This window comes from Phalacrocorax carbo, chromosome 2 (assembly GCF_963921805.1).
Source record: "Phalacrocorax carbo chromosome 2, bPhaCar2.1, whole genome shotgun sequence".
Lineage (NCBI taxonomy): Eukaryota > Metazoa > Chordata > Aves > Suliformes > Phalacrocoracidae > Phalacrocorax > Phalacrocorax carbo.
The window spans coordinates 59,959,944-60,104,122 of record NC_087514.1 but is presented as its reverse complement, the minus strand read 5'-3'; the positions used below and the strand labels follow the sequence as shown (position 1 = coordinate 60,104,122).

The window sequence follows — 144,179 nt, the reverse complement described above, 5'->3', positions numbered from 1 at the left end:
AAATAAATGACTTGTTGGAATCCTGTTGTGCCTCAGAAAGAAGTAAAGGCAAATCAGTAAAAAGGACAACTACTTAATTTCCTTTATTTTGTGCAGCTTTTTCTCAGTAAGGTCAAAATTAAATACATATTGTGATACAGTAAGAAGTCATATTTGACCACAACTAAATTGTGTTTCAATAGATTTCTGTAGCTCCAGCTGAGAGTTTGTACATGTATGGAAGGGCTGGGTTTTTTATTCTAGCATCTCTTCAAAGTTACAGCTGAGGTTTTCTGTCACAAGTCTCCTTGCAGGGAATCCAAGCTCTTACTTTTTTGTTTCCAACTGTTTATTCATGCTTCCTGCACAGCTCAGAGGTCAATAGGTGGGGACACAATAGTTAACGAGACAAGAAAGAACTGTTAGGACTTGTTGGAGGTGGGCACCTGAAGAAAGTTCTGACACTGAATTAACCAGACACTCAATACCAAAACGTCTTTTTTTTTTTCCTATTGTACACTTGTTGATTGTATAAGTTAATGTTTTTCATTCTGTTTCCAAATTAAAGCTTGTTTGAAGTATCAATATATTAGGAATAATATTCCTCACTTTTAAGGCTTAAAAATTCTTTCAGTGTTCTGCTTGTCTCCTTTGCTTATATAAAAGAGGGATTTTGCACTTTCAGTATCTTTATGCTTTCCTGAAAATAGACATTTTGGAGTTGCCCTCTTAAGAAAAATCTAAAACCAATGCATAATAATTTTTTAATTATTTTCTAGCTTCAACCATAATTAGCAAGTAATCTGCATGAACACGTAATTCCTTTGCTCTAAAGTTCATTAATAATGCAGTCACATTCTGCAAGGTTATACATAGGACTAGCAAAATATGTATTCATGGGTTTTATTTAACAAATGAAAACAGAGCAAGGTCAGAGATCAAATAAAGGTAGACAAATATTAATATGACCGGCATTTGTTTCAATGTACTCTTCAAGGAAGGGAGAAACAGAAAGGACAATGTAAAAAGGAGCAGAATAAAGTTGAAGAACGGCAAATAGGCAGATTTTTTTAAACAAAGGTACAGGTTTCGAGAGCAAAGGGAAGTGGAAAAACTTAGGTGGAAGAACATGATATCAGAGAATGAGGAAGAGTTATGCAACGTATGGGAAAAATATGGGAGAAGGTGCAAAGGAAATAGGAAAGGCAAAAAGAAAAAAGAAGGGAAATTATTTAAAGTAGGACTAGAATAGTAGAATGGTAGAATGGTACATACCAAGGAACATTGGTATGTAAAAGGACTATCAAAAATATCAAGAAAAAGAGATCCTTTATTTATAAAATTTACACTATATAAAATATTTTTTTTTCAGTCAAAATTCCCTATAATTAAAAAAAAAAAATAATCCTGTGGGGTTTTTTTTTCCCAACTGACTTTATTTCTCCGTTTCCCAAGAGGCATTTATGAGTACTGCCATGGTTGGTCTAATTAAGCATGTTAGTCACTGAGTATAGTTAGAAGGTGTCATAATATTCCTTTTCCCTTACTAAGAGGCAAAAAGAAAATAATCTATCCTGTATTACAGGCAACAAAATAGGAGTTATAAATCCATATTGTTCCACACAGGAGTCATTCAAGATATAAAATTCAAATTTGTAAGTCCACATCCCAGGGTTGATCTGTGACAGGGTTTCCATTTCTACTAGGGAATAGAAATGAGTACTATTTGAAACTCAGCATCCCAGGTCATTTAGGAGAGATGGATTTGTTTGAATTATTTTCTACTCTAAGCCAACTCTCTCTTTGGAGAGATAGAATTTGTTCAAATTTCAAAAATCTAAAAAAAAATCAAATATAGTATTTGAATACAAGGGGGAAATATGAGATGTAAAGCATAGAGCATTACCAGTACTATTATATCATCACTAAGTAGTCTGTGGTTAGACATCTCATTTTTTAAGGGTTGCAAACCTTTGTTTAGAACAATAGTGGACAATGTTCTTTAATTACATAAATGCCTGTTTATATTTGAGTACCTTCTATCAAGTCTTGTCACCAATGCAAGAATTTTGGTTGTTTCTTTTCCTGTGCTTCTGTAGGATGAATGATAATTTACACATATTGGTGAAGGTAAAAGGAATAAAATAGCTAGGAAAAACATTGAGACTATGAATCACACATATCAACAAAAGAATTGATTAACCTAGTCAAGACTTCTCTGTAGACATCTTTTCTTTCACCAGGTGCAATATACTGTTTGAACAACTGGTGAACACTGACAGCTCTATACAGAGTAACCAGGGCACAGCCTGCATAATGTATTGAATTCCTTCAAAGATTGGCAGAGAATTATTTGAAGAAAGTTCATCAGAATGCTTTTCATGCATTCCAGACAGCATAAGGCATCATATTGATATGTGATTTGTCCTTAACGTGTTCCTTCTTAACAAAAGAATCTCCAGAAAAGGACATTGTTTGGCACCACAAAATTTCCCCAGTGAGTAAAGATCTATGGATTGTCCTCATGAACTAACTGAAGATGCTTAATGAATGAATGAATGAATGAATGAATGAATTAATTAATTAATTAATTAATTAATTAATGTGAAAGTAGGTACCACTACCACTACAAAAGGATTCAAGCAATTTTTGGAGTCAATGGGATAAATATTTGTTAACCACTTAAAGCCTTGCAATGTGTTTACTGGAGTTACTATTGACAGATTTAGTTATGATCACCAGCTAAGCATGTATAATGAGTAGTTTTGGAATTCCTTTTTGGGTACATATCATCCTAAGAAGTAATTGTTGACCAAAGTGAAACCAAGTTTATTATTTCCAAATATATAACTTTGTAGTTTACAGTATCTTTTTATGTCTGTAAATAAATAAATAAAATAAACTACACTGTCTAGGATTTTGTAAATACAATTGAATTAATCACCAATTAAATATAGGATATATTGTGTTGCTCTTACACTGAAGAGTGAAATCCTCTTTGTATAGTGGTTTACTAGCAGGCAGCCTCAACTAAAACACTAAAACTGAGAAACGAAGTAGTTTGATAAAGACTCTTACACTCTTCATGTCTGCTTTTAGCACATAACACAAGAATACCTTTCTGTGATGAAAGTGTTTTAGCAAACTTGTTCCTGAGCTGAAACATTATTAAATATGTGTAAAAATGACTCCCAGGTTTCCAGTAAAATAAAATACTAATGAATTCTGGTTTAGCTGCCTTTTAATAAATAAATATTTTTTTTCCACTGGATAAAGAACAGTGCAGCATAGACTAGAGATCACATGTCTATATGACTATACAAATAATGTAGATGGACAAATGACCAATCAAATGCATAACAGATTTTTTTAAAAAAAAAAAAGCTTGCTTAACAGTCAGTCATAATATTTAATAACAAGACTCTGTTGCATTTAGTTAAGGAAGTAAGTGTGATCTCTAAGAAGCAACCAAAATGCATTTAACAGCTTGGTAAAGAAATAGAGGTTCTTTTAAACTATGTGTGCAGGAAATGAAATTTGGAGATTAAAGTAAGGACTTCACTGACTTGAAAGTGTGTTTTTTCAGGAGGTGAAGAAATAGGAGTGAAGTTGGCACAGCATTTTGAAGACTAAGTGAGAAGTAAAAATTTTACTGTCTCAAGAACTTAGTGAAATACTACTAGATCATGAAGGATTCAATTATAGAGGAGACTGAGAAATGCTGTGACTCAAAGTTTTATATATCACTACTCAAAACAAGATAAAAACATTACATGAAGAGACTCTGAATTGCTACAGAAAAGAGTGATTCAATCATTGTTGCAGAAAAAAAATTAAAAATATGGAAACAACATAAAAATAAATTATTAGCAAAGAAGGCATGTTCAGAAGCCTCCTTTGCCAAGAAAAGAACAAATGTAAGACTGAGTGAACAAAAGCTACAAAAGCAAGTAAAAAAACATTTGAGACATAAATAAAAAAATGAGAAACAAATAGGACTACAACAAAAATAGAGTCAAACAGAGGATTGAAAATGCTTACATTAGAGCTAATCCGGATATAATTCAAAGAATCAGAAACAAAAAAAATAATTTGTATTTAGGATTCAGAAAGAAACACATAAAAATGTAAAACTCGTTATAAGCATTTTACACAAATCCTTCCAATGGAGGCTGGGGCGGGGGGCAGGTGGTGGTTGTACTAAGTTTATAAAGTGAGAAAAGTAATCCATGGAACCAAAGGCACGTTACTTTAACATTAATCATATGTAAAGCTTTAGAAAGAGTTTCAACGAATAGAGCGATCAAAAGCACAGGTGTAAATGTAGAGTAGAATAAAATGCAATACGGGATTTTCAGAGATACTACTAGATTAATTTAACAAGTTTTCTGTGATAAGACAATTATATTTGAAGCTAAGAGCTCCAACAGTACTCATTTACCTGGTCTTAAAGATCCTGCCATATTGGCACAGAACATGTATCAGATCGTGAGAATTCAAAAAATTCATAAGGTCAGGAGGTAACATTAAGAAGGAAAGTTACAGGTTGGTATAAAATCCTTGAGAATCTTGCTTGCTTAATATATTTTATTAATAACTATGATGCAAATAAGTAGAATGTTCAGGAAACAAGCACAGGAGTTGTTTTATTTTTCAATAGAGAAGCAGCTTGGGAAAAGCAATGCAAGAAAAAAATCTTGAAATGTAATAGAATCAAGATTAATTTCAACAGTACAAAACATTCCTGTGGAAAACCACAAATTTTAGCTATAAACTAGGAACTAGTCATCTGGAAAGGACCAGAGAAGAAAAAGGTAGAGGCTTGCCAGCTTAATATAACTTGTCTATAAAACATTAATGTGATGCATGCAAGGATATTCAAATATGTTTGTATGTTACTGAATTAATTTTCATAGGGATTGAAAGTAGTTTAGTGTCATTGTGCTTTAATGTTTTAGGAGGCTTCATCTGGACTATTGTGTATAGTACTTATTATCGAAGGCAGATGTTTGAGAAAGTTGATTTTACAGAACTTTTCAGAAAAGGGCCGTATTGTCATGAAAGCAAAGAACCTGTACACCCATAAAAAGGCCTTGAATAAAATTGGACTGGGAATTAGGTTTACGGCTCATTGAATACTGAGACCATGGAAAAAAGTCTTGTATTTTCAATAGGGTTGGTAAAACTCTAGTACTTAAAGATCAATCTACAAAAGATTATGAAAACCAAACATATATGACATGATACTTGATCTAGAGAAAAAACGAAACTGACAAATCAGAAGGTCCCCTCTAGTCCTATTCTCTTGTTTTCTCAGCAGTTTCATATCAGGCTATGTCATACACAGTTCCCAGATGTCCCTGATGTGATACCAGCCGGTTAACATATACCACAATTTATTAAGTTTTCCAGTATCCTTAAGCAAGTCATTTTAACCCACAGAGTAACTTCAATACATAATAGGACAAAAATTGGTAGAGCAAGATACATGAGATCAGGGGAAGGGGGCTACAACCTGTTTGATGGTCCAGTAGTCTGCAGCAAGGTCAAAGGTGGTGAGGGTCTCAGGCCAACTGAGAGGGAGCTCCACTGAGTTGCTCCCATTCTCAGATCTTATAGCTGGTATGAAGCCCATAGTCCCTACATATCTTGTACCCAGAGTCTTAGTCACCACAGCACGCCCTGCTATGACTTTTGGAGCTGAACAGGGGCAATTTGGGTAGATAAATGAGGGGAAAGACAAAGGAAAGCCTCATGGTTCAGAGAAAATGTTCACGCTTCTATAATTTCAAAGAGCAACACAACTAAACCCTCACCCACAAGTTGTGCTTGTGATTAGTGTTTAGCTGTGAGTGGTGACAGCTTCTTGATTTGGTTTAAATACTTCCATCAGCGTGTTTTGTTAGAAACTGTCTAGGCTCTTGACATAAGTTTAGGCCTACTTTTCTGTCAGCTGATAAGCAGTGTAGGGAGCGGCAGAGGCATGTTAGCGGAGTCTGAACTGTTGGGGCTGTGGGACTAAGCATGGGGTGATTACCAAGTCTTCACCTAGTTCCGCCCCTCACCTCAGCCCCATGGTGGCATTCTCCTCTTCAGCAGACCTTTGATGTTAGTCAGGTCCCAGGGTCAGGACCCCACAAGCTCCCCTCCAGTCTTTTGTATTACTAAGAAAACTTTTACTGTCACTAACTCTGAAACATCAACTTGTTCCTATATTGTATCTATTTTATGAACAAAGCTAGTGTGTTTTTAAGAGTATATCCCTGCACCACAGTTCTATCTGTTTTCTAAGGTGTATTCTAAATTAAAGTTCCCTTTCTTTAAACACCGTGTCATTGAATTTGAACCTTCTCTATTAATTCTATCTTTCAATTTCTGTTACACATCATTCTCCTTTTACAAAGAGGTTCAGGCTTCCCAAGAGTATGGTAAATATGAATAATTTTCCATGTTAAAACCAATGTAATTTCAACTAACTGAATTTTCTGTCTTACCTTTCATGATGTTGGAGTATATTTCAAATCTCACTAAGGAAATCAGCATTTATCTAGTTCATGACACCTTTAAATTATAATTGTTCTTCATGCTAATTCATTTTCTGAAAACCTTGCTATGTTTATACACTCTTAAATGTCATGATGAAAATATTATCATCAGAGGCATTTTTATTCATTATTTCATGTAAGCATCCACATGGGGATTATTGAATGCAGAGAAAAACATCCATTTGTGTCTATTCAAAGAGCTAGCAATGTGTCCAAAATGAATAAAAGAACTCCAATATTACAGTCTCAACCTGAGTAGATTATACTTACCTGATGAAATATTCAGAAATTTTACGCTTCAAATTGTATTTAACATTTCAAACTAAATACAGTGCTTAAAAGATTTTGAAGTGATAATTTCTGAATACAAGTTAAGTGTCATTCCTCACCAGTGCCACTTTAAAATAGGAGTCCACTAAATATTGCCTGTTCTCAATCAAAAGTCAATTTTTTTCTATTTTTACTTACTAATTCCTGATCCATGCCTGTGTTTCCACGATTCTGTTTACATGAAATGTCTCTTATCTAATAAATTAATATTAGTTATACAAAATTACTTAAATGTACTTGAACACAGTGATATTGGTCTGATAACCTTCACTTACCAACCATCTAAGATGGTTTTTTTTCCCATGTCACAGCAGAGCAGTCTGTTAAGAAGATAAATTTATTTGTCTTTCAGGAGTTGCAGCTCTCAGCCATTGTCTCCTCCAAAACAAATCTCATAGGGACTGAATGAATATACATAGTTAACAAGTCATGTTACAGAAATCACTGATTCAAACCTTCTTTTGCATTGGTACAATGCATCACGAAGTCACATTTGTGCAGGTAGCTAAAGCAGACTTACTGGACAGAAAGCACGAAGGAGAAAACAAAGAAATCAAAGAAACAAACTGCCTTACTAAAGGCATAAACTCGCTGAGGAAAGAAGAGAGATGCTCAAGGAGGGGAAGTCCTGGTAGAATTCCAGGCTCACAACCCACAACACTGATTAAGTTAATGTTATTAACAATACCTGAATGCCAAATCAGATGCCAAGCAGACAGAAAGCATTTTCCAGATTTAAGAACCAAAAACTTTAATGAATGATTAATTTGTAGTTCTCATCTACAGGGGTGAAAATCATATTATTTCAATGTGTTTCATTGTTGATCGTTCATGAGACAGCTTATATAGCTGTCTTGGTGTTGGCTGGGATAGAGTTATTTTTCTTCACTGTAGCTGGTACAGTGCTGTGTTTTGGATTTTGTATGAGAATAATGTTGATAACACACCAATGTTTTAGTTGTTGCTGGGTAGTGCTTGTACTAGTCAAGGACTTTTCCAGCTTCCCATGCTCTGCCAGGTGCACAAGAAGCCGAGGAGGCACAGCCAAGAGAGCTGATCCAAACGGACCAGACCAAAGGGATATTCAATACCATATGACGTCATGCTCAGTATATAAACTGGGGCGAGTTGGCTGGGGAGCAGAGTTCACTGCACAGGGACAGTCTGCGCATCAGCTGGTGGGTGATGAGCAATTTCATCAACTGTTTTTCCTGGGTGTTCGCTGTCTCTCCGTGTGCCTGCCCCACACACTGTTTTTCTTTTCAGTACAATATTATTAATAATAATTATAATATTTCAATTATTAAACTGTTGTTATCTTAACCCACGGGTTTTCTTACACTTGCTCTTCAGATTGTCTCCCCCATCCCACTGGGGCAGAGGTGCTTGGTTGCTGACTGGGGTTAAACCACCACAGTGGCTTTACTGCTATGTTTTCATAGACCTGACTGCCTTTAGGTTTGTGCCAGACAACAGTCTCATAGAAAACTGTTACACTATCCTAATGGCTATAATTGACTCCTAGCATATTTAAGTTAGAAGGAGAGCTTTTGTGACTTCTCATTAACTACAACTAATTTAAAATATTTAAAAAAAATGAAGGCCTATGCTAGTTTTATAATGAAACTAGAAATCTGTTTCTTATTATGAGTTGGGGGTCCTCGATCTGGAAGATCTTATATTCTCTTGGAGAGGATAAAACAAGCCAGTTGCATTAAGAAAGGAATATTTCTCTTCCATGCTCAATCAACTTTGATTAAGCATCAGCAAAAAATAGAATTGTTCATCATACAATGAATATTTGATAGGCAGTTCTACTTTTACTGAGCCCTAAGTGGAAATGAACTAGTGAGGAAGAAAATTATCAGATTTTACATATCTAAATTATATCATCAAAGTGCCCCTTTCTGCACAACCCATTTGATTCTATGTTTGAAAAAAACAAAAAAAGTAATGAACTTGAGTACTGTCTAAAATGTGTGAACATTATGGAAAAATCTTAAGTTTATATCCAAAATTTCACAGTCGTTTGCCTCTTTCTTTCCAAAACAACCACATTGTCATTGGCAACTTTTTTTTAAATAGACCAAAATTAATAATAAAACTTATTTCCTATGAAAATGCTTCCATATTACTGTCTAATGCTGTGTTAGGATTTGAGCAAACCAATATACATCCTATTGCAGCAGACAAACAGGAACGTTTTATTTTGTTTATTCATATTACTTGGTCCCTCTCAGAGCCTTAAACCACTTTATATTTTTCAAAGAATTAAAACTCCAGCTTTGTTAGCATAGGTTTTTTTTACTTTTTTTCTATATTAAAATGCTTTTACATAATGATGGACAGATATAATAAGAATCTTTATATTAACAAGCAGGAATAAAACACATGACAGCATCACACGAAAACAACTGAATTATCATCCAGAAATATAGAAAACCTGATGTGTTCTTTAATTACAATAAGGGTATTTTTTTCCAACTTCCTTTCACATAAAGTCAAAAAGAATAAATATTTATAGTGTATAGTGCAACCAAGTGAAATAATACTATGTATAGATTTTTATTAGGAAAAGGATTATCAATATTGCCTCCCCAGTATACAATTTTATTTTAAAAATAAACTCAAATATTTGTCCTTTCTATCTTGAGCTAAATTGTATTTTCCAGTATAAATATTACCAGTATGAAAATCATATCCAGTGTGACTCAGAATCATATTAATCATGTTTCTGCTCTGTTTTTAATAGATGATGGGGTGAAAACCTAAATAAAGTCTGAGAATTTAGTTCATTCTTCTTTCAATATGTAGAAGATATTCAGGGATACAATTTTATTCTTAAGAGGAGACTTGTCTGCATATACCAAATGTTATGAGGTAAGAATGATTTCCCTGATATAACTAAATAATTCTAAAAATAGATGTGTGAATGAATCTCTGCATCATGCAAGAGAAGGTAAAAGACCATGAAGAGATCATTACAACATCAACAGCAACACTTGGGGACTTAACATAGTCTAGCTACCACAAATGATGGCTCAAGTTAATATTACATTCCAGGTGGAGATTACCTCTGCTTAGCTGAGGTGGGGTAATTAAAAATGTTAATTTTTATTAATGAATAAGGCCTACTTGACAGTGTTTTCAAATATATTTTGTATCTTAAAATTGCTAACACAATTGAAGACTATTTGAGAATTTTAATTAATATTTGTTCTACTGTCAACAATTAATCCCATATTGGCTTATGTAAAAACACTTTTACATTGCAGTAGAATAGAAATATATATACTACCAGTTACAGGGTTCATCACAAAAATTAAAATGGAGGAGGTAATAGACTCCACCTTAAAACTTCCTTAAACTTTTCTAAAATATTGCCAAAAATATGTTTAATATTTTGTGGAACATTTTTTTCTTAAATCCAATTGACTAAAAATAAAAATAATGGAACAGGTCAAAACTTTTCAGACTTATTATTTTTCCACTGAAATGAATCATGTTGTCAAACCTATATTTTCCATTAAAAATTTGTTTTAATATTACTGTATGTTTATAATTTTAAAAAATAATATTTAGTTGAAAAATTCATTTTTTATTTCAAACATTCAGTTTCAAAGCCTGTTGTAAATAAACTACTGCATTAATGCAAATTGGAATGTAATAAAAGTAATTTCAACAATGTTGAAATTACCAAAATATTTTTTAAAATAGAATTATTGAATCTGAATTTGAATTATCTATATATGAATTATTTTGTATTATGGACTCACACAGCAATTAAAAATAATAATCAAAACTACAAACAAATTGAAGGGGTAGGAAAAAGAACCTTTCAAGAGCAGCTGCATACATTCTGACCAACTTGCTATGGTATTCAAATTTTTCCTGTACTTTCTTTCGTAAAACAATGGACACATTTGAACATATTTTTGCCAGCTATCAACATATTTTTTCATGGGACATAAAAGCTAGAAGTGAGAGAGTGTCCAACCCAAACATAATAATAAACATCTCTATAGCATTCACTAATCTACATTGCTCTATAAGAAACAGTACAGTCCGTCTCACATCACAAGCCACACATTATTTTCACATTTTGCCGATTACTCAAATGCCTTAACATAAGAGACAGAACCCAAAAAAACCAAATATATCATGCTATAGAAAGAGTAAAATATGTCAGGAATACATTAAAGCCACCTTTTCAGTTTTGGTTTTTTGTTGTTTGGGTGTTGGGGTTTTTTTGAGATACTACTCAGAATTATTTCAGTTCTTTTAGGAAGAAATGAACAATACAGATGGAGGAGAAAACTTCCAACAGTGCTTATTTTTTCCATCTGGGAAAAATTCTTACTGATCCCAAACCAAGTTTTCTTCTGGCCAAGCAAACAAAATGCAGAAATGAAAGGCCCCAAAGATTTTTAATGTAATATAACTTGGATCCCAGGTGTCCCACTTTAGGTATGAAGCAGCTATCATGATTCAGGGTAAATGAAAACAAGAAGTAGAAAAAAAGAATAGTGTTGAGGGAGAGAAACTCCTAAATGTTGTCTTAAATGCAAACAGTTGAAGCCCTGAAGCACTCTAAAGAAATTCCATGCATACATAACTGTTTTCCTGTTCTGTAACTCTAAAAATTTATTAATTTTTAAACTGTGGTATGCAGTTTGCAATTTTCCCCTTTGAAGAACAAGTTTAATATTCCTCCTTGATGGTGTTTTAACATTGCTTAAATAGAAAATCACTTGTATAAAAACCATTCTTTGTTATTTCTTATAGGAAACGAGTGCTGGTTGTCTTGTAATATGTATCTCAGGTGTTGAAAGCCATGGATGTACAGTTGGTAGCATGCAGGTAACATGTTTAATGTAATTAAATATATAAAAATGTAATGGCTTCATACCGACTAGCTTCAAGTTTCATGACTGGAGATCGCTTCATTACTTACGAAGGCCATGAGCATTAAATATCACTTGGAGCCAGAAATTTGTTTAAACATTTTAATATGTTTTTCAACACTGAGGATTTTAATGATAACTTTTTGTGTGTGTGTGTGTCTGCTGTCATTTAGAAGACATTCGAGAGGTTGGTGTGTCTGGGTAGAATTATTAAATTGGAGTAGGATGGAAAAGACTTTCTGTAATGCAGATTTAGCCTGTCATGGGAAGTAATGTCACAGCCCACTCTCCCTTACAGAATAATGCTCTGTGCACACATACCTAAAGTATCGTGTCATTTTGACTGGTATTACTGCAATTTTGAAATGCAGTTCTATGGCACATGGACATCTCTGTCAATGCAGGGAAGCAGGACATCAGTGCATACAGACTCATAGCAGAATAACAAAAGTGAAGATCAATGCCATTAATAAAACTGAGATGTTATTTTGATTTTAAAATATTTAGTTTAACTTAGTCTACCTTGACTTCACACAGGTTTAAAAAATTTCACTTTTACTTCCTATTTAATAATGTAACTTACAAAATGTAATTATTGTTTTTCTTCAGTATCCCACTTTAGGAGACCCTTGTAGCAATCAGTCAATTTACACAACCATCTGTTTTGATTTTGGAAACCCATTACAGGAGACATTCCTTCTTTATATTTTCTTATCTTTCATATTTCTTCATGCATAGCACATTCACACTGTGCATTGAAAGATAATAGGTAAACTGTAATTATATTTCAGAATTTAATTTTTGGCAACATATGTTTCTTAGAGCTACATTTTCTCATGCTGTTAAATATATCTGGATAAAATCTCTGGAAAACACTTATGAACAAAGCTGATTAAGAACTTAATTTTCCAAACGTTGGAATTAGAAGTAAAACTGAAAGCTGGTAGATGGTACGTTTCTTTTTATAGCATTCCTAAGTACAAAACAAGCATGTCACATGTAGCTGCTGTCATAATCTTGCCATATCTCTGAGCAGGATGTACTGTAAACAGCAAACATAACAAGCAGATATTAGAAACAGTATCTGCATTTTATTGAAGGATAAGAAGACAGTCTGTTGCAGGGCTACATAACTGGTATTTTTCATGGCTATTACATTAAAAATAACTAATGTGGTCACTAGAAAAAAAGATTAGGATCAGCTACTAAATTTTATCCCATTTATTCAGGCTAGTAATCAATTGTTATAACTATGGTAATTGCCTGGCATATGTTAGCAAATGTTGACTTTATTAATAGTAACTATTAAAAAAATGAAGCCAAACAAAATCCTTATCCTGTACTGTCCTTCACTTTGTGTGATAATGTTATCAGAACACAGAGCATAAAGCAAATGTAAAATGCTGCTCAAACAGAATGTTAGTGTTTTATGTTCACCTTTCAATTATTTGCCATAGTGCAACACAAATGTCACAGGATAAAACATAAAGATGAACAAAAACCAAACAAGCAGATTCTACTTGTCTATAAACTCACTGTGACCAACCCTTCCAATCCGTAAGAACTACATGCTAAAACCTTCCATCTACCAAAAGCTGCAGCACCTTAAAAGAGGGGAGGTTTAGAAGTATCTGGGAAATGAATGACACCTCTTTCTGTTCTCCTGCACCATTGAGAAGGAGCCTGGGTTGGGCATACAGCTGGAACCTAAATGACCCCAGCAATATAAGTTTCAGCAGCTCTTGTTAGCTGGCTTCAGCCCATAACTGAGGATTTGAATTGCCCACCTCACTGCTTTTCATCCATACATTATTGCAGAAGCACAGGCTGGTGATATCATTCCTTCCTCATTTTTCACAATCTTTGCTACCCAGGAATTGACACAAAGTTACTCTCATGAAGCTGTAGATTTCATTTCTTTTTTCTCTCTGTGCCACTAATTCAAGTAATTGTTGATGTTGCACTCTACTTATTCCCCTGGAAGTTACATGCACAAAGCCAAATGAAAAAAAAAATAAAAATCTTCTGATCCCTTACTGTTGCGCACAGTTAGTTAATTCAAACAGGGAGCACAGTCAACAATCGCCAGTACAGTATGAAACATAGTATTATAAATTGTTACAATTATTACAAATGTTAGGTGTCTGAGAATGAGAAATATATGCAGTAGAAACATAGAACAATTCAGGTCTGAAGGGACCTCCAGAAGTCATCTACTCTGATCCTCTGCTTAAAGCAAGTCTAATCAAACCAGGTTGCTCACACTTGCTTCCAGCTAAGTCCTGAACACCCCCAAGGTTGGAGACACAACAACCCCTCCAGGCCCCTGTCGTAGTATTTGACCATCCTCAAGGTAAAATTCTGTCATTCTGTGATTCTGTGATAAACAAGCAAATGAACAAACGAATTAAAAAAAAAAATATTATTCTTAATACCTTATTAGAATTTCCCATGTTTCAGTTTGTGTCCATTGCCTTTTGTCCTATTGCTTTGCACTTTGAGAAGAGTCTGCTCTGACCCTGTTTGTGCCCGCGGCTGAAGTAGCTGCTGTCAGTAATAAGGACTCCCCAAAGCTATCTCCTGGCTTAACAGGCGCCTCTCTCCCTCAGCCTTTCATTGTATGCCATGTGCTCCAGCTCCCTGACCAACTTGGTGGCCCTCCACTGTGCTCATTCCAGTACGTCAGTGTCTTTCTTCTGGCAGGCAGTCCAAAACTGGAGAGACTTTTCCAGCAAACATTCCCAAATGAAATATTATGTGCATTTAACTAATTTAACAGTTTAAATTCATGGAACTAAAAATAATCTTGAAATGCCTTCAGTTTGGATTTGAAAAGTGTAATGTTTCCAGCATTGTAGATGTCAAAGCAATTTCACTGGCTGATTCAGCTTCGGTTTTGGCGTAGTTGGCAGACTGGCAACTTGAGCACTTAGAACTCAACCAGAATATGAAGAAAGAACAGCTTTTTAAGCAAAGAGAGATCAAGGGCGAACAAGGTCTGGTGAGGCAAGAAACATTTTAAAATTGATACTGAACCTGCATGGATAACAACAGAGTAAGCTGAAAAATCTAGAAAATGTGCTGAGTTATCTCAATGTTACTATTTAGGTAGGTGGAAGAAAATTTCTCCTTATTGCCACGAGAAGACCAATAGGAAAGTTATAACTGAAGATGGTACTGATTTAATAAAATTATGTGTTTGGTTTAGATACATGAAAAAAATATATAGAACTACTTACATGGCTAAATGTAATGGCCACCAAAACGATCAGAGGGCTGGAACACCTCTTCTATGAAGAAAGGCTGAAAGAGTTGGGGTTGTTCAGTCAGGAAAAGAGAGGGCTCTGGGGAGACCTTACTGCAACCTTTCAGTATATAAAGGGGGCTTTATAAGAATGATAGAGAAAGACTTTTTAGCAGGGCTTCTAGTGACAGGACAAGGGGCAGTGCTTTTTAAAAAAGGGGGTAAATTTAGATTTGACATAAGGAAGAAATTTTTACAGTAAGGTTGATGAGATCCTGGAACAGGCTTCCCAGAGAAGTTGTGAATCCCCATCCCTGAAAATGTTCAAGGCCAGGGCTTTGAGCAACCTAGTCTGGTGGAAGGTGTCCCTGCCCATGGCAGGGGGATTGGAACCAGCTGGTCTTTAAGGTCCCTTCCAACCCAAACCATTCTGTGATTCTATGAAATATTAGTATGATTGTGATCCATCGAAGTAATTTAAGACATGACAGACATAGCAGGAAACAAACTAGATAAATATAGCAACTAGTGCTAAAACTTTATCATACATTACTGTTCATTATCATCCAAACATCAGGGTTTCTCAGTTCTTTGTCCTTGTCATCAGCAGGTTCCTAATCCTGGGTACAGTTAATTCATCACTAATTAAAAACACTTTGATATAAGTGCCAACATGAGTGGAATAATTTATTTTCTTTCAGTGTTGTTTTTAATTTAGCTAATCCATCTAACATTACTGGACATATAAAAGACAGCAGGATAATAATGGTTTTATTATATATTGAAAAAGCTGAGTAAATCAGCATTTTTTTTCTGGACAGCAATGAAAGCCTGGATCACCCAGTCAAACCAGAGCAGCTAAAGGCAGCAGACAGATAACAAAAAAATGGGAGACTTATAACAAGGCCCCTGGGACGCCTCTGTACGTTGGACATAGCACAGAAAGGCAAAAATACAAACTGTCAGTATATGCCAAGATTTAAATCATTCTGAATCACTGCCTGAGAAAAATCACCTCCACTGACAACCTCTAGAATTGGTCCAGGAATCTTCCTGTTGAATAGCTAGAAAAGATGGGAATTGAAAATATGTATTGCTTTACTGAAGACTGCATTAGGTAATTTCAGTTCTTTCAAACAATTATTTTATTCAGCAGGATTGCCCAGAAATAAGGTAGTATATACAAGATGGATGATTAAAACACATTGAAGTCCAAAGAAAATCAGGAAAGTAAAATAAAGTGCAGCTTCAAAAGTCATACTGAATTAAAAAAATTAACAACATGTTTGCATTCATTCTGTAATATTTTTAGTGTGAAATATCTTAACTAAACATTTTGTTACATATCAAACATGTCAAAGAAATTGTATGTTAAAATAGAAATAATTTGACTGAGCATATTTTTTCATACATTTTTCTTTTCCTTTCAAATATAAGAAAAGTGACAGTTAAACAAGTTAGATACTTTTGAACTGTGGGAGCAACAGGAAGAATAAACTGTGTATATTAAACAAAGGGTAACATGATATTTTAGTCTTTGTAAAGAATAGGTCTGTGGAGATGGAGATTATGGGAGGTATTGGACTCCAGATGCCATTGGTTTTGGAATGCCATACTAACTGAAATTGTTCAGTAAAAAGAGGAGAATTTAGAAAGAGACATAGCAAAAATTAATTCTATCCACAAAAAGAATACCACAAAAATTCCCCAAATTCTGTTGTGCATCTACCGATGTACAGAGGTAGCGACCCTTTGAGAAGAAAGACTTTGCACTTTCTCTGTTGCTGACTGTATTCTATATCCAGGGTAAAATGATGAATATTTCTTAGAATTAAAATAATGTTCTTGATGGTACCCAGAAAAATCAAATTCAGGAGAGCAGGTGAAACTGTATGGTTTGTCTCTCTTGGTCTTAAATTCTGAAGCTAGAACTGTGGTTAACAGGCAGGTAGCTCCAGACAGTTTTGCTTTGTTCAGTGATTACAAAGTGGTTAAAAAAAAAGGAAAATTACCCATAAAGGAAGGCTCTGCAGAAAAAAAAAAATCTGTGAAAACATAAAAAGGTTCTGCCTGACTCATAAAGGTCATTTAGATTCAAGTGCTTTAAATAAATGGATTAGCATAAATGGATTAGTTAGCCACGTTTGGCATACTGCTTTGAAGATATATAGGCATCATACTTGTTCCTAAATGGCCTGCATAAGTCATGCAGAAAATGTTTTTCTCTGGGTCAGTTAACTAATGAGATGTGATTCCATTCTTGGGTACCAAATAATTTTGACTTAGCTGTTATGTGAATTGTGTGTCCATATGTGCATAAGTGCATATCTGTATGTGATGTTTATATAATTATATAAATATCATTATTAATTTATTCTTAACATCTTTAGTTATTGTTAGCTTGGTCTGCTAATGCTTTCTAACGTAACACTGCATAAATATATAAATTAATAAACACATCTTTAGTAATTGTAAGATTCATTTTTATGATGCTTTCAATTAGCATGAATCAACCGGTTAGTTGGAAATGTCCAACTCCTTGCACATAGAGGAATCATTTTATATTAGTCAAAGATAATGTAATAATGTAATAAAAAAGGATGAGACACTTCAAGAAAATTATAGATAGGCCCAGAGAATTAATTTCTGAGTACCTCTGTCTTCTGCAGAAAAGGAGCAGAGTTCCTAAGTTACTAAGACTGAGACCAAAGGAGGAGTATTTACTACCTCATGTCTTGTGATTTCCAGTTGGTAAGCATTCCAAAACTAAATTCAATCCTTAATTTTCTTAGATGATGTTCTCACAAATTTTTTTCAGCTTATTTGATCCTTCCCTAGAGCAAAGCTTTCCAATAGCAAGAATATATTTAGTAGACAATTTTGAAGCAATGCGCTCTCTGTGTAAACAATTTTCATTTCATGTTTTGTATGCCATTGACTTTGACCTTGTAACTAGTCATAATAAATACTGCGGTCCTTTTTGACTGCATCATATTTCAGGACATAGCCTCTGAGAGCATCTCTCAGAAGCACATTACCAGTGCATTACATGACACACTCCTATGCCTCTATTAGCCATGACAGCGAATGGAGTGAAATCGGACCCTGGAGAATAGTTAAACCATCGTCTTATGCCAAGACAAGCCAGAGAGATTGTCCTAGTGAGCTGACACCTTGCATGTCCACAGGGCTTCAGGGCTCCTAATGAAGGAACAAGGCATCTAGGAGACAATAATGTGACACAGTGCAAGAATTCAAATGCTGATACATCAGTGACAATGGTTTGCAGGTTTACAAGTTATACCTTCATTCTGGTGCCTGAATTGAATCCACTCCTGCATAATACCCCTGTAGGATTTTTTTTAATCATATATTATTAGTGCGCCTCATTCTGATGATATGTTACAGCGATAAATCACTGGTGTGCTGCTGCTCTGATGAGCTGTTTCTTCAGCACACTGTTGAATCTGTCATGCAAACAATGTATTAATAAGGCATACCGATGGTGGGTTCTGAAAAGATCGCACTGCCCAGAAAACAAAGGGTTTAGGAATGTATTCAGTATGATTGCAAGATAAAAAGTCAGTCAGCATCCAGCATGGTAGGATCTCATTTCCCAGCTACACTACATAATCTTATTTTTCCAAACTATTTCTGGCATTATGCTTTTGCAAGTCTGATTTGCAGGAAAGAGGCAGGGGAAAACACTTTTGAAAAGTAATATTTCAGTTGAGATAAGACAACCAGTATAAAACAGTTGCTTGCTTTTTATCAAGCAAGAGGTTTTCGCTTCACTGTACAAAGAACAGGGTAGAATACAAAGTGCACAGACATTAATTTAGTTCTATGATGCAGCTAAATGAAAGAGTAGAAAGCTTCTTTGTTAGAGTTTTACATACATGTTTAACTTTGTCCATGACTAATAATCACAAGACCAAATCTGTTACTGTGACCTTAAAATTACATCCATGATATAAGTAATACCACAAGAATTCCTATTAAAAATTATTACATCTCCACCCAGTCCTTTATTTTAATCTAAATGGAATAGAGGAAAATTTGTAACTAAAAGTAAAATAAATATGTAATCTTTGTAAGCACTTTTCTAAGTATTAAATTATGACGACAGATTGAAGACCATAGAATTTTCCCATTTTTTAACTTTCACTTGAGAAAAATAAATCTTTGAATATCAGAAACCTTTGAATTCTAAATATTTTGGAATACTTTCCACCCGACCATAATAGTAGAATCATACTTCTATAGCAGTAAAACCTAGTTTAAAGAAAGCATAAATATTTTTTTAAAATTCATGAAACTTCAATTAAATTTGCATAATTTTTATCTGATTTGGGAAAGCACTACATAGAAATTTTAAGTAACCAAATTTCGTGTGGAAGAATATTTGAGTAGCCTTTAGATTTTGCAATTCACAGAGTTTTCTAGCAGATAATGAAAAAAATGTTAACTTACATTGGACACAAATCTGGCATTTTGCCAGAAAAGTACTGAGTATTATATTGGTGTATTATATTATGTGTTAGAACCACTTATTTTGGATCACACGATACAAGATCTGAAAAATTGTAATAAGAATTGTTCATACCATAATTATATAGCTAATGGTGCCAGAATGGTGCTATATATCATGACTGACACAGCTTCCCAGACAGCTCCGGTGGGACCATGCTGCCACCCACGTGTCAGGCCGCAGGGTGTGCCCTGCTCCTGTGCCAGTACCTGATGGCTCCCACACCTGTGGGAGCTGTGCCCAGGAACTCCTCTGCTTAGTGACAGAGCTCCAGGAGGAGGTCAGAAGGTTGAGGAGTATCAGGGAATGAGAGAGAGTGTGTACTGGAACCGCACCCTGCTGTCCCAGCGACAGGCCTGTCAGGCAGGCAGGACGCATGACACCGAGGATTCCCTATCCTCTCTCTGCCTGGCTGAACACAGTGGCTCAAGGGGTTGGGGGCAATGGCGACAGGTTCCTGCCTGGCACAGCAGGCGCGTCTCCTCTGTGACTGCTCCACCTTCACAGGTGCCCCTCCATAACAGGTGTGAGGCTCTGCAAGTGGAACCGAACAATGATGAGGACAATGGTTCTTCTGGCTTGGAGGTTCATCTACCCATCTAGGTAAGAGGACCCACTTCTTCAGGAAGTCTGCTGCCTCCCTGGGGCCTGGGTTATAGATGTGAAGAGAAAGCTTCCTACCCTGGTACGGCTCTCAGATTATTATCCAGTAGTGATATTTCAGGCAGGCAGCAATGAAGTTGCAACAAGAAGTCCGAGGGCAATCAAGAGAGGCTTCAGGGCCTTGGGACGACTGGTCAAGGGATAAGGAGCACAAGTAGCGTTCTCCTCTATCCTTCCGTCTGCAACGAACAATGAGGGAGGAAGCAGGAACAGCCAGTAGATCAATACCTGGCCCTAAGCGTGGGGTCACTGGCAGAATTTGGCTGGTTTTGATCATGGGAAGTAAAAAGAGATTTAGGAAAGGGTAGGTAGCCTTTCACCACCAAAAGTATTTCACATAATCATGGAGGTATTAAATGCTTCTCCTGCTTTCCTATTCACTCCTGAAGGCATTATGAGTAACTGTTAAGATTTTTCAGAAGCTTTGCACTAGAGAAGAAACACACTGTCCAGGGGAGAAAAATGAAAATAGTTGTCAATAATATTTTAAGAAGTAATTAAAATATTTGGAACAGATCACACCAGTACATACAAAAATCAGAGCCAGAAACGCAAAATCAGAAACCTGAATTCCTTTTCTTATTATATTCCAAAATTTGGGGAGAAAAATACCTATTTTCGAAAAGTCACTTTCAAAAATACTTCTAAAAAGGACATTGGAAACTAATGTTTGAAAAAAAAAGTTTAATTTAAAAAATGTTGGCACAAAATTCTTTATGTAGCTAAATCTCTGAGACTTTTTTTTTCCCATTGATGCATCAGGAGACACAGGTTGGCTGCCCAGTATTCTCTAGCAAGGGGCTTAGAAATGAAGTGTCTCTAGGTTTTAAGCCACCCCGCTGCAGAGTCAGAAACCTAAATTCTGAAAGCCTCACTGCAAGCTAGTATCCAACAGGATCACAGGGATCCAGCTGTGTTACAAGTGCCCTACCTTTATACAGCTTAGGCACCAGGGCTGTTTTCCTGTAACTGACAATGAAAGCCACAGCTGCCCAAACCAAAGGCATTGCTGAAGGGACAGATTAACAGGAACTGGTGGATGTTACTGAAGCCTGTTTGCAACTAATTAAAAATGCCAACAAATCAGGCCAACCTGTAGAAACTTTCGTTTATGATTACCTTGTATTTTCTAGTAGAAAATTAGTAATTTGAAAAATTACAGTGTTACTCATACTTTGCCATTGATTTTACCTGTAAGATTCATGTTCTATCATACAGTATAAGGTATTTGGGGGAGGGGGAAGAGATAGAAAATATCATCTAAAAGGTTTTGTGCAGAGAATCATAAGCAAGCGTAGATTGAACATGAAGGTCCTGTACAAAACTCCCAGAAAATAGTGACAGGATAGTTCCCATCTTCTCTTTGCAAACACAGGGCAACACAGATAGAAGACGTCATCTCTTCTTTATAAGTACTAGTACAGTACCAGTTAATATCACACAGAATGGAACAGTTTGCTCCTCATGTTACCGAGAAATTTCGCAAGTGTCTGTTCAAACACACTGACTATAATGCATTTCCTATATACTTAGGAAAGATGCAATAATCTTTAAGAAACTGCACCTCTGAGGTTCCTTATTTGAAGGACCTGACCTACTTATCCTTTCCTGCAGAGCCACCCTATGTGTACTGCATATTTAAGAGTTTCTCAGAAGGTAACATGCCATTTGATAGATGTTAAAATATATACAGCAGATTATGTACTTTCAGAAGCAGTGGAACCTGATGTCCATATGAGAGGAATAATGGCAACTGGCTTACATAAAAGATGCAAACAGTGTGGGCACAAGCTGAAAGCCGAATTAAAAGAAAACATGTGGTTTTCAACAGGTGTGTTGAAGGAACCTTTGTGTGCAGATTGGCTAGTCTTTTATATTAGGCTTAAGTGGCTGCCGTACAATATTCACTCTCAGCAGATATTTGTCAATGATAACATAGGGAACAGATTTTTAAATAGGCATCTCTTTTAACATAGGTGAGACCAAAATATATCCAATAGGAGGAACGTTTTTTCTTTGAGGAGGAAGCAAACAGACTTTCTTTGTCTGATATTGTTTTGCTGAAATTTCTTACATAACCTTAAATTTTCCTAAGTTTTGATGAACTTAATAGCTCCAATACTGAAGAAAGTTCTTGGAATGTCAATTAGTGAGAAAAATCTCCAGAAAGCCAATCCTTGGTCCAGCAGACTAACTCAGGTACTTGGAAATATTTTTCTTTACCTGAGATTTTCCAAAAGTGGAAAATTTGTTTTATTATATTTATGAAGCTAAGCAATACTATACAAATATTCACTATGATACTACTTTCTTAAGAAATCCTCTATTATTTTTTCATATTCTGCAAACAGCAAAAAAAAAAATGTAGAATACTGTTTCTTTGTAATTGACAAAGCAGAGTAAAGCCAGATATTTCTTAAGAGCAACAATAAATGTTAAAATGGTGAAGAACAATATGAATCAGCCTCTAATGAGCAAGATTCATATTTGTTGAATAGAGCTACTTACAGCATTAAATGAAATTAATCCTTTTTATATGTTTAAAGATATGGCTTATGCATTCATAAGAATATTTTAGATATTGCTTAAATATTAAGTGATTTCCATTATGAGTGCATAAAGGAAGAGGAAAGGTTGCTGGAATTTGCTAATTCTATGGCAGCCAATTTCAGTTTCTCTGTTTATTAAAATGTTTTTATTTATCTTTTGAAAAACACTTTTCACAGCTAAAATACGAGAGTCATGGATTGTACCTCTGCAGAGATGTAATGTATAAATGCATTTTATAAATGTAAAGGAATAAATAGAATTTATTATAAAGTTTTATTCCTCTTTCCTATATAATTGTTCTTTTCCTAATTTGAGCCTAATACCAGAATCAGAAGATGAAGATTCACACACAATCTCTCTCGCTCTCCCCCCGTTCTGTCTCTGTCCCCTTCCCACTCCCCACTCTATTTATCATAATTTGAATGACAATGTTTGGCAATATAATGCTAACTAGTAGGCAGCAAGCCACTATGAGACAACTCCATTATATGATCTGTTGTTCACATTTTATAGCTAAACTTCATATGAATATTCCCTGCAGTACAAACATATGATTCTATTTAGCATACAATAATACATTAATTATTAAAAAAGAAAAAGAAATCCTCTTTAGCCTGCTGCTATCCCTCAGTGGAAAATACATTTCTTTTGATTGATCGTTACTGTAAGGCTTCAGATTTCATTCTCTCTGCCTGTACTGATCTCCCTCCTTTTATATTCAGGTGAAGTTAAAATTATTAGCATGACACTGACAAAGATGCTGACATGAGGTGTTTGAAACAAAAGTTTTTTAATTATTAACGAAACTACAAGGACAGAATCAGATGATTCAATGGAACTTGGGATCTTAAAAAGACCAGTAATGGATACTAAATTTTAATGAAGTTCCAAAGTAACACTGAAATGCATCATTTCATTTGCCGTTAACCTTTTTGGTATGCTGCTCTTTGGACTTTAACTTCTTTAACAAAGGTGACTCTTGATGAGAAGGACAGGTGACTGTTCCATTTAAGTGAACATGCTTAACTAGAACATGGCAGGGGAGTTAAAATCAATGGGGGTTAAATATGAAGATATATAGCAGAATTAGGGGATACCACCAAAGACAGAAAGGGGAAAGAGGAGTTGTGCAGAAATATAACACTGGCTTTCCTGGAAAAAAAAATCACTCTGAAACAGAACAAATGTAGCTTGAGAGATAATAAAAAGGTCTAAATGTCTTCTCTGAGTAGATGCTGAGAAGACTCAGTTGTTAAATCTCTTCATCTACAAATACACCTAGCACTCATAAGGAAGAGACAACACACTCTAATATCACTTGAAGGCTTAAGACTGGATGTTAATCTCATGCTGTGTTGCAGGATCTGGGCTCTGACTTCAAATTCTCGCCCTTCTGTGTATCTTTAATCAATCAATTAGAACTTGTATGTTCAGAGATGGCCACATACCTAGTAAACAACAAAAATAAAAGGTGGTTATAATATTGGTGGAATGCTCTTCTACCAAATGAATCCAACTTGGTTCAAGTTTTTAAAGCAAAACTGTAGGGATTTTTATGGGAGTTTATAAGTGAAATTACAAAGGTTATTTCAGCAATTGGCATAAAAATGAAGAGTCCTTACTGCCTGAGGTTTTTCTGAACAAAAAACACCTAAGGTTTCAACTGCTCCCAAAGATCAGTTTCATGGTCCTCTGATTTCTGCTGAGAACTTTGTTGACCCTGTCAGTAGGGGAACTTTTGGGGATGATACTTTTTGTTATAGAAAAGGCATGAAAAACTGAAAACAGACTAGTAAGAAAAGTCTTACCTGAGACTAACCTCTATTTTTTAAAAATTGATCATTACAGGATAGTTGCTACTGTTACTTCAAACTGTAGGCATATATACATAGCTGCAATCAGCAGCCCCAGAGACAACTTATTTTCTCTTCTTAATCAAGGGCTTCAAAAACTACCCTGTTGTCATGTTGGGTTACCTCCAGTCCTTCACAGATCAACATTCTGTATTCATTCAATTTATATTTGGGTCACCAGCTCCCAAACCATTTTACCTGAGGTCTTTGGGGAAAACTTCTAATGCTTACACCATTTAATTCCCTCTAACAAGTGCTGACAAATGTTGTCAGCATTCCTTCTTTATTGTCCATTTTTCTTGGTTCCTTTGTGTATATTCCTTTTTTTCCCTTTGTTCTATTTTTTTACAAAATACTTTAACGATACAGAAGAAAATTATATTGGAAAACTCTCTCACTAAATGTTAAGGAATTATGTTCCATTTTTATTTACTCTATTTCATTCAATAATTCCAGGTTTTCTGCCTTTGGAGAATCATAGACTCTTGACCTATACTGTTTATACACTTGATGTGTTTGAAAAACCTAGTTATTCAAAAGGGAATTTTCTACAGCAGATGTGATTAAGAAGAATCTCAGGTTTTGCATGGATATAATTTGTTACTTAACATGAATGAGCAGAAATAAGAATAACTAGGAAGAGAGCCTCTGCTGGAGCTGTGTGTGGTGATTGAAAGACAAATGACTGTGAGATGCATTTGGAAGCAGAAAGGAGTTGTAAGAGAACAACCCTACATGGAAAGGGTAGGTATTGTCTATGTTAAATTAGAGTTAATCTAGACTCTTTTTCTAGCAAGCATTGTTTATGTAGCATTTGATGTTTTAATATTTAACCTAAGCTTAAAGACATGATATCTCAGCCATCAGCATCGTCCATTTAATCAAGGACAAATGTTCCTTTTAGAAGAAACTAAAGGAGAGTTTGTGAGAGAAAATAACCTTGAGTTGTTCTTAGGTGACATGTGACCATATATGGATAAAAAGGGTTAGGGTACTTCGTCTGTAAAGACCACCAAAGACCACTAAGGCCCCCAAAGAAAGGAAGACATGAGCAGAAGGATCTGAAGCAGAGGCAAGAGGAATCACTTAATGCCATTATGCAACCAATGTAGATTAGAATAAATATGTATTAGATTGGGAGAATATGTATGAATTTATTGTATAAATATAATGAAGGAGCTGGCTTTGGTGTGCTTGATTTGTGGAAAACCACCGAGCACCCAGGCTTGCTCAATGCTGAAATAAATTAGCAATGTCTCTCCCGAGTGTGTGATTAGTGACTCACTGCACACTGGGTGACAAATCTGCTTTTCAGACAACAGAATGATCAAAGTGTCTATTTCCTAAGGTGTCCTCTTCTCTGTGATTCCTTTTTTAATAGTTATAGATCCCATTGTGCACCTGGAGATGAGAAGTTGCCTGATTTGTATTAGTGTATATATGGTTTAGTTTAAAATGTCCATATAACGTCAATTAAATATTTAACAATGAAAGATTTTTTTAAAGTTTTTTTATCTTCCTAGGAACACTGAATCAGAGAACTTAAAATTTCTGACCAGAATCCAGTGTAAGTGATACAGGAGGGGAATATGCTAAATGAGGAGGGGTTATGAGTCCAGAGGTCGAACAGAGGAGGGATTCAACCACAAATATGGATTTGTCTTGGCTTATAATTATTAACCACTCTGTTCAAAATATCTCTTGAAAGTTATTTTGAAAAATTAATCTGTACAGTTGCTAAGTAGGGGAGATTTGATAGAAAATCTGTAAAATTCTCTGCTCCAAACCTACCATTGTTAATACTTACTGTAGGTGTTTTTAATCAATAGGCACTTACATAAATATCCCTTGCTGGAATTTACTACAGCACCCAGACACAGGAAATTTTATTACTGTGTTAAAAGCTGATGCTGCCTAATAATAACATTTATCTACCTGACATCACTTTTACAGGACATCAATACTTAACTATTTGCATAGAGTTCCTTTTAATGCATAGTCATATGTGCCTTATCCAGAGACCCTTCAATTCTGGTTCAGTGACTATGAGCATGAGAACTGCAAGGTGCTGTTAAGGAAATATGTAGCATTCACAGCTTCTACACCTTTGGACTGGAACTGTTTTGTAAGATTAGAAATCTAAGCAAATAAGACACTCTCTAAAACATGTTTATAGTCAAATACAAGCAGCTTTATTTCATAAAAAATTTAATGCCTTGTAGACATATCAGATGAATAGTGATTTTCTAATGCTGCTAACAGGAGGTCAGAAGTAACAGTACATAAGTTAGGATTATACCTGTAAAAACTCCAAGAGGTGGTACTCTTTCTGCCTTCCACATGTAGATACTGCATCTTACAGCTGGAAGGCAAAAATTATTTAAAAATACATCTTGTTACACTTATATGCAACTTTCTTACACTATCACTTTTTTATTGCATGTACCTAGAACAAACAACAACCTTATTCAAAATATTTGCTGCTTTTTTTTTTTTTTTTTTTTTTGGCACCTAGAAATTGTTGTTGCCAACACAACTATTGCACATGTACTTGCAGGAGATGGTTACTTGTTAAAAGGATGGACATCTGCAAAACTGATGAAGGAATAAGACCGTGCACAAATAAGAGGATTTGCAGTCTTGGGCTCCTGCCTGTATTTACTGTCCCAAACAAGCAGCCTGCCTTTCCAAATCTTTGTATCCCAATGATTTTACTGGGAAATGGAAGATACCTGATCTTGATATTCACTGAAGATTAACATTCATCCTATACCTTTTACCGAAAACTAAACATAACACTGATTTCTATTAATTCTATATTCAATGAAGTTTTCTTCATACCCAGATCATCTGTGAGAACCTCTTCAATATTTATGTCTAACAAAGGAAATGTCTTTTTTTCCTTATATATCTTTACAAGTGCAATGAAAATTTCAATAGTTATATGTTTTGTGTGATAGGATATGAAAACATACAAAATGAGGTTACTTAATATTCTTGTTTTGGGAAATAAATTAGTGAGCTCTTTATGGCTTTATTTCCTCCTAACCTAGTTCTGCAGCATATTTGCTCCATTTTTCAAAAGGTTTAGGTAGTCACACTAAACTGTGATTTATAGGTGTGTCCCAAGAGGAGGTGTCAGTAATGTTCTTTCAGTATCTCTAGGGCTTTTAAAGGCTTATATATTCAAGGAAAACTTGATTGCTTGGCAAAGATAGTGTTAAAAAGGAGCTGAAAAACTCACAGAAACATAAAAATGAAGTGATTAAAGGGGAAATCTGGTGCAAAAAATACCTGCTTCATTGCCTTCTGAGTTATAGTATCTTCAAAAGTATGAAGCTTCTATGTCTGCCATGGAGAGAAAATCAATAGATTGTTAAGAAAATTGCTGGGATGTCAGTTAGTTTCCCAAAAGATAATTCTTTATGAAAGATTTTGTGAACGACAGCTGCTCTTTTCACCAGTAACTGATGAAATGGAAGTGACTACTCACAGAACAGTAATGGAGGTATTAAGGTCAAAGGAAGAAATATGGCAAAATGTATAAGTAATATAATTACGGAAAAACAGAAGAAGAAAAAAGTGGTAAATACACTAATTATTACTGTCTCAACTCTATCTATTCTTCAGTTACTTTTTAAGGAAAAGAAAACAATGTATCAGATGAAATACCAGATATAAAAAGCAGTACGATTTCAGTGAGTAATTTAAAACTTGAGGTAAAAATAAATTAAATATAGCAATGGTCACAGGGGTTTTAGAGTGAGTATTAAATTCACTATTCAACAGAGGCCTGTCCTCATCAAATTCATTATAATCCATAGAAGCATAGATAAGTTTAGTTTGAAAGGAAATTCTGAAGCTCACCTAGCCCAATCTTTTGCTGAAAGAAATTTAACCCTTCTGCAGGGTTAAATTCAAACTGAGATCAAGTTGCTCAGAATCTTGTCCAGCTGAGTTCTGAAAAACTATCAATGATAGCAATAATGATAGCAGACAAATTAGGAAATTCCAAAACTATAAACATGAATTTCAACAGCTTGAGCTAAAAAGCCAATCTTTTAGCAAGTGTTATATACTTATATACAGTCTTACTTTTTGTGAATTAAGGAAGGCTGGGTGCTTAGCCCACATTCAGCAGTCTGCTATACTTGTAATTCATCTTTAAAAGGGATTAGGTTAGCTCCAGCCTGCACTGTGTAATAAAAAGTCTTGCGCCGTACAACTAGGTTCTTGTAATGCTGAGAGTTATGCTGACAAGGGCAACTTTAAATGTGTCTGTACCTGACACTATATACAAAAGAAATAGAAGCCCAGAAGCATAGCACCTGATGGAAGGAAATGCTTTTATTCAGAATGAAATTTGGGGAATAAATTGAAGGAATCAAAGGACAAGAGAAAGTAGTTTACATTTTAAAAGTGAGGGAGACCTGATGAGAGAGCAAGTATCCAGTAGAGAAATTTCATTGCTCAGATATCTCAAAAAGCGTGACATAGAGGATAAGCTATTCATAGCATCATAGAATCATAGAATGTCCTGAGTTGGAAGGGACCCACAAGGATCATCGAGTCCAACTCCTGTCCCTGCATAGGACAACCCCAAAATTCACACCATGTCTTTGAGTGTGTTGTCCAAAGGCTCCCTGAATATTGTCAGGCTTGGTGCTATGACTGCCTCCCTGGGGAGTCTGTTCCAGTGCTTCACTGCCCTCTGGGTGAAGAACTTTTTCCTAATATCCAACTCAAACTTCCCCTGTAACACCTTCCTGCCATTCACTCAGGTCCTATCATGGTCACCAGAGAGAACAGATCAGCACCTGCCCCTCCTCCTCCCCTTGTGAGGAAGCTGTAGACCATGATGAGGTCTCCCCTCAGTCTCCTCTTCCCCAGGCTGAATAAACCACATGACTTCAGCTGCTCCTTATACAGCTCCCCCTCTAAACCCTTCACCAACTTCATGGCCCTTCTCTGGACACTCTCTAGTACCTTTATATCTTTAATATACTGTGATGCCCAAAACTGCACACAGTACTTGAGGTGAGGCCGCACCAGTGCAGAGTACAGCTGGAAAATCACCTCCCTTGACCAGCTAGCAACGCAGGGCTTGATGCACCCCAGGACATGGTTGGCCCTCTTGGTGCCAAGGCACGCTTTTGGCTCATGTTCAACTTGCCATCGACCAGAACCCCCAGATCCCTCTCTGGAGAGCTGCCCTCCAGCCTCTCATTCCTGAGTCCATATGTACATCTAGGGCTGCCATACCCCAGGTGCAAAATCCGGCACTTGCCCTTGTTAAACTTCATATGGTTGGTGATTGCCCAGCCCCCTAATTTGTCTAGATCGCTCTGCAGGGCCTCTCTGCCCTCAAGAGTGTCAACAGCTCCTCCCAATTCTGTGTTGTCAGCAAACTTAATTAGTATTGCCCATTGGAGAGGGACCTGGGGGTGTTGGTCGACAGCCGGCTGAATATGAGCCAGCAGTGTGCCCAGGTGGCCAAGAAGGTCAACAGCATCCTGGTTTGTATCAGGAATAGTGTGGCCAGCAGGATTAGGGAAGTGATCGTGCCCCTGTACGTGGCACTGGTGAGACCACACCTTGAATATCGTATTCAGTTTTGGGCCCCTCACTACAGGAAGGACATTGAGTTGCTGGAGCATGTCCAAAGAAAGACAACAAAGCTGGTGAAGAGTCTGGAGAGCAGGTCTTACGAGGAGAGGTTGAGGGAACGGGGGTTGTTTAACCTAAAGAAGAGGAGGCTGAGGGGAGACCTTATCATACTCTACAATTACTTGTAAGGAAGTTGTAGTGAGATGGGTGTTAGGCTCTTCTCCCAAGCTGCTAGTGAAAGAATGAGAGGAAATGGCTTCAAGCTGTGTCAGGGGAGGTTTAGAATGGATATTAAGAAAAATTTGTTTACTGAAAGAGTGGTCAGGAATTGGAACAGGCTGCCCAGAGAGGTAGTGGAGTCACCATCCCTGGAGGTAATAAAAGACATGTAGACGTGTCACTTCAGGGCATGGTTTAGGAGACATGGTATCATGTTGATGGTTGGACTTGATGATCCTAGGTGTCTTTTCAACCTTAATGATTCTATGATTCTGTGATTCTATTCCTTCCAGTCCTGCATCCCAGTCATTTATGGAGAGATTAAAGAGTACTGGCCCCAGGATGGATCCCTGCTGATCAGGGCCACCAGCCTGATGTAACCCTATTTATTATAACCTGTTGAGCTGAATCCACCAGCCAATTGCTCACCCACTGCACTATGTGTTTATCCAGCTCTATGCTGGACATTTTGTCCTGGAGGATACTGTGAGAGACAGTATCAAAAGCTTTACTGAAATCCAAAAAGATTACATTGACTGGCTTCCCTTGGTCAACTAGGTGGGTGACCTTATCATAGAAAGAAATTAGGTTGGTTAAGCAGGACTTTCCCCTTGTGAACCCTTGCTGGCTGGGACCAATGACTGCATTGTATTTCAGGTGTTTTTCAATAACTCCCAGAATAATTTTCTCCATAATTTTGCCAGGCACAGAAGTGAGACTGACAGGCCTATAGTTACCCGGGTCATCCCCATTACCCTTTCTGAAGATTGGGACAACATTTTCCAGCTTCCAGTCAACTGGGACCTCTCTAGATTCCCAAGAGCATTGAAAAAATCACTGAGAGAGGCCTTGCTATAAGATCAGCCAGATTTTTAAGTACCCTTGGATGAATCCCATCAAGTCCAACTCACTTAAAGGGATCTCCCTGGAGCAGCAAGTCCTGCACAAGTTCAGGGTTAATCGGGAGTTTATCATTCCCACAGTCATGGTTCTCTAGCCCAGGGCTCTGGGGGTTCCAGACCCATTGTTGGTGTTGAAGACTGAGGCAAAGAATGCATTAAACAAATCTGCTTTGCCTATGTCCCTGTTTGTGAGGTGACTGTGCTCATCAAGCAATGGGCCAGTGTTATTTTTGGCCTGTCTTTTCCAATTAACATATTTAGAAAAGCCCTTCTTATTGTCCCTCAAAGTACTGGCCAGCTTCAACTCTAATTGAGCTTTGGCTGCATAAATTTCCTCCCTGCAGTGGCAAACAGCATCTCTGTAGTCCTCTCATGTCACCTGACCTTGCTTCCACTGGCCATACTTTCTTTTTCTTGCCTTATTTCTAGAAGATGATCTCTGCTGGCCAAACTGTCCTTCTGCCTCACCTACTTGACTTCCTACATTTTGGAATTGCTTGCTCCTGTGCTCTTAGGAGGTGGTATTTAAAAAGGGACCAGCACTGATGGACCCAGGCACATTTGAAAGCTTTTCCCCAGGGGACCTTACTAAGTAGTTCCCTGAGCAACCTGAGTTATGTTCTTCTTATATCCAGAGTTGAGGTCTTGATGGTAGCTTTCCACCTCTCACCATAGATTTTAAACTTTACTGCTTCACGGTTGCTGTGGCCAAGGCAGCCACCAATCGCCACTTCACCCATGAGACCCTCTATGTTAATAAGCAACAAATTGAGGAAGGCACCTTTCCTGGTCAGTTCCCTTAGTGCCTGTACCAAGAAGTTATCATCTAGGTGATATAGGAATCTTCTGGACCTGTTTGTACCAGCTGTGTGGTATTCCCAGTTGATATCTGGAAAGTTGAAGTCCCCCCTAAGGACAGGGGCAGATGACTTAGAAGCATCCCTTAGTTCCTTAAAGGATAACTCATCAATGTCATCCTCCTGGCTGGGTGGTCTATAGTAGACTCCTACAACAACATCCGCTTTATTTGTCTGTCCCTTCATCCTTACCCAGAGCTCTCAGCTGTGACACTGGCAACTGTGAGCTCTGTGCATTCCAGCTCCTCCAGTACATGCAATACCAACCCCACACCCCAACCTTGCCTGCCCTGCCTACCCCCCTGAAGAGCCTGTAAGCATCCACCATGGCGTGCGGTCACAGGACTCATCCCACCAGGTTTCACTTATGCCAGTGATGTCATGTCTCTGGGTCTTGGACAAGGCTTCTAGCTTTTCTCACTTGCTCCTCATGCTGTACACATTTGTACACAATGAACACTTCAGCTGTGGTTCATTGTGCCAATGGCAACATGGAGCAATCTGAAGAATCTCACTAGCATGCAGCTTCTCGAACTCTGGCATGTCATCCTGTTGCTAGTCACTGACTAGCTTGGTACCACCCCTTTCCCCCTTCCAACCTAGTTTAAAGCTCTGTCAATTAACCCTGCTGGCTACTGAGCAAAAAACATTCTCCCTTTCTGAGAATGGTGCATCCTATCAGATGTCAGTAGACCTGGTGATGAATAGACCACCCCATGATCAAAAACCCCAAAGTTCTGCCGATGACACCAGCCTCAGAGCCACATGTCCATCAGCCTCATCTGCCTGTTCCATTCAATATTCTTCCCTGCTACTGAAAGGATCAAAGAAGATACAACCTGAGCACCTGATCCTTCAACCAACCACCCAAAGTATCTGAAATTCCTTTTGATTGCCTTTGGATTTCTCTTGCTACCTCTTCTCTGCTGACATGAAGAACCAATAGTGGGTAACAGACTGAGGACCTTACCAGACTAGGGAGTTTTCTAGAGACATCTCTTACCCTGGTACCAGAGAGGCAGCAGAATTCCCTGGGGGGGTTGGGTCCAGTCAGCATATCAGACCCTCTGTTCTCTTCAGAAGGGAGTCACCTATTACAACTACCCTTCTCTTTTTCTTAACGTGACTGGTTGTAATGCAGGGAGTAGGCTGCCTAGGCAACCGCTCCATTCCAGAAGGACCTTTGTCCACATCATCTGTTGTCTGCTTATCCAATTGCAAGGCCTCATACCTGTTGTGTACAAGCACCTGGGAAGGCGAGACAGGCTGAGACTGGATTCACCTGCTGCCCCAAGGAGTAACCTGCTTCCATTCTCCCCCATCTCCTGGGTCTCCTCCTTCTGCCTGGTGGTGAGGGGGTAGGGGTCCTTTGTCTCTTTTGCCATGGTTGGCTGGTGCATCTGTCTCAGGGATGGTAGACTACTATTCTACCAGTCAACCTCCTTCTCAGATTCCCTGATACCCCTCAGCCTCCTCCCAAAGCTCTGTCACCAGGCTGAGAAGCTCCTTTACTTGGGCACATATCCCACACATGAGGTCACTGCTGCCATCAGATACTGACCTATTGCTAAGGAACACTGCACATTCTGTTGTTAGCACAAGTGTAACTAACAGTAGCAGCTGGGGAAAGATACTGGCTATAGAAGAAAACTGAGAAACCTGAAAAAAAATATTTATATATTGTGAAGTGCTAATCCAGACCCAGGTTTGTTAAACATTTCCCACTTTTTTGTCACTTCCAGTGGAACTTTTTTTCCCATCAAAACCTTTTTTCCCCCTGAAAATTAATATTACAAATTAAAGGTTCAATAGGGTTATTATTTTTAAGCTGTGTGCACTTCCCCCATCCTTTCTCTGGTGCAGCTGTTAATGTTTCTCAGGTGATAATTACCAGTCCTTGTTCTGCAGACTAAAGCACCTCTCTTACTTCTCCCATGTCTAACGTTTTTTTCCTCCTTGACACAAATCAAGTCTGAAAGCATATTAAAAAGACTAAATGTAAGTTAAACTCAAGGTGTGACCTGATGTGGTTCTTTCCACATTTGTTAGTTCCCAAGGCTGGTAATTATTCTGGATCATTTAACTCATCTGGTTTATACTGGTGGCCTACAAACATTTACTTTTACAGCTGAGGCACCCACAAGTTGTACGAGGGACCCCAGGAAGGAAAAGCCAGGGGCATAAGAAGCCAGGGGAAGGCATATGAACCTTAAGTCACTACCAGCCTGGCCTTCATCTCAGGTTTGCTCCTCCTCTTTTAGATACAAAGAAGAGGTGATAGGTTCAAAAGTTTAGTTTTCACAACTATATTATTTTTTCTAATTAATTGTCACTACAGCCTTGTCTCACTTTCTTCCACTAAGTGTTTTTGTTTAGAAATGTTTTCTTCTCCCCGCCCATTTTAATTTCAGAATAAATATTTTGATTTTCAGTTGCTAAAATCCTAGCTGGAAAACAGAAGAACTGAATTGTTAAAAGCAAGGAGGACAGGTTTCTTTTATGGTTTTGACTGTGTCTTGGTTTTGCTTGAATTCTTGTCATTAATAAGATAAAAGTATGACTGCTATCAAAACTCCTGAAATGTAATTTCCCAGAAAGCTTCTGTTTTGCAGGTTTTTACAGAGGTGGGGTCCCTGGCCTGAGATGACGACCACAAACTGCACCATCCTTGTTCTGCTGAGCCCCCTGGGGCACCAGAGACCTTCACGTGGAACAGCTACCATAGACCAGAAGAGACCAGCCTTACCTTGGAAGTCCAGACCCTCCATAGTTGGAGGAGATGAACGACAAAAAGGGGGTCCTACATCACACCTGCCCGAAGCAGGGATGGAGGGCAGCCTGCCTGGACCGTGAGTAAAAGACCTTTGTACATATGTAGCTCTCCTTGAAATGGTCACAGCAGAGCCATTCAACAGGGTCCAGAGTGTGGGGACCCACCAAGGACTGAGGCCAGCTCAGAGCTGTGATGGCTGAGGGGATCCTGTCCCTCTGGGGCCCTGGGGAGAAGCTCTGATGCTTTGTGGGGACAACCTGGACTGGCCTCAGCCCATCCGTGTCCCCACAGCCCTGCCTTGGGTTCCACCAAGTCAGACCTATCTGCAGGCCCATGTCCTTGGCCCATCCTTGGCTGGTCCCTGTCCCCAGGAAAGTGCTCAATGCCCAGGGCTGAGGCTGCCTGGTGCCCTCCCAGCTGCCTGCTCCTGGCTGGGGTGGTGGGATGGGCTGGGGCTGCCCAGCCCTGCCCTGACATGGCCCCATCCCTGCCCTGACATGGCCCCAGCCCCCACAGCACCCTGACACACTTCTCCAAAGAATCAAGAATGAAGCAGCAGATCTCTTTCAACTTGTTTTCAGCCTGTGCGTGAACTTACTATAGTAGTGCTATCAAAATTAAATAAACACTGAAGAGGAACAAGAAGATGGGAGTTACTTAATTATTTTCAATTAATTTTAATTGCTGACATTTTGAGCAGCAATTTAGTTTTCTGAGCTCTCCCCTTCCCCCTCTCTGGATGACATTAGGAATTCTGCCAGTTTTTTATTACTTTGAGTTCCCTCAGTGCTGTTTGAAAAAGAAGAGCTTTAACAGGTGAAAAGTTTAAAATCCTTTTTAGTCAAGTGACTACATGGAGGCAGGATAGCATTTGAAAGCTTAGCAGTTTATTTCAGGAGGGAAGCGCGATAAAAGGAGCCAGCTCATCAGCAGTAGACTGAAATCCACCTTGCCAGTTTTGTGTAATTAAGTTATATATAACCACTGCAGCCACACACACATCATGTGCTATACAAAAACAGCCTTTGGAAACATTTGGAGTAATAAAAAGAAAGAGGGTTGTCTGGTGTAAAAAGGGGGTTAGCTGTTTTCCTTCGCGGCTGCTGTAGCTGTTGTTAAAATAGGACAAACGTTTTAAGGTAAATCTTATTAGACAAGATGGAAGAAGACCAGCAGCCAGAGCTGACAATAAAAGGCATGTGGAGTTCTAGATACCATAATCCATTTATAGGTATAGTTATTTTCAGACGAATATTTCTTAAGACGCCACTTGCAAACATTTGCAAGACTCCCTGCAGTTGTCAGCTAGATTGGTCCCACATACTCTCCTACCCTTCACTGGATAAATGCTGACACCCTGCTTTTTTCTTAAATCCACAAGCCATTAATTACTGACAACTTGCATTCTGCCTCTGAGGTGCCTTGGTGACTATAAGCTCTCTTCCAAATTTAAAGCTAACCGTCTTATGTTATGTCAGGGTTTTGCTGCTGCTGTGGTTGTTTGCAGATAAATAATTTAAATGTTCCACCTATCTCATCTGAATCAATGTCCCTGTTTTATTCTATCTGTACAGCTCCACACCGTTGACAGATTTCTTGGTGCCAGTGTTTCCAGCATTAAAGCCAGCATAGTCGTTGACTATGCACATTAGCCATCATGACCGAAAGCTTTGTTAATCTGGTTATTTCCTGTAAAAATATACTGCTAAAAAAACCAATCCTGTATAGCCCTCATGGCCAAAAATTGCTAAATGATCAGGTATGGATTCACTGAAAATGGCAATGAATCATATTGATTTTCCTGAAAGGCAACATTTTTCTGTATTAAAAATAAAGAGATAAATAAATAACTATAACTTAATCTTGCATTTTAACAGCTAAAAAATGCTTCTACCAAGTACCCATATTTATAGAAAATGGTGACATATTGTATTTAGATAAAAGCACAGCTGGATATTTATAAGGCACCAGTTTTCTATAAATATAGAAATTTGGTAATTATCACTGTTGCGCAGTAGTGATAAGCACAGCTGGGGAATGCTGCTGCTGTTGTTTCACTGGCTACAAAGCTAGATTTCAGACTTGCAGGTTCTCTCTTGTTCTAATTTGCTTCTTTATTCTACATATCAAAAAAACAACTTCAGGACATCAGAGTTAAATCTGTGCCTGGTCCATACATCAGTTTGTCAATGGCATGTTCCAAGGCAAGTGGAGTCAGTATGACTGCTTATGTGCCTTTGGGTCAAGCAATGGACATTATTCAGAACTGAACCACTGAAATGTCTAAGCAAAAAAATGAAACTGAAAGCAACAGTACTTCTCCCCCCCCATATGTAAGTTTCCTAGCTATTATAATAAAAATCTTATCTTGCATGCATGATTGCTTCCTACCTTTCTGTCTCCTTCATTCTTTTCTTTCCTCCTTTCCTCTTTTTTATTGAGCAATCAAATACCGGTGGTGTTGAAACTAACGGGCAGTATAGTATGGAAGAACACTAACTACACAGTGATAAACAGCTAACCTGAACTAATATTCAGGAGCCCCTAATTATTTTGAAATTATCTAGACACGTATGCAACTGGTGGTTAACATTCCAAATTGTCACCTACTAATTAAATGTGAGACATTAATGTACAGACTTCATTTATAGCTTGTACAGCTTGGAACTACCTGGCTTGATAGAAATTGCAGTAAAGTTTGAAAAAAAAAAAAGAAAAAAAGAAAAAAAAAAAAAAAGAAGGCATTTAACTGAAGTATTTCGTTTCCCACTTTGGACTTCCAGAACTAGAACAAACATGGGGCTGGTGTCTTTTGCCTACTCCCTCCAGCATGCTGTGATACTTAAAAGGGTCCTTTTTTGGAGTACACCCTTCATGATCTGATACATTTGTCCTTAGTATCAGAATTTACTTTACCTATGCACCCCGCTTCAGAAACAAGATGTCCCCAAGAGCTGATTGGAAGAGTGGCCTTCCAAGGTGGCTGGCTGTGCAGAGGACAGCTGCACTTCACACTGTGAAAGCCATTGTAGAGGTTTTTCATTCCCCTTCCTTCTCTGCTTTTATAACCAAGAAATACATTTTCATTTTTGAATTTGTGCTTTTGATACATTTTCAATTTTTTGCAAACTGTGTAGATGGAGGAGTCATGTAACCACCAAGTCAGACTAACGACTGAACCTCTGCTGGATTCCACACAATGATTTTCAAGAGTCCTACAAGATCTACAAAGTACCAAAGGCCAGACAGAACTGGATCCTTTTGACTGGAGGCATCTTGTTTAATGGCTGTTAAGGGAGAAATTTTTGGAACTTGTTCATAGTCTGGCTGTACTTTAGTTTTCGTCATTCTTTCTTGTAAACATCTATAGCTAGAAAGTGCTATATGTGAAACAAATGTCTAGGGACCACATCTTGATTCATTATTAGGGGTGTTTGGGTTTTTTTTTGTTTGCTTTGTTTTGTTTTCAGCTCATGCAGAAGAAGGATATATAATAAAATACAAAATAAGAACAAAAGAGAAATAGAGAATGTAGGAAGTAATGTCATAACAGAGTAGAAAAAAGGTAGCAAAACTTAGTGCAGGTCTTCTAGGAGGGAAAGATGATTTTATTAAAAACCAAACAAAAAAACCCCAACTAATTTAATTCATTACACTCACACTGATACTCACATACTCACAGGCACCAAGATCTTAGCAGCCTCTCCAGCGTGCAGTGAACAAAGTGCTTGTACAATAACAGTTGGTCCTAGGATGATACAGATTCCAAGGAACACCAGCTACTCATCATCTGCTCAGTTTTCCTTAGATTGGTGACTATATGCCAGTATTGCATACTAGCAATGAGCTAGTAACAGCCTGTGTCTTTTGGACTCTTCAGATATTAACCTCTCCATCCTGTCCAACCTCTATGAGTCTTCAGAATTTATTCAGCTATTTGTCTAAGGATATGGTAGGTTTTGAGAATCAACATGTAGGTGTGTGTGGGCCTTGATGACCACCTGACAATCTACATGCTGTCAGCACATGCTATTCTTATAGGTCTGACTGTCTTCTGCTTTTCCTTTTATTGTTTCTATAGCTGAAAAATCCTGTTCGTTCTCCATTCACACCAATCTTAGGATTTTACCACAGTCCCCTGCAAATGAAAGTTGCAGAATAATTTTCTATTGTTTCTGTTTGTTTCTCTTGTGTCAACTAATAGATTAAAGCCATTGTTCAAAATTCATTGGTATGTTTGTTATATAGTTTGTAAGCAAACTGTGCAAATCAATAAGCATTGCTGTCTGGTCAGATGTGAGAGCTGAGGAATATGAGTGAACTTGTAAAGGTCCATGGGTCTTTAACTGGTAAACTGACCATTACCAAAGAATATGACTTCTCTGAAGTGTGGTATATTTACACAATGACAGGCAGATTATTTTGAGGAAAACAAAGTCCAACAGGGTTAAAAGGCAAGAAGAACATATCTGCCTAGAGATCTGAAAGCACTTTCCATTACCAACTTTCATCTGAGTAGTACAGACAGGGACATATCAGCTGCCTTGACTCCTGGAACAGCAAATCCCATCTCAAGGATGGGAAGGTCTTTTGCGAATATTTCAGCACATCCTCTCCTTGCTGGGTTTCTTCTATATTAATTTTTCACTTTTGATTATGGGGCCTTTAGTTTGATCTATGGCCATTCTTATGTTCTTGTGGATATAAACTTTTTAATCTGGTCTGTGTCCTGACATACCTCTCCATATTTTCAAGGCTTCTTTGAATGACATCATCTTCTTCTTACCTCAAATGTTGATGTAATATTAAAAATATTCACACAAATATACTGTCACTTCTCAAAAATACAGCAGAACATGGATATTTTATATTCTCTGCAGCTTCATTTAAACTACAGTTATTGCCACATAAGAGCAAGAGTGTGTGAGGGGCAAAGGCAATATAAACGATGGATGATTACTCTCCATTCTAGTGCTAAAAGGCAGCCAGTTACACCTCCCTTGACTGTAGGCTTCTACTTTCAATTTGTGAAAGAAAAGTACAAGTATGAATGAGAAAATAGTTAATCACGTCTTGTAAAAGCTTTTGTGGGACCTCATGCAATAACAAGCCCACAAAACCCCCTAAAAGTGCAAATCTGCAGTCCTCCACTGTAAATGACCCTTAGAGTATGTGACAAATCAACTAAGGTAGAGCAAGATATACTCAGAGACTATTAAAGATTAACAAGTAGATGTTCCATATTCATTCTGTGCATTGTTAGATATTTTATTACACTAACATTCTGAGCAAAGTACTAATAGGTACATTATAGCACCCAAAAGTAATGCAACAGGAATCTAGTCTTCTAAATCTGTGCATAGATTTTAAATAGATTTTCTGCAGAGATGATTAACAGTTTTTATAGGTACGCTACAAAAATGTAATTTTAATTGGGTTTGAATGCATTGGTAATCTATTGGAAAATTTTATACAGTCTGAATATTTTAACACCTGCCTGAATTCATAATTAAAAATTGATTAATGCTATTGCAAACACTGGGAAAAAAAGTGAAAGCTCATGAAAATGCATGTGTTTGTTATTATTCTGATTTTTCTAGCTTAAATATCGATCATAAGGAAAGAGTCCTCTTCCCTGTCTTTCTTGGTCTGATTCCACATTGCCTTAGGTACCACTATCTTGTGTGCAAAGAAGTGTGAGTATGATCAGAATGGTAGTATTGCACATGCACTCTGAAAAACTAGAAGAAATTACACTGGCTTCAGGCAGTAGAGAATTGGATTCCCTGCCTACAGAGCATTGTACACTACTGGCTAGTGTCCAGCTTTGCAAAGGTAAAAGATGCACAAAAGATTTATAGACAGCTGTTCTGTCAGACAGTGAACCCTTAATCAAATACTCTTTCTTGCTCCTCCTGACTTTCTTATCCACTGATTTTTGTTCTTGCTTTTACAGACGTACACAAGCACAGATCACTCTACAGGAAGCAGAGAGAGAAATTGCCAGAAGACTGCATTTATTTTTCTGGCAAACCTTTGCTTAGTTACTATATAAAAGCCTGTGACAAGGAAAAATTCACCTAAAATAACAAACTGCTGCTGTTAGAAATGTTATAGGTCTGAATATCTTCCTTCACTGACTCATCCCTTGAAAGTTACACCTGCTTTTGGGCATTACTGTTCAGAAAGGCACATTGTGTTACCTCGGAAACAGCTGCGACTGCATGTGTATATTTAGATGGAAGGTATTTCACTTCCTTCACATTTTTGTCTGATATGCCATTTACTTTTTATTTAAACTGTTAATGCAGTCAGTCCTTTGCTATCACATCTGCTCTCCTTTACTCTTAAGTCTACCCAGATGCAAAAGGCGGTTCTGTAAGGAAGCACCTCTGGTGACATCCAAAATTTCTACAGAAGAAAGAGTAAAAGAATATTATTAACATATTTAGGACCAGAAAGATAAATTCTATGCACCATCTTTAGAGGATTCAATATTTCATCAAGACAGGTCAGCTAATAAAATCACACAAGGTGACTTCATTTCCTCTCATTTCACTTCACCACTGAGAACAAGGGTATTTGTCTCTAAGACAGGTGCTTGGCAGGAATGAGGTCTAGCGAAGAAAAAAGGAGGCTTAAATTATGGAATCTTATTTTTGTTACTGGAATTGAATTGTTGTGTGGCCTTGAGTAAGTCACTTAAATTGTCTATACCTTGATTCTTAGCTTCTTCTGTGTGAGTAAACCTCTAATACTTGGCTAAATGTTACCAAGCTTGAAAAAATACTTTGAATTCTGCAAACACAACACATCATATAAATGTAAAGTTTTATCACTATGATTATTATTCTCATTCTACACTGACCTTTGCCTAATTAGGGGAAACAATTACATTACTGATTTAAATGTAACGTGATTCAGCTGTCAACTAATCTATTATTATAAGGCATTCTGCTTTCTGTACATGAATGATACTTAGTTCAAAAATATGTACTTTGTAGAGCTATGATGTATAAATTGCTAAACACTGCTTTAAAACAGACAACAGAAGAATTGAGAAAATATAAGCTACAATTTCCTGCTACTCTCTTGTTATGATAAATCAGACAAAGCAGTGGAGAAGACAAGGATTAAGAAAGAAAAAATATATTGTCATACAAGCCTGTTTCCACACGGGTCTACATTTGTTTATTTTTGCATATAAAAATAGGAAACCTGCTGATTGAAATTATAAAAATCTTATGTTTCCTCCTTAGTATTAAAAATATTAATGTCCCATTGCTTATTCTCATTTTAACATTTTTTTTTTTCTCTAACAAAACCTCTTTACTTTTTCCCCCATTTCTCTTCTGGAGCACTGTACAGAAAAATACTGTAGACGCCTTCTGGATTTCTTGCTCTTTTCTATACAATGATATATAGGGCAGCATCAGTCATGACAACTGAGTTATAAAGACACCTGTGTGCAAATATCATGGGGCTAGAGCCTGCCAGGCTTTCTTTTCCCAATTAACTGCTGTGAAAATGGTGTTGAGTGACATACAGTAGGGGAATGAAAACAGGTAGTTTCAGATATTCAGCCAGAAATGACAGAAATTGGGAAAGGTGAGATAAGTATCAGTAAAGTGAAAAAAAAAAAAGATAAGTCAAAGTTGCTTAACTAAAACCAGTGATTTTGTAGGTATATAAAAATGCATTGTTTAAGACACTTCAACAGCTAGAATTTTGTGCTTTACAATATCAATCCTAAATTTAAAGATGTTACATGAATTTCATCTAATCCTAAATCAGATTTTACCTACTCAGTAACCCAGACCCAAAATGTTGCTTTAAGGCCCCAAAGAAGAGGAATTACACAAACTGTGGTACTACTTCTGTTATCAGGTTGGAAAAACAGTCAGTAATACAGCTTAAACCCATAAATAAATACAAATAAAAAAAAGAAATAGTGCTTGCAAGGGAAAAAACCAAACCAAACCAAACCTAACCAAATGCTATAGCAATAGAGCCCAGTGTTCTCCATCTATAGATTAAAGAACGTTTATTTGGCACCAAAAAACGTTAGCTGAACCTCTCGTAAGTCACAACACTATCTTCTTTCAACAACCAACTTCAGTATTTCACCATCAGATCAAAAGCTACAAAAATGTACAGAAATGTAGCTGGCATTATAGTTGGCATCAAGGGCATTGACACTATCCTAGAGTCCTGGAAGACTGTGAGCATCTGTTAGATGAGACCATCTAGTTAAGGACACTGCACAGTAGATTAAAACTACTTTTCAATGTTTTCTGCCAGTCAGTCTTTGGGACTACTTCCTGATTACTAATTTAATGTGTGATGATCACTTGAGTATCTAATAAAGAAATACCATGTAGGGACTTGAAAAATTTTCAGTATTGCTATAGCCACTTGTGAACCAGTACAGTAGCATGTGACCAGTCTCCAAGTGTTTTTCAGGATGGAGGGTAAAAAGCAACACCAAAAAAGAGTCAGTTTTTTCATCTAGGAGGCAATCTGAGTGATCTGTAACTTCTGTGTAGTACCAGATAAATAGGGTCCATATTTTTGATCAATGAAATAGTCAAGTTTATTTCAACAGCTTTGGAAAATTTAAATGAGTTGAATACACACAGTCTTCCATCATGAGAATTAAGATCAATGTATTTTTTCTTATATGATCCCTTCTTCTATAGGTCTTTGACTTCTGTGTTAAAGACAAAAACATTAGAAAGGCTATCCCAGGATCTTACTTAGAAACATTTTTTTTAATTGTGATGACAGAATTATTCATAACCATTTTATATCCATATGGTCATGCATAGCATTGTCTTCTAAAGCAGATCATTCTTGTCCTTCTTATATTTGCACATTTACAAAGTAATCTTCTCTCAACATGTTTTTTACTATTTTCTAACATGATTTCACAGGGATTTTTTCTGTTCCCATAGTCGTCCTTATAACCTTTTTCTGCATCTAATTCAGTTTAATTTCATCATTATCAGGTGAGTTATATTGTATAGAATATTTTGAGTAAGATCCTGCCAACATATTACAAAACAGGAGCAATGTTTTCCTATCAGTACTGAGAATACCTTGCATGATTCACCCCAGGATATCATTAGCACTTTCACAGCCATGTCACACTGTAATCCTATTACTCACAAATATATTCAGATTTTTTCTTTCCTTTGTCACATCCAAATGATGTAGTTTATGTTTATAGGCTGAAATTCTCATTAGTCCTGAAGTATATATCTTTGTATTTTGTATTATAAAATCTAATTTCCATTTCTTTAGTCCACAAGTTCATCTGATTCTTCCACTTATTTTTCTGGTCTTCCAGAGTATGGGTAGTACTTTCCACTTCGTAGCACCCGCACATTTCAGAGCACCCATTTACTTCCTGCATGAAGGTCTCTAATGAAAACATTAAACAAACGTACCCAAGAATAATAACTGAGGGAAAATCACTGTCTAATCTCTTTCCAGTCTGATCTGTTGATGTAACTTGTGCCACTTTCCTGTTACCTACATATCAATAATTTCTGATGAATATAAGTCCATTTGAAATATCACTTTCTACAGGAATCTGTGTGAAGTGCTTTTGTAAGTCTAGATAGATTGGACTGACCTGACTATGATGATCTGATAGATCAGCTGTCAGAAAATATGCATATATGTGTGTGTGTGTGTGTGTGTGTGTGTATATATACATGCACTTCCAAACATGTCTATATGGAGTAATTCTAATGTGCTCTCTCTTTAATACAATTTTGTCACTGCAGAGTTCCATGGATTTGGTAATTTTTTCTCCAAAATATTGTCTAAGCATTATGCAGCACTGAGGCCTATTACATACATACATATGATGTATATGCAAAATTGTATTTGCTGCTCTCCGTTCAGAGAGCATTTCCATCATTCATTCTTAGTCCTGGAATTTCTATTTTAAGTGATGATTTTTTTAAGGATAAGATTCTTCAGGGATAGAGACTAACAGGCTATCCTGATTGTGTTAGAATATGCAGTCTAAACTTTGTTTCCATTTCAGATACCTTTATTTCTGTTACATACTTTTTAATATATGATACTTTACTTTTATTTTTTCTATATAGCAGTCACATTAAAAAAAATCAGAGGCAAAAATATTACTTTGACAACTGGAATAGATTAACCTTGATCTTTATTCCATTCTGAATTTGTATTAGTATCTTTTTTTCTGTTTCCTATCCCTGCTCACCCTTTTCTATTTTTATCTTTGTCACTGACAGTTGAAATGTTCTTTAAAAAGTTCAGCTTAACTATAATTTGACTATTTTCACTTTGTTTCTGTAATTCTTTGCAATGGTGTCATAGGCATCATTCTCGCAGATTCGTTTTCCATACTTTGTGCTTGCCTTCTTAATATTCTCTTGGGCATGTTTGAGGTCGTTTTGTTTTTTTTAATTCAGTAAGTCTTGTACTTCTTCCATATCAGTTATTTTGCCCTCCTTCTTTGAATGAAAGATCCTCTTCAGGTTTGCTCTTTTTACAGAAAATAGTTTTTTGCTTGTTCCACATTCACATCTTGTGCTCCTCATTCAATCCAATCATCATCACCAATTAGGAGCATGAAACTAAAAATTCAGAGGCTTATTTTTGTCTTGCATTTCAATACATCAATCACAGGTTACTTTTTGTGGCTAATTCTGTTATAAAAATACTTTCTGATCTAAAGGAACTTATTTTATGGTTTAATTTCAGTATTTGGTAGAGATATCTGCCAGCCCTATGTACAGCAATATCTTCTCCCTACAGTTATTATTGGAACTTTGCAAAAAAATTAATCTAAATTCTATGTAAATACATACCTGGTTTAATGATTGTTTTTGACCTGATTTGAACATAACTGCTAGAAGTTTTGAAAATTGAACATGGCAGCTGATTAGATGTCAGAAAGGTTTTATGACTGACGACCTTAACTTGAATTATCTTTGCTTAGTCAACTATTTTCTTTCATTTCTAATGCTATTATAAAAATGCTGAATTAACAGTCCATTAACATCTGAAGCTTTCTTGATCTTATTTTGTGATGGCTAGTACAGGTTTTCTTCACCAGTGTGACTAAAAAAAAGATTACCTAAAGGGAACATTTTGAAATCAGATGGAAAGAGAGAGGATATTTTAGTGTGTGTGTTAATTCAGTACGTTTTGTCTTTACTGAGACTGCCAAGAAAGATGTTAAATCAATGGTCTGCAGTTATATGAAGACTTGTTCTCTGTCACCTAGTTTCAAAACACAGTTCATTTGAATAGGCTCCCTGACAGCCAGCTGAGAGTAATATAATGTCTTTCAAATATTATTGACTAGCATCTCCTTCCCACTCAAAATTAATTATTAATTTCCTGAGACACTGAATCCCTTTTCTTACTCTGTCCTTTCCTCTACACATTACCACAGTTTCTTGAAAGTTCTTCTTTTAGAATTCATAGACTACACAGGCAGAAGAAGAAGACATCAGGCAGTATATTGGTTCTATGTCTTTTGCCTGTCTTTTATAAGAAACGGACAAAACCCTGAACACATGTAAACACTGACAGATAATTTTGCTTTCGGTGGATCTTGAAGGCAACACTAACAGAAACACTGATTAAGAAACCCATTGCTGCAATTTAATTTCATGAGAGTACCTGGTGCATCTTAACCTTTTAGAGATTGAGAGGTTGTATAATAAAATAGATTTATTAAAGGAGGAAAGAAGTGAAGGGGAATGAGGAGAGGAAAAATAACAGAGAAAGTTGGAGTATGGGTGTAACAGAAGCCTTTAAAACCCTGTGACCAGTCATTTATTTTTCTAGCTGCAAACATGGTTAACCTACAAAATACCAATGGACTACCAGTACTAACTGACCTTTAAATTGTATGCTAATATTATACCTTATGTCTATTTTAGAGCTAGGAGAATGTTAAATTTATTTGCTTGCAGACTATAATTTATATCTTCAGTCTCCTGTGTTCAACTACATTTTCTGAAGTGCACTAAGTTTAATAATTCATACTTAACATCTCTCTGATGAATACTCCATTGTAAACAAGATGTCCTGTTTCTAAGCTGGTTAAAGTTGCATCCTTTTAGTCTAACATCGTGTTATCTTGCACATACTCACTGTTCTATCTGTTGGCTGTAAATAACGTGTATCTAGCTCCTTGGACAATATGGATAAATACCATTAAATTTACTCTCTGTCTTGTAATGTAAAGGTCAGTAGGATCTTATTTATAGAAAAATCTGTATTATGAAAAATAAAAAGGATAGGATGTTTCAGGAGTTGTTACAGTTTTGTCTTAAGCCCAGCTAGCTTCTTATTCTTCTAAACACAAGACATTCTGATTCTACACTTCAGATCACAGAGTGTCAAAAGATTAGCTTCTATTAAAAAAAAAAAAAGAAAAGAAGCTTTATTATTGACAAATAGAAGATTTATTATTGACCTACTGTGTGGTTCTTCATGCAGCAGGTGGAGAAAGAAGGCATAGCAACTGAAAAATATTTAGGAATTATAAAAGACCTTATTGTGAACTACCAAAGATTCCCAAGAAAAATCAAGGAGGCTTTCTAAAGAATTTCACTTATGCAGTTTTAATGGGAATTGTGCAGATAAAGTTTCATGCAATGCTTTGGTCATTTGTAGATGAGAGACTGTTATGAACTCTTTCACTATAATAACAAAATAAAAAAGGTGAAAGTTATAGATGACCTTTTTTTCTCTTATAACTAGATTTCCTAAGGTAGAGAGTCTTGTCACATTTCACTCTCTAAAGAGTGTTGTGCTCAGATGTCTCGTCTCCAGGGAATTTAGAAGATGAGGGAACAGTTCTGATCCTGGCCCTTAGAGGTGTTTAGCTGTCACGCTATCATTGATCATGTGCTTAAATACCTTTGAAGGTCTGAACCTGGCCTCATTCACTGAAAGACATCTTGTTCTCTGGGTCAATTCACTGCTGCTCTAGTACAAAATTATTGCCACTATGTTGCACAAATTCTGATCTGCTGGATGACAAATAGAACAGCTGCTATAGTTACAAAAAGTCCTCTTTGAGTTCTTCAAACTCTTAGGTCTTCTGTTCTCTGATTTTTTTTTCATTTAAACATGTTGAAAGAAAACAGTGGAACTTCTGTTCTGTGAGGTCCCATTTAGTTTAGAAAATAATTTTGGCATCAGAGTATTGACATCCTTTTTAAATCACTCAGAAAAAATTTGAACAGTCCAGACTTATTGGCCTGAATTTTGATTATTTGGACAGTATAGTCCACTTTAAAATTAACAATGCATCAATTTTGTCTGTATCAGTCGGTTTATATAATTTCCATCCACCATTAAATTACAGAGATAAAGTGATGGAGCAAAAACTGTTTTCTTACTGAAGTTTATGATACCTTACCTAAGCTGCCTCCACTTTGGTTTTCTAACAGAGCAGTGATTCCTTATGCACATGACAGATAAACTTCAGAGATATTATTCAATTAGATAGTCTGTTCAAGACCATTAGCTTTTCCCACACATTGCTTTGCCAATACAACTTGCTAGTGAGGGAGCCTTTAATTTCTCATTTCCAAAGGAAGGAGATATATTTTAAATTTACAAAACCATTGAGACTTTTATTTATAATTGAATGGAAAGAAGGATGAATTAACTTTCCCTCCTCAGATGGAGCTTGATGTGAACAAAGTTTATATTTATTAATCTCAGATTAGTTAAAACATAAGGTTTACAAAGATACACGTTTTACTTTAGGAATAGATTTAAACAAGCGTCAGCTATTGAAGTAAATTAGCTGAGGAGAAAAAACATTCTCAAAACCTTTCCTGGTTACTTGCAAATATGGCTTCTTCCGTATTAAAACATCAATTAAATATTTGTCCTTACTCGTGTACTCAGCTGAAGGATATAAAGCTTTCTTGTACCACACAACAAAGTATACTAGCCCTCCAATATATTTATATGCCACTGTTTCATTGTGGATTTGAGAGAACACTTACTTCAAAGACAGAATGAATAAGCAAATTAATTCAATCTTTCTTTGTCTGAAACTCTATGGAACACAAGATGTATGAAATTAAAATATTGGCAACCTTTATTTTTGTTTTTTTTTCTACAACATTCCGACCCACTGGTATGACTGTTGTATCACATTCATATGCCGTCGTAATGCTAAGTAATTTTCAGGAATGCTCATTGTCTCTTACTGCTCCCTTGTCAGCCCATATATAACACTGAAATTACATTGCTGCTGACATTGGTTCAGGAACAGTTTACTCCAGGCTTATGTCAGGACTGAATTCTATCACAAGTATACTTCATATTTTCAATTTAAAAGAGAAAACAAACAAACAAACAAACACTTACTACGTAGATATTACCATCCTATTTTCATTCTCCTTTTCAGGCCTTTATACCAACAGATAACAAAGACAGATGAATCAAGCAATGTCACAGAACAGATCAGTGACAAAGCTGGGCGGAAAACTCGATATTCTGATTCCAAGACCAATAATGTCTCTTTCTGGCAGCATCATTAATAGTAGTAGTTAGAGTAACAGTAATACTTCTGCTCTGTTTAGAAGGCCTAATCACCATCTGCAACGAACTGTATGAAGCACCACACAAAAAAAATTCAAAAAGAAAAAACTTTCCTCGAGGAAATGGCAACTAGAGAGAGATGAGTAGTGGATGTATATAGGAAAGGACGAACACAGCAAGACATTGCCGTTCAGCATGGTCTCTGCATACCATCAGCCTTAATTATATTGTGGGTGAGAACAGACTGCAAGCCAGCCACAACTTTGGTATGTATTCGCTTTACCTCTTCATTAATGTAAATTCACCAGAAGACAACAGAAATCTTATCAGTTTCTGAAATGGATTTTTTTGTAGTACACAAAGGCCAAACTAAAGTAAGACAACTCTTAATACAGATGACAATAATTGGATGAATGAGGCTGATTATAATGCATGCCGTTGAAAAATGCCTCCTCTGCTCCTGTCTTGCTTGAGTTGTAGTCAATTGGATTTATGTACATATTCACTACAGGTGTTAAATTCTAAAATCTTCCCCTTCCTCTCTTCTCTGTATATATCTACCTGTTCCCAGAAGGACAAGAAGTCTGCATTATTGGTTACCTCTGTTTAATTCCAAGGAACTGTGGCTTTTTAATTATGAAATAACCCCACGTTTCAGAGTAGCTATTTGAGTTAAAGTCCCTTTATGAAAGTGCTTTGTGCATGAGCCAAGATGGTCTATGTTAATCTTTGAGTCCCAATAAATATATTGACCTGTGCTAAGCCACAGTAAAAAAAATGGTCCTACATAATATATTAATCTGTTTCTCATGATCATCTGTTACTATCAATTTTTCATATTTTTTAACATATAATAATTTACACAGAAAAATTAATCATACTTCTACCTCAAATCTAGTTTGTCAAGGTCATATAAAAAGATTAGGAAACTATTAAATCTTTTTCCTAATTCCCAAGCTTTGACTTTGACACTTGCTTGTTCTCCATTCGCCTTCTATGTGTGACTACTACAAAAGATAATGAATGTGTACCCAAACCAGCAAAATTATATATAAGCAAAAGCTTTAGTGTCATATATTATCTTTGAAGGGGCAGAGGATGGAAAATGAGATAAGAAAAGGGGAGAGAAAATGTTCATCTTTTCACTAACCTATATTAAACAAATTATTTTTTACACTGCTTGAATCTTCACAAGGATATTTGGAGGTAAATATACCACACTTTTTCATCACTGTAGTTGTTTTCTATATGTCACAATCAAACTCTACTAGAAACTGAAGGGAAAAAAAAATCCAAACATCCAGCCAGAAATAGTAACCGCATCAACAGGCTGTATGTCCTATGAGAGTTCCATTCATGAGTTCATTGCATACCATACTAAAACCATAAAGTTTTGAGAAATAGCAGATTTATTATTATAACTTAGATATTTAATCTTTCTTCTTAATAGTTCTTTCTTTATATTTGAATAAGAGTATGAGACTAGGCCAAGTATTGTAGACTGTTGGAATATATTGTTCCACAGGATGGAACCTTTATTAGCTCACAGGAAATTGTATTCCAGTAGTATTTTGTAAAATGTTATTTTTCACATCATTAGTTCATGTATGAAGCAACAAAAACACCAGGAAAAGCATGGTTCTCTTAATCTTTCTGTTATGTTGTTGCTCCAGCCCCTTTCTATGTTAATAAAATCTCAAGCAACAGCAAGATAACAGAATCCAAAACAGGAAGATTATGATCCATTTGGATTGTATCTACAGTCATGGAAGTCAGTAAAGTTACAGATGGTCACACAGACTGAAGGTATAATAATTTGATTTTATACCTCAGAAATTCTATATGTTCTTAATTTTAGGGAGAAATAGGGGGTTGGTGTTTTTTTTTTTCCTCCAGTCACCATTTTTTTCAACTTTCACTGTTGGTATGTCATCAAATGATTGAATGTAAACGTTTTGTAACACTCCGTATTTTGCATGTGCACAGTAATGATCTCTGTGAGCAAGGGTACTGCTTGTTACAGCAAGGTTATGTGTACTATGCTGATAGTAAGAGCTTATGCCATTAAAAACATCCTATTAAGCTACTTGTATTACCATTAAAAGACTCAGATTGTGGCTTTCAGAAAGGGAAAGGCAGTAGAAGAAATTGTGTAAAAAGAAAGGGTATCCAGCTCAAATTAACAGTCTCTCATCTTGACGCTGTAAGTGGTCATTTATCAGTCTCCCCTAACCATGTATTAGTCTTGACACTTCTTGAAAGCCATAGGGAGATCTGCCAAGTACTTCAACATGATCAGGATTTCACCTAGCATTTTTAGGTGCATCAGTAAACACTTCTTTCTCCATATAATTTCAAGAGTGTAATAATAATAAAGGATGTTTTGATCATTAAGGAAATATAAAGACATTAAAACTCAGACTAACTATTCTTGTCAGACTCAAATAGTCTAATGTGGCTTGAATGTCTGGCTGAATATCACACTTATCCTAATTGATGAGTAGTTAGTCTCAGTGAGAAGAAAAGCTATCAAAGTATTAAGGAGTACTAGGATAGAGCAATAATTAAAACACTGCATTAAAAGTCAGTACAAAAAGGGGCACTTTGTACTTGTGCTGTGTTACTTTTTAAACTTTTCCCTCTTTTTCCGTTTTTCTGTGCATCAAGACTGTGATATAAATAATGATGAAACGGAGCTACAGGTAACAAACCTTGACAAATCTAAAATTTTATTTTGCTAAACATGTAAAAATTACTGATAGTAGTGCCAGAAAATGAAAGTATATTTTAAAGTTGTAAGATCAGACACATGCCATGATTTGAATGGTGTTAATGGCAGCTTAACTATAGTGTTTGTGAGCTCATGTTTAGAGAAAGCGACAGATTAGTTTCACTGCAGTCTATTGATGTTATGTTTAGGTTTTTCTCCATAGCTTCTTGACATCAAAGAGAAGGAACATCTCAGGACTTTCTTCTGTGCTATTAACAGAAGACAAAAATGTTGGTTTGAAGTCAAAACTAAAAAAAGAGTCAGAATATATCTGGCTGGTATGTTTTTGACATACAAAGAAAAAGAAAAACAAAAAAAAGTAAACTCATCCAAACATAATCTTTTCACCAAGAATATCAGTTTTAACAATAACAAAAAAAGTTTAAAACCCAACAACTTCACAGGTTCAGTTAGCATGACCTAGGAGTCAAGACATCATCAGACAGGAATAATTGAATAGAATGACCTAGTAAATAGTCTTTTAGCCTTTGTGAGGAGGAGACCAAGATCCAGTTCCCTACTGTGTCTAACTTACATTCAACATGATTTTTCTTTGATGTGCAATGAAAAGAAATTCTGACTTTGGCAGAGATGGTGGGGAGTAGAAGGAGAAAATGCAGTTCTTGACTTTTTTCTAGCCCTGGTTCGCTATTCATCTTGCCGTTATGATGCACAATAGGTTTATGACCTTAGTTAATCAACCAAATATTAAACTCCATTAAACTTTACGCCTTTTCTAGGTATAGGAATTTCAATCTGATACCTTTTTATTATAAAATAACCCATGTTTTTTAAACTGTATGGAAATAGCAGTCCTTGCAACACTTCTAAGAGCTTCTCAACTATTTTGAGTCAAAATATAAAACCTATTTGCTTTTATTGTGGGGGCAATATTAAAAGTTTTGCCTGAGTCTAAACTATATTTTTCTACATCAGATATTAATGGGGAGAGACAAAGTTTCTGGGAGTATGGTTAACTTTTTCAGATACTCTGGTTAAACAAGGTATTTCAAAATAAATAGTGGCGGGTAGAATGTTTAAATATGCATATAATTGTAGGAAATATGTGTTCAAATGTGAGATAAGAGAAGCAGCATGCATATGATACACCACTGTGGCTTCAAATCAGATTTTCTTCTGGTGTTCATGAAATTCCTATGCTGTTTTCTGTTTTTGTTGTGTTTTATTAGAAACATAAAAATTCCATGACAATCTTGTGTCATATAATGCTTAGGTAAATTAAGGTTTTTCAACAAATATATTTCTGTCTGCAGTTGTATGGTCCAAGGTTTCACAGATTCTATGTACTACATTGAAACATTTTTTTTCTCTTTTGTGAGAAATGATAAACTATAGTCACAAAGCAAAGTATATCCTTCATATATGGATATACTTTTTCATTCCCTTCATCTAGGAAATAGATTATTCCTGTTGTGTACTGTGGTTCTCCTAGTTCAAAGAACAAAACTGCAGGTAGAAAACCATAAAAACCTTTTCAGTAAACAATACAATACATCTTTAGCTGCATTTATACTGAGCAAAGGAACAATTCTTGGTGTGGAAGAAATGGTGATAGGGTGTAACTATATCTCAGGATATATCTGGGAAACTTAGTGATACCATAGTTAAGACTGCATCTTGTAGTCCTCTGGTAATCTTGTAGACTTTCCTGCTTCTGTCAAATAAATAAAATTATGTTTCTATCTTTTGCAATTAATTTTTAGAGTCACTGACCGATAAAAATATACTTGACCCCATCTAACTGACACTAATGAGATGAATACAATGCTGTCTCAAAGCAGTATTGCTCTCCACAGATGTTAAAGTAGAGAAAAGTTTTACTTATAGAAAAATAAAATCAGTCACATGCCAGGCTGCAACCAAGAATTAAATACTAGATTTGGTACAGGTAATTGTGTTTGCCTTTCAACTCTTTAATGATCTTAAAAGTCAATGTAATTGTATGTTTTATGGTACATTTATTTCTTTTTCAGAATGACAAACTATGACTTTTATCATACAAGAGTACTTGTCCATAAAAATAAGATGCTGCCATTTTATATTTCATAACATGTTTTCATCTAAAATCCTTAAAAAGAAAAGAGGACAGGAAATATTTTGTTATTGATGAGTGCCAGCACCTGAAGTGTAAATAGGATAAAATAACTGTGAAAAGACCCTAACTTCAAAGAAAAATCCCCCTTTCAAAACAACAAAGAAAACAACACTTAAAAAAGGAGCAATTTTTCCCCCCTCAGTTCTTAGGGAGGAGAGGTTTCATTTGGTATCATCAAATTTCGTGAGTCCTGCAGTGATTGTATTAACCCAGTCATCAGAATTAGTAGGCTTAGGGAGGCCTGCTCTATGTCTTATATTCTATATATAAAACTATATGCTTTTCAAAGCACTTGGAAATTTCAATTTAAAATAAGCCTATTCAATTGTCATATGATAGAAGGAAAGAGGTGTTGGCATTTCATTATAAGATGGGAGTGGCTGCAATGTTTGACACACTTTTTAAGAAGGACTTGTGACCTCTAGTTAGATACTAGAGCTCTTCAGAGAGTTAAAAAAATAAATAAAATTGGAAGTCTTTTTAAAAGGCCTTTCTAATTAATTTGTGCAAAAGATTTCATAACCTTTCCAGGACAGAGAAAATATTTCTTATATTTTAAGCTATTTAGTTAGTAGAATATACTTTATGACATCAGGCTATGCAATATAAATAACACTTAAAGAAAGAGTTTGAATCAGATTACAAGCTGTGAAAACCTATAGTCATGGTAACTTATGGAGAGCATTATATAGTATGCAGACCATATATATATACACACTATAGTAACATCTGTCATTAAAACTAAGGGATTTCCACCTTTCTTTCTTACTGCAATAATATAATTAATAGGTAAGAATATCTAATGTAACAATAAATTTACTCAATTATTTTAGAACTGTGAAACAGAAAACATATATATGCAAGAGATTTATGGCATTAGAGTAAAACATATTTTTTTCCATGGAAAACACACACACACAAAAAAAAAACCCAACCAAAAAAACCTAACATAGTTTCATAACAGGAAAGCTTTTTGGTTTTTTTACAGGTATAGAAGGTGGAAAAACAAGGGAATTGTATTGTTTACTCTAAATCACATTTAAATCTCCTTTGAGTGTTATGTGCTACAATCAGCACTTTTGACATCTTAATCCAGATGTATGAATTATCTTCCCACAAACAAGGCGATTAATAAAGAGCTGTTCTCTCAACACCTTCCTGATTTAATACCTGCTTAACTCCTGCAACACATCTCGCTCTCATTAAACTGCATACACATGGTTCGTTTTCTTTTTTTTTTAATTTTTTTATTGAAAATTGTACATGTATGACTAAAAGTCATGGGTGAGATCTTTCAGTTCCATTACAAAATCTGTAATATATATATATACACACCTATATATATATATTTAATACAACTAGAAGCAAATCTACTGAATTATGAAACAATGATTGTCTACCGAAATGTAACTCAAATTAAATATGTTTCAGATGATCAAAATTATTTTGTTTTCTCTGATGGAGCTGAAGGCCACTTTCACATAGTTAATTGATAATGCTGGGTTGCAAAAAATTACAAAGCCTTAATGATAATTCCCATCTCCCAGCCTGGTGTCAGTCATACATTAGGATTTTAGTACAAGGATCCTTCTTTCAGAAAGAAGTACTTTTAGAGTGAGCATCGTCCTCCATGGAGTACCTTCTAGTCACAAACATAGTCCTGCAAACAATTCTGTATGCCTCTCAGTAACTTCAGGCAAGTCAAGTCATTTCAAGTGAGGTACAAGCAAGAAAGTTTGCAGGAGCAGAATCTAACTTAGGAACTCATCTACAGATTATCTAAAACAAAACAGTCTGAAATAATACTTAAAAACACTATTTTACTTGAATATATGCCTTATTATCTAGTAATAATCATGAAAGATGAAGTATAAATATTGTCAGAATCATAAAAAAGTTGTCTTATTCTAAGAAATCCTACTTCAAAATCATACAGTATTTTAACCAACAGCAGTTGTCCTTCTGTTTTGGCACTCCTGAACCAGCATAAAAATTATGTGTAGTGAGTTAACACCTTTGGGGAAAAATACTTATGTGCAGCAGGATCTAAACATGATTTCTGGAGTTAATAGCATTACATTGCTTAACATAAGAAAGAAATTGAAAAGAGTCTTTTACTGTGACTCATCAGCAGCAAAAGAGAAGGGGAATGAGAAAAACGAGGTGTTTACAGTCTTTGAAGCATATAACCTTGAAAATTAAATCTTGCATTAAAGACACTTCCAGCTACCTCTGTAGTCTTCTTTCCAAAAATTCAATGTACAAATATTTTATTTAAATGTCTCAGACTTACTAATGGCTCAGAAGAACAACTGCTTGTCCTTGTAGCTGCTCTCCTTTCTGAGAGATGAATGGCGGGTGAGATTGCTTTACTGTCATTTCTCCATTTCCATGCTTCATTTCCTACATTTATTTGAGACTGGAGAAAAATCAGCATGTTCTGACAAGTCTAATACCATGAGGCAGTAAATGGACCTGAATTTAGTGGAGATTGGAGCTCCAAAATAAATATAACATGTTATGTCAAATAATAATAAAAAAGGATCAATTCTCCTGTACAAATCAGAAGAGATAATAAAAAATAGCAAATAGATAGCAACATCTTTTCTATACCTACACGGGCATCACAAGACTTTTCAACCATAAGAATACCCCTCCATATGTCTGATTTTATGTGGTTTGTAAACTACTCCAGTAAGTTGATGACAAACATTATGGAATTTTTTAGTAGAAACAGTATCTTTTTCATAAAATTGCACAGAAAAATATGGAGACTTCTACTTAAATAGCTCTGAGAACAAACAGGGAGAAGCAAAAAATTATCTGCTGGGCTTTTGTTTGTTTTCATGTCTGTCCTTCTGCTTTAAGCCTAGCAAGCTGCATACAACACTATAAAGAAGATCTGTTAAAAAAAAAACTTCCATCTGTAAATATTATATATGGTAATGCTGTATTGAATGATATTTTATATTTGTAAATTTGTTTCTTCTTACACTTATCTCATACCAGAGACTCTGTGTTCTAGATATAGCAATACTGTGAAGGCATCTACATCATCATTGGCTCATTGAGGTCACAGTGCATAACATACTCCTGAAAGTGAGCTGGCTCTGCAGGTATCTGAGAGTTGCTATCTATTTGAACGTGGCTGAGCATTTCATTTTATCAAAAATGCCACCAAATGCTCATATTCTGTGTGATCAGTGCAGCCCCTAGGACAAGTCTAATGAAGATATGTTCCACCAAGGCAAAAAAACCTAAAAGGTTAAAAATGGAGAAATATTTACAACTTTCTTCAGTCTGTAAGGTTGAGTTTTCTGTTTTAGTATTCTTCAGTGCATTTTCAGAGAAAGGTTCCAAGGCTATGAGTATAAGCAGTCTGGACCAGTCCCATACATATCTGCAAGCCTTTTAAAACGAGGGCCCCAGTCACTGAGGTAATCGTAGTTCTGGTCAGAGTTTGAGCTGATCGAATCTAAAGAACTGAGCGACTCTGCCACTGAGCCGTTCCCCTCAAACGCATATGTCTGCAGGGAGTCATAGGGCGGCGCGCAGGGGTCCACATCAGCCTCTTTTAGTCTTTCCCAGATAAATTCCCTAAAAATGACATTATCTGGGATGCTTTTAAAAGTTGGTCTGCTCAAGAACTGAATCTCAGGTGTCACATCCCTTCTGGTCTTTGTGTCTCGGATAATATTGAGGTTTCTCAAGGCAGCCATGTCAAAAGCCTCAGTGTCTTCTTCTCCACCACCCTCATCGTCATACCTGACAATGTTCTCTCTGATATCTCTCTCTTCATCAAAGATGAGGGGCTCTTTTTTCCGTCGCCTCATGGTGACAATCAGCAAGACAAGAACTGGAACACAGAAAGACTGGAGTTTTAGCAATGGTAAAGTTTCCTCATATTTTTTCCTAGTGGTGGAAGTACTCATTAATTTATATGGCAAAGACCCAAGGAAAGAGCAGGCAATTTATGCAGTTAGATCTGAAACCTATCAGGTTCTGAAATAGCTCTTAAACCATGAGCTTTTTAGATGTTAAATAATCTATTTCCAAAACCATTCTGGATTAATGTATTCATCTCTAATTCTATATCCTATGCTGTCCGCTAACCATAAATTTTAGGACTGGTACAGTCTGACTATTACAATCCCACAGCCATGAAATAATAATAATAAAAAAAAAGACCTTTTCCTGAACTATTAATTGCCCAAGTGATAAAAACACATTCATAAAGTAACTGAATACAATTTAACAACCGTGGTTTGGGAAGTGACTGAATTAAAGTATATGGCCAATCTCTGCTGAAAAAAAATATTAAAAAATCATATATTGGAGAACACTGAATTGTTAAGCAATATGTAAAATAAGATTGTCTTAGTTCATGGATTAAAAGTATCTCTATATAAGACCTCACTTTCCTATAAAGTGCAAAGTACTGTACTTGAGATTTATTAATTACATCTAATGAAAACTGGTAGGGCTGGAGTTCTTGGATCAGCCAGTGCTAGGAATGTAATTTTTAAAAATTTTAATCCTTAAAGTTTCTTTTTGCTTGAAAGCTAATACTAAACTTCAGTGACAGCCAAAAGCAATGGGAGAAACTAACTCAAAGCTTCTCTTGTTCAAATACAGTTTTGGTAGAGAAACATCATTGCTGACACACAAAATATGGAACCAGTAATATGAATATTGCATCCATCTGTGGAACATGATGGAGTGTGAATCATCCTCCTAGAAAATGATTAATACTAAATTGTAGCATCTGGATAACATTTGCCGAGTTAATGCTACTCCTAGAAAATAGCAAGCAACCCTATGACTGTAAAAATAACAGTTCATTGAAAAGTAAGTGTCATTCCACATTCAATTAATCTCTTCTGATCTTATGTTTATTTTTAATCTTAAGAATATGTGATTATATGCATTCATATGCCTAAGGTTTACAATCTTTACTTATAGTACTTTGATATGCTAACTAAATGCTGTATAAACATCAGGAAAAGCAAAAGTTGATAAAACTAAAATTAAACTTGAGCTACCTAGGTAGTCTCGAAAGTGACCTCCATAAATTGTATGATGTAGGACTGCCATTCCTGAAAGCCTTTTTTTTCATGGAGTAATTTTAAAAATTAATATCAATCTAGTCATTGTGAGGCATGATTTAATATTGGGACCACTTGGTTAGAATAAACCAGTCATTCAGAGACTGTACATGAAGAAAGCTGTACCATATGTTTACAGACGGTATGGTACCATTTGGAATTGGCTAAAGCATAAGATTACTTTAAAGGTGGGGTTTCTGCAATTCTTTTTATTTTCCTCTGGAGCCATGTATGTCTAAAACCAAAACTGGAACAAGTTCAACTTTTTCTAAACTTTTTGATAAATATATTAGACAATATTTTTCCCCCTTTTTTTAGTGGCTACCAGGCACACATCTAATGATCTAACAACTAACGGATGCCTTGTGACTCTATATTACTGCAGCATCAGCATCACACTCTCACTTTCTTGCCCCTGGCATCTCCCTGATTCATGCTTTATGTATTGAATTCAGAAGCCACTAGTTTGAGGCATCTTGCTTTGAACGATATTTACATAAGCAGTTTGACAATATAAGATTTTGACCTTTAAAGCGGCTTTTGTGAAATTTCAAAATATTCTGATATTTGTGTAATACAAATTGAGCTGTAAATTATACAGCAGAGAACATAAAATTGTCATCATAGAGACAACTGCACTCCACTTTTAATGATTTTTCTTATTATAAAAAGTATTTTAAAGTGAAAGACAAATTAGCTTGCTGACAGTAAAAATATACATTTAAGCCAAGATTGCTATTGACATAACTTTTTAATTATTATTTTTAACATTTACTGCCACAATTTTTGTTGCCATATAAGTAAGCAGCTAATAATTTCCGTTACTCAAGTGTAAATACATTTTCACACCACTGACCCTCTTAACATACTTCATTTTGAAGTTCAATACCTTCTAATAAGTGAAAAATATGAAACTTAGTAGGCAGGTCTGCCTAAAGGTACAATAAAAATCAAGATACAATGAATGTTTTATATAATATTCCTTGTACATCTCACACTTGCTTGAAGCCAAGAAAAATATGGAATCTTTGTAAAGGTTAAATATTTTAGCATTTAGATGGCTTTATGACATTATTTTCTAGCCTTTCAAACAGCTATGAACAATCAAGTTTAACCTCTAAATGAACAAAGCTTTAGCTGCATTGCAGGAACTGCAGAGATGAATGCAAGCCCAAACCAAATTTCACTGATATCTAAATCAAGTGCAAATGGTCTTAAAGCTTATCTATTTCTCATTAAGTCATGGTGGGTTTTTTTTTACTACATTTATCACAAAAGCAGAGATTAAGTCAGTAATTAGTGACTGGTTGAACATCTAGAAGACCTAATTTTATGCTTTGTAGAGAAGAAATAATATAATGGAAAGTCTTTAAGGACATACATATTCCACATTAAGGCCACTATTTTGGCTCTGTACTGGTACACTGAACTCATGCTAAAGAGAAGAAATGGCAATACTGATTTCATATGCGATTTAACAAATAAATAAACCAATCATTATTAGAAGTAACTAACTATAGAGGCTAAATAACCAGAACTAATAAAGACAGATCTAAACTAACCTTTTTGTTCTGATTTACCTGAATTGTTAGAAATGTTGATTTTGTTTAAGAGGTTCAATAGGCAAGAGAAAATATAATTTGTATTTATATTAGTTGTGATAATACATAGTTTTATCCATGGGTTAGTATAGACGTAATGACAAACTCAGTAGTTTCAGTTCACCAAATCAGTCTTTAAACAAACACCTTTGAATACAAGAGAGCATTTTTGCTTTGCCAGTTTGCAATGCGCTCTCTGGAATTATTATGAAATTTCCATTTTGGTGTGATCTGGTAAAATGTCAGGTTGAGGTCACCTAAGCATATTTTGCTATTTTAGTATTAATCTTTCCTTTTGTACTCAAGGCAACTGCAACATAATTGCAAGGAAGCCATAAAAACCCTGAGACAACCTGAGGGAGAAGACTACATGCAGAGCTATACAGTAAGGGACAGAGCTAAATCACAAGCATTATCATGCCTTGTATATGCTACACCCCTAAGCCTAGCATTTACTATAGCAATAAGCTGCATCAGCTGCAAGCAAATCTGCACATTGGTTTATGCCTTAGGTGTGTCATGATTCATAAAGCTGAAGACTGGAGATCCTCAGCCAGCTAAGCAGCACACTAATAACCTATTTAGTTGTACCTTGCAGTTGCCAGTACAGTCAGATGAGATTTGGGGATTGCAGAGGCCAAGTCTGAGGAAACCTGCATTAAAATCCTGGTTAACTGGCTTCATATATAGTTGTTGTTTAATCAGTTTGGATTGATATTTGCAAAGTGACTGTGACCTTTAAATGCCCACACTAAGTGACCCTAATAGGCTCTATAACTTTCAGAAAACTACTTCTGCACTGCATATTCAACCACCTTTTAAATTACTTAATTAGGATACCCACAAATTAAAAGTTATATATTTATCACTTTTAAATCTGCAAGATCAAAACCCACACATACTACACAGCCACATTCTGTACACATTTTACCTATTTAGAGAATAAGAACCTTATGACTAGGACTGTTTCTTCTTTTTTACAAATTACACAGTTATATGTGCACGTTTAATTGAGTTCTTTTATGTACTGTGACAGTAACAAATTTCTCATCTTTCAGCTGAAAAAATAATGACTTAAATCTGTATTTTGAAGTTAATCAATGTACTATTAACTCGTAAATTCTAGTACCACACTAATAGGAGGCTTTCTTCAGTGTTTCTAAGAAAATAGGTAGTATTAATAAGTTATATTCAGATGTATGGAAGATAAAAATAATGAAAATCATTATGTCAATCTAGCTCTCAACTGTTTCAATACAAAGAAAATCTTTAACCTTTCAAATATGATTGGGTTATCTACAGGTGAACATTCATTTTTTGTGTGATTTTATGTACACGTTTTATGCTAAACACTTGTTACAAAAGCAGTTATTGTGTCTGGCAGATGCTAACTGAAAAAACAAATTACCTTGAATTAAATTACCATATAATTTTCAGAGGAGTTAAGAAAATCCTACTTACTTCTCTAAAAATTATGTACAGTTTAAAATGAATACAAACTAGCTTTTCATATGCTTTTTATAGAATAAATTGCAAGCAGTTCTCTTTTTTTAAGGTTTTTTCTTTAAAACATAGCCTCGCTGCAGAGTGAGTAATTATAAAGCTGTTTTGAGTAATTAAGAAAGTACTGGAACTTTCTTGTGGAATGAAATTTAGAATTTACTCTCCATCAGTCGATATGAGGAGGCAAAAAGGCTTTGGTAAAATGCTTTTAACTTTTAAAAATTGTTTTAGCTTGAGAACAGTCTACACTATGTTATATGCAATCCTAGTGAACTGCTATGATTTAGTAACATTCTTCCTTCTTAACAACAGTGAAAATGTTGTGCTTATCTAAAATGGATTCATTGCTTAAGTAAAAAAATAACACTAAGAAATCCCACTGAGACAATCTGAGCCTTGGTCAAGACAGTTTTTATTAGACAAAGGGAAGTATGGGGCAAGAACAAATATGAAAGGACATCATACTAACTTCAGGAAGATAAGACCTTGTTGAGAATTCAGGATATTAGTGCCAGAATACATGTATCCATGACATTTATGCAAATCTCATGCCTCCTCCGCTTTACAACTGGCACTCACATTGAGACAACATTGATGAATGTGACTGGCTTTGCACTGCCTGTAAATCTTGGGTTAGAAAAAAATTTTGATCCAGTAGCCTGTCTCAAATTTTCACTGATAAAACCTTACACAAAAAAAGTGTATCCCTTGGTCCCAGCCCTGGAACCACTTGCTAACAGCTGAAGTCCATTTTTTATGCCTTGCTAGTGGATCTTCAGGATTTTTTCTCAGGAATGAATGTGACAAGAAAAAGGGAAAAAGCAGAAAGTAAATTCCTGGCAGTACCACTGTTCAGCTGATCCCTGAAAAACATTTTCTAGGAACAAATGAGAGAAGAAGAAAGGCTCTGGGACCAGACAAGCAGCAACACTTGACTGGGGCTCCACTGGGCAGCAGTGATGCTTAGGCAACTCTTCCTGGTGAAGACTGGCACCTGCCTGGGAACAAAACAGCAGCAGGATACCGTACCAAAAGGCAGGACTCAAAGCCAGGGTTAGCATACAAATGCAGCCTAAACTATGCCTGCAGCTTTGAAATGTACCCAAAAGGAACAGTTTAGATTGGAAGTGATGACAGCACATACAAATGTCTATTTGGATAAACAGTAGTGATGCATTCAGACAGCTGTATTTGAAAGTCCAATAACTTGACAAATAAAATCAATGGTAAGGTGGTCATACATCAGCTTCCTCTTCAGCGTACAGCCCATTTTTCAAACACTGTGTTCAGAAAGCTTATCCTCAATTCTTTACCAAACACTTGTTTGGCACAGTCTAAAAATGACCGGAATGAAAACTCAGGTTTCTTGATTTATTGGTTGTATTTGAACCCTGGTGTAATGAGTAGAATAAGTAAGTTACTGCCTGGTAGCATGCTGTGTCTCCACCCAATGCTCTTCTTTGATACATATGGCTCCTATTTAAGAAAATCTTATGCCCAGGCCAGCCTGCATTGTTTCTGCAGTAGTTTCTTGTGTAATCTTCAGAAACCCCTTTTTTATATATAACAGCATTTTGGGATGAAGTGAATTGCTATTGTTACAGAACTTTCCTTAAGTACATTGGACCAAAGATTGTAATGGTTTACAGTGAGGTGAATCAATGTTAATAAGAAGAGAAATCTATATATTGTTGAAATACTGTCATCAACAGAAGTGTGGACAAAAGCCTCTTGATTTAACCTATTCAAATTACTTTGATACAGTGACAGATAAAGCACCACTGGGGTTAAACCAGTGAGGACACTATGGTCTTGCCTTTTCCCTTAGACTGATATATACAGCCAGGGAATAGAAAAATCTCTCCATTGATAACAACGCTCAAGAAAATTCCTGTGTGCTGAATTGGTACCCTTCCTAATATATGGTCTTTCTGACATTAAGCAAAACTGCACTTTTGATCATCCTGCATCCTGGCTGATCTTTCATCTTTACTCCTCGATTTGGGCCTTTACCACTACCACATAGTCATTTTGTTTAAGGACTAGGCATGAAAAGATAAATGCTAACCAAACTAGGACATTGACACCGTTCCACTCTTTTCCGCTGCCTTTTATCTAGTTGCAATTTCGCTGCATGATATAAAAACCAACTGTGCAACCAGTTGCAGAAGTAACAAAAGATCATTCTGTAGATGTTCAATTAAATATGATTCCCATCAGTAAATTATATCCGATGTACTTTCTGAATGCCTTTTGTTCTATGCAAATTGATAAAAGTTTAAAAATAGCTATACCTCTGAAAAAGGGACACACACTGATACTGGTTATACAGTGAGTATGCTAAACGAAATAGTTCCATAAACTGCATTATCAACCTCTTAAATGTTACATTTGATGCAAGCGGCCTTTTTTCCTTTACTGTTATTTCATATATACCTCTGGAGGCAGCTTGACATAGAAACAAAATGCCATTCTGTCTGGAATGTTAGGTGATCCTAGTTACAGAAATTGGGGCAGGGGAGGCGGGGTTGAGGCTTATATATATGTGTACATGTATATATCTTTTGCTTCTATACATTGGATGGAAAATAAGGGTAACAGGATGAAGACATACCTAGCAGGGTCAAGACACAAGCCAATATTGCTATCAGGGCTCCAGTGCTAAGTCCTGCAGGCAGGATATATGCTTCTGCATTGCACGTCTGCGCAATACCATCTGCATCACAATCACAGACTCTGATGGTGAGGGTATTAGTGCTACTAAGTGAAGGCGATCCACTGTCCACAATGAATATTGGCAAGTAGAAAACAGACTGTTCCTGTCTTCGGAACCCATTTCTTCTTGTTAATACTGTTGCAGTGTTATCTAGATAAAGGAATAAAAAGATAAATGTAAAATACATGACATTTCTAAAACACAAGCCTATACATAATACAGTCTTTCACTTAAAAGACTTTGTAACCACATTCATATTATTTCAACTAGTTTATCTTTCGTGGTCTTATATTTTTGAAGCTGCAGAGATAGGATCAGCTGAGAAATTATAACTAAATGGGGGAAAAAAAAATTTCTATTTTCCAGGAAAGACTGTTTCAAAACTGCAGACATCTAGTTAGGTTTTTTTAAGCTCACAGTTCCATAGTCTTGATAGCTAGCTGAAGATGAGATCGTTATAAAAAAGAAAAAAATTCACCCTTCAGTGATCAGATTAAGTATCTATATACCTGTTTCAGGTCTAATTTCCAAGGGTCTATTTCAATTATTTATAGACATAGTTATCATATTAATGGAAGGGATGAACATATTAACAGGAGAATAAGTTCTGGAAGCCAATGAAATAATTTTTGAATGCAAAAAAAAAAAAAAATCTATTCAGTGCACAAATACAAGCATTTGCACATGGAACAAAGACATGCACTTGTTTTCAGTCTCATCCGAGAGTCAAGATGACTTATACAATCAGTCTGAAATGTGTGGTTTGAAGCTGCTCTGAGTTGGATGATTCAAAAGTGCATGTGTTCCAGAAAATAAGTGCAAAATTCACAGTTTTCAATACAGGTTGACAGCTCCTGAGAGGTGAGAGGTAAGAGGTAGGGAGTTACATCTCCTAGAATGTATAGAAAAAGTTGGTCGGTCGGCCAATCTGTCTGCCTGTCTATCTATCTACTTATCTATTTATAGACAGATACAGTGATAGTCCTGTAGAGTTATCTTATTGTGTCATCTGTTATGACCTATCTGGCAAAATATGCAAGCAATTCTTCATATAGCATCATATGAGATATGGTAGTGGCATTGCAAAAGTCTATTATTACTTTTTCCAAAATACAAGTTCACTGGAAGAGGGCCTGCCTTTTCATTAAATACTTTACAGTACTTGTAACAATGACAGATTTCTGAACAGAGTCTTATTCTAATACATTTTTATTGTTTTGATCAGTATTATTATTACAGTCTTTAGTTTCAAACTGCAAGCTGCTCATATGAAGAAAACTAAGCATGTCAGTTACTACATGCAGGGTAAGGCAATAAATAGCTGTGTGGGAGAACTTTATTAGGTCACATGTAATACTTAGTGAATGTTGTTCAAAGTCTGCCTGCATAAACAGTTCCCTTTAGTCCACCATATGTCTGTTTTTCTTATTTTTTTAATAAGGTTGACTTTGTAGTTCGGGTTTAGAACTGATCTATAAAAGAGCAATGCAAGGGTAACATAGTGTCTATTTAGTTATATTTGCTTCAGCTAATAGCTAAACTGACTGATACATGCCCAGCTGCTGTACTATGCAGTGCAACTAATGAGAACGCTAATTAGAAACATGTTCTCAGATATTTTAACTAATACAAACGTGATGTCAGTGGGAGTCTTTGCATAAGTCTTTGGGGAAATAGTCACAAGAAGTCTGTGTAAATAGTGTAGACAGCTTCCATTATCAAAAGCATTCTTCATTAGGTGTTATACTTACTGAAAAGGTGTGTTTTTCAAAACAAAACAAAACAAAAACAAGAACAAAACCAACCAAAACCAAAACACCTTCTCAATTTACCATATACTCAATTTTTATGCCCTGAGTTATACTAATAAAACATGAATTCCTGGACATTTTTCAGTCACTGCCCCAAGGTAAAATTTAATTTAGAAAAAAACCTATAAATGCACGGAAAAAATGTGAGAAGAGTGACTTCTGGGGGAAAAAAAAAAAGAAGAGAAAGATTTTGAAGCTACTCTGTTTGGCTCACGGCTTTAAACAATTCAAACAACAGCTTAATTCCTTTGACAAATATTCTACAGATAATTTTTTTTCAGGCTGATTGTACTTTAATTTATGTCCTCACCAGAACAGAAGTTTATGTAGGTCATAATCAGCATGATATATTCAAAAGCAAAGGTGATAGTGGTGAATATTTACCAAAAAAATAAATGTCCTTACCTTTGTTGTCCTGCAGCGTAAAATTGTGGTTATTTGCTGCCTCTGCTGTTAAACTGAAGTAGAACTGGTGGCCGTTTGGTGGGTCATCTTTATCAATTGCACTGATTTTTTGGATGACCTGTTTTGACACATATCAGGGTTTCATTGTTTGGAATAGGAAGAAGCATACATACATGTACATTGCATAACCCCTGCATTACCTATCAAAGTATCAACTCTTTCTTGACTCCTGCTCATATTAAACTTTGTTTTTCTAATCTCCTAAGCATATACAAACACTATTAAAACTAAAACGTGACTTGACCCTTTACTTTCCCTGTACCAATTTTATTGGCCAAAACCAGCAATCTGTATGGCCTGTGAGAAAGTTAGGTCCTGTCATTCACTATGGCAGGGAGTATAGACTGCCACAGTGGAAGAAGTGTATCTTCTGGATGGTCCTTAATGTAGTTATCAGTGGCTGCAATTAATGTTGCATTGTAAACTTTTGCAAGGAGAATATTATGATTCTGGGCAATTTCATTAATTTGATTTTTTTTAAAATACATTTTAAAAAAAAGCCAAGTCATAGTATAGTAATAATTTCTGCGTTTTTAAAAAATCATTACTATTTTTCCAATTTTATTTTCTAAAATTCAAAATCTGCTTCTAGAAATAGGTGTCACCATTGCTTACAATTAAAATAGTAATAAATAATATTATAATATTATTATAAAAATAATAAAAAATAATAAAAAATAATAATAATAAAAAAGGAATACTCAGAGCTAACAGTTCTGACTGGATCACAGGGAAAACAAACAGGTACTCTAATAAGAGCAAGCATATTCTATGTTTCTCATGAACACAAGCTAATAATCACAGTGTTTTCTGTTGAGGATTTAAATTATGCTGTGATTCTGCAATGTGCAATAAACAACATCTGCCACAGGAAGGACAATATTCTAGGAGAAGGCACAAAAGCGCAAAGCCTCCCAGGGAATATGTGGGATCTATGTGGGTGAAACATTGACTAGTTTTCTGGGAGAGAGAAGAGAGAATGAGAAAATATATGTATTTTCTGGAGCCTTACAAAGTAGAGAGGAAAAGTCCAAATACTGTAGACACCAAGGATAAACAACACCAGATACTTTTATCTGAGTATAGGGCTACTTGGAAGACATTTGGGGAGCTAAAAACATTGGGGAATTTGGTAGGAATACATCTCCCTTGTGAAATTGTGGCCATATGGCCCATACTTATTAATGGAAATAAGTGTGTAATCATTTTAGGAATGGTTGGTCTACAGTCTCAGAATAACCTCCATGTTAAGACTTCCCACTTCCCAGTAAAATTAGAAGGAGGTACCCGTTCTTAATATTATTCAAAATTAGGTGAGTTTAGCAAAATGTATCCATTACATCAGTAAGAAAGCCAGAGATTTTAACAGTACCATCAACATGTAATTTTTACACCTGAGTCTTTCTCTTCAGAGGTACGGTAAAGATGTTAGGGCTTGAGGAATATTTGTTTGTGCTGCACATCAAAGCATAATTTTTACTGCCATAAGCTGATTCTATTTTCTTAAAGATGGCAGGCTGTCATAAGGAATGGCTGCCTATCTGATAAAAATAAACATTAAAAAATCCTATCAAGGCATACCTGGCCAGGTTGAGCATTTTCACAGAGAGTTGTCTCATACTCCATGGCAAACTCAGGGGCATTGTCATTGATGTCAAGGATAGTGATGGCTACATAGCCTCTCCCAATCTGTGCTGGATTCTCTATAGGAAAAGAAGCCAACAAAAGAATGAAGAAGAGCTCCTTGCAAGTTATTCTTTGGGTCAGTACATGTTTCATTTCCATCCTTCTTTTGCATATACTTATCAAATCAATTGCAGTCCCTCCTAGAAAGACAAAGAAAGCTCTTGGCTTGATCTTCTGGACCTAGTGGAAACAGTGTTTATCTTTTCCAACCACTTTAGTTAAACTAAGATTTTTCTCTTGGGTGTAAACTGAAAATCTAAGTCACTAATCACAGCATTGAATTACATTGTATGGAAGGATAAGAGCAAGAAGATGTAAAACTATCACCAAGGGCCAGCCAGAATAGCACTGTTGCAGTTCAGATTGATCTAGTTCTTAAGAAGTTAAAAACAGAATTCCATCAGCTATGTATGAAAAAAAAAGAAAAAAAGAGGAAGCTGTATTCCCAAGCAAAACTCCAAAGTATTTAAACTGCACACAAAACTAAGCATTTAAACACTGTCATAAACATGTTGAATACTTCAAATATGAAGCACATTCTTAAACTGATGCACACTTCTAGCTAAAATATGAGTCTGTACAGGGTCCAGTGTCATAATTTGATTTTAAAGAGTAGATATTTTTGGACTAAGCATAAATGACATCAGTGTGTGATATACTTGTTTTACTAGAACATATTTCTGCTTTGGAGCAGGGAAAAGACAGATTGCATTTTATTTTTTTTACCACAAGTGGTGATATTAGTAATAGAGCAGGGCAGAATGGAAAATCGTACAAGCCTTCAAATACTTATGTATCTCTTTATCAGATATTGCAACCACATTATAGTAAATATTATAAATACTTACAGAAACACAGAAATGCATCTAAATGTGGATCATGAAGTGCTTTGGTTTTGTTATTCCACATGTGAAATACCAGAGGAGTAAGCAATTTTGGCACCAACTTTTTCCTTTGCAAACCTAAGCTATTTGAAAACCAAGCAAGCTATGAACGTATATTAAAGTGTTGTAAGGTATTACTTGTGCTCCTAGACTTTCACTTGTGTCAGGGATGCCCCTTGGCAACCTTGTCAGTTTTGTTACTACCCATGTAAATTTTTGGTTTCCATGCTGGTCTCTTAGACCAAAATTCTGCTCCTGAGAATACAAAATAAATTCATACAGACATTAAATGATAAATGTTATTTTTCAGGTTAAACATTAAACTAACCTCAATGAAAGCAAGAAGTGAGGATTTTTAAAATAGCAGGTCAGAGTATTGATAACTCTTTTATTATCATAGCCCAACAGAGTAGTAATAAGGATGAAATTTGAAGAAATAAGATCTTCAAATATAGAGGCAAAAATATATCGTTTTTCACAGAATGCATTCAGAGCTGAACAAGTTTATGTTTGAACTTTCATTAACAGATTTCTTGTATGTGCTCAAAAACTTTGATTCTTCAACACTTTTCATCTTACACCAGAAAAGATACCAAGTGTGAAATATCCTCTACAGTCTTACCTTAGCATCAGGAAAGTGAAACCACATGAGTATTCACATCCCCCTTCCTTCATACCTTTTAAGGATGTTGTGACTGACTGACAGCAATCAACTCTAAGTGACTGCCATCACTATGATGGGCAAACTGTTCTCTTCTATACTTCATATCACTTTTCCTCTAATGATTCTTGGTCTGAGACTGCTCACTTTACATATTTCATCTTCTTTTGCACTTGCTTTTCAGGAGTCAAAAGACTAAACAAGGTGTGAGGCAAAGGGATAAGCAAATACTTATCTGTTGTATTTCTTAATTTTTATCACATAGGTTTCTTTTACATTGAGTAAGAAGGAATTTTTATCTGCCATGGTTTGAAACTCTCATAATTTACCTCAATGCAGCTGATGACAACAAAGCCTGAAGCTTTACACATAAACAGCCAATAAAATCTTTAAATTGTTACTTACGACTTTCCATAGCCAAAACTGTGATATTATGAACAGCATTAGTTTCCCTGTCCAAAGATTTGGCAGTTGTAATGACTCCACTGTTGGCATCAATATTGAAATATCTCTCCAGGTCTGTGTTTCGATCTATAGAGTACCTAGGTGAAGGGTAAAAGAAAACTTTTGATTTATGTTCAATTACAGCTTGTAAAAATGTTTCATTGTTTCAAAAGTTTCTCTTTCTTATTAAAGAAAGAGCTTCTACTGTTTCCCCATTTTGAGCTTTGTTTTGTCCAGTTTCTCTGGGGTGTTGAGAGAAGAAAAGCCACATGCAAAGGCAAAAGAGTTACACAGCAACCTGAGCTGACAGGGGTGGGCACCATTCCCACAGTGTCCTCTTCAGTGAGGTTATAGGGATTCCCCTCTCCTTTCTTTCTTCCTCTCTGCTGTAAGGCAAACTTTCATTTATTCATGGAATAACATCCTCCTGAACTGCAGCTAAGGAGAAGGTGATTTGGAAGTTTGCTACATGGCTGTGCCAGCCTGGTGCTGCTCCCATGGGGCTGGCAGTCTGAGCACAGAGCTTTCTATCACCAGCAGAAGAGCCCCTGAGTCTCCCAGAGCTGCAGGGACAGGGAAGAAAAGTGAGATGATGCAGAGCAGGTCAGGGGATTGCATGTCATCACTGTCAGCTCCCAGTGCTTTTACTGTCATTAGACAAACAAAGGCTCATGCCCTTAACTCTTTGGCGTAACATATCTTTTACCTCCAAATTTGTTTTGGGAAGGGGAAATGAGCTCCTGAGCAAACAGGAAATAGCATAAGGGAAAAGGTCAAAAGGCCTGTTGGTGTTTTGCTTGCAACCTTTTCGAGAGAAAGGGACAGTTGATTAGGCAGATTTAGATTTACAACTGGAATATTGTTGACATTTGATTTAATAGAAGTTCAGATTCTTGCACTCTAATTTAGATCAAGTATGTACTCCAGAGCACTTCCCTATTCTCAGGATGAATTAAAATGTCCGAATCAGACCAAGTGTGAGTATTACAATTACTGTCACACTGATGGAAGATTATTGATATAACATTAACCAAACCCTCCGAACAACGTAGAAGGAAAGAATTATGGAAGAGAGTTAAAAAATGGGACTTCCCAGATACAATGTTCTTATGACACTATTTGTTTATTCTGTGTTGTAATACACCAACTCCTACTTTGTTGTATTGTGTTTTTATCTATCCCTCTTGGCTGCAAAATCTTAGAGCAGAGACTTGTTGCATAATTAGAATTGTTTTACCATATTATGTCACAGTGAGAGAGAGAAAACAGTTGTAACAACAGTAACGGCAGTTTTAATGGATTAAGGCTCCCCCTCTTTCACTTTTTTTTTTGCCATTTTATGTTAACTGTAGTTCATTTTTTACTTTATTTCATGCCAGCACTGTTGTTTATTTGGTCAGCAGTGCTCTTCAACTCTTTTGTGGCTGGCAAACTTCTCCATGAGACTATGTCTGTCACCTCTGCTATGTAGCCAGGCTCGGCAGGCCCCGTAGCTGGGATTCAGTCTCCTGCCAGCCCTTGGATTTCCAGTTTGTTAACACTATCACTTTGCAATTTGAAGAGCCAAAGACCTTTCTTAAAAAAAGAGTAAGAAGGAAAGACAGAAAGAGAAAGAAGGAGAAGGAGGAGAAGGAAAGAGGTGAGAAAGAAAAAGGAAAAGAAAGCAAGGAAGTAATAAAAAGAAAGCAATAAAAAGGAAGGAGGGAGGGAAGGAAGGGGGGAAAGGGGGGGGGGGGAGCAACCAAGTTATATAAATTAGAGAACAGATCCTTATGAAACAAGAATAAAAATAATTTTTATGCATAGGAGGCAAGCAGTTTCCCTTAACTTATTTATAAGTGTTGTATCCATATTCAAATTCTAACAAAAAACCCACCAACTTTAAAATACTTTTGATCCTTTAATTCCTTGGAGCCATTAATACTTGAAAACCTTTGAGCTGCAGGAGTTTTAAATCCTTTATTTAAGCTAGCTCAAACGTCAATAGTTCTCTGGTCCATATGAGATAACCTCTTATTTTAAAAATATTTATTACTTCCACCTGCCCCCACGCCTCCCCCAGTATTATCAAGGTTTTAATTGTGTCTGATCTTGTAATTTCAACATTTTCTGAACTGTAACAAATCTAAATTTAAATATCAATATAATCTAATGTTTGGAATTTGGAATACTTATTTATAGATTAATAATTTAAACTTCTTAAATAGATCATGAAGAGTATTATGCGTTAATCCTCCTTAACACATTCCAATTTTAGGTGAATCTGGCTATGATGTACATCATAGCAAATGCAGGACAGCTTTAAATTATATGATCTGTCAGTACCCCAGACAATGTAGATGATGGGTTCACAAGCATATAGATAAACCCTCACTGTTTCTTTTTTTCCTCCCTCTCAAATTCCAAACAACTTTGAAGCAGAAGAAATGTTAAAGGTGTTACTGAGGCTAGTTTATGCTGGAATTGTAAAAATTAACCAGATCAAGGCAGATAAACTCATCCTTATGTTTATATAGGAGGCAAAAGTATTCTGAGCATGGACTGCATTTATGAAACTGGATTTAACCCTACTCTACATGACTCTGCTAAACCAGATACTATACACCAGGTGCTAACATCAGTGCCAAAAAACACTTTCCCAGCAAAGAAAGAGCTCAGCAAAGATAAATTTCACAAGTAAATCCGTGCCAACCATCCACCTGGGACTTGTTTATACATTATAGGAGTCAGCTATTTCGAGTATGTTGCAAAAATATAATGAAAGAGAGAAAGAGAACACTTACATCACCTCTAGGAGTGGTGAAACACATGCTTTACTTTTTACAACTTAAGATTGCTGCTTTAGAGATTACAGAGCTACACTAGAGTCCCAAGTTCATCTTCTGTGCGTGAAAGTAAAAGTTTAACATCACCAGAAGATGTGACATCCAAACGAGTTCTGTACCTGTTCTTTTCTATGTATGCCCTAAATGAACAATAATAACAAATGAAACTTAGTAGTAATTTTTAATTGTGTATGCGTTCCTCTTCCTGCAGGTGTTTAGTTCACAAAATTCCTGAGTCAGAAGTATTACCCTCTAGATCCTTTGCATGTTCCTTTGACAATTAATATTACTATGCATAAGAAAAGTAACAGGTAACTCATTACTGGTTTAACTTAGGTGGCGAGTCTTTGTCCTTGAGCTTTAACCTTAGATACAGGCAAACATAAGATCGATACTTTCTGTTTTCTTATGGTTTCTTTATGATCCTGGACATTAGATTGTGTAAGACTTGCAGGTACTTCACACACTGAAGACAAAGGAAAAGGCCCTTGACAGTTTTCATGCACCCCTATTGTTCATACCTCTTCCCATTCGAAAGGAAGATATTTGGCTGCAGCAGAATTTACAAAAGACAAAAGATTAGTGCCTTTAACCATCCTGACTAGGACAGGATGTGTCTTGTCTATCAATTCCTCTCATGTAAAGAGGTTTTTTCTAATGTTTTCTTTCCTGTGGGACCTCAGCTCCAGTTTAACATGCAAAACTCTATGTGCTATTACACTCTTGTGCACAGTGCACGCAGAATATGAATCATTATGCACACACAAGCATAGACCCACACATATATGTATATTATATATATGTAGGTCCTGGTTGATTTAAGAGAACATAACTTGTTATAGATAATAATCTTTCTAAACTTAGAGAGATATAAATATGAGTAATATGTTAAAGTTTTTTATTTTTAATCCTGAAATTATATCTTCTCTTCTCTTTGTTTTACAGAGAATTAAATACATTATTTCCTCAAAGGTTCTGTAGTTCAGGAGCATAAAAGTCAAAATATGTAAATTCTTAGAACATCTTGATCTCCCTCTGTAAGAGAACAAAGCTAACTAATCGCTTTCAGTGTAACCAACAAGAAATTAACAACTTTGATACAATATTTATTTAAAATAAACAATTAAGACATCTTATAATTACCTGACAGGACTATTTGAGGCATCTGGATCATGGGCTGCTACAGTTCCAATGATAGTGCCAACCTTTGCTGCTTCAGACACCACCATGGAGTATAAACGTGAAGTAAACACAGGCGGCTCATCAACATCTTCTACAATTATCTTCACTGTTGTCATGTCACTGAAGGGTCCCAGGCTCAGGAAGCGAGGGTCAACATGCATATTGGCTGCTTCTATCCTCAGGGTGTAGCTTGTCTTAGCTTCAAAATCCAGCTCCTATACAGGTAAAGTTATTTGGAAATGTTATTATGCAGTGATGTTGCTGCAAAACTTTTTCACTTACAACCATCAGTAAGTACAAAATAAACTTTGTCATTTGTATTCAACTAGCACTTTTGATTGGTAAAGCACAGTTGATGGGTCATTTTTTAGCTTACTCCAAAGAGTACTTGCAGTGTCTCACTAGCGAATATTCCTTAATGACTTTAATGGTAAAGGTAGTTCTACCCTGTGAATGAAACAAGATTTCTCTGAGTTAGTGGCAAAACTTTCCATGACTTCTGTGAAGATCAAATTCTCCCTTGTTATTTCATGGTTGTGAATCAATACTTGTTTTTGTCTTAACCATATTTTATCTAAGGTAATGTCAAATACAATGTGCCCTACTACCCAGACATAAGAACGTGATATAATATTCACTGGTGAAAACACTTCATTCAGAAAATTGTGAGGCTTGTTTATTCTTTTGCAGAACGTTGGGACTGACTAATGAATTATTACTGCAAGCTCTGTATAAATTTGTACAGAAATCGTGGCAACTGGTTAAACCGCTTTGTTTATATGATAACATTTTGTACTGAGATGCAGCCTGGGGATTGTTTTGTTTTGTTTTGCTTATTAAACAAAATGCACATTAATTTTTCCACCTTTATTCTGCTTTGTCTTTGATGAAAGTATAGTTTATTTTGGAATAAATACTACATTAGAATTAAAAATTACCCCCCACAACTAGCAGGATATCTGTGATCTGGAAGATAGCCCTGTAAAGAAAATTATTTTGGAGGCAAAAAAGCATCTTACCTAATGGGCAATTACTGAAAGAAAGCATCATGTTAATATTAGCACCATTTACCCTATACCTATAGTCATAGTTTGTCAGCTTGCACCAAACGCCCAGCTAACTGTTCCTTTGCAATTCCAAGTTTAATCATCAAGAACAGCAACAAAAGACCCAAGCATTTTTAAAACTGCAGTCTTGTTACTCAACTATATTTTCAAACTATAATTCCAAGTGTATAAAATAGATTAAAAAAAAGTTTTCTGCAGTTCTGATTCTGAATACATCATAGGGATCTGAAATGTGCTTGCAAAATCATCCGACAGCATCTGCAAAATATTCCTGTACTCACTCAGAGGAGCAGCAGAGGTGAAGCACACATGTTGACCTACAAATGCAAGGGTCTAAGTTCTCCATTGAGTTACAGTAGGGTAAATCCCAGATGAGCATCTGAAAGTCAGCGATTATGCTGACATTACAATACAGCTGTGAATAGTCTAGATTTAAAAATGAAAAATGAATTGCAACACATCATACTCAAAAGCACTGAACTTTTATAAACTCTATGTGGCAGCAAAAGGCTTCTCCAAACAGGATACAAGTGATCCTCATTGTCTCTTGGGGAAGAGTCCTCCACAAACTTCTCCGATATAAGTCCTTCCCATGGGCTGCAGTTCACAAACTGCTCTCCAGTGGGGGTCCCTCCCACAGGGTGCAGTCCTTCAGGAACAGACTGCTCCAGCGTGGGTCCCCCACGGGGTCACAAGTCCTGCCAGCAACCCTGCTCCAGCGAGGGCTCCTCTCTGCACGGGGCCACAGGTCCTGCCAGGAGCCTGCTCCAGTGAGGGCTTCGCACAGGGTCTCAGCCTCCTTTGGGCCCACATCCACCTGCTCCGGCATGGGGTCCTCCACGGGCTGCAGGTGGGTATCTGCTCCACTGTTAACCCCTGTGGGCTGCAGGGGGACAGCCTGCCTCACCAGGGTCTTCACCACAGGCTGCAGGGGAATCTCTGTTCTGGCACCTGGGGCACCTCCTCCCCCTCCTTCTTCACTGACCTTGGTGTCTGCAGCGTTGTTTCTTGTACATATCATCACTCTTCTCTCCAGCTGCAGTTGTGCTGGGTTTTTTTCTCCTTTCTTAAATCTGTTATCCCAGAGGCACTACCACCATTGCTGAAGGGCTCAGCCTTGGTCAGCGGCAGGTCTCTTGGAGCAAGCCGGCATGGGCTCTATTGGACATAGGGGAAGCTTCTAACAGCTTCTCACAGAAGCCACCCCTGTAGCCCCCCCCACTACCAAAACCTTGCCATGCAAACCCAATATACTCAGGTTATGCAACTGCTTACTTTTTGCACTGAATCAGAGCTGTGGTATCTGTAGCTCTCCAAACATAGATATGCCATAAAAGAAAGTTTGTCTGGATACTGGTCACTATACTGGATACAGCTGGTCAGCATTTATTACTAAAGCATGTTGAATGATTTTTAATTTTAATTTTGGTTTTATATTTAATGCACAATGTATGTGGTATGAAACAAACCTCACAGCCATAATGCGAATGGAATGTGGTGTTACAATGATGAAAAATATCTCAGAAACTATACTGTGTGGTGATAACAATTAAAAAACTGATATGACCAGATGAGCAGCAAAGTTAAGGAGGAGACAGGCAAGCACACAAATATCTTAAGACTTCTCATTTTCCAATAGAAACATTATATTAACTAAAGAAATGATAACCTGAGAATGTCAAAGACAAAAAGCTGAGATTTGTTGAACTAAAAAGGAAAAAAAGGAAGCTTTTAGAGAGCTGTATATTTTCAGTCAGAATATACAAAAATATATAGCGGAGAAGGGAAGGCTAATTCATTCTCATTCATCAGTGATATCTGTTGAAACTGGATAATTGGTTTTGCATCGACACTTATTCAAACACATGGAGATTTATCATGAGAGTGCAGACAAGATATCATCTTATGATATACAAATATCATCACCAGAGTCATCCTAAGAAAAAAAGATTATGAAAATTCTGATTTAATAGAGAAAGTGCATAGAGCACAATATATGTAATTGGACAAATCATATAAATTCTAATTTGAATAGACTAAGAAAAATAATGGAGAAATATTTAAATTATTTTTAAGATATTTCCATGTTTCTATATTGATTAAAGAAGACTAAATTAGAACTCCAATACTTGAAAACATAAAAACTTGTGTTTCCATGTGAACATTTATCACAAGGGCTGACATGCACTTTTAAATCATCATATTTCATTCCTATAATATAGAAAAAGATTGTTCTTTTTTTGACTGGATTACAGGAGTGTTAGACTAGCAGCGAATACACAAAAACCACTTTCATTACAGACATATTTCCTCATAGAAAAGGATGCAAAACTAACAATAGTGTAGATGCATATTCTGAAAAGGGTGGCTTACTAAGAGCAGGTTTTACCTTCTTTAACTTAGCCACATAAATCTGAGAAAATCACCGTATAGTGTTCACTGTGAGTGTAGAAAAATTCTTCTAGGGACGAAATCAGCTGGTCTACTTACAAATGCCTGTTTTTCACCAGTCACTAGTAAGGGAGCCTCAATAACTGGAAGAAGTAAACTTCTGCTTTCAGCAATATGAATCCTGCCCTGAGGATTCCCTCAGACATCTTCCAGTACCCAATGCTGTTGATAGTTTCCAAAGGCTATAAGGGTCCTTGTTAATGAAAATATGTAAAAAACCTATTGTATGTACATATACAGTGGGGAACAGCTGGTGTTTAGAACAGGGGAACTATGGATTGGCAAAGGGGTTTTACAACACCAAATGGTTTTGTGTTATACAGCGACAGTAATATTGTTTTATTTTAGCTCTTTGTTAGCACAGTCTGTCTCCTGTGGGGTGTGACAATGTCTATAAAAGCTACAGTCATCATCCTCAGTCTGCTCCTGTAAGATACACATCCTCAAATCCCATGGTAAATACACAGGTACCAAGTTTTGAGGCAGAATATAATCTGGGAAAATAAAAAAAAAAACAACCCTAAGACAGGATTAGTATGCAAGAGTTCTTGACCTGATGGAAATGTTTCAACAATTTGTAAATAATAAAATGAAGGTATTACATACTACAGACACTAATGAAAGACTGAAAAAGTGAACTCTTTTTTTTTTCTTCTTATCTAATCATCATCAATGTCTGTTATACAGAGAGCATTATTTAACTGGTCTTCAGATCATGCCTTCATTATTTCCTGCTATAACAAAAGCACAAAATTCCAATAATAGCATACCAAGTCAAGAGACTACAAATCACTACATCAGTGTTGAAGGTTAAATGGACAACAGTCCTTCAGTACAGTGAATAGAGCTTGACAGCTTCATTAATAACTGTGCATTACTGTTATCTGATTAGATCCTGTGCAGGATCCATTCATCTTTCTCTCATTTTGGGGTTTGTGGGGTCTGTCTTGTTTTCCTTTTTTTTTTTTTTTTTTTAAGGGCTAAGAATTTTATCCTGTCTGAAGGAAATTACAAAACAAGTCATCTATATTACAGAGGCTGGATATGAAGTTATCATTCACAGGAAGCCCATTTTTGTAAAGTTCATTTTTTATTGTATGGTAACTTTGTAATAATGTACTTTTCAGAGGTGAAAATCACATTTTTAAGCCCAGTTGAGGTTTTATATTGAAAACTGCAGTACATCAAACAAATGCACATTATCTCTCAAAGGAACCCTGGAAGCCTTGGGTTCTTACATTGTAAACTCTGATATAGAATTGAAAGAAAGTTTTCTGCGTGAAAAAAAAAGTGAACTGTTAGCAGTAATAGCAAGACAGCTTTTCACTCAAAAGCTTATGCATAAACCCCCATTTTTATAATTGCCTGTATTACTCTTAGAACCAACTCAGGTTTTAGAATAATCTCTTGGCAGTCAATTTCTATGAGAAAGTATTTCGTAACACTATTTTCACATTTTTCCCTCTAACTTTCAAATTGGTTGGTGATATTGGTGGTAGGGCTGTGTATTCGGGGGAGAAATGAAGGCAAAGTGAACAAGAACTGTACCATGGGAAATCTTAACGCTTGCCACTTGCTACAGGAAGACATGACAACCCTTTCTCTATAGAGTCTTCAGGCTTTTATTTTTTTACACTTAAGTCCACTAAAATCTCTCCATAGACTTCAAAATGGCTTGAATCAGATCTCATAACCTTCCATAAAGTCACATGTGATACATATAATAAAAATATACCTTGCAGCCTTTTTTGTTATTAAATTACCATTACTACTTTAAGCACCAAGTATCTGATGAAAGTGTAGGCGCATACAGATCATCTATCAGGTTTTTATCTTAAGGTGTTTTGCTACTAAGCTGCTATTATTGCTGAAGTCTAACGACAGGCTACAACTTTGTGAATAAAGTGAGACCTGCACTTACATGCTGCCTTTTGCAGTGTACTATTTTTAGGAATAGTGCTTTGGAAACTACAGGCAATATGGTCTTGTATATGTTTTTTGCTTAGAAAGCGAAGCCAAGATTCCGTTCATGTGTATTACAGTCAGGATTCTGTGAACAGTCAACATGAATTCACTTTGAAATTGTACATGCATGGGCACTCCAGAATTTGTTGTGTTAAATAACTGAAGCATCATTAATTTCCATATGTATTTCTTCAGTTCTAAGGTTGCTACTGCAGAGTCAAATCCAACACATTTTTAAAAACTCCAATATATTCAGAAAAATTACACTTTTCTTCCAAACACCCTCACCACTGTGAAACACAGCTATGCAAATGATCTGAGTCCTTACTAGCAGAGCATTGATAGCAGGATGTAAATTAGAAATGAAACCACAGGAAGGAATTGATCCTACTCCACAGATGGAGAACTGAGTCATAGTGTGAACCAGGATAAAATTTTCAAATACTTCTAAGAAATATAAATGCCCAATTCCTTTCCAAAAACTGTGCAAGACCTTTTTTTCCTGAAAAGGTCACCCAAGATGGACGTTTTCCTAAATCGTGCTTAAAAGTAACTTAGACATCTAATTTAGCTTTACTTAGGAATTCACTAGAGAGAGCGTGCCTATAGGGTGGAGGATAGCCAAACTCTCCGATTATTTGCAACATCAGAACGCTAGCATGAAGTTTGAGTAGGTGGCATCTTTAGACTGCTCTGTACACGATAAAAATAAAGGAGGAGCTTTCTTCTGTTTCGTTTGTGAGAAAGTGGTAAAAGACAAAAATGGGAGGGTTTCCACAGTGACTTGGAACTACTAGGCAACAAATTATATGAACATAGCAGGTTACAGGAAAAGACCGCCACTAGTTCTCCCACCGCTTTTGCACCCTTCCTGTAAGCTGAGAATATCACTTTGAGTTGTACTTACAGGTCCCATTCGCTTATTGTTTATACCAGCTTCTGGAAAATAAAGTTTGTCTTCTAGCATTTTTCATATCTTATTACAGGTTGGAAACAGAGCATGGCATCTTAAAAATGACTTATGCACTTTTATATATCATCCTAGATACATGCTGGATCAATTTTTTGTATATGAATTCCGTCAATAAATTCAGATAATGTATTGTAAAAGAAGGTAGACTTTAGTTTTTAGTGCCAATACCCAAGTAAATGGTTCAACACTAATTTTGCTAGTTCCTGTCATAAGATTAAATTCTATCTTCACTGATCTCACAAAAAATCAGTTCTACCCAGACTTAACCTGTTGTTATTACTTAATTTATTTAAGCCATAAATTCATGAACAAAACTTAGTCCTTGTCCCAAAGAATATTTGAAATAGTTTGTTGTTTGGTTGGTTTGGTTTATTCTTTTGTTTATATTTTTCTAGAATGAACTTAGCAACTTGCCGGGATACATGAACTTCACATCTCATTCATTTAGTACCTGATTCAAACATCTTAATTAGGATGAAAGAAAATAAGGTGTCACAAGTATGTGAAAAGCCATATAGCAGGAAATATTGTACAGCAGTACAGCATGGATGCTTCTTGTGCTGCATAAGGTAATACAATCCTACTCTTTACTCTTTGGAGGGATAAAGACCAAGGGGATGAAAACATGGTGGATGTATTCCTCCCTTGTCAGATTCTATATGATCAAGGGAGTTATTACAAGAATACCAGCCTATTGTCAAAATGCTACCTTGAACTGAGGTTAGTCTAGTATCTAGTATATATGGACATTAGACACTAGGCAGCAACGGTACTAGCATGTTCAGGAACATGTAATCTCCAGTCCTGCCATGGCTATAAAAGGTATGAGCAGAACTACTACTATTTGAAAAATAGCACTGTTCTCAAACTGTTTAGAGAAAAATCCATCCTGAATAAACAGTGCAAGCCAGAGATATCTGGATTTAGCAATGCAGAAGAGATATAAATGAGAGAAGAATGCACTCCATATTCCAATGAATATCACTGTTAGAGTAAAACCACAATTATTTTTTTCTGCTGACTTTTGATGTTTTGAAGTCTCTGTGTCATAGGGTGCAGAGGAGAAATGTCTTCAACTGTGCATGGAAAAAACCCAAACCAAACCAAAAATTAAAAACACCCAAATGTCATTCACTGATTTTGCTAACTTTCAAGTCAATATATGTATTAGTCAAGTCCATTATACAAAATTAATCTTGGGAAATACCTAGCCATGTAACACTTTTTCTAATATCACGATTCTTGGTATCTCTCTTTTTTAAAAAAAATTTCTTGTATTCATATATATATAAAATATATTTGCAGCTTTTACTGATCCTTGGTCATTTCTTTCACTTTTCATCAACTTAGAGCATACAAAAATCCTGCTTTGCTCAGTGAATTCTTAAATCTCACTTCTCAATTTTTTAATGATATTTTTTTCTTTTTTTTGACTTGATGCTCCTGTGTGTTTAAAAAAAAACACCCTTAGTTTTAGTGAGGAAGTCAACTTTGCAGATTGTCTCAAAATGGTTATCCTAAAAACTGAATGTAAAACCCTCAGTTTCCATGTGGAAGTCTGATAACCAGGTGCCAAACTTTCTCCAAAACCGCCAGCACATAAATGAATGGAGCAGTGCCTTCAGCTGCTCAGAGATACTGGCAGTGATTTTCATGCCTGGCCTGCTGATTTGTATGTATGATTGGAGCAAAAATATGCAAAGCTAAGGCAATGCATTTGCATTTAGAACCAAAGCGTGTCTTTTCAGAAGTCTTTGCCTTGGCATTTTACTGCTTGATGTGTACACAGACATGTCATCTGAGCATATAAATACACACGAGTTTAAAATGATAGGCATGCATTTGGAGGTTGAGCTGCTTCTCAATGCCTCATCTGATGTCAGGGACTTGAAAAGGAAAGAGCTAATTGCACTCAGAGGTGTATAGAATGTCACGTGCCAGATAGTAAAATATTTAGGCAGATTCCAGGCTACAGATTTAATTTCTTCCCTGATTCATTACTAACAGGCACACATTATCATAAAGGGATAACCTCTGCCTGACTCCATAGTGATCTGGCAGATTAGGCTCAGTGGTTGAAGACCATTTAACCTGTATACACTGTCATTGAGGTCTTCTATGTACCTGTCCTCCAGAGAAGAACAAGGCGCAGTAGCCTGTTAGCCACTGTGCTGGAGCTCTTCAATTCCTTTATTCCCTCACAGCCAATGTTCTCTGCCATTCAATCTGCAGGGTTGACAGGGAGGATCTTTCAGCCTGAGGCAAGACACCAAGTTCCCTGGAGTCCAAATGAGGGCATCCAGAGGTTTGGGAGGTGCCCCTCAGCGTGGGGACTCCCTTTTGGGTATGGCAGGGGAAAGAAAGTTGATAATAGGAGGTAAATGAGAGAAATGTTCTAACACTGCTGAGGAAAAAGTCTGAATTCTTGTGTCAAAGTATAGCAGCATCTAGGTTTAAAAATTATTAGCAAATTCGAGCATTTCATCAGGTCAAAATTTTGTAACATCTTTACTGTAGTCCAATAGCCATTTCATAGAGCACTTCTCAGGATAAATGTTCAGTACTGAAAAGTCCAGTTCACCTCCCTGGCTAAAGAGATTACAGAAATAATAAATGACAACTCTTTGTCCCACTGGACAACACTGGAATCAGGAGATTCCAGGAACAAACGCCATGACTACAAGAGCATGCTAAAAATTCAAGCGAACACATCAGTTCTCAAATTAGACTGCTGAAGCCCCCGACTGATTCAGTGTTGCTCACTGTGGCACTGATAAATGTTCTCCCTCTAGGATAAGCATATTTCTTCCAGGTCTTTGCTCGAAAACCTTAAAGAAGCAAACTGAAGGAGCCACACTGAATTTGGCTGTTGAACAAAGAGACGCCTAACTTTTCATCACTTGTGTTTCAAACGTGCTAAGCAGAAATTAGCACAGTTTGCAAGAAGGATAAGATGGATGGGTTTGCCTTGAAAAAAGATGATTCACATTACACATATTAGAGCCTGATCTTTCAAGGGTGCTGAACATCCTCCATTTGCTGTGACATCTGTGGATGCTTACTAGCTCTCAGCAGGTGTTCAGGGCATCAGAGAAATAGCGGATCGCTTTGCAACAGTATTAACTTCTTTCAAAGGAGAAATGTTACTAAGTTTTATATTGTTTCAGAAAGGAATTGGTGCACCAGAGAAGTAAAAAAAACCAAACCAAAACAAAACAAAAAACCACCAATAAATCATACAAAAACCCCCACAACTGCTAGGTGACGTTTACAGAGATTAAAGAGTATACAAGGAAGAAGGGAAGAAAGAAGAAGGGAAGAAAAGTCTCCTGTGGAATCATATTAACTACAAGCATAGGTCCTTGACCAGGAACATACTTACACACATTCTAAAATGCCAAGTCAGTCCCTCATTTTAGAGAGTATTAAAATGCTTAGCAGAGTTAGGGCCATAGATTCAGAATTGTCACTGCCAAGTGTTCAAAAATTAAGAGTATGAAATTATATGAGAAGAGATTCTTCTAAGGTGTTGTTTTGTTTTGGTTTTTTTTTTTTTTTTCCTGTTCTCAAAATTAAATTTTCTGGTAAAGTGTTTCAGCACACTTTTAATTTGTAAAAGGATACTCTTTAAAATGTGTTGCTGCAAGGTAAGAATTTTGACTTTTAATATTTTTATATAAACATGATTTTTTCAATTTTAAAATGTTAGGGTTTGAACTGTACATATAGAAACCTAAGAAGAAAAAATATTTCTTTAAACATTTCAAATTTTTTGTGTCGTGGTTTAACTCCAATTGGCAACTAAGCACCACACAGCCATTCTCTCACCCTTCTCTGCCCTAGTGGGAAAAGGGAGAGAATCGGAAAGGCAAAACTAAGAAAACTTGTGCGTTGAGATAAGAACAGTTTAATAATTGAAATATGACAATAACAAAATAATACTTTCTTCTTCTTTTCTTTTTTTTTTTTTAAAGATTGGAAAAGACCTCTAAGATCATCCAGTCCAACTGTCAACCCAGGACTATCATGTTTCCTAAACCATGGCCTGAAGTGCCATGTCTACATGTTTTATGAACACCAGAGGGATGGTGAATCCACCATCTCTCTGGGCAGCCTGTTCCAATGCCTGACCACTCTTTAAGTGAAGAATTTTTTCCTAATATCCAGCCTAAACCTCCCCTGACACAACTTGAGGCCATTTCCTCTTCTGCTATGACTATTAACTTAGGAGAAGAGACCAACACCCTCCTCACTACAACTTCCTTTCAGGTACTTGTAGAGAGCGATAAGGTCTCCCCTCAGCCTCCTCTTCTCCAGGCTAAACAATCCCAATTCCCTCAGCCACTCCTCATAAGACGTGGTCTCTAGGCCCTTCACCAACTTCGTTGTCCTTCTTTGGACATGCTTCAGCCCCTCAGTGTCCCTCTTCTAGTGAGGGGCCCAAATCTGAAGACAGTACTCGAGGTGCAGCCTTGCCAGTGCCAAGTACAGGGAGACAATCACCTCCCTGCTCCTGCTGGCCACAATATTCCTGCTACAAGCCCGGATGCTGTTGGCCTTCTTGGCTGCCTGAGCACACTGCTGGCTCATGTTCAGGTGGCTGTCAACCAACACCCCCAGGTCCTTCTCTGCTGGGCAGCTCTCCAGCCACTCCTCCCCAAGCCTGTAGCGTTGCGTGAGGTTGTGGTGAATAGATGAAAGAGGAACAAAATCCAGGAAAAACAAGGGATACAACCACTCACCACCTGCTGACCAATGCCCAGTCTGGGCCTGAGCAGCGATCACTGTCCCCTGGCCAACTCCCCCCAGTTTATACACTGAGCATGACGTCATACAATATGGAATATCCCTTTGGCCAGTTTGGATTAGCTGTCCTGGCTATGATCCCTCCCAGCTTCCTGTGCACCTGTCAGAGCATGGGAAGCTGAAAAGGGTAAGCACTACTTAGCAACAAATAAAACACCAGTGTGTTATTCAACATTATTCTCATACTAAATCCAAAACACAGCACTGTACCAGCTACAGTGAAGAAAATTAACTCTATCCCAGCTGAAACCAGGATATTTTGAAATAATATTCTTTCTAATATATTACCTTGTAAAAGAACTATTCTTACTGATACATAAATTTAATGTTAGTAATGTATGTCTCCTGAATAGAACGTCATCAGCCGAAGACAATTAGATTTTTTTTTAAATTATGTTTGGGATCCATTTTGTATTTGGATTTTGCCTTTTTACTGTAAGATATATTTTCACATTTTGCCTTTAATACAAGGACAAATGAGACTAAAGCTGAGATTCCCATCCAAATTTGTAGTTGCAGGAGCTTTAAAAAAAAGCCTCCTCAAAGCAGTACAGCTATTGAAAAAAAAAAAAAAAACCACAAGAATTTTCAGTGTAAGTCATAAAAAGCTCAAAATCAGACAGACATGCACACACTGAAGTCAAGATGAAATATGTCAGTGGAAAGTTTTACAACAGATAAAGTCCTTAGAAACAAAAGCTCATACTCTTATTACCTGCCCTCATCTTGCACAGAACCAAACAGAATCTGACTTACCTTCTGAATTGTTATGATTCCCTCCTGGGTGTCTTTGTCGACAGAAATTTTGAATACTCCCAAACCGTCACCATCCACAATCTTATACTCCATTTCAGCATTAGGTCCCACATCTGCATCTGCAGCTTTTATTCTGGCCACCACAGAAGCCACTGGCAAAGACTCTGGGACATTATACTGATATGATCCTGTGAAATTTAAAAATTTAACTAATTTAGAGTCTTCCAGGAATATAAGCTAAAAATCTAGTCTTCTTAAAATCTTCCATCCTTTAAATCCGTTAAATCATGCACTTTAATATTTATACAGGCCACCAGAATATATTCAGTTTAAAATAGAATTGCCCTTTTATTGGTAGGTTTTACTATTGGCATAATTTCTCCCTACAATAAGGAAACACAAGGCAAAGATGCAAAAACATAATTCAAAACAGGTGGAAATCATGAGGTAAATATCTGCTACAGAGTTCCAGTGCAAAAAATACTTTACTTGTTTTCCACAAAAGAGGAAAAAAGCAAATAAGTAAAATAATTTAAATATAAACTCGTATTATTTTATTGCTGTGTAACTTGATTAGGCAGTTTGCAACCTGAACATGACTAGAAACCGATATATATTCTTTTCTTTAACAGTGCACCATCTGCATTCTTGAAAATTCCAGCCTTTTCATTCAAGTATATATGCCATCAAAAGGTTATCTGAGTGCAGCCTGTAGTAAATAACACCCTTTCCTTCAAAAATAACTTCAGTTATTCTATTATTATTTGAAGCAGTTGGTGTCTTGAAATAACAGAAATTCTATTATGTACGGATCTATTTTTTATATCATTGGACATGACGCTGGAGTGGACATGAATATATTTTTCACATTATTTTAATTCTACTTAACAAAGACACTTTTTTTAAGAAAAAAACACTCCAGACCAAATGCTAGTAATAAACTGATCTCTTCAGGTCTCAGCATACAACTCTCTTCTCCTTTCTTTGGTTAGGATGAAAGCCATCTTGGTGAAAGTAAGTAAATGGAGGGAAGGTGACTTCCCAGATCTTCTGGGATTAACTCCTTAGGAAACAGTGTATGTACAAGAGAAACCCTGCTAAAATGCAAAGGAATATGAAGGATTATGAGTCAAGTTAAAGAACTATGCACCCTGAAGCCCAACTGGCTAAATACCTACTAAGGTGTATCATTTTTTGTCTTTTTATTCAGAGAGAAAGTAAAACACATTAGAAAATGTACCCGCTGTACATGACTTCATTTCAACTGACCTGAAACATATTAGGTAAAGAAAAAAGATTCTTCCAATGTAGTAATAACAACAACAACATACCTTGCTGTCAGTGATTCTCAAAGTACTTAACATGGAATCTGAGAAGTTTTACCCTTTGTTTAGAAAAAGCGTGATAATAATAATAATAATATATATCTAAAAAATAATGTTTAGAAATAATATTACAAGTCATATTTTTACGAAGTAACTTACTTCGTGGAAAGCGGGGTGGGTTGTCATTGACATCAGTCAGGGTGACAGTTACAGACGTAGTCCCTGATAATCCACCATTCTGCCCAACCATGTCCTTTGCTTGAATAACTAGTAGGTATTGGTCCTTGGCCTCTCTATCCATATTTGGAAGGGCAGTCTTGATAACACCTGCAGTAAGACAAGTTATGTCAACGGTTGCACAAGCAAATGTATTACCATGAAAACTGTGTTTGCCTTTAGAAGGTAGCAGCAGATCAATGATTACAAGAGGGGAAGGAATTATTTTCAACGATAATATCACAGTTTTTGACTAGGAGCTGAACTGACATACTCCAAGCTTATTTTAAGTAGTCAACAAAACACACCAGTTTTTATTTAGTACTGGATTCTTTAGGTAATGCCATCCATGACTGTTTTCTCCAAATACACCCTGAACTACAGACTTCATAATGTAACACTCCCCCTTCCCTGGAAAATATAATCTTCTACATCTGATTTCCCACTTTTTTTAGAGCAAGTAACAGAATATTCTGCATTCATTTTTAAGATTCCAAGGCCAAGATTCATTCCACAATCTCTTGAATAGTCATTCACTGCATTAACTCTTACTAATATTAATATCAACTCTTATTAATATTGATATCATGCCACACTGCATATATCTGAAATTATCTTATTTTACCATATATTTGCTTTAACAGTACCCACTTCTAAAGCATTAAAGTAATTAAGAGATTTTTTATTTATTAATGGAAATACTGTAATATCTGAAGTAGTTTTAGTTATATTCACTTGAAGGTCTGCATACAATTTGTAATTAATTGATTTGAAATGAAAACCAGTAGAAAGCTCCATGTTTCATCCTTTCAGTTCTGTTGATATAGATCAGAAAATAAATATGCCTTCTCAAAACGTGATGACTTTATGAATATTTCATGCTCAGTACACAGTACAGCCACTAACTCTGATTTCCAGAGAGGCAGCCGTTTACTCCACCAGCACTTAGTGGAGCAAAGGAAACATAAACTAAATAAAGGAGAGGCACTTTGGGACACATATCTCTTTATCTGGTATTTGTTGAATGTTTAGTTAGAGTTTTATTTCTTTCTTCCCTTATGAATGCAGGACTTCTCATTAATCATCTCTGGGTTGAAACATTTATTTCACAAACAGACTGCCTGGCACTATTTCACCCATTTTACAAGACGTTAAAATACAATGAATACACAAATTCATAATGTTATTGTTTCTACAGTGCTTTTTTCCGGCCTGCTTCTTTTTCTATCATAGTTAAATTGCCAGGCAATGTTAACCAAAAATTGGGAAGGTAATTATCATGCACACAGGAAATTTGAGTATCACATCAAAGTGAAAATGTATTAAAACATTTCAGTCTGGATCCTTGAAGATTTTGATTTAGCAGAAACTACCATATTATTGCTCAAGGGCTGTCTGCAGTCATTATGACAATATATATTGTACATACATATACATGGAGAGAGAGAGAGAGAGAGAGAAAACTACTATAAATCATACTAATTCGGGGGAGGAAAGGAAGTTCTGTATATCCCTGCTGAGGTTGGACCTGTTGCAATATGAAGTTAGTTATAGTACTTATTTCTGCAAATTTAGATGTCATTAAAACTTTTGGTCATATCATTGAGATTCAGGTCTGATTCACATCACAATTTGTTCATGCTATATAAGGTAAATAGTTTGTGCCCTTTTCTCTCAATTTTTCCATCTCTGAAACAAAGATTATAACTCTTCTACATGTTGGCATAAGTGAAGTCTCACCAAACCGAACTGAGCAGAGTGAGAACATATTTTCCCACTCAATGAAATTATACAGTAGATTTTTTATTAAACAGACAGAGGATTAAAGGTTGCATCTTGTTGTGGATTAAAATATTCACAAAATTTCATTAAAATAGTAAAAAAGAAGTTCCACCAGTAATTTGTTTTGAAAATGGCAGCAAAATGTTATATCAGTTAAGGATATCACTTCTCTGTCTTTTGGCTAAGATGAAGTGTAGTGATTCTATGATAGGAAGCACAGTGCTTTTTTCTTCAAACTAATAAAGAAAAGACAAATTTCCTACAACAAAATTTCAGTTTAAAATGCAGAATGGAGAGGTGATCATGTTGTAAAGCTATACTTAAGGAAATCTAGCTATGTGACATTGAAATATTTCTAAAACAAACATCTGCAAAAATGCTTGTTCACAGTGTCTTGATATTTTCATTGATCAGAAAGATGGCATCAGGCAGCAGACCAGGGAACTGGTAGATTGGCAAGAAGAAAGAAGTTCCCACTCCAGCAAATGTTTGCTTATCACATAGCTCATACATGTGGTTTTCATAATCTATTCTGAAGAATAATAAGATCAACAAAATCCAAATATACTCAATTAACAAAGAGATGATATTAATAAGTTCCTAGCAAGTTTTAATGCACATTTTCTTTTTTCTCAGCATTACTGCAGAGAGTTTATGGAAAGTTACCTGTTTTGGGCTCCACAGAAAAGTAAGGTTGTCCTTGCAATATGCTGTAAACCACACGAGCACTGTTGCCATAAGTAGGATCATCTGCATCAGTGGCTGTCACTTGAACCACAGAGGTACCTGCAAAATGTTTAAGGGACTATTGTACATAAAAGATCCAAAAATATGAACTACACGTATTCAACATGCTGTGCTAATATACATCTGGAACAGTGTGAGGTGGCTTTTTCACAACTGTTCATCATTTCGATACTGATTCAGCTTAGAGTATAGGGTCCTCTTTGTAAACTAGTAGTATTGGCTATTACAGAGTTGTCTTCCCCAATAGTCTCAGCCTTTGACTCACAGCGATAAAAACCAACCCCCTTCTGCATTTGGTTGGTGGAGGGTATGTGAACAATATTTCTTAAATGATGGTGATGCCTGAAATATGCTTAAGTATGAAATATAGTAATAGTTTCCCTTCGAAGAGAAGTCTGCATGCTAAAATTGTAATGCATAATTAGAAATTCAAATATACATATATAAGTATTCTATATTTTGATAATTGTACACACACATATAATTAATTTTAGCCTATATAATTATTTACCCTTTTATAAAAAGGTGGTTGAAGAGTGTCTGTTTCAGCTCAGAGAAAAACTGGCGAGAGCTGTCTCTAAATTTCTTTTAAAAGTACTCATTTTCTTCAATAATCTGCAATGTTTTAGTATCAGTTGTGGTAATAATCTGCTGATAAACATTTCTTGAGCAAGAAATGTCTCTATGTTGACAGGAATAAGAAAATAAAATGTCTAACTGGCTAGCAAGAAGGGTATATTTTGTGAAGATCTCATTCTGCATCCTGCTTCTATTCATTATGTTCTCCACGTCAGTTCCCATTTGTTTTGTTCTGTACAACAGCTTCCATGATGTATGCTGAGAGCAGAATAAAACAACACTTGGGAGCCAGGGCCTTGGCCATGGTCACCGCCCTTTGATAGCCAGAAAGGGTTATTTTTTCTCACTGGCAGATTGTCTGGAACATTGAGACCTTCCATTCAACCGCCCAGGGACCAATTTGGAAGTTAGGTTGCAAATTAATATTGTAGCAATTTGGCAGATACTCCGTAAAGATCTTGAACAGAGGATCAGATTCCTTCATGAACTGGATTTAGACACCAGCTTAGAGAAAAGCATTTGTTAAGGAGAGTGTTCATTTTCTGAATGAACACATTTTTGACATGTGAAAATGAGAACAGCAAGTCTAGAAAACACTATTTAAGAACAAACTGCAACAGCAAGTGTCCAGTGTGAACTTAACATAAGTTGTATTCTGGTCAGTTTAACTTGGAATTTTTAGGAAATGGGTGGGAGAAAGTTCTGAAATTCTTCATGTCTGATATAGTATGTCCCCCATCCATTTTCCTCAGCTTTTCAATTCTTAGTTAAGTAGAAGATCATAAATGGGTCCTGGGACCAGCCTGAAGGTTTGGAGAGAGAGAGAAAGGATTAAGTGCAGCCCTCCCTAAAATGGTACAGATGACAAAGGATGGGATCTGCTTGAATGAATTCTGACCAGAAATGATCATTCATAAGATAACTTTATTCGCTTAAGTTATGGCCTAGCTAACCCACATTCCTGATCTCTTTTCCTGAAGTATCCATGACAAAGTATTATGATTGCAATTCTATTTTAAATGCAATTTTTCTCTCTTGTGGACTGTTTAATATTTTTGGACAGGGAAAAGGTTATTCTCAACCTGAAATTTCACGTGCAACTATTAAGTAGATGGAAAAGAAAATCGGTAGTTAATCCATCAAGTCATTTTTCAGTTATGGGACTTCAAATACATCAATTTTCTGTTCACCAGTAACTAAGAGCTTTGATTCAGTATGTCAAACTGATTTTACAGATTACTTTATAATGTAATTTTATACAGGGACCTATTTTAAACTTGCCAGAGTCTCTCCAGCTTTTGAGTACAAGGGTATCATAATGACTATTTGACATCCTGTGTTCTTTGTGAAAGCCAGGCTTACCAAATTTACAAAGTCCCTAAGCCCTGCCAACGAAGCTTACAATGTCTGCAAATATTGGCAAAAGTGTTTATAAACCTCGCACACAGTTACGTCTTTGCTCCTTGCTCTTGCCACTTTCAAGGACTCCAGACCAATACAAGATCAAAGAAATTACAGGCTCTGCAACTTCAACACAGACATTTTGGAAATCCTGCAAGATTAGAAGTGCTTGTTTGCTGTAAAAATCTATTGATGTAGCAAACAAACCCTCTACATTCCACGGGATGAATAAAGTCAGTGTCTGGATATAATTGGCTCTCTTCTAAAACACATAGATCCTGTAGAAAAGTTGTTTGGGTTTTTTTTAGGTAGAAATTCTAACACCAAATCTTTCTGCACTCATCCCACTTGAGCATAATCAGCAACTAAAAAACAGTTATACTGTTGTAGTCCCTTTTTACTAATCAGCTTCTCTCGAACCTCAAGGGGGAAAGATCTTTTAAAACAACTGCTATTGTCATTATTTCTTTACCAGTTGCACACAAAATCTTTGACCTTCCAGAATTCTCATGCCAAGAGGGAGGTTGCTGCAAAATATATTTTTAAAAGAGAATATGCAAGCTAACATAAGGTATCCTAACTATGTGAAAAGTTCTACGTGTGGGAAATCAGTTCCAAGGAAACATAACTCATGGAAAGATCAGTATGTGAAGACTTCCAGAGATTTTCCCAGAGGAAGCAGATTCCTCTTGAAAAACAGGAATTCCTTCAGAGGATGACCATTGCAACATAAAGCTGTCCTAATTTCTCTTGCAATGGATCAATGTCAAACTCATTTGCTTATCTTCCATAAAAAAAATACTGTAACCAGTAAAGCCCTGCTCCATTACTCATGGATAGTCAATAAATCTATAGGTTGAAGAAAAATAGGTAGTTCCAAATATGTCATCTTACCAAAGCAAAGTTTGTGTCACTGCACTGAAATTAAGTCTTCGTTTTATTCCTAAAGACTTTGCCCTACCCCATAACACAGGCGGTCAGCTGTCATACCTGTGCCCAAGATTAGGACTTACAGGTAACATGGGACAGTCAACAAACAGCACCACAACTTCACTCCATCCAACAAAATGAGTGTCCCAGTAAATCTTGTTTATAGTAGCATTGTTCGGAGCCCTACACTGCAGGTGCAAACAGGACACTAACCCTACCCCACACTTTCATTAGTGACTTATTATCATCTGTAGCTTCACAACTACAATTTTAAGTGTTTCTTACAGTTTGTGTATCTGATATGGGTTGAAAAAATAAATAGGGTCTATTTACTGAAAAAGTGTCTTTCCCTCTCAGATAAGGATTCCTCTACAATTATTTCTCTCTACAATTATGTCGTTGTAAGAAGGCTTGAATATCAGTTCATTAGAAACAATTCAACATGTAGTGACTTCATAAACCTTTTCAGCAACTGCAGCAAATACTGAGGGAAAATCTGTGCTCTCATTGAAAGAGTGTTCCAAATATTTCTTTATTAACTATTAAGAGACTGAATTCTGTGTGGCTGGAACAGATTTCTGTTTTTTCCCCGAATGTTTAAGCTATAATTTTTAACCTAACCTTTAACAGATATTGGCAGATATTACAGCCTCACAGTAATCTGAGAATTTGACCTATTTAGGTTCTGATATTAGGGCGGAAGGGAGGGAGGAGTTCTTGAAGAGAGGACTGTGAATTTAGAATGTTATTTGTACTTTAATTTACTTCAGTCAAGATTCATCAATGATTCTGACAATGTAGATATCAACCTTTTCTGTCATAGGGTCAGGTAAAGGTAAACTGGTTGCTGAAGTTTGAGTTAGACATCCTTCAAAAGGATCTTTTTTAAATCTTTGAGCTTATTGTTTTAGAAACCTCTGCACAGAGCTTTTTAAAAAGCTTGCCAGTAACTTCTGTAGTATCTTACCAAAGTTTTTAAATGAGTTTGTATCAGAAATGCTTTTGTGACTTCCATTTTTAACATTGGTGAAATCATTTAAGGAAAAACTGGTTTCTAAAACTAGATGAACTTAAGAAATCTTTATTATTGAGACTGCACAGATCCTTATCAACTGAATTGTATCCACATTAATATATTAAAAATAGACCTTTAAAGGCAGTCAGTTAGTAAAGACATTGACTGATATCAATTAATGATGTGTGATATGTGTAATGCACAAAACAATTCCATGATGGCATCACATTTCTACATTATATCAGCTGCTACTAGAAATTAAACATCCTTACTATCAAGTTATCCATAATACCTACTTAACCCTTACATGCAACAGCCTGGCCTGGTTCTGCTCTGTATTATCTGCTATTTCCGTGCTTCTGCCACTGGCCCTCATGAGAGCTGATGCAGCAAGACCCCCACAGCCTTTCCCCTCCAGGAGCATGAATGGGGAGAGGCAGCACCTGGAGGCAAGTTCTGCCCTCTTCACATCCTTCCTCTCCTCCCACAGCCTTGTTAGGTTGCCTTCACTTGGGGACAAAGCCCAAGACTGGTCCCAGCCCAGCAATGTCAGGTAAAGTGAAGCACAGGGGGCTTGTGACTGGAGAGAGACACTGTCCCTTCATTCAGGGTCTCAAAACCAACTACCAACTTGTACCAAATATTTAGGCATGATATAAAGCTGCTTTTTTTCTTTTTATTTGGTATAAAATTTAAATGTTTCTATCCATCTTAATCAGAAATAATAAATGTGGCAAGAGAGAGACTTGTTGTGCTGGATAACAAGCAAAGCTGTCAATATGTCTGGAGAGTAGAGAGGATTAAACAAAACCAGAACTATGTTGGGTATTGGAATTTTCATCCCCAGTTCCTTTGGTTATAAACCATACAGACCAGTATCTCACATTAGCTATTTTTTTGATCCACATCACAGGAACACTCTTTTAATACTCTTTTAACTATAACTCGCAATCTTTTTGTTTGAAATATAACACTGCTAGATTTTTTTTAAGTAAGAGTCATACAGAGAAAAGCTTTGTGATTTTCAGATAAGCCATATCTTTGAGGTTTTTGCTATGAATAGATTTACAAGCCATCAAGATATTTACCCTATCCAGGATAATCAATATAATTGGGCCTGACCCAAATATAATTTCAACCTGACCTGAAGTCATTTCAGATAACAGAAAAGGTTGACTTCAGTTAGCCTTAGATAATGTCCTAAAATATTTGCCGCATGAAATACAGAACCATTATACTTGCATAACAACCCTTTAGGTTAAAGGTTATAGTTCTCATAGCTTTATAATTAATTTGGGTTTATAATCCTGTGATCTCTTTCATTTTGTTTGATATCCAATTAAAAATCCTTGTTATGGATATAATTTTAAGCAAAATAGGAGAAGGATACTTTGTTTCTCCTTAATATTTCATGAAAGGTCTAGGTGATTAATTAAAAATTGTGTTATATGAACAAACTATGAATCGATGTAATTTGTAAGACAGGTGCCACACAGGTATTTCATGGTAATCCTTAATTCAGTGACAATCCAGTATTCAGCTGTTGTGTGATAAAAACCATGAAGATGTTTAAAATGTACAGTTTCAGAAAGCTCACAAACATGGAACCGCCCTTAGTCAACAAAAATCCCAGAGAATGCACAAGTATCAGGTAATAATTTTGCACAATATTCCACCTAAGTTGAATATATATTTGGTGCTACGACCCATATGGGAGAGAAGTTCTTTCAGTCATTTATGTGGTAAAGATTCAACAAAATACGCAAAAGCAGCTCATTCTGAAAAATAGTCCTTATGTTTTCCACTGCACGGTGTGCGCTCCCCACAGATTGATTCCTAATATAGTTTTGGAACAAATGGAGCATGGGTGAGGGGTAGAGGCATGGATTTATGTGTGTAGGTAAACCTCATATACCTGTATCAGTTGCCCATATGTCAATATGCCAGTACAGGACAAGACAGGTAACACACACAAAAGGGAAATGTGGAGAAACTGCTCTTCAGAGCACACAGCAAAGGTCCAAAAATCTAATCATTGCTGCATGCTACAGCTCACTTAAATAACCTAATTCTAAAATAAAACAGAAATCTGAAACAAAGATATATTTTTTACAGAACATATTTTTGAAGTGCTAAATATTTAGGTTTTACAGTCTTAGACTATCTGATTATCTCTGTTTTTCCAAAGTGCAGCAGTAAAAAGTTCTTAGCCACGTAACACTTCAGCTCCTTTTCGATACTCCTCAAAAGCTTTCCAAGTCTGCTATTGCTTCTTCGGCCATCCACATAGTGTTCAAGTGACAATGAACAAGCGCCAAGTACCAAATGAGAAATAGTTTCTATGCTCACTGCTTAGTAAAATAAATAAATACAAAACTCATTAGCAGTGTTTTACTTATCTGCTATTGGCTTCTAAGCTGAGCTTCAAATATAAAAGCAATGTTGACTAATGATTGCTGCAGGGCACTTAGGCAGGGAATATTATTTTCTCTCTCTAGCTCTAATTTAGAGGCATTGTTTAACATCCTAAAACACAGGAGATGGTACTGAGGAAAGTATAGCAAATTCTATAAGGGCACTGTTATGTAAAAGAATCGAACTTTTATATGGTTTAAAATCAGTCAAGCAAAGAAAACCCTAATTTCAGTCACCATATAACTCTCTTAACCTGAAGTGAGACTTCCCATACACATAGTTCAGTTTTAGTAGATTAAGTTGTTCTGCTTTTTTTAGCTTCATGCTTGCATTTATAATTTCACATTAAAGTAAAATTTACCAAAATGTCTCCGGGCCAAACTCTTATCTGGCCTGAATCAGTCAGCTTTCAAAAGGAAGTGGCACCTGACAGCTGATGAGCATTTGGTCTCTTCAAAGTGAAGAGATAGTGGGTTTGGTGTTGAAAAACTTCCCTAATTCAAACTCAGGAAAAATTAACATTTCTTCTTTTCCAGCAGAGGGTCTGAAGCCTCTAAAAGCCATTCTTCTTTTATTCCACTGGAATTTTGAAACTATCTCAAGTGGTATCCCAGTCCCTGCCTGCTTGCATATACAGAAAAGAAGATAAACTGTTACTGATATATGCAACTCTTACTAAAAAAATTATGCTGTGCATTAGCAGGGTTTTGAAAAGTTTGTTAAGAACGGACTTTATCTGAACAAAATTATGTGTTATCAGCTCTGAATACTAGAGCATAGGTATGAAACTTATTATTGTTAATGAGAATTATAAAACAAAGCTTCTGGGCACTGAAATGAGAAATACACCGTAAAATGCTTATCTGAATCCCTACATAGCTATTTGAGTTTCACAACATTTTTGAAAGGGTAAATACTTAATCTAGCATGTTATTTCCAGTTAAGTCTTAAAATATCTAACTGTTGCAGGTGCCTCATATATAATTAAATAACTTAGTGTGGTACTGTAAAAAATAATAAAATTTTAAAAAGGCAATAGGAACAAATTTCCCAAAACACCAACAGTGTATTTTGCACTTACCCACAGGAGACATCTCAGGAACTCCAGCAGTGTAAGGACCATCCAGAAATTTTGGTTCATTGTCATTGATGTCCTGAATCTTAATGACGAACTCAGATTCTGGTTCCACCGGTTTATTAGTCAGCCTATCTAGTGCTTGTGCTCGTAGCGTGTAGTAGGCCTGCTCTTCTCGATCCAGCCTCTTTGTAGCATGAATATCCCCCGTGTTCTCATCAATAATGAAAATGGAACTTGCCCCTTCGCCTGACAAGATGTATTTGATGGAACCATCTCCTTTATCAACATCAGAGTGAAGCTGGTGAAAAATTGATGAAAGATGAGATTAACTTACAAGAGAGTCAGTGGCATGGAGATATGTAAAAATAATTCTTATGCTGAGCAGTAGTACATCAAATTTTATTGTTCTAGGAAAGATAAGCTGAATGTTTATTATGCACGGCATGTGAAGGACCATTAGAATTTGTCAGCTTGCTCTTATGATCAAGATAATTTCTTTCTTTACCGCAAACAGTCTAATTTTCAAAAATATTTGATATTGTCTTAGTCTTCTCATACCAGAATTTTATGTTGCCACACACATACACACATGCACACATATGTTTATAACCATGATTTTATTCCTACCTGAATTTAACTATATTGTTGGTTTTAGCTTATTATCCTACTGATGGGTGAGACTTCAAACGTCGCTATACCACATAGTTCTACTAAGAACTATGAAGAAGTTATATTAAGCCTTTAAAAACTTCATGTCAGTGTGTGTTTGCTCCTGTGCATGTATGGGAAATGACATACTGATTTCCTCAGCGTTTACTGTGTAGAGCAGCAAAACATGTCAAATGTATTGAAATGGATTGGTTGATATACTGCTCACTACTACTTGATGGCCTGGTAACATCACTTCCATATCTTTTTTTCCATTACCTAACTTCAGAAAAATGCAGAGTCTGAGAAAGACCAAGTGTCCTGGCACCACCCGAACTATACAGCATCAAAAGTCATGTGTAGTTTCCCTGGGACAGCTTGTAGCAGGCACAGAACAAATGTACCTCAGTAGATCAAAATGTACCTTCTATTAGAATTGCAAGACAGATTCACAGAAAGAAACTTTCTTCCTCATCGCGCAAGCTATTTTAAGTTACAGAGCAAGATTCTACAGCTTTTGTAGCTCTTTTATATCTCCTGAGTCTCAATTTCCTGTTACAGAACACAGACTCAAACAAATCTCATATACTTTTCAAACTTGTATCAGCAAAGTAATTGATCTCGATATCATTTAAAGTCACACGTATGTGATATATTTAATATGGTACAAGTGAAAAGAGCATCAATAAAATTCAAAGCACTTGCTCACTTGTTAAAAAGGGGATTATTACTTGTAAATAGCTGAATACAATGTTAAAGATGGTCAGATTCTTTATGTCTCTTAATTTGTACCTGCCCTAACTGTGTCATGTTGAGTTAGGAGGTAACTCTACAGTCATCATCACCGTAATTTCCTCTACTAACATTTTTTTTTCTCTCAGCGGGGATTATTACTGGGATAGTAATCAATTCCAGAATACATGCAGAAAATTACCATCTCAGGCATAACGTAGCACAGCTGCAAAACCTTTTCCTATTCCAGCAGGGAAGTATTCAGGATCAGTTTTGAATTTTTCAGCCGGATAAAAAGCTGCCTATTTCTTACACATTATTTCACTTACACTGTCTGGATATCTCATACTTATGCAATTACAGTGCACTCCCTCTCTCTTTTAAGACAGAAATGGAGCCTGAGCTTTGGACTGGATCAAAAAACAGAACTAGGGTGTCTAAATCAGATTAGTTACCTTTTTTCAAAATATGCCTTATTCTCATTCTGCTGCTACTTAACTCCTGAGATACCTAAACAAGCCTGAGATTTCTTTGGTGGAGTTCCCTGAACATTTAAAGTCCTACTTCTCAGCACTCTCACAAACAGTCAATGCTGACACTGTGAGCAGATCAAGGTAAAATGTATCTCACATCCAGGCTCTTTCAAGATCCTCAGCACTGCATATTCCTCATCCCTAATGGCTGGGGATCTATTTAATAAACCATACCTCTGTTCGCCTCACAAATCTGGCAGCTGGGGCTCTTGCTGCTTTTTCAAACCTGACTGGAAGAAGTGCCCATCTTCCCTATAAAGGAGCAGAGGCCTGTGCAAGTAAGAATCTGTATAGCTTGTGTTTGAATTTGTTTGACTTTTTTTTTCTTCTTTTCTTTTTCTAGGTCCTACTTCAGGGTATATAAGTCTCCTGTGTGCTACAGAGGCATTGCATGGCTTCCCCTACATAGCCAGAGTCCTGCAGTCTACACTAAAATGCACATCACAAACGCAAGAACTGAAGTTATGGTATACAAAGATTCAATGCCTTTGCCTTCTCGAAGTGATTAAGACTTCTCCATATCCCATATTCTAGCAGAGCACTGGTCATTCTGTTGTGGCTGAGACTCTCCTATTCTCCCTATAAAACTTATTGCACCTTTTGTGGCACACTTAAGGATGTGCTGGATGAGAGAAAAGCAGATGACACCAGCATGGCCAGCTGTTTATCAGGCAGAGCGGTGTTCTGAAAGTTAGAGATTTGCAAGTAGATCTCTTCAGAGAAGGGAAGGGATTCCATATCTCAGTTTTCTGAGAGCAACATAGGGATCTCTCATGGGAGTGAAGCTGAGCCATCAGCACACCAGAGTGTACCACTCACACCTGGGTCTCATCCTGCAAGGCTGCACAGCCACCCTTTCACCTTGTATTTAGATCCAGCCCTATCCTGAATACCTTTCTAGCAGTGTTTCGAAATAAGAGAGACCTTCAGGGGAGAGGCAAGAAGTGTAAATCCTCAAAGATGCACTGAGTAAGGCTTTCACATACCAGAGAAAAAAAGAAATTCTCTAGCTTCAGCATTTCCCATTTGCTCACTCAGTGGCTTGCTGATTAACATATTGTTTTTTAAGGAGCCCCACTCTGAGGTCCATAAATCTCCTCATGGATTACACTACAGTGGCTGGTGCCCTGGAGTGAAATGCTGAACAGAAGCCACTTTTTGGAAAGATGCCTTGGCAGAAAACTGCTACCACATGGATTAGTAAAGTGATTAGCAATGACCTTTGTTACTCCAAGGTTGAGGCTCTGGGAGACCAAACTTCTTTGTATCTTTTATCAAAACTTTGTTCTACTAAGCCTTTAAAAAACAATGCTGGCCCATGCTCGAGTGATCTTCAAAGTCATTGATGTAGAGGCATCAGTGATTTGCAACTAAGAACAAAATTTTTGAATGCAGCAGTGTTATACCATATTTACAGCTCTGCTACTACCAAATGTGACTCAGACTACCTGTACTTCCAGCTATTTAGTTTAACATGCTAGGAAGTGAGAAGTAATATGTTCCTTATAATGTTGGCTTTAGAAAACACTTTGCATATTCTTATTTGTTTTTGTTATTTCGGGTTTTCTGTTTTGGGTTTTCCCCCCCTCCTTTTTTAATAGGAAGTACCTTTAACAATGAGACCTGGGTTTTTTATTTGTTCTTGTGATTAATTTGAAACAACTATGTAAAATTATATTAGTCCACAGGAAAGTTGTACTTTACAGGAAGGCTCCAGAAATCATCTGTGGTGATGCCATCCACTAGCTTGTCTATCACTCCTCCCACTTTCTACAGAGACATTCATGTAGGAGACAGAACAGCAGCTCAGTCTGTAGCTGCACATGGGGACTATGTCTTTAGAAGTAGAGAGGGTCAAGACAATGGCAGTTTTAAAATCTTGTTTCAGGAGACATGGAGGATTCAAGGATTCACTGGGTAAATCTCATCTGATCCCATTCTAAAACATCTCAGACAAATATTCTTTCAGAAGTAGTTTGCAACAAATATTTAAAATAAAATTCCTCCCCCTGTTTTTGGAAAGAGGAAAGCTATAGGTAATGATAGTTCTATACTTCCAATTCATTTCATCCATTGCTGCCTCCATGCAATATACATGATGGTCACTCTCCAGTTTGCCTTGGCTTTCATGTAACCTTATTTCCAGTATGAGATTCATGATCCAGTTATTATATGTTGATCCTATTGTTTCTTTGTAACATTGTAGATACATTTAACCTGAAGATTTTAAGAGTTTTGGTGTTGGGTGTTCCCTGCATTACACCATGTACAAAAGTACATGAGAACAGAAAAGGGAAGCAGCAAGCTTCTGCAGAGACATGATGCATTTTTAACAGAAGGATAAGTTTTGATGTTCTAGGAAAGGTAGCAGAGCATGAACAAATCTAATAAGAAAAGTTACACAAGCCTTGTGGAGGCAGAGAGGGCCAGTGTGTATAAGTGCACTTTTTTAGTTTTTTTAAAAAAAGCTAATTTACTGAGTGCCCTCTACTGTCTCTGAACTCAACCTAAAAAGGGGGCATTCATATCTTCTTAGGCCCCACTCCTAAAACTCCTCTCAGTTTTAGAAAAAGCTTGTTTGGATATGTGTGAGAGAAGGAAGCAGGCAGCTTTACTCAGTAGCAAAGGCACTATTACCCGAACTCCTTTGATTAATGCAAATTTACATATTTTGGCCCTGCAGCAATATAGCTTAGTATAGGGTCTCGCCTAATGCATTCATGTTTATGTGGACTATTAGGATGATGATTATTCTAGGGAAACCTAAATAATACATTTCCTTCAAGATGCCTAATACTCAATAGTTTCTGGATTTTGTCTCTCTGTAGGTATAGCTCTGTACAACCAAAGATTAATTCTTTTTTCATCACTTGCCATTAAAATATGCTAACGCAGTATTTTCAGTAGAGAAGAACATTAATTTTATCTGTAAGCAGAGATACTACACTGCTTTAAAAGCAATTTATCTGACCACCACCGATCTGTTTGAGGTCTGAATGAGAGGTTTGCTATTTCTCTGATTTTCAGTTCAGGCTCCCTTAAAGCAGGTGCAATATTCATATGCCTCTCTTCTCCATTTTTTCTTCCCCAAAGATCTGTCTTGCTGTTGTTCCTCTCTGTGGTAGCATGACTAATGTTTCATTGCAGAGTTTACAGATTCTTGGTGAAGAACAAAAGCACAGGGAGAACATGAGGAGCTGTTGGGTTTTCAGTACCAGCAGGATCACAGAGGTAATGTTGAGAAAGAGATAGACAGCAAACATGAGATGATTCAACACAACCTAGTTCCATAGCTCCCTGAGACCATAAGAACCGTGCACTCATTTGCAAAACAACTGAAAAGTTTTCTCAAGGAAGAAACCTTGCCTGCACCATTTCTCACTGTGAAAGTAACTAGAAAGGGAGGACAGGAATTAAATTTTCCTCCTCACAACTGTGCAGGCATCCACGGTTCTTAGTGATATGGAACTGAAGCAACTGCAGCTTTATTCCTGCTTTGTCACTAAAAGCAAGGAGGGACTAAGAAGCAAAAAAGGACAAAAGGAAGAAAGAACACCAAGCCAGGAGCAATCTTCTTGTCCATTTTATAAACACAACTTATTAACACAAAACAACTGAGAATTGATTGTAGGAGGAAGACACTCTTGTCTTCATATACAACATACCCCCCACCACCACCTTCTGGGAAGACTTCAAAAGGGAACTTGTTGGGTGTATACAGATTAAACATGTAATTGCCAGAAGATGAAAGAAAGTAGGTGATTTGAAACAAAGACTTAATCTGGCAACTTCTATTAAATCATGCTCATCACAACAGCAAGGTCCTAAAACTTCAGTTCTTGGATTCAGTATTTACTGTGGTTGCACTTAGAAGGTTTTGAAACCCCTTTTCCCCGCAAATTATCACTGCCAGTAAATGTTCTGCATTGTGATGATTCATAAAGTACTAAATATTTGGGTTTTTTTTCTTCTTTTTTTAAACATAACACTTTATTTGTTAACTATCAGGATAACTAAGGGTTCAATGTTGCAGATTTAGAAAAATTTCAATGCAAATAACTAATATTTAAAATACACCATAAACAATGGAGTTAACATTGAAGTAAAATCCAATGTTCTGCAATGTTTAAGGGCCTCACAAAGACATTAGTTACTAATACAATTGTTGTTTTCAGAGGGAGCTATGAAACTCTCACTCTTGTAAACTGTAACCATATTTCTATATCAACAGCTTAAGACATCTTTTTTAATTTCCTTTTCAGTCTCATTACAGAAGTCATGTGGGACGGAAGCAGATTCCTCAACATTTCATTGATCTCAGCAAAGGCTTGTGATTCATATAATTGACTTCACACCCAAGCACTAGCGAAAGTATTATTCAGCAGGTAATGATTTTCTTATAAAAGTCTTTTTTCCAAGAAATGTTGAGAAAGTGATAAAGGAGCTCCTGGAGGGCTTTTGTTTGCTTTTGGTTTTATTAATTTATGTAAAACTATAGTACAAGCCTGGACTCCAAAAGAAATATGCTGTTCTATGTTCTGTGCTTTCAGCATAACGGATAATACTGAGGACAAGAGATCAAGTCAATATAAATGGCTATACCCAAAGCTCTAACATTTTTAATTAGAGTTTGAAAAGAAGGAATACACTTGTAACACTGCCAGAGTTTCCTTGTCTCAGCAATGTTGTCAATATAGTAGCAAAGAAGCACAGGCAACTGTGCCACAGTGGCACAATTTACCACTTTGGCATACTAGCAATTTCATGCACTGTTTTGTTGCCTTCAGACTTTCTCCTTGTCAGGGAAGTGCAGAGACAGTCATATGAGGTCCCATGGTGTGGACCACAGTATAGCCACTTCATCTAACACAAGCAGCTGGTGACCGGCTTGCTCAAAACAGTCAGCCTAGACAAGACTTTCTGTTCTGTGTTGATCTAAAACCCCAAAATTGCATCTAGAGTGCTCAGAGCTGACCAAAGACATAAGAGCTGCTGAGGCAATCAAGGTCCAAGACACTCCTGAGATGTCTTCACATCCAGCACTGTCCTTATAGGCTGCCTGAACTCAGACTGCCTCTGAATCCTCTTTTGTCTTGCTATTACTAGAGTCATGCAAATGACCACAGGCCACTATACGAAAAATTTCTTCACTGAAAGAGTGTTCAGGCATTGGAACAGGCTGCCCAGAGAGGTGGTGGAGTCCCCATCCCTGGAGGTATTTAAAATACATGTAGACTTGGTACTTCAGGGCATGGTTTAGGAGACATGGTAGTGTTGGGTTGACGGTTGGATTTGATGACCCTAGAGGTCTTTTCCAACCTTAGTGATTCAATGATTCTATGATTCTATATCTACCCAGGATCACCACAAAGGCAATGAGATAATGAGAGGTTACCTGTCACATGAGCATATTGCACATTCAAGGTAAAAACAGGGCACATCCCCTTGGGAGTACCAGCTGTGTCATCCCACAGCTTGTCCTTAATAGCCCTCCTGCAGGCAAATTGTATGTCATTTGGTGTAGTGACCTCTGAGATCTTCATACTCAACAGTGTATATAAAGCCAGTGAGAACAAAGCTCCACCTACAATCAAGGTATTCATGCAGGTGCATGATTAAGAAAGCATAGGATAAGAGAGAAAATAAATAAGAAGGATAAAGAGGAAAGAGAGGAAACTGGGGTTTAAAAAAGAAAAAAAAAAGATAAAAAACTCCACAAACCAAAAAACCAAAGTGGATGAGAACATGGACAGGTCTGAAGGACCAGGAAAGAACTGGATTGGGAAACAAATTAATGAAAGACCTCAAATGAATGTGATGAGGCAGAGGAGATAGAGCAAGAGGAAGATAAAAGGAGACAGCCAAAAGGAAGAATGACAAGATGAAATGGGAGGAAACAACAAGGAAAAAATAAAAATTACAAAGGAAAGAAAATGCTGAAGTAGTAAGTGGAGTTGATCTTCAGTGACTGATCAGTCTTAAGCAAGAACAGTATTTGAGACTAAAGCTGTATAACTTTACCAGCACCTTCTTTTCATGTTCTGTTTAATGCAACAGGAATTAAAAAGGCTAATAACCTGAATCTGGTCAGGTGTCATTTTACTGAGGGTGTGTATTACTACTACTCCAAGTTCACAAAATAAAGCCTACTCTGGAGGGAACAAAAAATAAAATAAAATAAAATAAAATAAAATAAATATTAACATTCTCCTTGATTTTGAAGTGCTAGAACCAGAAGAGCAAACATAAGAAACATGGCTGACAGGCAGGGACAGTAGTGGTAATGAGGTGTCAGCTTGTTCTGAATGAAGCAGTCAGCATTCTTTTTTTTAAAAAAAATCCTTATTTCCCCTATTAATGTAGTTTCTGAAATTTTTGTTGCCACAGTATATATGTTTATGTGCCTAAGAAATTAAAATGGTAAGAATTTGTATTAATTTACTCAGACTTATTCTCTCCCATGATCAAACTTGGAATAAGCAGTTAGGCTTTACTATCTTCTTCTTCCCCCATGTTGTTTCCCCAGTAAAAGAATCAGAAATGTTGGCAGAAGAGTTTCGTGGAAAATGTATAGTCCTTATACTTTTAAGTGACTGATCAGTGTTCCAGGAGGATAACCTTATTGCCTCAGCCACATGAAGTGAAGTGAATATTTGATTTTGCCAACCTTTTGAAAAAGGGAGGTGAAACAGGGAATAGAACAGTGAAATTTTTTCAGTTCCTTGATGGATATTATTCAAACAAAATTCAAAATAGAAGTACAAAAATTCCAAAACTTACACTTCATAATGTTCCAGTTAGTATCTAAGTAAGCCCTCAAGGCTTCTAAGTGGAAGACAAAGTTCAGATGAAAAGTTCCTCTAGGAATAAGAGATGCTGTCATCTAAAGGCTAGTGAGTTGAATAATTAATAGGAAATACTGAAAACTAGATGTGAGAAGAGCAACCATGTCACATTTTCATGACATTTTTTCTTTTAATAACACTCAATTTTGTCTATGGTGCTCTCTCTCTCTGTTATACTTACATAATTCAGCTCTTTATATACACACTGATATAGTGATTTTATATATGTGTACAATGTATGCTACATTTAAGTGTATGTGTGTATACATACATACACACACGCGCACACACACGCACGCGCATACATTTCCTTATTCTGTCCTCTTCTTTTCTGATGTCTGCAGATGCTGTACTCACAAATCTGTGCCTTCTCCCCCCACAGATTTAACAAGAACACGAAATGCCCTGTGGGGACAGGGAATCATGCAGGTAGCCCATTAAGATTAGTGCAGCTACAGGAGGAACTCAGAAGCAGCTGCTGCTGTAGATGGAGCTGAGTGGGCATATGTAGCCGGCTGAGTATTCTTGAGGAGTTTTAATGGGCCATCATCATGACATGTCACTCTCCAAAATGACTATTTGTCATTCACACTCTTAAAAAGACAGTTTGGCAGCTTTGGGAGGTAAAAGCCATCTGCATACTGTGCATCATCTCTTACTAATTGCATAATATTTATTGGGGGTGGGGGGACAGCAATACTGTATTGTAGCACCACCAAGAGCCTACAGGCAACATAACATGTTCAGAATAGGAATGGAAAAAAAGAGACCTGCTTTCTTCTCACACACTTCAAGCTTTTCAGAAATTATCTTGCTAGAATTTAGAATGGGGAAACAGACCACAGTGTTTGTAAACAATATGCACATTGGAATCCTTACAGACCTGTTCAATATTCAGCTTTGTTTTGTTTTGTTTTTTCCCAAGCCACTCTCAGTCTATCAGTATTTATTCCTTGGAGTGCTCATTCTGAGTAATTCAGTTACAAAACTGCATCACTGACAAACCAAGCCATAGAGTAGTGGATTTGCTATCTGACTTACCATATAAAAACTGCTTCTGTTTTTACCCATATAGAATTAATTTTTGATTAAAGAAACCAATGACTCAAGCCTCATTTATACAAGTGCATAAAACAATTAAATAATGTAAAAATGTCACTGGAGTGACACTCTACAAATTCCTGAATGTTTATCCTTACCAGCTGTATTTGGGTCTCTGCATTTACTTATTCCCCAGGAAAGGGACTAATTTCTCTTCCAGACATACCAATAGTATTTTCACATGATCCATATCTATTCATAATGCACCATACTACTTGCAGTTATATACTAAACCAACGTATTTACTGCTCCAGTGATTTGATTTATTTTGTTGCCAAGAATCACTGAAGCTGTAAGACAGAATTCTCTTAAAGTCCCTACTCTTTATTTCAGCAGTGTGATAAAATTGTGTGAGGATGCTCTCTCCCAGAATTCCCCACATATAGCTTCTATGAAAGTGATCAGGCTTAAAAAATGTAGCATGGCAAATAAATAGCAAAGACCCTAGTATACTTCATAGAAGAATATCGCTGGGCTAGCAGATGTCCATGGGCTTGAAAAGTTTTGTGGATGTGTAGCAGCTTACAGAAACAGAACCTTCAAGACACTTCACTCATTCTTCTCAAATTACTTCCCACAAATAAAACAATCTCTGAGTGTATAATATTAATATACATTGAGTAAAGAACTGTTTCACGAGCGTACACTTTTCTTGAATGAAATAAATATAGGCATATATGCATAAATACATATATCTTTACAGTGATATTAATATTTTTATATCACTGTACATTCTAAAAAATGTGTTAATCCTTTTATTATTTATTTAATTATTATTTTTAAGCTTGCTTTGTTTATTTATTTTTATGACCAGAGAACACATGAAGGCACTTTGCCTTATGGCACAGGAAAGAGGGAAAGAGGGGAGACGAAACAAGAAAGGCAACAGCAGAATTTTTATACCCGTCGTAATGCAAAATGAATGCTTTTACTTTTTCCTTGCTCTTGAAAATAGAAATAAGAAAAAAGAATACAATATGCTAACTGGAAAGTTGTTTCTCCCATATTGCTTATTCTACTTAGCCATGATAATTTAGGCCTAGGATTTCAACCACAGAAAATGAGAGCATATTAGAGGATCTATTTTTTCATATCTAACCCTGTAATCTGAAGAATTATCTGTAATAACACTAAATGGGAAAAAATAATCATATACATTTCTTGTTTGACTACCATATCAATAATACCAAATTTACAAACAAAAATTCATTTGGTATTAAAGTCTTTTATGAGATATGTCCTTATACTGAATGTTTTTATTTTAGAGTGGAAATTATACCTCTCATATTGTCTCTTCTTTGTCAAACCACTGATCTATAGTTTAGAGTGATTATCCTGTTTCTGCTTCAACTATCCAAAATAGCTTGCAGCGTTGCTTGGTTGATAATGATTTTTCTCATACGAACCTGCTTCCAAAGAACATTAGTAACAAGGAATAGATACCCGGAGGGTGCAGAGCTTTTTTTCTCTTGATTTTGGTTTGGTTTTATGTTGTGTCAATTCCTCAAATTTCATTTGCTCTTGAAAATTTAATGCTAGTAAAAATCCACTTATAATCTTACCTTGTGTGTTAGTGGGAAGTGCTGAAACCCTGACAGACTAGAAGACAATGGTAAAATCTGTAACTGTAAAGCAGTTGAAGTAATTACGGTAACTAATTGTGTCTGTAGAAGCTTATAAAGTACTGGGCTACAGAAGACAGCATGATCTGATAATTTTAATGATGAAATATTTACAATACAGAAAAAATGTAATTCAGTGGGTCCACAGCCACATTAACCTACAATTCCATGAAAACAGTTAAGGACCTGTTAAATAAAATTTACGAAACTTAAAACAAAGCAGAATCAACATGTTGTTCAACATCACCATTTTTAACATACATAAATGGTAATATACATGTCAGGACATCAGTGTTTGTTATTGGATTTTGCTCCTTAAAAATTAAATTCCTATTGTCTTTCTTCATGAAGTTTCATGTTTGGATCAATGCTATACTGAGTACTGACTTTCCTGAAAGATTTATAGTCAACTTGAAACTGACAGCTCTTCATATGGTTGTATTGGTTATATATTATAAAATATTTCACACCACATGTATATTTCTCAAAGCATTTCCACAAATCTAATCCCATCAGTATTCCCACTAAGATCAGGGGGACTACTCTTATATTTAAAGCGCAAAATTAAGTATTTGACACAATGCCTCTATCGCACATAACTAGTCCCTGGGAAGGTATGTTGGGAGAAAGTCATAACCGCTCAGGGTTGACAGTGGGTCAAGGAAATAAAGCAAGAACAAAGAATTTTGAATATAAAATTTTACTATAACATTTTAATATGAGTAAATTATTTCATATGGAAAGCGCAGCAATGGAAATCTATAGCAAAGCATTACAGTTTCATTGCTGGTATGACAACATAACATGAAAAACCAAACGAAGTGCAGTATTAGATATCTTCTTGTAGACACTTGTGTCTTAAAATGAGTTCACTTAAAGACAGCAGAAGAATCCCTTATTTAACGTATTATCTTAAAACACAAGTTACTGTTGTCAGTGTGTTTACATTTCATTTAGTCTCTTTTTCAGACTGGCTTGATTAAACACTCTAACATTTCTGTATTTCTTTCTATTAACTACTCTGACAAGTTACTAACACTGCAGTTCAGTAAAGGTAAAACACTGACAGAGAAGTTGTTCTTTTTCAGTAGGCTAAAGGACATTTTTTTTCTTTTTTTTTTTCTCCCTACTCTTATGTATTTCACTAAAGATGGTTTATCACATTGATTTTTACTCAAAAGTGTTTCAAAATACATATCCATCTATATATACTGGCTAGTTAACTAACAGCCCATTGTTCAACATTTTCTCCAAAGAGGAGGGAAATTTAACCCTGTGCTAAATCAAATCTCTATTTTAGAATTCCCTAAGTTAAGAAAACATCCTTATCCATGTACAGCATTTCAGGACTTGCTTAATGCTCATGAAAGTTGGTACTAAACATATGCCTAAGCGCCTTTCTGAAATAGAGCCTTAATCCCTATGCAAAGGAAGGGTTCTTTAATGAACAGCAATGTGCATCACATAGACTAATTGTACGAATCAGAATTGAAAGCTTAAGTGATTCCATTACATAAATCCACATGCTGTTTAGTATTCAGAACAAACTGAAGTGGGGTATGCACAGTAAATACAGACGTTTGAAAGTCTGCCTTAAACTGTTCAGATCACTTGAAATGATCCTTTGCAAATAAATACTTGAAAAGGTTTGATTTCTTCTTAACTTTGTTTTTTAACCATTAATTTCACAGGTCTGCCCGGGCTTTCAGGTATATATATAACCAGACTGACTTCATGACAGTAATTCATATTTTGATAGGAATTTTTACTCCATAGGATTAAGGGCTGGAAAATAAATGCCTTTAATGCCTGTGTTTTGTACTGTTTTTCAGAAAACATTTGAAAGGGAGGATAATGCATTAGTATTTCAAAATCATAATAAACTGCCTTAACATGAACAATACTAAGTTAATTGTAAAGCCTTCCAGCTTAGAAGGATTTTAACAGCTATATGTAAAGGGCAGTAGTCTCCTGGTGCCTTTTTTTATTTTGGTGCAATGAGTGTTTAATAAACACAATCTCATCAAATTCCTATGCAGTCATTACACCTTGTTTCCTTAAAACATATTTTGACATTTCAAATGATGAGAGAAGATATTTATGGTTTATAATTGAAAATCACTCATAGTTTTCAGAACAATCCATAGATACGAATTTTGCCATGTACAATGCTGATGTCAGCCCAGGATTTTTTCATCTGTTTTTCATGTTTTCACTAGGACACATTCTTGCTGTGATTCTTACTCACTGCCATTAAATGCTAACAATACAGTCGATTTATGTGCCAAAGATGAACAAATGATAAGAAAATACTGAAAGTACAGGTGTTATTTTATGTTGGTCACGTATACTTGCTGAATCTACACTAAAATTCAAATTGTGCAGACCTGTTTCTAATTCTGAAAGCCATCTGTATTCTACTGAAAATGTTCTACTGAAAACTCATTTCTGAAGGTTCTAGTATTTCACATATATTGAGAATTTCTGATTTACATAAAGACCCCTCTGATCATTTGAAACAATGTATCCTTTTGCCACTATAAAAGACATTCATAGGGTACATAATTCAAATTCTTCCATGGTTCCTGACAAAATTAGAGGACTTTTATCTAATGATTATTTTCATGTTGCTCCCCTTCTGAATGAGCTCTGGTTCAATAAATATAAACACACAAGTTCCTTATGAGAACACTCACTGCTTCTGAAGTATTGTGGTCAACATGAAGGTGCAGGAGTTATTAGTATTGTGTATTCCATTAACTGCAAACAAGATCAGTCAGCTGAATTTACTCTGATCTACCTCAAATGTTTCAACTCAGATGGCTGTTACTAATTTGTCTGTCATGCTTCTTGTGTATACCATCAAACACCTCCTAAAGGGATCTTTTATTATATAGTATCTGATCATTTTATTATGGTGTTTGATCAGTTTTATAACCGAACCTGAAAACAATGAATTACTCTTGGAGATTAGAGTTTAAATCACTATAATACTTGCCCCTAGCATTCAAGACTGATCTTTGCTAAGTTTCACTTGACACAGCATGTAAACTTCTCTACCAGATTGTCTGAGCACTCTCAAAGCTTAATTGATCCAATTTGCATGTCTCATCCTGGCAGAATTGTGCACCATTTCTATCCTCTTGGACTAAGTGATCACAATCTAATCACTTTGTATACAAAGCAGATGGAAAGTTTCCAGCTCCTTTGCTATCCCCTTGCATGCATCCATATTAAAGCAATTCTAATTCGACAAGCAATCTGATCTTTCTGTATTTTTATAGGATTACTGTCTCATTGATTGGCCTTCTGTCACCAATTGTAATGTTCAGAACTTTATACTCAAGGCATTGTCACTTTTGTCTTACACCTTCTGTGTGGTCCATTAAAATGATCACTTAATTTAACAAACCGTACTAAATATCCCCCCTTAGGGAAGTTCTATACGGCTTGGTGTAAATCAGCACAGCTCTGTGCACTGGAAGGAGAGAGCAATTTCCATTCATTGAGGATCTGCTCCAGTTTTTTTTAAGGGAAAACAAATAATTAATATATGCCCATTCATAAAGTTCTGAGCCTTGTACATTAATAGATACTGCTAAAAAACTTATATCTTTTAACAGGAAAACATTATTTTAAATTCAGTAAATATTTTCCAAATAGTAACTGTTTCTGCACGTGAAACAGAAATATCTTATTTATGTTATTTTTCTATAGTTTTTCCCTTCAGAAATGTGCAAATTGTCATTTAAATACAATGGCAGTTTAGTAAAAAGATATATTGCCTACGAATAGATGAAATCTAGCTTATGAAAATAACACAAATAAATAAAAGCTTCTGCAAAGAAAAGTCACAAGAGATCAGTCAAACTAATGAAGATCAAGGCTGTATTAATTTCAAATATTGTTAAAAACAAACTTTCTGAAGTGAACAGAAAATCTGACTCAATAATTTCACTTGTAGTTCACAGCTGGAATTTATGTTCTCCACCGGTGTCTAGTTTATATACATCTTCAAAGGTCATTGTGTTTCTTCAGCCATACTCTATTCCTTGCATTCCTAACTGGTGAATCCTTTGTCCTCCTAATGGTCCCACACATCCTCTGCTCTTCTAGGAGTCTGCGGTTGGCTAGTATTGGCTTATTTTTTTCTTACACACATGTTTTTTATTGCTTGTTCCCTTTTGTTTTCCCCATTAATGTTCATTTGTATTAACTCAATAAAATTTACGAGAAGGTAAAAGGATTGTTTGGGCTTTCTTTTTTGGTTTTTTTTCTTTTTCTTTTTTTTTTTTAATTTGTTTTCAGTGAAGAGTACATGAGAAACTCTAAAGCATGTTGTTCACAGAAGTGATCAGACACTGGTGATCAGTGCTCATGACAGCACAAAATAAGGAATTCCCTTCAGTCTGCTCTGCAGCTACTTTTAAAACAGGTGGAAGACTGAAGGGAAAAAACAATGGCTGTATAAAAGAATAAAGGAACCAGAATGCACTATTAAATTCTCCAATTTTTATCAAAGAGAAAGCATGCCAGTTCAGTAATAGAGCCATGTTGTTGTGTCCATATATACACAAATATAGCGGTACAAGTGGAAGGAGAGTAGTTGTTCAATTACAAATCTACTGAATTCAATGTTAACTGGCCAAGAACAAACTGAATTAACCAAGTAAACCAACTTTATAATAAAAAGGCCATTAATACAGAAACCACACTTTCTATTAATGTGCTGCTTGCTGAAAAGTGGTAGTATAAAACCAGCAGTGCCTTTCTGTGACTTGCATTTCAAATAGACTCAGTGGACAAGCCATACGTAAGCTGTTCGTATTTTAACCTTGGCTGAGTATTGTAAAGACAAGTTCTTTCTTTCCAGGAGATGAGTTATGGCTCCGATTACATAAGTAAAACCCCTGCTATCTTCAGATTCTGTTCTCATTGTGAAAATGTATGGTTCCATAGCTTACAACTGGCTTGTGCAGGTGTAAGTCAGTGGAACATAACAAACACGTCTCAGGGATGACACTCAAGAAATAACAGAATGCAGCTTGCTGTCTCTCAGCTGTGTTAGCTCAGCAGGACTAACAGCAATAATAAGTAGAAAAAAAATTATCACCAGAACAGACAGGTGTGACTCACACATAGGATGCATCTACTGAATAATGAAGTATAATTTTATACAGTCACTTTTAAGAGAAAATTTTCTGCTACTCTGTAAACAATCAGACACATATTAGACTGTATTTAGTGAAGACACCCAGGGTTTCTAAGCCAATGTGAAGACTCATGGCCCTGAGCTGTCTTTTCCATGTGGCAACCTACTGCTTCTTCTGACAGTCCCACACTCTACCCTGAAGGCATTTAAATCTTCAGCTGAGGTAAAAAAATTAACAGTATTGAATGTTTTCCTTCAGTCCAGCCTTACAGCAAAACATCAGGAAGGGTCTATTGATTAATGAGACACACAACTGCAGGAGTATGAAGAACAGAACAACTCTTACTTTGTCTTCCAAAACATAACTCATAAAATAATTTTATCCTCTACCAAATATTATTAAATAGTATCTTAATGTTTTAGAGTTTAAGAAAATCTATCTTATTTCATTGCATTACACCTGTTGCCACCAACAAAACCAAATGTGTACTTTAATTCTGAGAACAGATAGAAAAGTATTGAACGTAATGTTCGTCATCAGTTGTATTTAAATTTCCAACAGATCTAAGTAACTATGGGGAAAAAAGATCGAGTTTCACCCTGTTACTCTCTACAGTGGCACTCGTATCGGTTCTGTCAGAGTTCTGTTATCAGTAAAGGTTATTTACAGGTGCAAGAGTGTCTGACTCCAGGAAAATTTGCGATATTGCTGATCAGTTTGTTCACTGCCATAAACTTAACTCTTCTGACCTTGACGGTTAAGCTGAATCATGCTTCCCCTGTATCTTGCTAATTAACTTGCAAAGTAATTTTACGGAGAATTAAATCTGGTCCACAACCTGTTTTCTCATCCTGCTACATTCCAAAACTGTTCCAAATTGGTCACTGCAGTTTAAGGATAGTACAAAGCATGCATGAAATGGTCAGAACTGGAAGGTGGGCCACTGTATCTAATACAGAGAATAAAAAATTATTTCAGAAGCAATGTTAAATATCTTGTATTTATAGTGTAGTCTGCTCATACCGACCCTTATATCTCTAATGATATCATCAAGGTGGACATCTTAATCTTTCTGTCTTCCTCCCCTGCCTTCCTTGCCTGCTTGGCAGATATTTTGGAAGGAAGACAAAGCACCTGGGCCCTCAGTCTGCATCATCCCACATGAAAAGCAGTCATTGATTTAATTTTGTGTTCTAGAAGTAAAATTGGGGAAAAACAAAACATTCTGTAAAGATGATTTTGTCATCAGACTAGCAGAATGGACCATCATCTTCTACACAGCTCTACTTACTAAAATGATAGATAAAGGGCAATTGTTGAATGTGATACTGTGCTTACGCAGTATGGAACAAAATCTAATCTTGATAGCACATTGAAATTAGTCTGCAGGAAAAAAAATCTCATGTAGCCTGCAAATAGATTGAAGGAAAAACAGTTACATGAAATGATGAATGTCAAAATACCAGTCTAGAAGGATATATGTCTAGTGAGGTTCTGAAAGACCTAGAAAACCCATGAGTGTCATTATTTCATTCCCTTAACTCCAAAGACAAATTTAATTTGTAGGGTGCAGGCTGCTTTCCTCAGTGGTAGACCAGAGCATTAACCTTTTTGCTTTTCAGCTTTTAATGTGGAAACAGCCTGGACATGGCCCAGTTGCTGTCCTGACAGCTGCATATATTCTCATTCTTCTATCCATCTGCTGAGAGCTGAGACTTGATTGGACTCCTCCTGATCTGTGTGTTGCTTTTTTGCTTATCCGCACTCTATCTTCACCTCAAAATTCTTGAAACCTCTACAGATGGAAGGATTTTCTCTCTTGTCCTATGTTGTTTGGCACCATATAGCACACGTTTTAGGCTTTTTTGGGTTAAATTCTGAATTCTCTAGCACTCTCCTATTTATATCTTTCATTTTCTATCCCTTGCTTCTCTGTTCCCAGAAAAGAAAAATAAAATCACTTTCTTACTAGTTTTCCTCTTGATGATATTTGGTTTTTTCTTCTGTCTTGTATCACAAATTACCTTGTTCAACATGGCATCTTCCTCTTCTGAGCTTTATTTATATTTTTGTCCCTTTCAGCTGCATCTGCTAGGTAACAGACACAGTGTCCTGCACATTTCTCAAACATGGGTGTTACTGGATCTCTGGCTAGCTGCTCTCTTTTTCCATATGTGTTAACATAACGAAGTCAGCTAACATTGGTATCTACAAGGCCTTCTTTCTTGAACCCCTGTGTGGTGGATTGATGTGACTTATACCAATATAGAATCATAGAATCGTTAAGGTTGGAAAAGACCCTTAAGGTCATCGAGTCCAACCACTAACCTATCACTGCCAAGTCCATCACGAAACCATATCCTCAAGCACCACATCTACCCTTCTTTAAAATACCTCCAGGGGTGGAGACTCAACCACCTCCCTGGGCAGCCTGTTCCAAGGCTGGACAACCCTTTCGGTGAAGAAGCTTTTTCTAATGTCCAACCTAAACTTCCCCTGGTGCAGCTTGAGGCCATTTCCTCTTGTCCTATCGCTTGTTACTAGGGAGAAGAGACCAACCCCCGCCTCGCTAAAACCTCCTTTCAGTAGTTGCAGAGAGCGATAAGGTCTCCCCTCAGCCTCCTCTTCTCCAGGCTAAACAACCCCAGCTCCCTCAGCTGCTCCTCAATAAGACTTGTTCTCTAGACCCTTCACCAACTTTGTTGCCCTTCTCTGGACATGCTCCAGCAACTCAATGTCCTTCTTGTACTGAGGGGCCCAAAACTGAAGACAGTACTTGAGGTGCACCTTGCCAGTGCCAAGTACAGGGAGACAATCACTTCCCTGCATCCGCTGGCCACAATATTCCTGCTACAAGCCAGGATGCCATTGGCCTTCTTGGCTGCCTGAGCACACTGCTGCCTCATGTTCAGCTGGCTGTCAACCAACACCCCCAGGTCCTTTTTCTGCAGGCAGCTCCAGCCACTCCTCCCCAAGCCTGGAGTGTTGCATGGGGTTGTTGTGACCCAAGTGCAGGACCCGGCACTTGGCCTTGTTGAATCTCATACCGTTGGCTCTGGCCCAATGATCCAGCTTGTCCAGGTCCCTCTGTAGGGCCTTCCTGCCCTCCAGCAGATCAACACTTCCACCCAGCTTGGTGTCACCTGCAAACTTACTGAGGGTGCACCCAATCCTCTCATCCAGATCATCAATGAAGATATTGAACAGGACTGGCCCCAACACTGAGCCCTGGGGAACACCACATATGTATATATGCCCTATATACATGCATATAGCATCCTTAGCAAAAAGCAAAGGGGATCAAGACCTATACATATGAATGCTATATCTTAATCTAAAATAATCTTGTCATTGATTGCTTTCGTATGTTCTTTTCAGCTTTATGTCAGGCTCTGGAGTTAGAAAAACTCCATGGTCCTTGCATTCTCACACTTACTCTTTGGGATGCTTTTTCTTCTCTTAAACTTTTTCAATCTCTTTTTTCCTTAGTAAAATCATTAAGACTAGAATCTTTATGGAGGCTTCCTCCATAAAACCTTCTTTGGCGTGGCTTCATTCAGATTATCAGTCAAACAGATAAATTGAAACAACTAATACTTCCTTTGCTCTCTGAATTTTTCAAGAGCGATTGAGATGCTCTCAGAAGTACACTTGATTCATCAGAAAAAAATAAAATAGAAAAGCAATAAGGCTTTCAGATTCTCAGAGGAGTAGTGGACATGAACTTGCAAAGAAAGATACAAACATCAATTGTGCAATTTGAATCATACAATGAGTCAGGAAATAACAGTTTCACTTGGCTTATTTCCTGTTTAGCTGAAGGTGTAGAGTGCTTCTGTTCATGGCTTCTTATCGCCAGGAAAGTATTGAAAAAACAGAGGGAATGAATAAAAATGGAGTAAAGATGAACACAGGACTTCAGTGCTGTGCCACAGTGCTGATTAATGAGGAAAACTTTTTAAAGGTGTGAAATATATATTGCTTGGCTAAACTACAGGCAAGTGGTAAAGGTTAAAAGATGGGTGGGGAGGACAACAGTCTACATATACACAAAGATTATGAACATCCAGGAGCAAGAGGAATTATTTAATATTTTTAATATAAACACTATACAGCATTATAGCCCTGCAAGTTAAAAAAGAAACATAGAAATATGGGCCTACTCTGCCCATATAATACGTGTAAATTGTATAAGAAAGACAGATTAAGTATTTTGCTAATTCACAGCATTGCATTTATACCATGATTAAGGAAACTTAAGAAATGACCATCTGCTTTTCCCAACTATGTCTGAAAATTTTTCATTGTTACAGAATAACAAGCTAAACTTTGCCTAATACTGCACCTGTCCGCCTTGTTAGGAAAATGAATTTCTTGATTGCCTCATCAGTACGGTTACAATTTGGTACCTCAGTATGAAATGTCTAAGCAGCTTATCATCCTTAACATGTATCCAAGTAGCAGATTTTCCATATTTTGGAAGCATTTGAAATGGAAAATAACTTTGTATGCTCAATTCTTCTCACACACACTCCACAGCAATAACATTGCATGTCTCTATAGTCCTCAAGGTAATTTCTCATGATTTACAGAAATGGGAAAACTAAATGGGACAGTATGACTATGGTAACAATTTGTAGAATTCATACTGGAAAATTTCCTTATACCACCTGGAAAATTACATTAAATTTATATCTTTCTATGCAGACAGGGCCAAAGAATCTCATGTGATGTAGGTGGAACGTTATGTCAGACTGCCCTTAGCTGTTCTCAACATATACCCTATGCAACCATATAAAACACCATAATGCAGGCCTTCAGTGCTCTAATACTCTATGACTACATGAAAGGAAAGCACTATTCTTTACTGTCAAAATGTGGAATATGTTGTTACCTGTTATCAATCAGCCCTCAGTATTCTTCTTTTACTAACCACAGAATAAAATAACAGTTAAAAATTCAATTTTAAAATGGCCAGATAGTTGTATTCCAAAATTAATATTCTCAAATGGTCTACCAGGGTCCATAAGACTGATCTCAAGATTCTGGATTAGATCTTCCGTTACTCTATGAACAACACACCTTAATAAGCAACACATATTGAAAAACTTCTGCCTGCTTCTCCAGTGTTTAGAACTACCTTCTTCTTCCAGGGGAGCATTCTGAAAAAGACAGCCTGAGACTGAGCCAGTAAGGCATATTTTGTATTTTCTGATACATGAATAATGGCACATGAACTACTATATGCAAAAGAGCTGTATTTGTCTTGGTATTCCTACTTGTCTGAAAGATAAAATAGCTTTTATTCTTTGCTATATTGTTTATGATTTATAGCGTTCTACTACTTACTATGTGCCTCACACCCACATAAATAACAATATTACTTTTGCAACAGCACGGGGCTGTAGCACCAGCAAATACTTGAATATGGAAGGAACTATTAATGGCAGTAATTTTTTAGGTGAGTCAAAAGCATCTGCAAGAATTCGTCCTAAATATCTTGTATAATTTTATAAGCATATTCATTTATTTTGGTGATCAGCATCTTTTCGTCATGTGCTTTTCTGTTGTCAGAGGAGCTTCTTCATTGGCTAAGTTTACACTTAGCCTGGGAAGGTTAAGGTCATTCCCATTTATAGATTAAGGTCAAGTGATCTAGAGTTAGGTGTTGACAACATATTTTTAATATCATGTAAACAAAAACCCCCTATTTTTAACTGGTTGATTCTCCTCCTTATAGCCTTGGAGCTATGAGTGATTAAGCACTATGACCTCCTCAAACTGTAGGCTGGTATTCATACCATGACCATGGTTTGGACAGTTGGGACAGAATTAGAGTTCTCCTAACAGCATAAACGTCACTGTTTCTTCAAAGAGCTACTTGTCTCTAATTTACGTGACAGTAAGTGTCTCTTTCAGTGCAAAAGTGACAGAGAAGATGCTGGTAGCATAAGGTAGCTAATAGTTACTCTGTGAGAAGTGAGCAACCTAGTGTATTAACTTATTTCTTCTCTCAGCAGTTCCACCATTAACACTTAGCTCAGCCACCTCTTCCAGGGAAATACGTAATGCTGAGAGAAAAAGATTATGCTGCGGAGATTTTCCAGGACTTATCACCAGTATATTTATGTGAAAGCCAGTGTATTGGGCATGAAGGAACCATTCCCTGATTTTTTCAGGATCTCTAAATATATTGTCCCAGGTACTCCTCTTAACTGGTAAAAGTAAGCACTGAAAAAACTGATGTGTGCAGAGGTACTATTCTATTAAGTGATTACTAAGGGAAAAAAAAAAAGACAAGGAACTGGAGAAGTGCAGTGTGATATTAAAAAGAAAAAACAAAACTAAAACCAAAACAAACACACACACACACAAAAAACCAACACCAAAACAAACCACAAAAAAAAAGCCCCAATAGTGTGGAGCAAAGAAGAAATTCAGCAGAAGAATTGTGACAAGGCAACAATAGCCTGGCAGCACTTTTAGACTGTGACACATGGGAAACACTAAGTATACGGAATAAATGCCCAATGGATATGTAGAAAGACACTTATGTCTGTATGTATGCAACACTACAAGTATAGGAGAAAGGGCAACATGGAAAAGGTAGTGTGATAGCAGTCTACGAGATGTAAAACTTTAAATCATATGCAGTTTGATGTTTTGAAAGCAATGGAAAAATATCCTTTATCTTCACCAAACTGAAAGAAGTAGCCTTGTACTAACATAGATATCAAATAGATCTGCACTTATGAATTTCAACTAACTTGTCATCCATAAAGGATGGAAAATAAAGGCAGGAAAGAACTGTTATCTGTTCATAATGTTTAAAAATGTTCCACGATTCTCATTTGCAGAACAAATAATATTCTATCTCCATAGCAAAGAACAATAGTGAGCTATTGTTCTCAAGCTATTTTCAGGATGTTGACTAATGTCTGCATATTCCTCTGGTTTCTGTCATTGCTTCTTAATCCACTGTTGCCTCTTGTCTTGCAAGATCACTATTGCAGGGCAGGGGTTGTATTTTCTTGCACTGTGCCTAACAGTGGGAATTTGTTTCACGACTGGCCTTCCTTAGCCCTAGAATAGTGCAAATACTCACAGTTCTTAGTAGCCCTAGTTTTACAATGCTGAATTTCCAACATCATTAATACACAACTGTGAGATGGAGGTAAAACTGGATGTTGGGTGACAGCCAATAGCATGAACTAGAGGACTAAAAACAAGCTCAGCAGATGAAAAGGAGAAGGAATGTTAGAATATGGCTAAAAAAAGTCAGCTGAAGCAGCATGAGCTTGACTGACATCAAAACTGTAAATCTCATGCTTTCATGAAAAGAAGGCATTTTCTGTTAACCAGCCAAGCATAGAGGAGACTTGCATATCCATATCATTGCAAAATTAACTTTTACTCTTTCTTTTCTGTTTTGTCAGAGACCCATAAAATATAGTTTTATATAATGCCCAAAAGAAATTCAGAGCAGAGCACTGTAGGTAGAACCTATTAGTCTACTGAAATACAGAACTGGTATTACAGGATTATATAAATAGCATGGCTGTGCCATAGAATAAAAAGCTGTGATGAGGGCTACTTAATTTACGGATGTTGTCATCACCTTCACTAACCTTCCTCTTCTGTAATGGCACATGTTAAGGATCAATGTTTATATTATACTAAAAGATCAAAAAGCTACATGTTCTGCTTCAGTATCCAACTGTAACTCTCTCAACTCTATTATCACGTCTAATAATGAAATTACATACAAATTGTCTTTTAGTGCTTAAGCATGTGAAATTGTCATCACTTTAAATCCCCAGCATAAAACCCATTTCTGTATCTGTTCAGCTATGTGAGAAGACTACTTCGTATAAAGAGAGAAAGAGGAAATTACACTATAACTGTGCAGGTTAATGAAATCAACTAAGAAAAAGCAGTAGATTTTAGGTTATGCCTTTGGATAATTCTTCCTGTGTGCCTTAATCTCACCCTTCTCCCCAGAGACACTTTAGCCCCACATGCTAAGTAGGAAACATTCAGATTGTCCATCAGCTCTCAGTTATTTGGGGTAACTCAAATTAAGTAAAGCATGGAATAACGCAAAGCCCACAGCGACTATCCAGGGAAGAAAAGCGTGTGTTACTAGAGACTGTGTAGTGCAACCTCAGATGGTAAATTCATACCACTGCTGTACAGTTGAAGCATCCCTTCACCAAGACCTATTCAATCCACAGAGCAGATAAGCAGGATTTGACTATTTTTTCTGTTCATTTGTTTCATTTGCAGCACTTGTGGTAGAAAAACATTGACAGGAATGGCATGTCCCATTTTACTTAAAAGGTCAACTGTTATCAATTTTCATAGCACAGGAAAACAAAGAGTTCCTAAGATGGATAAAAATCAGAAATACAGCAGATTTGCTTTTTCACTTTCATAAACAGCCTTTTGGGAGTATATAAAACAACAGTGCTTCAAAGATCATGCTAAAAGTAAAGATAACATAAATAGAATAGGAACAAAAAATATAACAAAAGGAAGCTTCTCTGAGTTGTTAGGCCATCTTTGTTTTCAACATAGTGTCCACAAAGACAGATGAAGAGTTGGTTTGGGTTTTGTTTGGGGTACTTTTTTCCCCTAAAAAGTACTTGGGGGGAAAAAAACAAAAGAGAAGAAATCTATGCAGAGCTGTAGCTACCCTCAGCCGGAAGGTTACTTGCAGTGCAGACATGAACATTTATCTTGTGCAGGATCTTGAAGGGGTGAGACCCCAGGCTGAGGCTGGGCAGAGAGCTCAGGTCCCTGTGGGTTGCCCCCAGAGGCAGAGGGAGGGACAGAGCCCACCAGGAAGTCGCACCCCTCCAGCCCACCTCCTGCTCCATTATCTGCAAATGAGGCAGCCTAGCCTCTTTTACCTACATTTAGCCTTTGCAATTTCACCCCACCGCCTCTTCACTTCCCAAAGTGTCAGTAAAACTGCCATAGTGCAGTTTCTAGAGGGATGAAAAGCTATTTGGGCTAACTTCTATTCAGAGATCCTCAGCTCTTTCATCACAGATGAATTCCCTCAGTTTCTCAGTAGCTGCATATCGGTCTGAGTTTGACTGAGTGGCCAGTACTTCCACAGTGCTCACTGCTTTAAAGTATTTTAGCAAAGACCCTTATTATCCAGGGTAGACAAAAAGACATCAGCCACATCTGAAAGTCCCAGGCTATGATCTATAAAGAGCCCAACTTTTTCTACATCTGTATGGCTTGATATAAGGTCACACCACAGATAAATATCATATGTGAAAAATTCTGTCACCTTGTTAACACATTCACCAACACCTTTGAAAAACAAACACAAAAAACCAGTAACCTCCCCTGGCCAGCCTCCTTCCTTTCAAAATGATGAGGCTAGAAAAAAACAACCCACTCTTTATGCCAACAATAACATACACTTCTTGTTATTTTGTTGCTTGAAAAGCCCTTTCCCCACTCTGCCTTGGTGCAAACCTGTAAATTCGCTTAAATCCATCCATTTCCTAGGAAATGTTTAAGTTCACTGCATTTTTTTTATGCTTCACTCATTCTGTACTACTCCAGAAAATAATAATGCAAATATTAGCTTTTATGCGCTTTGGTCCATGTTTGAAAATTGAATCCAACAAGCCTCTCTATCTTAAAATAGTTAGAAGAAAAACAAAGAGGCAGGTGAAATGGAATTGGAAAGCAATGACTGTGAGCTCTAACAAACTACACACTCTTAGGACGTTCATTTAACCTTTTTTTCTTGATTTTACCATCTAGAGAATGCAGGTTAGGATTTATGCTTTCCTTCCCCATACATTATAAATAACAACTACATGCAGGACACCTTAGAAGTTACAAGTGTTATTTTTGACAAGTACCAGTGAGACTCTCAAATGTCAACTTCTTGGGTTTGTGCTCAATCAAGCCTATGTCTTTTTCTCTTTTATTTTCAGTCCTTCATACCTTAGCAAGATTTCAGGGGTAAAAACAACAACAACAACGACAACAAAATGTTGAGCTCAGGAAAGGGCTTGAAACCATCCCTGGAAAAGGAGCTTTGGGTTGGTTCCAAATGAAAACAGTGAAGCCAGCCATCAATCGGCATCTCACATGGAGTTCACAGCCTTATTTCACATCTTCAGGTTTATCTGCGGCTTCTTTTGATTTTTTTTTATTTTTTTAATAAGAAAAATGAAAGGATTACTAGCTGAGACTTTGCGTCATTACAATGTTTTTGAGGAGACCGACACTCTTGCAGCAGAACCCATAAAATGAAATTAAAAAAAAAAAAAAAGGAAAAAACCCAACAGCAACAAAAATAAACCACAACCAAAACCAAACTGTGGATGACTGATACTTATGTAACAAAACCAAAAAAAGAGGTCAACAAAATTTTAAAGTTCTCCTTTAACTGCACCCCTTTTTGCCAATGTGTACCCATATAGACTTTAATTACAAGATTGTATACAGCTTTTTGTATATTCAGTGTAATACAATATACTTTTTCCTAATTTTAGGTGGTTTTGCATTGAATCATTTAAAACTGCTATGTGCTATTACTTTAATGGAATCTGTTTGGGCATAAAAGTCATTTATATGGAAAATACAGAGTAAGGCATTTCACAAGACGTATTACCAAGCAATAGCAAACATTTTCCAGAAAACAGAAGCCACCTATGCTTCTAGCTAAATTAGCATCATAGTTAACTGCCCCATCTCCTACACGGCATGTCTGGAAGATAACAGTGCCCACCTAAACAGGCAAATGGGCTAAATAGTTAAATGCTTCAGCCCTTTAAGTGAACATAACGTAAGCTGTGCTGACAGACAGAAAGAAAATGTATATGGTTCAGTCCACAATCTGATTACATGTTAAGCACCTCCCAAGAGGCACTCAGAATTACTCAGGATTGAATCCAAGATGATTAAAATTCATGCCATGGAGAGGAAAGACCTACATTAAAAAGAAAAAGCAAAAAACCTCAGTCACCTCTGACTCCTATTAGTGTAAAACTAATGGAACTCCTCCAGAGGCTTCTCCAGAGTGATGCAAGAAACAGACCCCTGCCGCCTTAAGAAAATAAAAACATTTTTTCAAAAAACAAACAAAGACATTCTGCCAATAAAAGGATGTCAAGGATGTAAGAAGGAAGGACACAGTATACTTCAGGTATAGATCTGAAACCTTGTTAAATGAACAAGAAAACCCTAAGAAATTATTTTAAGTGAAAAACTCATCTTACTGAAGAGAGTAGAAATCCTGTTACATTATTTAAAAGGAATAGGATTTTACCCTGCGTGAACATGTTACTAAAGTGTCAGAATGCGTACACCCAGGACAACAGAGTTAATGCTGAACATGGAATTAACATTGGTATTTCATGACTCTTGAATGATTTGCCATGTAACCCTAACATTCTCCAAATGCTGCCTTCCAAACAGAATTGCCTAGGGCTTTGGAAAATTGAATAGCGTCAGGGAGAAAACATACCCTATTCCAGCTCCATTTGCCTGAGTGTTTCTGAATCATTTTTATCTCACAACCCTTAAAATCTGGAGGAAGGTTCCTTGTTGCTGGATGTGCAGTTAGACTGGCACCCTGCAAAGCATCCTGAACATAAGGTAGTGCAGGACTGACCTCCCCAGGAGCAGAGCACTCTGCAGAGCATGAGGCAGAGTCTGTTTGCTGCTTCCACTTCACTTGAGAGAAGTGAGTTATGCCAGCTCTTTACTTGCCGTCGCTTCCTCACCAAGGGGAAAGAAATTTAAAAAATTTAAAAAAAAAATTAAAACCAGCCAGCCTTCCTATCCAAATCTAGGTTTTCTCGGTCCCTACCTCCCTGCAAAGGATTTGAAACAAGAACAGCAATGTTTTTAAGGGCCAAAGAGGGGGAGGAAGGTGACTGCTGCTCACTTGAGAGTGGTGCTACACATAATATGTTAACATACAGAAAGAAAATCACTTCTTCACCTTTTTGCTCCCCTGCGTGGGAATGCAGCTTCGGTCATGATTGCACCTCAGGAACCACACAGTAAAAAACCTCTCCAGTGAGAAGGTTAGGAACTGGGCACGTCTTATCTTATAAGATGCTCAGCAAGGGCTCTGTTTCCAGGAAGATGGGCTTCCTTTTGCAAGTGCAAATTTTTATCTGCTTTTCCTAGAAAATGAATTGCTGGTACAAATGTGAGTTCCTGAGCCAACAATTCATACTGCTGATATAAAAGCAGGCTGGGCACAGACTGTTTCAGGAAAAAAGCTTTGCTTTTCAGAAGATATCTGCTTATGAATGCTAGGACTTCTGTAAAGGACAGGAAAGAGCAGACTGTGAAGCTAAAAATAGCCACATACATGCAAATATCATGTACTCTAGTGCTACCATAGCATCTTTGGCCATAATACAGCAATTGAATGAATACAAGAACTGCTACAGATCAAAACCAGTCTTCAGTCAAGTATTTAAAGTCACTTCTTCTCCAGAAGAGAACTTCTAATTTGCAAGCCACACTTCCTTTTTTATCAGTGGGCAAGAATGCCAAAAATGCCATTTTCAAGAGGCACGAGAGAAGCTCCAATCTGAGAACAAATTTGCCTAAAAGACAAAACTCACAAAGCCAAGCAGCAGCTGCATGGCGTCAGAATGGAAATTCTACATAACGTAAAACTTAACAAAAACTTTCAGGACTGCTGTAATAAGAGATATTTCTGATTCTAGCACATCTTTCTTAAGGGCTCCACTGCGCAAAGTACCAGCCCCAGTTCAGAAAAGCACCTAAACACAACCATAGCTGTAATCATGACAGCAGTTCCCTATTTAACTCGATTATTCAGTTGGCATGATTAAATTCTAAGTGCTTAACTGTGTTAACACAAACATCAAGGCTTTTTCTCAGTAGGACGAATTAAGTAAGCTGAAATTTATTACGCTCATATATTTGAAGCAGTGGATTTCAGACTACTTCACCTCCTTTTCTGTAAGCATGCTATTTTGGCAAAAGCTGTCACTCCCTTGTTTTCTATGCATTTGCTATATTTTAATGAGAAAATCTACTTATTGATTCCGATATCACAAAGAAAAATGGTTTTTTTTCTTTCAATAAGATGATTACACATAAATGTACATAGAAACACAAGAGGGTTTTTTGTTTGGGTTTTTTTTTTCCTTCATAATTGCTGAAGGAAGCATATTACCCACCAACACAAGGCAGTGAATGAGCTAAGGCCCGGGTTCACAGCTGTGCTCAGTGTGTTCCACGTGCAGTGACGGGCTCTCGAAATGAGCCATTTGGGATGCCCTGACGTAAGGGCTGCTTCTCCACTGGCCTGGTGCCCATCAGAGGGAAGGTAAAGCCACAAGGCAGTGCTATGCATGGAAAGCAGCAAGGCCCCCAAGGTGCCAATCTGCCAGCCAGGCGATGTCAAAGCAAAACAGTAATGCAGATATGCCCTCCTTTTTAATTGTCACACCCCCAAAGGCCTGTTTCTTTCTCTCTTGACTTCAGCAGTGCTGATCTTTAGGGAGAAAACAACATAACACAGAACTGTTTTCTGGGACTAGCTGTTAGCTCTTATAAGAGCTGTTAGCTCACGGTTAGCTTTCTCTATTCCTGTTAAAAAATACATCTAATATTAGTAATAAAATATTTTCTTTGTATAAATGGTGATAAAACACTTTCATTACTGCACTCATTTAAAGAAGCATAGCTCATATGTAGAGATTTTAAAGAAAATTGCAAGAGGAATCAGGAATGTAATGTGCTGCTGTTTTGAATTGCTAAACATTTTTCTTTTTCAAACTACAAAACTTTGTCCAACCCTGGCTTAATGCAACAACACTGACAGAACTGTAATTTTCAGGTTGCACCATATAAACATGTCACAAAACAAGCATCTGTATCTTCCAAAGTTTGTTTAAATCCCCTACCTTTCCTACATAGAGTGGGTCTGTACCCATGTATTCTTCCAGCACAAAGAATTGATTCCACACCCAGCTGCGTTTGGTTCTTGTCCTCCCTGATTGAAAGTAGGGCTTTGACCTCGACCTCGAGAGCTCTGCTTGATTCATCCCAGAAAGACACAGGAAAAGAGCTAGTATCTGCAGAAAATGGCAGAACTCCACTTTGCCCAACTTCATCTTTTTTTTTTTTCCCTGTGTAAAAAAAAAACCTTGACGAGAGCGGGCACAATTCCAGTTGTCTCAGTAGCTCTAGCCTCCGGCAGGGTGTCAGCTGGGAGTCCAGAGATAATAATTTGTGGAGTGGTCGCTTGGAAGAAGTCACCACTGCTGAACAGCCTTCACCAAAGAAATGGTGTAATAGGTACCTATCCGGGAAAAAGACAAGAACTGTTGTCAGAACTTTTTTCTTTGAAGAATGCAAATTCTTTGCAGCTTTCACATAATGCAACAAAAATGTTTATTTATGATTTTTCTCATCATCAACACAGTTGAGTTTACATAACAAGTCTCCGAGCATTTAGAGCTCATTCCTTGGATGGCATTACTGCTGCTGATAGATCTGTATTTATAAAGTTTTCTCGTGACTGTTCTCTTAATATACTAGTTTCCCCAGCACAAAGGCTGACTTTTTTCTCTTTAAAATAATCAAAGCAAATGTAGTTTTTACGTTATTTGTTTTGATTTTTCCTCCTCTGTCTGCTACAGTCTGCTTTACTTGCCATTACTGTGATATAATTACAAACCAGATACAGACAGGAAGTTATATTAATGGAAAGGACATATACTAGCTAACTCTCTTCCATATAACAGAAAAGTAAAATAAAGGAGTATAAGATGAATCAGATCAATTTGATTGATTCTTAGTCACAGTACACGAAATGTTATGATTTGTTCTGATCTGATTCTGACCAGCTAAAAAAACCTCAGAATCTCCCCATTCATTTTTACTACATTCCTAAAGCAAATGTCAGGCATGCTAAGAAGCAAGCTAGACTGGTTTATATACTGATACACAAACCTGTTAAGAAAGTTCAGAGGATAATTCAATTTTGTGTTTTCAATGAAACCTTGATTTAATGACGAATGATTTTTCAGCAGTAACACATACAGGTTTTATCTTTTTGTGCATCTTATTTTTTATTCCAAAATCTTGGTCACTTAGTAACTGGTGGAACTCACTAAAAATAATAATTTACAACAAGAAATACCCCTCCAATACTTAAATAAGTCCTTTTATTTCTGCCTTTTACAATTGTGAGCCTTCTCTGGACAAGTAAAAATGTATACTTAGTATAATGTTTTTAAAAGTATAAATTCTGTCAGTCAGAACCAAATGTAGCATTGCATTTCGGGGGAATCACCTGCATTAACGCCAGGTAAGCAATGCTCTCTCTGAAACAGGCAACCTCCTTGTCTGAGTGAGCAATGAGGCAGACAAGAAGTATTTAAGTGCCAAACACAAGGTGAATATGAGGATAAAATTAAAAGAGATAACAAGGCATTCATTTGGAGTGAACCGCTGCTACTTAGGAAGCCATGGAAGAAAGAAGATTTCATACTTTCTACATTTAATTAATCTAAAAAGACTAGATGTTGTCACATTCACATACACATTAAATGCTCTAGCTAGATTATTACTACGTCCCTACCCACCACTATTGAAACTGAGAGAAACGCTCTCTCTGCTGTTTTCAGTATGTCAGGCTCTTTTAGCTGAAGAATGCCTATGCATCGTGCTGCCAAAGCTACCTAGAGGGCAGAAACATGAAACAAATAAAAAGCTCTTCTGATTACAGACTGTATTTAAAGCCTTTTTATAGTAATCCCTTCTGTGGTACTGCCCTACACCAGAAAGGCTTTGCTTAGAGACTGGTGGGATAAACCACAAACCCACTGAGCATGTTTGCTAAGCAGAAGCAATTTGAAAGCTTCATATGTGAAAATCCAGTGTCTCCCTGTAGGCAAAACAAAGAGAATAGGCAATGTCTTACCTAAAGGCCCTAATTTTCAAAACCTGATGCTACAGTTTTAAAAGACGTGTCTTCAACATGGACCAAGATTCTTTTTGTGGTGGGATTAGCACGCAGGTGTCATCCTCACTAGCAGAGCACAGTTTATAATAATTAATCCCAACTAGTCATAGCTCTGTTTTGATCTGGTCCTTTGGGTAAATCATGACCATATGACATAGTAATTACTGAGGGGGCTGCCATGAGTGTTAAGGAGGGCAGCTGTGCTTCCTTGGTGATATGTTCACTTCCTACCTCTCAGTTCAAATAAGATAAGCATTGTTTGTAGTATGGGCTGTTTATGCACCCTTTACTTTCCTTCTCTGTGTCTAAGTCACCTCAGGTTAAAGACATCTGATATTGATAAACTGTCAGTTTATTTCAGAGAGGCAGCAGATTGTTATTTAACAGAGATAAAAATATGAAATGGATTTTCTTAAGAAATGTCAGTAAAACATTTACAATATGTTAGAGTCTTTCCACTAAGCAGTTTGAAATGTCTTGTTCTTGCTCTGAACAGACATTTCAAACCTAGAATTGCTCTAACCTTTATCTCGAACAGTGTTCTCTTATATCCTTTCTTTTACACCTGCAGGAAAGTATGAAAGCCACCATATGGAGTGCCATAGTCCCCCGCCACACACCACAGCACAGAAGTGAAAAATGCACCCAAAATACCAACTGAAAAACAGTCCATATGCTAGACAGCACAATCTGATGAAAAGCAGAATACTCACACTCCCCAGAAAAAAATTGTTGTCATTTACTCATTCTCAAACACTTTCACCACACATTCTCCAGAATTCCAATTATTTTTATTCAGCTGTGTAGCAGCACTTTCTGCTCTGAAACACTCTTTCCTTCTTCAGGATAAGTCTTCCTATTCCTCTTAGAACCCCTTTTTTTAGGTTTTTATTTATAGTTCTTTCAGCACGTTGCCTTTTGAGTGTGATACTTCCCAAAACAGAAGTAAAAGTGTCTGGTATTTAAAAATCTTTTTTGTTTTGGGAATAATTATTTATTAAATTGCATTTCATTACATTTCTTACTGATAGAGACATAAATATTTATATGGATTTTTTTAATAATAAAGAGCTATTATATTTCTGTCCAAGCATAACTAGCACCTCAACATCACCTGTTCTATGAAGTCCATAAGTATGAAGTCCACAACTCCACATAAGTAACATGATAGCATTCATAAAACTGAAAACTAAAAGGTGTGGGGGGTTTTATTTTTCTCATCAAGTCATAACTTCAATGTTCAGGGTTGTACTTGCAGCAGTGGATATGACTAACACTGACAGCAATAGAGGGAATGCAGTGCTCTGATTCCAGTGCCTTCTCTGTCATCTGCATTTACAGGTTTGAGTGTGAAGCGAAGGTAAAACTGACCTGCAACCATTTTGTATTTTGTGTTCAAAGATGCTCTTTTATAAAATGGTATCACTTTCTGCACAAACAGGACTCAGAGTACACAGAACCGAGAAATATTTGCACTTGTAATTAATGTCTAAGTACCCTAGGACATAAGTGCACCTTTACATCTTGTTTCTGGATCTCCAAAATGCTTCTCCCCTCCCCAAACAGGAGCAAAATGCAGTCATGTCTCCTTACTCACACTTTGCCTACATAAAATGTAATTTAAGCTTTAAAAATAAAATTGTCTGCTGGTATATTTAAAGCACTACGCTCTACCTCTGACATCTAAGCTTGTATTCCCTATTTACTTTGCATAGTCCTGACAATCACAACTACAAAAAATATGAAGTATAAAAATTGCTGTGTAATTCAAAGAGTATGTTATGTGATCTGGACTGTTCACTTAGTATGCCTTACCAGAGCAGTAACATGCTGTCTGTGTGAACAGCTATAAAAATTAAAAAAAAATAAATAATCCCCTAAATATCTAAGCTGTCATATTTGTGTTCTTAAATAACTGGTTGATATATAAAACATCAGACTGAAGAATATACATTTTAAAAAATAATAACCTCCTTATCCAATATAAGCCATAAAACTTACATTTTCTCCCATCTGCTGTATAGAAATTGAACTATATTTAAGCCACAGTCTAGTAGCAGAAGTGTTCTGGTGAACACTGCTAATCTGAAAAATGTTACTACTTTACTTCACCAAAACAATCTGCTAGTGTCAAAAAGACACCATTATGCACTGTCTCCAAGGGGCAATCTTGATTTGTCGAAAACATTCAGATCATGAATAAGATCCTCAGCTTTAAGGAATAGTTCCCCTCACTGTAAGCAATTAAGGGTAATTTACACCCACTGAAAATCTCTCTGAATATTTTGCTTCGCTCCATAATTTCTAAAACAACGCTTCAAGACTAGTCCTTGCTGTTTCTGTGTAGCAGTGAACACCAGTACATATGGACAAAACACGTCTTCAGTCTCCTAGATATGCTCGTGGAAGCCCTCTTTCCCCACCTGAGATTTCCGCAGCCTTGCAGGACCATTTGCTGAAGGCTCTTGAAATCATCTTTGTACCACTTCACCTTTGCAGCCAAAGTGCAAATTCCTGCAGACTTCCACTGACACATCTCTACTGTTGTCACAGTGCCAGGTTAATCTATAAACCATATAACTTCTGTTGTCAACCTCTTCAACCCAACAGGGAATTTTGTCCTTCACTATATATTGTCTTAAATTCTTTCCAATACGCAAATTCTTCAGGAAGAAGTGGAAATCCAAAACCCTTTCCATTACTAAACCCTACCGGTCTGGATTACATGTCTCTATTTTGAAATCTCACTGTCAGCTCAGGGCATCCATTGAAGGTTTAACTGAGGAGTTTTCCACTCCTATTGCCTTCCCTCTCTTCCCCCCTGCCTCCATTACCATCTCATCAGATTGCTTCAATTTTTGATACCATTGAAAAATTTACCATGTAAACCTCGACCTTACTGTCTCTGAAAGTGCAGCCCAGACAACACCTGCTAGTAAATCTTGCTTTAGCTTGGTCAGTAGGGCACAGTCATCCCATGTTTGGGTTTCTTTCTTTACTTTGATCACTCAATAAATTAAGACTCTGTGTGTTGACATAATTCTGAGGGTGACTGTTGCCACCAGATCTTCCTTAAACACAGTGGAATCAGCAGGTGAGCCCCCTGACAGCTGAACTACTCTCACAGAAATATTTATGTTTTGACATTTGATTTTACAATGCCAATTGCAAAGGGTGTCACTTTCTGTGGCACAGAAAATTCACCTTTGTTATGAGCCTGCAGCTCCTTTATGTCACACCTCCTAAATACCACGGGAGACTCCTTCACAGGTTCAGGACCTTTATGAACCTTGAGACAAAGGGTTTAGAGAAGATAACATGTCTAATTATGGTGTAGATTGCAATGTCTGGTTATCACTTTTCTCAGGGAAAGGAAGAAAGAAAAAAGGAGGGTGCCTTCGAGCAAGTGAGGTGGGGCCCTTCCGTGAAATGGAGCTCAGCGAGTCAAGGCAGTACAATGAAACCTATTAAATCCCTGTGCCAAATGACATTACAACTACAGACCACAGCCTCCTGCCGCTAACTGGCCTAAATATTCACATGGGATATCTGTAAATGTAGTGCACATCCTGCAGTCTGCATCTGGTTATCAAGCAAAAAACTATCGCTGCTCCAAACATATGGTGCTGTTACACTAAACTGGCTCCAATACTCTCTGACTCAGGTGAAAGGACCTGATGACACAACAGAAAAACACTAGGCACACTTCAATAAATTATATGGCTTCAAAGAATGTGAAAAGAAAACCAGGCAACAGCTTTTGGTCTGTCATACTGATCATAAGATCAGTTGATCATAAGATTGTATGTGGCTAGAATGCTCAATTGTTTGGGTTGTTGGCAGGTTTCTTTTTTCCCCCTGAAAAATTAACAAAAGAAAGAATAATTTTTTTTTTTAGTATCATTTTCTCCATGTGAAAGTGCTTTGTTGTTTTTTCACCTTGCTAAGGTACATTTCATAGATCTAAGTTGCTGGAAAGGATTATGCTAATTTGATCACTCATTGAAAAGAAACGCTAGCAGTATTTGTATATCTGTGACCAATCAAGTCAAATATTTAAATTTCCACATGCTCAATTTCTGCAGCATCATTTAAGCTGAGGAACTTCACATAAATACCTCGGGATGACTTTCTTGCAGAACCGTTGAATTCCCAGAGGAGGCACTCCTGCATTACTGCTTAGAGTTAAGCCTGGTTTGACAAGAAGAACAGAAGTAACCACCACCTATCTGATCGCCTTCCTCAGCTAGAATTTAGTGATTTTTATTGCCACAAGAAAACATGCGCAGTAGTAGCATGAAAGCATACATGAAAAAAAAAATGTGCGTGATAAACTAAAGGAAATAGAATGGCTCAAGAAAGGCCTTCATTGAAGAACCGCTGAATGCATCAGATACTGAAGCCAAGAGCCGAAGCCATACACAGAAACCTACTCGCCAACCTGTCACTAAAACTGACTCCCAAGCAGTACATTCTTCTGCAAACCATTTGAAGTTTAAAATATTTTCATTGCACATTGGAGTCAATTGCTGAGTTGAATACCTTTGAGAAAAGGCTTAGCCAGGTTTGTAGAAAAGTAGGACTTGTAACTGAGAGCGGAAAAACCTATGGTTCTGCATTAATAATGATTTTCTTCAGTCAAGTCTCTGACTGCTGAAGAAACATAGAAAAACGTGGACGCAACATGCGCATGGACACAGTTATGCATAAAAAGGACAGACAAAAATCTGCATGGATGCTATATCCATCCTTCTCATCAGATACTTCATGGATAATCTGCAGTTATACAAATGCTTTATCATTACCTTTCAATATGGAAAGATAAGAATGCTTTGCTATTAAATCAATAGCAAATAATCAAGAGTGCTTTGCTATTAAATCAATAAAAGTAGACTTAAGAGAGTTGTGAGGCTGTCATCTGACTCAACACAATTCTAATGACCTACATCAGCTTTTAATTACAGTAAAGTCTCCTGTTATAAGGGTAAAATGCCCTCTGATTAAAACTGCAGTCTTTAATGTCTTTTTGCAAGAAAATAGTCTACATTACTGAAGTTTGTATTTTTATTCACATTAACTGACCCACACTTCTAAACATGCAGTGGTAGCTCAGATTATTACCTTTGATATTTCCCTAAGATTCCAGGTAGTTTTGAATCTGTATTAAGTTCTCAAACCCAAGATATTTCACATACTTTACATTAAAAGTTGTCAGAGTCAGCTTTTAGCTCCTTTGCTCTTCTCCCCTTGCTGTGGATTTTATCGCAATTGTTTTTTAAATCTTACTTAGCCTTTCTTCATGACCCTAGAAAAGAAGTGTGTTTAGATTAGATCCCTTGGTAGTTGCAGGCTGAAAAGCCAGAAAAGTGTGTACAAGGACTTTAAACGGGATGTCACATTTGGTCCCTAGATAGTTCTTTTGGATTTGTTTAGTGGGGTTTTTTGTTCTTCTTTTCCCCAAAGATGGTAACACAGCCGTTGCACTGAACTAGCTCTAATGAGGCACAGTCATATTATTTCTAAACATCCTCATTTCACTTTTGCATCTTTAAAACTGATATTATATTGCTAAGAGCAAACCAGCCTCATTTCCCAACTGATCTTTATCTGCTGACCTGTTGTACCTTCAGAAGCTATATTCTAAGCAAAGTTAATTTACTTATGCAACTTCCATGCTATTGCCCATCTGAATAGCTCTTCACCTGGGATAATGTAGTCCTATCATTTAAGAAACAGAATAAGTATCTAGCTTTCACTGGTAACAATTCCCTGCAAACTCCAAATGATGTAACACAGGAACAATTACTAAATGTGATATGGGTAGAAAAGTGACACATCACTGCCAATGAGAGACTGTTTAGGAAGCTTGCATTCTTAAGAGTTTGGCTCCTTTATGAATTTACTTATTTGTCCTGGAAAAGCGATTCATTTTCTGCAAAGCTCTACTATCACCTATGTTTTAGCTGAAAAATGGCAAGGCATTATGTCTTGTTAGAGACACTATAAAGTATACCCTGCCCTTTCAAGTGCTGCTTTGACTTGAGAAGTTATCTATCAGAACACAAGATTTTATCCTTGCAATGGGAAAAGATTAAAGTATCAGCATTTCGGTTCCCAGAATCAGAGTGCCTCACTAGTCTCTGTCTCCCATCCCTCCCTAAATTCCCCGATTTGCCAGGGAAGACTTCCTTTGCAGAATCCTGGCTCACCTGAACTGCCTCACCTTTTGAAACACGAGCAAAAAGGCTAAATCTAATCTCAGAACGGGGTACTTTTTCCCTTCATTTAGCAACTAGAAGTCTGAGGATCCAGACCACAAACCACTTGCTACCAGTGCACACAACCTGTTATAGAAAAGCAGGGCATGCCCGCGCGTGGATGTGTGGATAGATGGGGCGACGGGGTGGAGGGGATAGGGTCAGTATCGAACAGCCCAGCACTGCAGAGCTAGCCTTACCAGCGGAATACTAATCAAAGAAACAAGCTCCCATCATTTCAACGTTTGCAAACTCTAGAACATCCTTGACGTAAAAGGAGGAAAGCTCTGGGAAATAACTCAGGAAATTTCCTGGCCTCAGTAATCTTTTGCTCTGTAGCATCAACGCCGGACTCTCAGATCACGCAAGACAGCCGCTTTGGTTTGGCAGAAAGGGCTGAGACAGTCAGGACTCGGCGCTGCTTGTATTTTGCAGAAGTCTGTGGACCTCCCTTCCCCCACCCCACCTCTCCGTTTGTCTGTGAGACTTCTTCAAAGAGTCAGAGAGATGCTATTGTTCTCTTATTTTTCAGAAGGCGCACACACGCGTATAGCATCAGCGCTGTTACTTCCCACGGTTCCCCTGCGACACCGGGCGCCGGGGCCGCGGCGGCCGTCCCCAGCCGCGCCGCCCGGGCCGCCCGCAGCCCCCGCCCGCAGCCCGCGGCCGCCCGGGCCGCCCCGCCGGCCCCTTCCCGCCGCCCCCAGCGCCCCCCGCTGCGCCCGCAGCCGCGCCGCCCTGCTGCCTCCGCAGAGCCGCAGCCCCGCTGCCGAGCGGGGGCAGTTTGGGGGCAAGGGGGGAAGAAGAACCGCGCGCAGCCCTTTCCTGCAACTACTCCGGTCTCCCTCTACCTACGCGGAGGGGAAGGGGGAGCGGAAAGCACGGAAACGCACAGGTGCAGCCGGCACTTACCTGTTCCCCCTCTCCCTCGGCTGCCCAGCGCAGTGAGTATTTTAATCCCAAGGGCCGTCGCTCCCTCCGCGGCGAAGCGCTGGCGGGATGCTCCCAGGCGGGGGCCGGGCTGCGGGCGGCGGGGCGCCCGCCTGGCATGGGGGCTGCGCGCCCGCCCGCGCACTCGCCCGCACCCGCGGAGGTAGGAGCGCGCCGCCGCTCCGCTCCTCCTCCTCCGCTGCGCGGCACGGCACGGCCAGCCGCTGGGCACACGGTGGGAGAAGTGGGTGCCGATGCCAAGCCCAGCTCCGACTGGGTGCGGATCGTGGCTGTGGGAGGAGGAGGAAGAGGAGGGAGAGAAGGAGGGGGGAGGGAAGAAGGCAGAGGAGGTGGGGATGATGCTCCGGGCAGGGGATGTCACCGCTCGGCGGCCGGAGCCCGCTGCCAGCTCCGTCCGAGGGCGCGCGGAGGAGGCACCGGGACTCTTTGTACCTCCCGAAGACCCGGCGGTGGCTATTGAAAAGGGATCCAGGGAGCAGCCTGCCCGGCCCCGCTCCCCCCGCCTCTCCTCCTCCTCCTCCTTGACAGGATATACAGATGGAGTCCTTTGGATAAAAATCAGGAGCCGGGCTAGGGGGTGGGGCGGGAGCCAATCTATTTCCCCATTTGCATTTGAAACGCGGAGCTGAAGGAGAGAGTTTAAGAATTATTTTATTCCCCCCCCACCCCACCCCCCCAACTTGTCCTAGAAGCCGCGATCAATTGAGCTCCTGATGCGTGAAACAAAGTCGCACAACTAATCCGAACTTGCGGGGTCCCTGCTTCACAGTTTTGCCCTTTCAGCCTCTCCAGACTGCCCTGCTGCCACTTGCAAAACCCACACCTCCTCCCCCGGCCCCTTCGCCTGGCTGGCGGTGGGGAAGCCGGGGGCTGGGCCGGGCCGGGGTCCCCTCTCCAGGTCCCGGGGCCGCGGGGCGCGGCGAGGCTCTCCCCGGGCAAGGCACGGACCTGCCACCGACCTGCCCAAGGGAGCTAAACCCCCGCACCCCTGCTGCCCTCCGCCTCCCCGGTGCGGCTGTCCCTCCTACCCGACCCGGTATAAACCGGGGGGAGGGGTGAGGGGGGGGTGAGGGGGGAAGAGAGAATAAAAAAAAAACCCACATGGAATAAATAAACCAGGTGCTTTCATAGAATAAACGGTGGAGAGGGGCGACTGCGCCCGTGCTGGAGCCCTGCGCACCGGCAGGAGGAGAAGGCGCAGTGTCACGCTGGGGCTGGTGCCTGGCAGCATCCACGCTCAGCCCCGCAACCCCAAAGCTGCCCGGGGAAGCCCCTCTAGGAAATGAATACCTGCTTTGTTTGGACTTGGTCCGGCTGGGAAAGCGGCAGCAAAAACTTTCTGCCTCATTTCAGCACTGCTGAAGCCTTTTGGGTCTGCGGGATGAAACAGGTCTACAACTGAAACGTGATCACCCGGGAGTCAGGACGCCTCCTGCAAAAAGAGGCAGAGGTTCCAAGTGTTGGCGGAGCTGCTGATCTGACATTTTCCACGGACAAAAATATTTTTAACACCTACTGTTTTTAGAACAATGGATCGTACAAGGGCAACTGTAAGAAATGAGCCTTGGCCAATGTCTTGTGATTTATAGCTTTAGCAGAAAAAGCATTGTCGACGTACTATGAACAGACCAATAATGTGCATTTATAATTAATTTTCATTCCTATTATACAGTAAACTATGAAGTGTGGTGTCAACAATAATAAAGTAATGTGAGGATAAAGTCATCTCTTAAAAAAATTAAATAATGTGTTTAGATCATGAAGTGTTCCTTTTTTTTTTTTTTTTAATCATTGTAATTTCTGGATTTGTTTGTAGCCTTTGAAAACACAAGTGCAAACATGCAAGAGTATTTTGATAAATGCAGTATGTAACTGCTGTGTGTTCCTCGCCTTTTAGCTTCATTTTCAGACGTTATTTCCAATGTCACCCTTCTAATCAGCAAGAGGCAATTCAGCATCATGGCATTTGTGAACTGAAGAAGTAGTTTAAAGAGGGCAGCTAGAAGCAATCTTCGTTCTCCAAGTTATGGAGCATCTGAGTGCATGGCTACAATGTAATAAGATGTATTCAGGGAAGAAAATCCTGAAACATGATTGCACACAGTTGCTTAAGACTGTAATTAAGGATTCTTCTTTCTTTTGTCCTCCTTCCCCCAATCCCTAATTCATCTTTCACAAGTTAATCAAAATAAGACTCTTTGCACTGATCCTTAGAGGACAAGGTTCAAGGACAGATTATCTTTTTTCATCACTAAATATCACAAACACCTCTGCTTTATCTTCTTTCAAATTCATTCTGAGATGTAACGAGTACTTGGAAACCTTATCTTTTCCTACTTAATTTGGTAGCTATGACTGCAATGGTGAAAATAGAACAGTTTAAAAAGAGAAAAGAAAAAAATCATTGTTTGGGAATGGGATGATACAAAAAAAGAATCTACAAGGGGTCGGGGTCTTGAGCTTCATAAACTTTCCCTAACGTCTTCAAACTTTTTCTTTGTTCCTCAGGTTCAAAATGGGGACTAGTTTTACAATCACTTAAAATCTTTATAAAGGAAGGATTCTTTCTCATTAACTTTGATTCTGATCCAGATATTACTAATGGAGAGTTGGAATAGCCAATTATCACCCAATTAAAAAGCTTTCATGTGGAGACCTTTGCAGAGTGTTTCACGATGTTCGTACTAACTTAACAGACCTCTCTCAAGGATATGCTTTATGTTCCAAAAATCTATATCCTCTCAAGCAAAACCTTTCATTAAACTGTATGTGAAAACATTTGAACTTATTTCTACTGTGTTGAAAATAGGATAGATATTTTTGTCTGATTATTTTTCTAAATGCTTATGCTGTCATATCAAAATAAAATGTATTAAAACCTTTGACTTTCATGGGAGCAAAACAGCCCAGTGACTCCAAGCAAAAAATGTGACTAAGCAGACCAATTTAATTTCATTGCACAGGCAGAATAAAATGTAAAGAAGCAATTATTCTTAGTCACTTTTGGCAATCTACCATTTTTAGTAACATAAGCAAATGTATATTTTTTTAATACAGTTTGTTCTTGACTATCTTGGTGGTGTGTTTTTGCCAACGACTCAGTCCATTCCAATACATTGACTGGATCATTTTGGCTGTAATCCATACTTACAGTGCTGTTGTATTCCTTTCTAATATGTTTTGTAGTGCATTTAGTCATCCTGAGAGGTATGGGTGCACCGTTTCCAGAGGAAAGTCTACGGTTTGTAAAAACAAACATTGGACCATGCTAGACTGTCTCTTAGGCAGGCTGTGTAAAAAAGACTCTGTAGGCATCAAAGGGCGCATTGGTGCTGGCACCTTTCCCATTCTTTGAATTCTGAAAGTGTCAAGGATGCCTCTTCATAATACAAGTGGTGTTGCTGTTCTGTAGAGTGGATCCATAGGCAGATTTAGAACCACAAAACCTGCTCTGAAACATGCTCTCCAATGCTTCTGAGACAAAGAGAGCTTTGGTGGCTGCTGTCTAGGGAGGGTTTTGAGCTGAGGCAGAAAACAGAAAAGTTTTATAGTTGTCCTCAGGCCCCTGAGCTACTGAGAGTCTCTCAACATTAACATTTCTACCTACAGGTACATACCTTTCTACCTACAAGTCTACATAATATACATTCTGTAAAAAGCAATGTCTGGTAACTGCTACCTGGATGCTGGTAACTCATTGACTGTGTAGGCAGAAATAACTTCTATTACGCACTCAGCAACAGCTTGCAAAGTTCCTTCAATATGACAATGTATTACGCTCAGAGGGAAAATGTTAACTTTTCCTTACTGTTCCTGAAAATATATATGGATATTAGGCTTTCATGAGGCAAGTAGGAGAACTTGTAGTTTAAGATCTCTTTTTAAAGGAAAACACTTCCTACCACCATGAGCACATGGTTGCTCTGTACAAGTACTGATGCCTTTATAAATGACTCTTAGGCAAGGACTTCTGCTGTCCAGAGATATTATTTACAGGTGGCTATAATTCTGATGTGCATTTTTCAACTTCTGTATCGCACAGGGAATCATTGTCCATTGCTCTGGTTACACTAGCTTGGGTTCAAATCTAGAAATGGGCATTGCTTGTCTTCAGTCTTCTTTTGTTCTCATTTCTACCAACAGCAGAAGGAAAAACAAAAGGTCTATTGAAATTGAAGACACTCACTGCCTTTAACAAGATACTCAACACAGGAATGTCTCTGCCTTTCTGTGTCCTACCAGTTACGACTTAATTCCCTATTTAAACTGAGTTTTTGAGACAATTACATTGTTGTCTATAATCCAGGAGATTTTCCCATCCCCTGTGGAGCCACAAAAATTCAGCAACCTGTTCTTTAGGTGGTATTTTGCAGAACGTCCTCTAAAGATTTGGCACCCCAAAAGACATAATAATATGAACTAAATTGTAGCAAATAACAATAACAGTGATTAAGCTGATCAATTTGTTAGGTCTCTTTATGTATCCACAGTCACCCACTCTATGTTGGAAGTATTATCTCATCAATTCAACATTACCATCATGGCTCTACCTGTTCCTCTTTGGTTCTTCTTTACCTTCTCTAGAGTTTCCACAGTCCTTTGATTACATATTTGGCCCACACATACTGACAAATCTGGGTAACTGATAAGCTTACAAGAATGGTGTTCTTCCTCAGAAGTAAATCTAGTTAATCTCAGGGAACGTAACTGTAAAAGTAATAGGAAGTTACCGTTGCCTAAGGTAATAAATGTGAATGAAGATAAAAATGGAGTTTATGTTGTCGGGAAGAACAGAGAAAGACAACAGAGTGAGTTGTAGGAAAGGAACCTGTAGAGTTAAGAAACTAGATAAAAAACAGGCTCGTTTAACCATAAGGAGGTTGCAAAATTAAAAGAAAAAGATTCTGCCATTGAGGGTAATTTATTAGTCACACAGCAGTAAGAACAGCACAAGGCGAAATCAATTGAAAAACAACTGCATGGAAAGAATTTTGAAAATCTCACAAGGAAGCGGTGGCAAATGGCAGGTAAGCTGTCAGGGGACTGGGAAGAGAAATGGAGAATTTCATTATGGCCACACAGGAATGGGCGATTTGTACAAGCAAGGATAGATGGCTTAAAAAAGCCCTAAGACCAGAATGTAGGCTGTGTGGCCAGGCTCCAGATGCTATTCATCATATTATAAGTGGATGTACCAAGCTGGCTAGCACTGAGATAGAATACAGCGGGACAAAGCTGGCAGTGTTGTGCACTGAGTGCACTGCAAGAAGTATAGATTACAAATGGGGGGAAGGGGGGGGGGGGGGGGGGAATCAGCAGCAGCCAAAGAAAGGAGCTGAGAATAAAAGCATTAAAACTATTTTTTAGAACATTCAAATTATAAAAAAAAAAAAAAGAGCTAGGAATAAAGAGCTAGGAAATAAAATATTATAAGACAATTAAAAGGGAGGACAATAGCCCGAAAACGCTTTTTTTTCTCCTTCATTAAATGAGTTTGTTCAAACAAAAATGCTAGGAAAGGCACAGTCAGGGCAGGA

The 144,179-nt window shown here is 37.1% G+C and overlaps 1 protein-coding gene across 1 annotated transcript; it reads right to left on the bottom strand.

The window, feature by feature from the left end:
* Positions 1–55,325: 55,325 nt before the first annotated feature.
* CDH7 (cadherin 7) lies at positions 55,326–139,119 on the bottom strand. Its single transcript, XM_064443080.1, has 12 exons — positions 138,604–139,119; positions 129,369–129,766; positions 98,804–99,098; positions 91,302–91,421; positions 88,797–88,964; positions 87,313–87,500; positions 75,256–75,509; positions 71,249–71,385; positions 69,194–69,315; positions 67,553–67,670; positions 65,235–65,486; positions 55,326–58,267 (listed from the first exon to the last, which is right to left on the bottom strand). The coding sequence occupies exons 2-12, from the start codon at positions 129,576–129,578 to the stop codon at positions 57,774–57,776; spliced, it is 2,358 nt and encodes a 785-aa protein (XP_064299150.1). The 5' UTR covers positions 129,579–129,766; positions 138,604–139,119; the 3' UTR covers positions 55,326–57,773.
* Positions 139,120–144,179: the final 5,060 nt, after the last annotated feature.

Bases quoted from the DNA above. Each gene is read 5' to 3' on its own strand.
- CDH7 (XM_064443080.1), bottom strand. From the start codon at position 129,578: ATGAAGTTGGGCAAAGTGGAGTTCTGCCATTTTCTGCAGATACTAGCT. The intron at 99,099-129,368 runs GTAGGGGATTTA...ATTTTTCACCAG, and splicing joins ACCCACTCTATGTAGGAAAG to CTTCACTCTGATGTTGATAA. The intron at 91,422-98,803 runs GTAAGTGCAAAA...AACATTTTGCAG, and splicing joins TCCTGAGATGTCTCCTGTGG to GTACCTCTGTGGTTCAAGTG.